A 144,179-nucleotide genomic window follows, 5' to 3' on the forward strand; every position below is an offset into this window, starting at 1 on the left:
AAACCCATTCCTGCGTTAACACAAGGTGCCGATGTATGCATGCAAAATTAACATAATAGCAAAATGGGAGTACCAACAAGGACGTAGATTTCTAGTCGATTTCTGTTAAAAGCAGATTCGATATTTCAAGCTGAACACGAGTCGAGTCTCTAGTTCTCTCGCTCGTGATGGAAAAACAAGTACACTGTTTCCAGATGTGAGGAGTTATGATAATGCTACATTTACGCTTGCATGCTTGTAGGTGCTTCAGGTGAGAGTCCAAACAGTATGTAGCCGTCTGTCGTCGTTAGAATGGACCTTCGCACTTCCTGGTCTCTCGTGACGTCTAGACCGATTCACAGTCCCTGTGTGTTTAACCACCATCTTATGTGTTTTATCTCTCGTCCACGCGTGGATGTGACTGCAGGCTTCGCGACACGTTTTTGGGCCCAACCGAGACTTTGGTGGCATTCCTTTGACCCTTCTGGCGGTGTTTCGGGTTTTATTGCCGGGATCGTTGTTTTGGAGTCCGGTAGGTTTTTGTTTGCAGCCTCGTTTTCAGATTTTGGTTTTGGCTCGACCACGAGATGGAGTTTTTTCCCCCTTTCTTTTCTTTTCTTTTCAATACTTTTTTTCCTAACTGGTGGAAGAGACACAATATTGTGCGTCTATGCTCAGACATTGGCTTATTATAGAACCGAAACATGATAACATTAAAAAGAAACGAAAACAGGCAAGTGCGAAATTTGTGTCTCTTGAAAAGTAAGTAGTATTGTCACTACTAATATTCGGGTTCCCGGGCTTCATGTACCTGCATCTCCGAAGGGTGGGGCGCTTTGCAACGCACCTGGGAGCTATCATGCTTACACCTGTTATAGAGGCCAGGGCAGGGTTTAAGTGGGATGAAAAAACTGGAGGGTCTCTCAAAGGGGCGTGGCCAATGTAATTAAGGGCGTGGCTTAGAAACACGTAATTTAAATCTGTGCTTAGCATAGTGTGTCGCCCTACTTGTTTTTTTGCTGTTTCTGTCATTGCATTAAAATTATCAACGAGTTAGTTGCAGAAAACTGACGCTAAAGCGGCGATAATGGGCTTCATAATATGCCTTGGAGAATTCCAATAGAAGCCCATGTTCACACCAGACCATGAACTTCTTTTGGAATTCTCAAGGGCATATTATCAAGCCCAATTATCACTGCTTTAGCGGCAGTTTTCTGCCGCTAAACCAGCGATAATTTTTAACGCCGTTCTTGATAATATGCCCCCAAGTACCTACAAAAAGTCAGGACTGTTGGCTTTGTCAGTGGTTTAGTTGAATAACACAAATAAGCAGCAACTATGGCTTGTGTATAATATTGAAAAAGCTTCCATTAAAGCCCTGGTGACACCACAACCATGTTGCTGCTCCTGAGTTTCAAAAAGAGAAGGGAAATACAGAGAGAAAATGACTCTCTTCAAAGGATTTCCCTTCCCCTACAACGCCCACCTGGCATGACGTCATGCCGTAACTTCTCCACTAGTGAGAAGTGAGCAGTGTGAGTACACGCACATGGCTGTGGCTTGCTGTCACTGCAGTCCGGGAAAAAACGGACCGCATGTGCCAGGGCACAAAACAGAGCCAGATAGAGACCCTTTTGGAGGCCTCCTTTAAAAAACTGCCTGTGCTCAGCACCAGTGAGACCTGGCCCACTTAAAGCCCTCCGCCAAGGTAATTGCCACTTATGTGACTTCTGTAGAGTTAGGGAGTACTGGTATGTACCACAAAATACATAGGTGGTAGTTAGTGGTAAGGGGCATGCATTTAGTAAATTGATCCAGTAAGTTCCATATCCACAGGCTAAGGTTACATAATTGTATTCGATTGAGGCACAGGGTATTCTAATACCTGCAGATGTGAGGGGAACAGATTAGCAGTCCCATATATGAGCATAATGTCAATGATAAACAAGCATTTGCAATGCAATAGGTCTCGCATTTGCGAGAGTTTAAGCTATCGGCATTGTAAATGACAATGCCTTTTATTTATCTGTTTTAATAATTAACACATTATGTTATGTTATGTTACATCTGCTTATATAGCGCGGCGGCTGCCCCAGCAAAGGGGCGTCCCGGCGCTGGACTAGACAGGAGAGAGCACAACATACAGACAGGCTATCAGGTCAACTTAGCAAAACAGGTGGGTCTTTAATGCCTTTCTGAAGGCAAGAAGGTCATTTATACTTCGGATCCACAGTGGTAGCGCGTTCCATAGTTTGGCAGCCATGTATTGAAAGGAGCGTCCTCCAGTGCGGGCGAGTCTGACACGGGGAATCATGACCAGATTTTGTCCTTCTGATCTGAGAGCTCTATTCGGAGTGTACTGCGTTATGAGATGACATAGCATGGGAGGTGAAGATTTTTTTAGAATCTTAAAGGCCAAGCACAGGGCCTTGAAATTAATTCTCTCTTTCCACCGGTAACCAGTGCAGTTTTGCCAAGGTCTTGGTTACAGACTCGAACCGGGGAAGCCCTGTTAGGGCCCGCGCTGCCGCGTTTTGGACACGCTGCAGACGTTTTTTTCCCCCTTGGTTAGCTCCCAGAAGTAGGGAGTTAGCATAGTCTAAGCGGGAAAAAATAGTGGCTTGGGTAATTACTTGACGTGTAGAGGGGTCGAAAAATTTTAATATAGGTCGTAGGTTACGCAGGATACCAAAGCTTGTGGCAGCTACTTTTTTGTGTGGCCGACAAAACTCAAGGTTGAGTCGAACCACACCCCCAAGTTTTTTACCTCTGTTTTGGGGTTAGGGGGGGGGGCAAGAGTATCGGGCCACCAGTCTTTTCCCCAAGCTTCGGCATTTTTTCCTACTATTAACACCTCCGTTTTGTCAGCGTTAAGTTGTAAATAATTGGCCGTCAGCCACTCAGTTACTGCAGTGAGGCCGTGCTTGAAATTCAGTGCTCCTGTTCCGTTGTCATCACTCAATGTTACCACCAGCTGAGTATCGTCAGCGTATGACACGATGGAAAGGTCCCGCCCTTTGGCGATCTCAGCTAGTGGTTGAACATATAGATTAAAGAGTGTCGGGCTGAGCGCTGAGCCCTGAGGTACTCCCTGCAGTATGTTACACTTTTTAGAGACAAATGGAGGAGTAGCTACCTGAAAAGATCTGTCTGACAGAAATGCTTTAAACCAGGCTAGAGCTGCGCTCTTCACCCCTGCTGCCTCCAGTCTGTACAGAAGCACCTCGTGGGAGACCGTATCAAAGGCAGCGCTGAGGTCGAGCAGGATCAGCGCTGCCGTTTGACCAGAATCTCTGATGGATCTGAGATGTTCTGTAACATTAAGAAGTGCCGTCTCCGTGCTGTGCTCTGCACGGAAACCATGCTGGGAGGCGTCCAAGATGTTATTGGCATAGAGGTGTGCCGTAAGGATGGTATTTACGTAGGACTCAGTGATCTTGGCCGGCCATGGCAGCAGAGATATGGGCCTATAGTTTTCAGGTTTTGTCGGATCTAAATTTGGTTTTTTGATTATGGGATTCACCCATGCCTGCTTCCATTTTATGGGGATTTCTGATGTTGTCAATGATGTATTAATAATGCCTCTTAGTGGTTTAAGTATTGTGGTATCTACTTTCCTGAATTGCTCAGGTTTTAGGGGGTCGAGGGGAGAACCTGATTTGATTTTTTGACAAAATCCGTCAAAGACCTCCTGACTTAGCTCCGGGATGTTAGTAAGTTCAGATATAGTTTCTGTTTTGAGAGGGCTGAGCACAGGCTTTGCGGGGAAAACATTATAGATTTTTTCAATTTTTTCCACAAAAAACAAAGCCAGTTTATCACAGAACATCTGTGATGCAGAGATGTTAACTTCTGGTTTTTTTGTGCTCAGATCTTTCAGGATTTTAAAAATGATTTTGGAGGGATTAGAACTTACATTGATTTCGTTGGCATAGAAAGTAGCACGGGTTTTACGGATTTGGCTGTGATACTTTTTCTGAATTGTATTATATTGAGCTTTTAAGTCGGGGTCATATCGTTTCCTCCACTAACGTTCGGCTATTTTACAGCTTTTTTTCAGGACTAATAGCTCTTCGTCAAACCAAGGGCTTGACTCCTTAGCGCGTGCTTGAATCCAGGAAGTAGGAATCAATATATCGAGGGCCTGAGTTATCCAATTACAGTAATTTTCGTAACATAGGTTAGTGTCGTCAGAGTGGGGTAACGGGAGTTTTTTTAGCAGATTGGCAAAATCTTCCAATCGTAGTTTCCTCCAAGGCCTCTTATACATCTTGTGTATTGGCCTGGGCTGAGATTTAGCCTGGTTGGGGATGGACATAATAGTTAGCATGTGATCCGTCCATGTCATAGGTATAGGCAAGGACACCACAGCTTCTTCTATGTTAGTAAAAATGGGGTCTAGGAGATGACCTCCAGTATGCGTTGCTCCTTGGACCGTCTGTCTAAGTTGAAACCCTGCTAGATCTGCAAGCAGATTAGTTATTTTTGTCTCATTGCTGCAGTCAAAGTGTATGTTCAGGTCTCCGAGAATATTGAAATTCGCTGTTCCGGCTGCCAATGAACAGACTGTCTCTAATAGTGCTTTTACAAAGTTGCTTTCACTTCCCGGCGGTCTGTAGATTAGAATGCCTGAGAAGGATAGGTGTGAGTTTATTTTAATGGTGTAGCGAGCGCTCTCGCAGCCTGCAATTTGTAGCTTAATGAAAGTACACTCAAAATGGGATCTGGTCATTACCGCTATCCCACCTCCTCTAGTTTGTCTGTTTAGGGAGTGGATAGTGTAGCCTGTAGGAGTGACCAGGTTAGCTACCAATGTTATCTCGTCTTGCATCCAAGTTTCAGTAATGAATAGAATGTCAAGAGAGTGGTCAATAACTAAGTCATGTATTTGTGAATAATGTTTTCCAAGAGATCTTACATTCAGTTGTGCAATTCTTACAGAGTCACGTGCTGATGTAGTCGGAGGAGGTTGAGGGGGAGATATATGTGGGAGTAAATATCCACACGCACAACAAATGCCACTTTGCACCAAATGGGGGTCAGTTTTATTACAGGTCAAGTGTATGGTGTTAAGGCCCATCAGCTGCGCCTGAGTGTAGACAAGCTTGGTTACCTCGATTTGGTCAGGGTCCCTGGCGAATGGCGACATCCTGGCGCGGACGGGCGCAGACGTGCTTCTCTTAGGCGCGTCTTCGGTGCGCCCTTCGTGCGCCCGCTGCGCTCCCTCGCCCTTGCCGGTAAATATACTGCCGGCTGTCTAGGTTGGGGCGGAGCAACTAGACCGCCCACACAACCAAGATGGCGGTTCAGGTTGGGACTATCAGGAAGTGAGTGAGTGGCTCAGAAAAATCGGGCTGTCCCCGGAGTCTCCCTCCACTTCGAACAGTCAGCTGCTGACTGGCGGTGGAACGAGGAGTCTGCGGGTGCCGAGTCAACTCAGGGGTAGGGTGTATGCAGTATTAAAATCACAGCATAGGAACACAAACACAAGTATAATTAAAATCTATACAAATGTTTAAAATGATTTGCCCAGTGAATGATAGCTCCAATTCAGCCCCTGAGACGATTTAAAGTGCAGTTTAAAGTAAAAAAATTATAGAGCTGCAAATCTGGCCGGAGAGCGATAAAGTATGTCCCGCTACTCTGCCTAGTCTTCCATAAATAAAAGGCATTGTCATTTACAATGGCAATAGCCCAAACTGTTGTAAATGTGAGACCTATTTCATTTCAAATAAGCGGCCGCTATTGTCCCAGGCTGCTAGGAAAGTGAAAGTGTTCATGGCGCTCTGAATGTTGCAGGAAAGCATGTCTGTCTGCAGTATGAGAAACTCATTAAAGAAAATAGTGTTTACGAAGGACAATGAAACACGCAAATAACAATAATGGGCGGAGCTTCAAGTCCACACTCAAATTTATTTATTGATTTATTCAAAGTTTTATATAGCGCGAACAAGATCCTTACAGATATCAGAGCGCTTCACAGATACAGGGGTAGGGGCAACAGGAATGAACAAGATAATGGGAGCAGCATAGTAATCACTAACATAGTAGGATAACAATAATGTACAGAAACATATCAAAATACAATCAGGTAAACAAATAATATAAGACGTCACAAGTCATTGCTCCCACTACAGAAGGGTTTAGGTAAAGCCTTGGATGTGTGGATGGCTTATACCAATACTATATGAATATAGCATGCCTCGCAGAGCAGCATATATGCTCTGCCCAGGCTCGACCTAAAAGTGATCATTATAACACAATTTATCAAAGCAAATCTCTTACTTGTTGGCTCATAACGGCAACCTTATAATGGATAATTTGTAATGCTGTCTGTCGGGGAAGATCTTTCTCCCTTCATGCCTTTTCTACATCTGTTACCTCCCTCAGGATTGATAAGGTCAGAGTGGACCACAGCCATCATTAGAAATTAGATTGAGAGTGTAAAAGAAAAATTAAGAACACAATAGAGGGACCTGCAGGGATTACATCTGCCAGAGCACTGCAAACCATCATAACACCACCTAATGCTTTGTATCATAACATGATAATCACACCTCACATGAAAACACTTCCAACATAGGCTAAAAGTAAAGACAACATGTTTCTGACCTCATACTTCACATGGTGAAGCGTGTGTATATAAAACAGGATTAGAAAGCACTATATGAATGCTAAAGTACGATACTGATCCATTATGTAAACTGTAAAGTTAGTATTTATTTTTTAAAGCACAGACATTAACTTGCACATTTTAGTTATCAACACAGTTAAAGAAGAAAGGAAGCTGGTGTGTACATAACACTGATTTATCATGCTGCCCCGTACCCTGTCTCTAGAGTGACCCTGAAGGCTTAATTTCGCTGTTAATGATGCTTTTGTTTCATATTTCACATAAACATAATCTTTTCCAAAATCCATGCAATTTTTTGACCTCATTATAGCCTATTTAAGTACCTTACTAATGAAATAAGTAACAGTGGCCAAAACATTCAGGGGCTTATTTACAAGCCCCTTGCGCCACTTTTGCGTCACTTTTCCCATGTTAAAAGTGACGCAAAAGTGGCGCAGTGGGCTTGTAAATCTGCCCTTCAGTTATTACACATTCCAGACGTAGGATATTATTGCTCTAATGGCCTGCATTTGGACATCTTATTAAACTCTTTATAATTGAACAGTATTGTGTGCATTTGTATGTCTGGGGAGTGTGACCCTGGAATACAGACATCAACAATTGATGGAAACAGGGTAGCGGGAACATATATTTGGGAAATTAATAGAAAGCACAATGTACAATTTTTTATGCCGTCCTTCCCATTTTAACAATCACCAATGGCCCTGCATGGTGTAAATTTAATTATTTTCACCGTATATGTCCATTAGTGATTATTATCAGATAGTAGAGCTCAGCAGCAGTGACAAGGCCCCCTCCATGTGCTGTTTCAGGATCCTCCCACCTGTTTACCAACAAAAGTGCAGACCAGAGGCTCTTGCGTGTTCGAAACGAAGAATGGTGCATTGCCCGAGGCCATCTTTAGTAGACGGTGCAACATGTGCAGCCAAGGACCCTACCACTCATCTGTGGTAGTATTTGTCTCTGCAGAGCTTGTAGCTAGGGCATTCAACATATAACTGCAAGAACAAGGTTGTAAATCTGAGTCCTCCTTTCTTTAGCTATAGGGGATGAGGTGCGCCATTGATAAAAAGATGAGACAGCTATTGTTAGGCATAGATAGTGACCCTTTCATATGTTCCTCCAATTTTTGTCCACTAAGGCGCTGCTGCACTGAAGTCAGAATGCGTAGGCACCAGTTCAGATATTTCACAGTGAAAATGACAAATACAATTACTAGAAAGGTAGCAAATGCTACTCAAAGTACTCTGCCAGAATCGTAACAGTTCTTCTCTCCAGCCACATTGTCTCCAAAACTGGAGCCCTCTTGCTGCTGCTTCCTGGTCAATGCACAGGCTGTAGGAGGTACAACGAGCCACTTCAAAGTATGCAGGGCTTCTGTTCATGACCATCTCTCCATGCATATCCTCTTCCCAACGTCCTGTAAACAACACGTTCTACTGTTGTCAGAGTTCCTGCCTCTGTTCCACCCCCATGGTTTTCCTGTAGCAAGAAAGATGCCCCCTTGCGGAAATTATGACAGAGCCCAACACATTTCTGAATAGAGTGCAAGGGATCTTAATGAGCTTGTCTGCTTTCTTCGGGGTAATTATGAATGAGATGCAAATTTTTAACCCCACAGAAAATGACTTACAAAGGGAAAGAAATGTAAATCACCAAATTGAGAAGAGGTTGTGATCTAAAAGAATAGCAGCGGAACTGTCTAAAATAGCTAGAGTGCAGTGGCAGTCTCATGAATATATATTTTTAAAAATATTTTTCATTCGTTTTCATAGAACATTGGCAAATATTACGATAGTAATTGTACTCAATATACATTGTAATAACAGTTCCTTTGATCACTTGTCCCCGTGCCCTTCATCATTACAACCACTTGGTTCTTACATTTACAGTCTCAACGCTCTCTCTTGTAAGCCACCTACCGCTATAATTCACCACTAGCAAATAATGGACCGTCCCCTTTTAAGTCAAGGAGAGCCTGTGCTATTATAACTGAGTAACATAACAACAAGAAATAAGCCATCCCACTCCCTCCCCCCCACCCACCTGTGTGTCCAATCTACTTCTAGCTGATAAAAGATAACACAACAAATTCCTCAATAGTACTTATCACCGCATTATCAGTTCATTTCAGTAGATGTGCCTCGTGGTTATGTCAGGGGTTCCCCTATAGGTCTTGGGATCATGGCAATCCCGTCTATGCATCTGAGTCCGAGCTGCCATCTGAGTCTGCCTCGGGTACCTGTAGTGATGCGACTATGGCTTCCCATGCCCTTGCAGTCTCCAACGCTTTATCATTATTAGACCGCTTAGCATGTTGGAGCCGAACTGTACTTTCACTTGTTGCCTATTTAATTAAGTCAGCATTCCACCTCTCAATGTTGGGACCTCGCCTGGACTTCCAATGCGCTGTAATATCTCTCTTAGCCAGCAACAAACCTAGGTCCAGGAACTTACTTGTGACCTTCGTTTTGGGTGTATGTGAGGCACTATTCATCTGTCTGTAACTCCGCAGAGCAAGTCAACTACCTCCTCCCAGTATGTCCCCAATTGCGGGCATCCCCACATCATATGGTGAAACTCTGCTCCCTCCAGGTTGCAACGCGGGCATTGAGCAGTGTCTATTTTAAAATGCTTATTAATCTTAGCAGGGTTTAAGTACGCCCTGTGCAATATAAAGAAATGTATCAACTGAAATCTGGCATTCCGGGTACGCTTTCATGCTCTCTTTACTATTTGAGCCCATGTCTTCTCAGGGATCTACTTACCAATGTCTACCTCCCACTACCTTTGCAATTCCCTCATTGGCTGTATTCCCTCACCTGCCATACGTCTATATAGAGAAGTAATGGTCTTGAAGGTCCCGGCCGCCATCACTACATACTGGCACGCCATAGACGTCTTAGGCTCCAGTAGCCCTTCCCTCCAATGGCGCTGTATTGCCAATAGCAGGGCAGAATGTAGCAAGAAATCCCCCAGAGGGGGCCGTACCTATCCTGCAGGGTCTGATAGGGCAATAGAGCACCATCTTCATATAAATCTCCCATTACCTGTACCCCCATCATTTCTCACTCAGCCAACGCGGTTCAGTCCCCCCCCCATGTGGGAGACCGGTACACATTCCCAAAGGTATCTTCGGGGCATAAGGACGGGCAATTCGAGCTCTACTCTGGCTCCGATTCCAACACAGTCTCAGCGTCCGCTCCTCCTGAGAGAGCGTCCCAAGGTGCAGCTGCTGCTGGAGTACAATAAAGGACAACACATGACGCTGAATCCATCGTCCCTCCGGGCCATCGGGGCCCATGGCAGTCTCATTAATTTGACGAGTTGGTAGTGGTGTCAGAAGATGGAAGGCTCAGAATTTGCAAAGGCAAAAGAATAAACTAATCAAAACAAAAGGAGGAGTGTCTACCTGAGGAAACATTGAGATGGGAAAAAGACAGATGAGTAGTTGGCTAAGAAAGGAAGGGGACAAGGAACGGAATAGGTGATTGGCAGGGCCGGAATGGGCATAGCGGGCACCGGGCGTTTCCCCGGCAGGCCGCTAGGGTGGGGCCGGTTTTGGGCCCCTGGGGGGGCTGCTTTTGTTACCGGGGTCGGCAATATTGGCCCCCTGTAACAAAAATCGGCCGAAACCGGCCCTCGCAAACTGCTCAGCTGCACCCCCCCTCACGCCAGGGGGGGTCAGCTGAGAAGTTTGCCAGGGCACGTTTCTGTTCCCAGTCCGGCCCTGTTGATTGGACAGAGAGGAAGGACATAAACTAAAGCGCGATTAAGGAGGGGAGAATTCAAAGGTCAGAAAGGCGGGAGTGGGGGGGCGAGAAAGTGGCGTGGGAAAACATTTACCAAATAACAAAGCAAGGAAGAAAAAAACTGCCAAAAGAGTGGAAAAGGAAAAGTAGCTGCTGATCATGAAAAGGGATTGAGTAAAGTGGCCAGTTTCTATTCGTTTAAAAAACAAAATGGGTTATTTATGCCACGAAGTCTACCTATATGTGAGTTGCTGTCTTGACAGTGCGTGCACCGCATTTTATTGTTTTAGGATTTGCCACTGTGGCTTCTTCGGGGCAAAGAGTGGCTGCACACTAGGGAAAGATGATCCCTTGCAGAGAGTCATCTAAAATGTTCTTCCTCTATTTTGTGAACAAGTGAATTTTTAGCTGTTTTTATATGTTAACATTACTTTGAGGAGATAGATACTTATTAGGATTTATGCTAGTTTATTTTTGTACTAAATTGACCATAATGCTCTGGCATGAATGTAAGGAAATTGAAAATAATTGTATGTTCTAGAACAACATGTTTCATAATCCATAGCAAAACTAGAAACAAAGAAAGGGTCTGTGTAAGCCAGAAACTGCACTCTAAGTGATATGCTGGCCTGACGATTTGCACGCCTGATTGTGTTGTTTTTGGGCTTTCTTGTTTTCTCTAAGTATTATTTTATTTACCTTTCTAAGTTATGACTTTGCCTCAAGGATGAATTGTTGTCCCTTACTCATTTGTGGTGTGTTGCCTCACTACTGCCTCAAGGCAATTCCTGTTGACTTCTTTTTCTGAATATCATTTTTGCTTTGAATGTCAATACTATACTTTCACCAATCGCTGTGGAAAGTGTATAGTGGCTAAGATCTGTAACTGTAGGCCCGAGGTGTGAGGGTTCAAGCATCAAGGTGCTCTTTATTTCTTAAAGGTCGGTTTTGTTCCTCAAAGTGTTGGAATAATTTGTGCAATAAGTTCCATTTCAATGGTTATCTTTGTTACACATCTGACTGTTATACAGAGAAAATTAAGATTATAAAATAAATATTAAAACAAAATGCCATCAGTGGCACCAGTTTCATTCACTACTTTTTCTCAGTAAAATCCCTTTACACTAAAACGTGTTCCTAAGTAAGAAAATATTTAATGTCTGTTTTCACTGCCAAGTCTCAAAATATGCAAGCTTAGAGCCTGAGTCATCTCTGAATATGTGAATGAATTTAATTTGAGATTCTGTGTCATCATATTTTCACCGTCATAGAGAGTTCATTATGGTGCAATATCGAACTCCTACATGGTAGTCCAGAACACTTGGAGAAACATTGGCGATTCTACAGAAGATGTCCACAGTCACTTAGTTGCACACCACTGACTTTGAAGCTTATTTCAGATAGTGATAAAATTGTGACCGTCCCAACCAGAAATCTTTTATCAGCAACAATTGTAGAAAGAAGCTCTTTCCTTCCAAGGTCCTAAGCATTCTCGCTTTTAGAAAGCTAATTGTTCACTGGGTTCTTAAATGTTCAAAATTCCTTAATTTTATTTAATAATCTGTGAATGCTGTAAAATATTATTGCTATAAATTCATCATCTCATTCGCTCTAATAAAGTTTGCTCAACTTTGTGACTCTTCGTCAGGAGTGTGAACTGAAACATCTTTCTGTGTTTCCTCCAAAATGTAATAGACAAAGCTTCTGCATTATACTTCTTCAATTGTTTTGTTCTTTCATTCCCAATATCATATTGTGGTGCCCCAGTGCTGGGCGTATATTGGGTTCTTGTGCGCCATTTCACACAAAGCTCTCCACGAAGTGGTTATGCAGTTTGTGTTTATTTCTGTGCGTGGAACATCAGTACGCTTATGTAGTAGGATATATCTAAGTGGTAGTGGGTGAACGTTTTCCTCCTCCACCGCAAGGTGCGACACGTACGTCTGGGGGAAGTACCAAGAGTGCACGTATTGCACTTGGGCAAACAGATAGTAGAGATGCAAATCTGGAAACCCCAAAGCCTACCTCTATGTAAGGTCTTGTCCGCACATCCCTTCCAATACAGGGTTGTTTACCCGCCCACGGTGCCATTACGTATTCTGTGCAGTGATGTAAAAAAGGCCTGAGTTGGCACAATTGGTGTATTGCTGAACAAGTAGAGAAATCGTGGTACTATAATCATTTTCATTATTGCAATTGTCAGCTGTGGACAGGGGCATTTTTATCCATCTTGCCACTTGTTCTCCCAATTTCACCATAGCTTTACCACAAATTCCGGTATCACTGTGTCAGTATCTTCATGTAACTCAGATGTGTTGAATATTTGGCAGTATTCTCCAAATCTGTGTTATCATGGTGCCATCCTATACATTTGGGGAACTCCACAGTGCTATATGAGATGTGGTATCAGGGGCTAATGTACATTCTGGACAATACTGCTAATGCTTTCACTCTATTGCTAAGATTGGGAGATCAAGTCCTCAGCTCTACCTCGGTAGTGCTGAGGACATTGTTTAGGTCTCGGCTAAAGACGCGCGGAAGCGCGTCTCCGCCGAGATCTTATGTCACCGAGCGTGCTTCCCAGGAGACAGTCCCGGCCGCGCGCATCCTTCGAGGCGATTTGTAACTGGAACGCGCGCTGTGGCCAGGCGCTGTCTCCTGGGAAGCGCAAGCACCACACACGCATGCGCATACACACACACACAAGCGCCCATGCACGCACGCACATACATACATACAGACACCACCCCATACACATACACACATGCGCGCACATACACAAGTGCACCCAGGCCCCCCCCGCCCCCCGCCGTCACCGTCGCACACATACATACACACACACACACGAGCATACACACACACACACAAGTGCACCAATCCCGCTCCAGCCTTTTGGAACTTACCTTACCTCAGCACGCGGCGCCCAAACTCCTGCTGGCGCGGCCCAGGGGCTCTACACCGCTCACAGGAGCCCCGGGCCGCGAGACGCAACGACTCCGCCTGCCTCCTCTTCCGGTCTGAACGTGGCCCCGCCCCCGTCACAGGCGACCGTGCCTGACTTCCGGGGCGGCCGCGATACTAAGAGACTGCTGGGGACAAAGTGTGGTCTGTGGAGTTACAATGGTTGCATGCAAGGGGTGAGTGTGAAAGTGCCGACCTTATTTACCTTCTGACCCAGCAGGAGGAGGTGTCAACAATGAGGCCGGTGTTTACACTGAAGTGTTTGTGTGTTCACGGCCTAGGATGAGCAGAGCAGAAAGGAACAGTCAAAATCCGCTTGGAACGCAAACGTGCTTTCTTTGCGTAGACAGTATAAACGCATTTAACTATACATTTAATAAAGGGATGCATTACAACGGAGGTGGGGTACGGGGATGAGGGGGGGGGGTGGCAGGCTCGAGCTCGCTTTGAACCCTTCACTGCTGTTCCTGGGCACAGCACACGCCGTGTTTGGCATCGGAGGAGACGTGCCAGACTCTCTCAAAGGTCAATCTCACGCTCGCCTGCGGAACGGCGCCGCTTCCGGTTTAAACAAGAAAGAAAATCCATATTCCGCCTCATGCTGAGCGCAGGACACGGGGCGAGGCCCGGCTGTGTCCGCTGTTGGCCTACTTTAAGGGGAAGACAGAGCTGGGCTGTGAATCCGGCCAGGCTGTGACAACGCGCATCGAGCAGCGGAAGCTCATTCAGCAGATCAGTGCTGACAACACCTGCCCAAGATCACACACAGCGACTAAAGAAAAAGGCCAGTCGAAGCGGGTGTGCTCGGGACGCAGGGTTGACTTGGCTGCAGTGAATGGTTTACCAGTTCGGGGATGGGTGGTCGATATTATACGGATTAGTTCCAGAATTCATCTTTAATAACACCCTCCCCCCGCCCCCCAGCCCCTCCCCCAATCATACCACCGCCAGTCTGATAAAGGGCAACATTCAGAATACAAGGCAGTAGCGTTGACAATGTGGCATAAGCCTTAGTGCAAGGAACGACGTGCCACCCACTCCCATAGGCTTCTGGGTCCCGGTGCCACTACACCTGCTGCACCAAGGGAAGCCCCGCCCCCGATATATGTATACACCTTTTTGGGTTCTACTGCACCCAGCACGGGTCACGCGCACTTCAAGGTCATGGGTGCCCGGGTCTGTCTGCTGATCAGCACAGATGTATCGATCGCATCCACAGCTAATTTCAGCTTATTGGTATTTCGAGCTACAAGAATGGTGTCGCAGTGAATGCCACGTGTCATCTGCGACTGTTCTCACAACTGCGGGCCCCGTCTGCCCCAAAATTAGAAAGATAAAGACATTTCAGCCGCACAAAACACACGCCAATAACCGCTGATTTGCGTGGACAATTATATTGATCTGTCACATGACAGCAAATTATCTTTCATTCCGACAATAAATGTTACAATTACGTAATATTTAAAAGGAATGTGTAATTCACAACACGGACTATCCTGGCTAAAGGCTGAGAGTGACGTGGGTGTGAGGTCGTGAACGTGCACAACTACTTACTAGTCACACTTCTATTCACCACCAGGGAAAACCACAGCTTAATCCTTCTGAGAGCGAGAACATGAAACACTACTGTCAGGTTGCCAACCTTCCAGAGACATCAAATTACGAATACACGCCCGTCTTCCCCGGAGAGTGGTGAGTGCAGAGTGGTGAGTGCAGAGTGGTGAGTGCAGAGTGGTGAGTGCAGAGTGGTGAGTGCAGAGTGGTGAGTGCAGAGTGGTGAGGGCAGAGTGGTGAGGGCAGAGTGGTGAGGGCAGAGTGGTGAGGGCAGAGTGGTGAGTGTGCAGAGTGGTGAGTGTGCAGAGTGGTGAGTGTGCAGAGTGGTGAGTGTGCAGAGTGGTGAGTGTGCAGAGTGGTGAGTGTGCAGAGTAGTGAGTGTGCAGAGCAGTGAGTGCAGAGCAAGTGTGCAGAGCATTGTGTGCTGTTGAGTGCAGAGTGCTGTGTATTGGCAATGTTAATGACCATGCCCATTTATTTTTGATTTAAAGAAAAAAATGTCATGAGCAATGACAATAGCTCTACCTTTAATGATGCCGAGACCATTGCATTGCAAATGCTTGTTTTATTTATATAGTTGTATATAGCGCAAACGTGACACAAGCGTGCAAGATACATGAGTACACAGGAGGAACAATATATTGCAACACTGCAAAGAGAATATACATGATCATATAAGAGCAAAATAAATAGGGATGTTGAAAACAATCATTCGATCATGAGCGAAACAGGATGTAGCAGCGCCAGTCAAAGCGGGAAGTCTGTAAAAGGAGGAAAAACAAGATTGTTGAGGAAGCATCATCACATGGTACCTAGGGCGGAATAGGTACATTTCAGATAAGAAAGTTTTATCAGTAGTGCTTTCACTTCTTTTTTGAAAGATGCCTTTGAGCAAGTTCGAGATTCTCGGGGCAATACCAGAAAAGGCTCAGTTATAGGTTTTCTTTCTTGTTTTTTTTTTTTTTGACAAAGACCTTTATTGCAGAATAACACCATTACACAGCCCAAGGCCTACAACCCAAGGGGCCGGCCGCGTTGATATACAATTGTCATTTCGCTTTGTTGGAGTAACACAGCCCGTCAGCCGACAACCCTGGGTCCGGCGGCGTATTGGATGAGCATTAGGTATTTGTGTCAGTGTAAGCTGTAGATAAAGTATTGCCTTACTTTTTTTAGTGTATACAATGCAACGTTTCACCAATAGTGATCAGTAGTAGTAACCAAACAGTAATTTAGGCAGTTGATATTAATTACAACAATGTAGTTTGTATTCAGCATTTGTGCATGGCTATGTGTACACTAGCTGCGTCACCTCACCGTAGTGAGTCGCTCGCAAAAGTCACGCAGAACTGCAGTCGCCATTACTCGCAACTTTCAGGATAAACTAAGTTCATCCTCTTCTATCTCGTCATCGGAGTCTGTAGTGGTCTCTTCAGGCAGTGGGTCACACAGGTCCCCCCTATATACATTCCATGGCATTCAGATCTTGTTCCACTTGCGTGGACATGCCCTTGTCGTATATACCGCTCTTTCTGTGAGGATTAGTACATCCATATTTCTACACCAGTGTGCTAGCGTAGGTACATTGGCCGCTCCCCATTTCTGTGCTATGTCTCTTTTAGCAACCATCATGCCTATCGTTCCCCAGATTTGACCATGGGGTGAAAGATCATTTGGTTCCCATATATTCAAGAGACATTTGCGGGGTTCAGGTAGGAGAGAGACCTCTAGTGTTTGGGAGATAGTACGCATCACCTGCCTCCAGTACTCCAGCACACTTGGGCAGTCCCAGATGGTGTGCAGAAAGGTCCTTTCTTCCCCACACCCGCGAAGACAGTATGGATGTTGTGCCCGGTGAAATTTATGTAATGTGGTCCTGGTGTAGTATATCCGGTGCAATATCTTAAACTGCACCAAACGGAATTTGGCAGAAAAGCCTATTTCTTTCGGGGATGCTAGCGCTTCATTCCACTCTGTGTTGTCCATTTCGCCCAGTTCGCTCCCCCATTTCTCTCGCAGTTTATTAGTAGGGTCTGGTATGTTGTTTGTCAGCTTGCGGTATGTGAGGGTGGTAGCGCTGTGTTGCATAGAGTCTGTAAGCAGTCGGTCCTCCAGTGGGGAGGCTTCAGGGATCTCTGTGTATGTTCCGCAGTCAGTAAAGCATGCCTAACTTGTATGTACCTATAGAGTTCGGTAGGGCCTAGGCCATAGGTTTGCTGCAGCTGGGGGAATGGGATTACTGTCCCTTCTGCCCACAAGTCCCCCACTGTTGATATACCAATATTGTCCCACTGCGTAAAGCCTCTGCTCTGCCTTAGGTGTCCCAGCGCCTTGGTGTCCCATAATGGAGTTTGTTTAGTGATCACGCCATTCCATCCAAGTTTTGTCTGAGCTGCGTACCATATTTTTACTGTGTGCTTCGTGGGTCCTATAAGTTTTGCCGCCAGGTTTTCTTTCTTTTGAATTATTCTGGTTTCAGCAGCAATGTGCTGGAACTCCTAGATCTGGCACCACCAGAGAGTTCCAGTTTTTGGCTAGGTACAAAGGGGTGTTAATGTGATGGGCTTTGTGTGTCATGCAAGCAATTTTAAGATGTATCCTAGCCTCAGTGGAAGTCAGTTTAGGGATTTCAGATCCGGTGTAATGTGGTTATTGCTTCTGGATATAGTGATAAGCCTTGCTGTCAAATTCAGATAGGCCCTGAGCTGTGCCAGCTTGTAGCTAGGTAGACCACAGAGGGTTGCACTACCATACTCCAACCTGGAAATGGCTAGTGCGTGAACAGCAGACGTGAAGTCATCCAGGGGGTTTATCTTTCCTATGATTCGCATTTGGAAGTTTGCTCCTTTGGTGGCTGAGCTGTTGTGCTCTTGCATATTCAAGGTCTTATGCCAAGAGATCTTGTGGAGTCAATGAAGTGTGGTATACAGTTGAGAGCCGTTAGGTGTTTCATGTACTCAACAATAATCAGAGCCTGTTTACGTGGAGAGATAAGGAGGAATTCTGTTTTGAAGGAGTTTAGCTTGAGATGGTTGGATGTCAGCCAGTGTTGTGTTTTGAGTAGGGTTGTATTGAGTGACCTGATATCTGCTGGGGAGGAGATTTTCAGGTACAGTTGGGTGTTGTCCACATACATGTGATAGTGAATGTTGGATGATTTGAGCATTTCGTTAGAGGCTCCATGAACAAGTTGAAGATTGTGGGTGAGAGTGTGGAACCCGGAGGCACCCCAAGTGTGGTCGTAGTAGAATTGGAGAGGGTTTGATTGACTTATTTGCGTTCTGTTGTGAAGAAACAAGGCAAACCAGTTTAACACTGAACCTGATAGACTCATCCTGCATTCCAGTAAGTCCAGGAGGTTGTCATGTTTGACCGTATCAAAAGTTGACATGAGGTCAAGGAGGATTAGAAAACAGGCTTTGTTCCGATCCAGCATTTTTAGAGCATCATCCACTATGTGAGTATGGGCTGTTTCAGCGCTATGACCATGATGAAAACCAGACTGGAATTTATCTAGAAGCTGGAATTGATCGATGTGGCTACAAAAAACAAATAAACAAAAAAAAACATAGTTGGACATGTACACATTTCTCTAGGAATTTTAACAGAGTTCGAATGCTAGTGATGAGAGGGTGTTTATTAAGGTCGTTTTGATCTGCAGTGGTTTTCTAAAGAATGGGCATAACCTGGCCCTCCTTTAGAAAATCCAGGATCATACCTTGCCGTAGCGAAGCATTTACTATTTTAGTCTAGAGTGGGACTAAGGACCTCCTCATCTCATTGATGAAACTTGAGAGCAAAGGGGCACTGAAGTAGTTTGAGGGTTTCAGTGTTGTAAGCAAGTTGAGTATGGAGATTTTGTCAAAGGGTTTGAATTGGCTCCAGAAGGTGCTATTTTGGGGGATGGACCCATTGAGAGGCAGAAGCTGTGGGGCAAGAGAGGATGAGGGGTAAGAGAGAATGAGGGGTTGATAGGGGATGGGACAGACTGTTGGTGCATCGCAGTCTGGAGATCAGTTTCAATCTTATTCATCTTTTCAAGGAAGAAAAAGGCAAAATCATCATCACAATTTGGCTGTGTATTGGAAACCGTTGGCGAAAGGATCAGAAGATAGTTGGATTGGCTTTTGATGAATTCAAAACGTTTTTGGGGTCTGTTTCTGGCTTTTTCTAGTTGGCTTCAGAAGAAGTTTGTTCTCATAGTCCTGATATGTTTATTGTAAGTGCTCCTCCTAGTTCTCAGGAGCATAAGGTGTTCGAGGGACGGAGAGCCTCTCCGGGATTGTTCAGCTCATCTCATATTGCATCTATCGGTATTTAAACTATTGTTGAACAAAGGTTTGGAGTCTTTGGTAGACCTTCTTTTTAGTTGTAAGGGGCAATTGCTCAGACCCGGGTCGTCCAGGACAAGCACGGAGCAGCTAAGGACTAAAGCGTACTCCGTTAGGGGGCACCCACCTATGGCTAGCAAGAGGAAGGGCATTAAATAATGTGATACTGTGGAGCAAAATACGGAGCACACAAGGGCCACTTGATATATTTAACCACAGCGTGGGTAAACAAAATAGACGATGGAGTGATTATCGGATAGCCGGGACGGAAGTAGAACTGGTGGGGAGAATCGAGAACGATCTCTACTAATTACTAGACAGCCCTGAAGAAGTCGAATGGGATATCACCCACAACAAAACACGTGTTGGCGGGGCAAACCATCAAATTAAAGAATGATAAGAACACCAAATGACTATAATTATTGGAAAAGAACTGATCATACTGTATATTTAAAACCTGTAACTGTTTCACAAATTACATACTGAACCAGAAGTATTGATAAGAACAGCGTGTTCATAGGATAGCTTTGCCATTACTAAAACAAATTTGAGGTCGTGATTATTGAGTAAAATGTACTTCATGCATAAGTAAACATGTGTTTAAATCTCACAACCACCTGATGTTGTTCTGTGCATACAACTTTAAATGTAAATGGCAGCTCGGCATTGCTGTTTTTTTTTACATGTATTTTATGACTGTGTATGAGTTTATGGTTTAGTCATGAACCAAATAAAGTTATATTGAAGTGAATTGAAATGGAATGGTATATTTTTCAAATACTGTTTAAACAAGAACCTTTGAACAGAATTTAAAAAGTATAAGAAAGTGTCAAAATATAAAAGGAAATGCTTGTGTAGTCCTCATTTACTTTCCACAGGACTGCACTATTTGCTGCTCATCAGAAACCTTGGGAGCAGGTGTGTGGACCTCTAGTGGATGTGTCATGCTAAGCACATCTTCTGCCTCAAGTGCCAACTGAGTGAGCGCATCAGATAGCCTTTTCAAAGGCCAAAAAAAGCATTTTTGTGCAAAAGCATTTAATTTAATGCATTACGTGGAATGCAGGAGATTAAACAAAAACAACCCTTAAAATCTGCTCTCAAGACACAAACCAGTCAAGCCAGGAGGGGCTGGGAGCAACACAGCCAGGGGAACAGCATGTGTGGTATTTGAGGGCTGAAGCAGGACATGAGGGAGAGAACCAGAAAATACTTAAATTAATTTGAGAACAATTGTTCCCTAAATGTGAGAGCAGTGGAAGGATACAAGTCAGCCAATCAAAAGGATCACAAAAAAGCCATGCAACAGGGGTGGGACAACCCATTGAATAAGAAACTAGCAGACAAGAGTGACAATAAAGCCAACTAATGGTAAGCACAGATGGATTCTAAATCCACTGTAAACTCACAATAGTTCTTTTACAACCAGACAGCTTGCCCTGTCTAGTAGGAGGGACCTAAAGAGAGTCAGCTATTATTTAACAGTAATGTAATTTGTTCATTTACCAACCTTTCATCCAAGATGCTATGAAAGAATAACAATTCAAACTATATTAAAAAGAAAAGTATTGGCAGACAAATAGATTGAAGCAGATTTCTGCAGTGTTAACAGCTTATTTACTTTGAGAGGCAGAGACTTCTTTTACTGGGACTCTTTTATTATGGAGTCCAGCCTGAAGACCATATTGGATCCAGCTGTGCAAAATGAGGGTGCAGAAGGATGGAGGAAAGAGCTATGCTCCCAGAATCAAAAGTTGATTGTGTATGACTTGCTGAATAAGACAAATGCAGGTTCTTGGATAGCCGCTTTTCACTTATATATGCGGTCATGATATCCTAGGAGATAGTATTTAATCTTTTACCCACTGCAAGATGATGCTCTGGATCTTTTCTCTATGAATGATCTAAGAAATAACCCTTTATATTTGAAATCTGGAAGAGCCCCAGGTCCTGTGTTGATATATGTAAGCAGAATGGAAAAATAGCTCAATTCCTTTTCTTAACCCCTTGCATGCGCAGCAAATTTTCACGCTGTGTGGGCGTTTTTAAAATTGGGCGGGATTTGGACGGCCTCCGGGCGTCCTCCACACATGTCCACCGTGACGCATGTCGGCCGGGGGCTGTCATGAGCATGCAAGGGGTTAACCAAGTTATTTATGCAACATTGGAGAACATGAAAATTCGTCATTCTTAACCAGAATGCAGAAACCATGCTTTTGTTGAACAAAATGCTGGCAAAATGGCCTTAACTTTTTTTGTTTTTAAAACACATTTTATTAAGTTTTTGTTCCAAAAACAATGCCTCCTTGATTACATTTATACATGTTTACCAGCAGTTTAGTTATACATGTACAGCATAATACAGAGAATACTTTTATAATAACATTTCCAAGTTGTATGTGACATTGTGCATGAGCACTCTATCAGTGTCCATCACCGTTTGTCATGTTAACAATTGCATCTTAATCCAGGACCCTCTGTGGTGTCCTTATTTTATTACACCTAACATTATAAAACAACATTGTACCCCCCACCCACATATAACTGGGCAACAGGGGGAAGAAATCTGAGAGTATATACATACTATGCACTACTACCTGCAATAAGGATTATCTAGTATACCTGACGTGCTTCCACATTTGTTTTCCTACACCCGAGTATGGCCAGCTATGCATTGTAATCCTTTCCTCACTGTATGTCTAGTGCTGTGTTGTATGTTATCGGTATCTACATATTTTAGTGAGTTAGTTGGGTCACACGTCTGACCCCGTGGCAGACTCCTTAGCCGCATCACCAGTTTGTTCCATCTCCTCCCATGATTTGAATGCCTCAAGCAGCATATCCCAGGACATAGCTATTGGGATCTAACGGAGCCCTCTCGCTTCTTCTCTGTGGATTTCCCGGATTTCAGCTAAGCCCCATCTCTTCACCTCCTCCCTCCATACAGCAATTGTTGGTGGCTTCTTCGCTTTTCAACATCTAGTTATCAATCTTTTTCCAATTATCATTGCCAGGTCTGCAAAGTGTGCCTGCATCTAAAAACCCTTTCGGATGCGGATAGATTCCCAACAAACAGTTAACTGTGTACCACGTTTAACCTCCTACTACCCTGTTAGTGTCTGGGCTAATTTTGCTAGTGCGGGGCAAGCCCATGCATGTGGATAAAGTTTGCTTTTGTCTCTGTGCACCTAGGACACTTCACTGTAGCCGTAGGGAACATCTTGTGCAGTCGGCGCAGGGTAAGGTATGCTCGCTGTGAGATCATGTATTGAATGAATTTGCAGCGTTCATTGCGTGAAGCCACTTTTGGGTAGGCAAAGAGGGACGCCCACTCGTTATCTGGCAGCTCTTCACCTAGGTTCGTATTCCACTTTGCGGCAGGTGATATGGGGGGAGGGCATTGACACTCGTATACCTGTATATAACCACCTCATCAGGTGCCTCCCTGTCCCCATTAAGTGTAGCATGTGTACCAGCTTATTTGTTGTGGGTTCCACTTCGTCCGGGGCCCAAGTATTTCTAACGATGCGTGTAACACCGGCATGCAGTAGAAACAGGGTGTTTGGCAGACCCTGAGCATTTATTAAATCTGCATGCGACAGCAGGGTGCCATCAATAAATAGTGCGCCTACTGTAGCTATTCCCTCCTCCTACTGTTTCAACAATTGGTTACGAGTTGTGGTGCCCATGGGGATCGGAAGTCCAACAATGGAATGTTTGGTGTGTATGGTGGCTTTGATGCTGTGTATCTCAATGCTTGCTTCCAGTACCGCAAGGCAACCTTCAATAACGGCGACTGGGCTTTTGCGATCGAGTGTGCACCATACAATAGTTTGTGCAGTTTCTCGTTGGCTATCATATTGGGCATATTATCGATTTTGTGGAGATTATGGCAGGCTAGTCAGTACGAGAGCCACTGCAGTTGGCTCGCCATACAGCAAGCCTTGAAGTCTGGGGCCTCCAATCTCCCTGCATTTGTTGGAAGGTGTAGTTTTTTCAAACCAATTCTGCGTGTTCCATTACCCCATATTAATTCTATTAATAACTAGTCCAACCATTCAAATACCTTTGAGGGGATTAATATTGGAAGTGTAGTGAAATAGTACAGCACCCGTGGCAACACAACCATTCATTTTAGCTATTGCCAAACGGCCTGCAACAGACAGCGGGAGAGTGATCTGGAAGACTATTTGGAATCGTAGCGAGGCAATCGTGCGCTGCATATTGCCATCCAGCGTGTCTTGTTGCGTTCTATATATCTTCACTCCCAAATATTTCAAAGTGGTTGGAGCCACTGTTAAGGTCTTACTCCTGAATCATATCTCACAGGGTACACTAAAGGGAATCCAATTGACTTTTCAAAATGAATAAACAGTCCAGCCAGCTCTCCAAATACAGCAAAAAGTGGTGCTACGGAGCAAAATCTACTGCAGAAGTCTCTGACATACAATATAATATTGTCTGCCTATAGTGAGATTGAGTGCATTTTCTGACTAATTTGTATATGCCATTCCCCGGCTTAACCACGTAATTTTTGAGCCAAGGTTTCTAGCGCTAGGATAAAAAGCATGGGGGAGAGCAGGCAACCCTGCTTGGTCCCTCTATAGATCATGTATTCATTAGCGATATATGCCCCTGTTCTCGTACAAGTTGTCGGGCCAGTATAAAGTAATTTGACCCATTCCAAATTTTCCATAGAAATTCCAAATTTACCCAGCGCTGCAAGCATGTATTCCCAGCTTAACGTGTCAAATGCTTGTCTGAGATCTAGGGATAGGCTCCCTGCATTTGAGTAACGTTACGGGCAGGCCCACATCACTTGATATAGTCGACTCACATTATGAGCAGTGCTTTTTCGAGGGACAAAACCACATTGATCAGTGTGTGTGAGTTTATTGAGATACTGTATCAACCGAGTCACCAGGATCTTGCTCAATATTTTATATTCAGTGTTCAAGAGTGATAGTGGTCGGTACTCCGAAATATCTATGTGGTCTCTACCCGGTTTAGGCAGGGAATCACAAGCGCCTGGCTTCTAGTCGGAGGTAATCTGCCTGTGTCCATTGCTGTCTTATACAGCTTCTCCAGTTGGGGCCCTAATTCCTTAGTGTATGCTGCATATACTTCTATGGGTATGCCGTCCAGCCCAGGGGTTTTATGTCATGGGAGGTCTCTAATCGTTTCCTAGATTTCAGCTACATTGATCGGAAGTTTCAGTGCTTCCTGCTCCGTGTTTGTTAATGCGGGGAGTTGCACTTCCCAAAGGAAGTCCTGGACTTTCTGTGTGGGTGCTTGTGATGAGGCTTTATTCCCTGAATGTCTCGTTTATTGCTAACTGCGTGGCCGTTATAACCTGTAAAGGGAAGCAAATCATTGTTACTGGGACTGCTGGAGGGGGGTCTCGTATTATTCGAGCTAATAGTGTGCTGGCTCTGTCTGCCTCTGTATGCACTCTTTGGATATATGTCCGATGATCTATCACGAGCAATCTGTTGAGTAGGTCTGCATAGTCTATGCGCGCTTTCTGTAACATACCAGCACAATCTGGAGACGCCGCTGCTTCTTTCTCTAGTGTGCTAAGCTGGGACTCTATTTCTGTTATATTACACACAATCGCCTTATGCACCCCACTGTTGCACCAATTGCTGTGCTCCGCACCACCACCCTGAACGCCTCCCATTCCACCAGGGGTGATGACACTGTATTAGCATCATTAGCAAAGAAATCATTTATAACGCCCAACGTCTGCGCTTCAAAGACGCTATCCTCTAGGTATTGGGGGTTAAATCTCCACTTTGGGACTTGTGCGGGGACCCGACTCCATTGACGAGTGAGTATCAATGAGTTGTGATCTGATAATGTTTTTCCTAGGTATGTAATGTCCAGTACTTGTGCTAATAGTGCGGGGAGCAGAAGATGCGATCTATTCATGTGTATAATGCATGCATCAGGGAGTAAAAGGAGTATTCGCGTACTGCCGCATTTTTATTTCGACACAGATCTACCAGTGCCCACCCTTTCGCCCAGGTTTCCAGTGCTTTAGCCTTTCGTTTGGATATTGCCCCTTTGAGTGGAGGGTTCAAGCTGTCCAGTTGTATATTTAAGACTGTGTTGTGGTCCGTCTCAGTCCCGCACAGTTCTGATCCGCTGTGCTGAAGAACTGTCCCATGTAAAAGAAAGTAGGGATAGAAAAAGATAATAGAAGAGAGGAAATACAAGAGAAAGGGAAGAAAAGAGTTAGATGAAATTTGAATTTTCTCACGCTCCTGGGGCTCGCACCCTCCCCATCCTGTTGAGGTCACATTGTGCCCATATAAAATTACATATGTGGCTACCAGTGTTACGGTAACTTTACACAGTACTTGACATAGTTCGGCATCATGGCACGATCACTGTTTACCACTGGTGCAGTCCGGCAATGACTACATCCAGATTTGACCTACTGTTTAGTGCACACAATTCTGTTACATGGACATCATTCGTGTAGACTGACGTCTCATTCCAGCATGTCTTGTGCTATCTGGGGGAGCCATAGATGGGAATAACGGCTGACTGTTCTCAGAGTCAGTTAAAGGCATTCCATCCGATGTGTCATGCCTGCTGGTGCCACCTGTCATCCCCAGTGCTGCCACCATCTGCAGCACCGCCAGTTTACATGCTATTTTTTCCTACAGAGTAGGTGCCTTCTCCGTGCCCCAGCGCGGTCTTCTGGTGTTCTGCCCATTGCGTCATCTCTGGCTCATCCTCCGGGGTTGCCTATGTTCATCCAAGATCTCCAAATCTGGGAAAATAGTCTCTATCCGTGACAGATCCATAGACCGATGCTGTCTACTCATACTCCTTGACCTATCAGCAGCCTTCGAAACGGTCAAACACAAACTTCTAATTAATGTACTCCGAGAAAGGATTGGAGCAGACGAGGTGGTCCTACAATGGTTTACCTCCTTCCTTCAGAACCGCTCCCAACGAATAACGTCTGACCTACTCCCCCTAACCAGAGATGTCCCTCAAGGATCAGTTCTCTCCCATCACTGTTCAACATCTACATGGAGCCCCTCACCGCCATTCTCAAAAAAGCCTACATCCCCTTCCACCTCTTTGCGGACAATACCCAGATCTACCTAGAAATGTCCTCAATCGGAGACATACAGAGACTAAATGACACTATAAGAGAAGTCAAACACTGGCTATCCCACAATCACCTAAAACTCAACCAAGATAAGACAGAAATAATTCTCATATCCAACAAAGAGCAGACCCCCCAAGTCACAGAATGGCTAAAAACCATTAACGCTTTTAACTGCAATCTCACCCTGGCTGACTCTGTAAAATCCCTGGGAATCACTCTGGACCCAAACCTATACATGGACAAACATATCAAGAACACTGCAAAGAGAGCATCCTTCAACCTAAAACTATTCAACAAAATAAAACCCTTCATCCCTCCCAATGACCTTAAACAGGCCACACAATCTCTGGTTCTGTCCAGATTGGACTATGGGAATGCTACCCTCAGATATACTCTAAATGCAGCTGCCAGGATGGTCACCGGAGTAAAGAAATAAGACCACATCTCTCTCTCTCTCTCTAAGAGAGCTAAAATAGCTCCCAATTGAAATGCGTTCCAACTTAAGAACTGCTTGTCTCACACATAAAGCTCTTCACACTGGTAAATCTGCCTACTTGGCTTCCAAACTCAATAAGGCAAGCCAGACAAGGAATCTCAGGAGTACTAACACTCTACATCTCATTCCCCCGAAAACTCGCAAAAAAAAAAACCTTATCACGCTCCTTCTTTGGAAATGCGCCTAAAATCTGGAACTCCATCCCAGTCCACATCAGGACCTACCCCTCCTTCATAAACCTCAAAAGTCAGCTCAAAGACCTCTTCCTCAACCGAACCCATTTGAATAGATAGCTACCCCTTAACGAGACAGAGTCCCTCTGTCACAGGAATCTTGCCCAACACAGAATATAGACGCTTCACTAAGAAGGCATCTACATTACCTGCCTTTTGACTTGCTCCTTGTCCTCCCCACCCTGAACAGGATTCAACACTAGACAATGCTGTTTATTGAAATACTTTTTGTTCGATTGCATCACGATAATATTGTAAAGTGCTCCGGTACCATCGGGTCTGGCCAGTGCTATATAAAACTCTTAAATAATAAAAATAAATTAATAAAATGACCAACGCAGCCTCCGCGTCGTCCAAGAAGTGGCCAGTGTTCCCATGCAAAAGTTTGAGTTTGGAGGGGAATGTTAAAGCGTACTGTAGGTTGAGCTGCTGGAGATGCTTCTTTACCCCAAAGAAAGTTTCTCTCTGCCTCTGTACTTGTACAGTATAATCTGGAAATAGGGATATTCTAGCCTTTTCATACAGTAGTGGGGCGCACTCTCGTGCCTTTCTTAGCAGTGTGTCCCGATCTTTATAGTTCTTAATTTTCGCCAATATTGGTCTTGGTGGCACCCCAGGCGGGCGATTCCCAGTGGGCACTTTGTGGGTGCTTTCCACACTGAACATGTCCGACAGGACTCCGGCGCCACAGTAGTACGGAGCAATTGTTCTATAAATTGCTTTGGGTCACGACCTTCGCTTTTTTCTGGCATACCCACTATGTGTATGTTATTTCTAAGCGCGCGACCCTCTGCGTCGTCCCCCCTGTTTTGCAGTTCCTTAACTTGCTGCTGGAGTTGCATCACCGCTTCTGTCTGTGCTTTGCGCCATGGAGTTATCTCTGATAGGGTCAGTGCATGTTTCTGGACTTTTTATGAACGATTTTTGTGATGGGCTCTTAAAAGGCTCACATCAGTTGTGAGTGTACCTAGTTGTTGCTCCAGCACAGCCCTAGATTCTCTTATCTCGTTAAGGATAATGTCAAATTTATCTGAAGGCGGATTTTCATGGACAGGGGGGTCCAGGACCTATCCTTATGACTGGCAAATCATTAGTAGTGTTTATGCTAGAGTCTCCTGTTGGACCCTGCTCAGCTTGCTTCCCTTTCTGCCTACCCATCTTCACCCGCCCGGGTGTATAAAATGGCTGTTACTGGTACTGTCTCCTCGGGCAGAAGGGGAGTGGAGTGCTCACGCCTCACTGCGCAGTTACACTTCTTGGTTCCAGCAGGGGAGGGGGGCAGTCCAGGCACACATCCAGATGTAGTGTCAGTTAATGCACTGCTCACTCCAGTATATACTGTTTCCTTTAATGTAGTATATTAATGTACGTATACCTTCTGCATTACTCGGCCCCAGGGCTTTAAGTGGGGAAAAAAAACTGGGGGTGCTCTAAAAGGGGTGTGGCAAATTTCTTAAAGGGGCGTGCCCTATCCGAGTAGGGGCGTGGTCTAAATCAAGATAACTAGCATTGTGTGCTTAAGAAAATCATGAAGTCGCATCCAGGAAAGGATAATAAAATAGGCAAAAAAGTATGTATATATTAAGTATAAGCCATAAAATACCAAACACTTTAAAAAAAAGAAAGTAAAAATGATTTACATTACTTAGAAATCTATTGCAGGATTTCCCAAAACCCTTGAAGATATTCACTGTGTCTATTTTGCTGGAGTTTCTCACAACAATTTTCTTCAGCAGACCTTCTACCTTTTGCCAGCCAACTCTTTACATACAGCTTTGCCTCAAATGTTTCAAATGGAGGACCATTGAGTTTTACCCATAAGCATGAAGAAATGGTCTCTTTTCACGAAGAGAGGCCCTTGTTGGACTAGCAATTAAGTTCATTGCACTGAAACCTCTCTCGCAATCGCATTACTTGTTGGCAGAGTTTCCATGCAAACTAATAACTTTTTTAATGCTTCAGGGGTTTACTTTCCACTGAAATCTTTGAAAAGTCTAAAAGCTTGGATAGTATCTCTTGCTGGCAGCTGAAACTCTGTCATCACCAGAAGGCAAGCTGCCTGCACCTGGCACACAGAAGCTGGCTATAAGTTCTTTCTCAGAATCCGAGGAACATCGTTTATTGATATTTACAGACAGACTTTGGTAAAACTGATTTAGATTAAGGGCAACAGAGTTATTTCCACCATGGAAAAGAGGAACATTCTTGAATTTGCCTTCGTCCACTGCTCTCAGAGCCGCAGAAGCAAACTCCCCTGGTGAGTCCTTCATTGCTCTAAATATACATACTTGACTAACCAAAAGTCTGTGGGCATTAACAATTGTAATTTCCCTCCTCTGTAAGGAGAGTGATAAGTCTTTGAGCTCTTGAAGTGCATCACATATTACCCCCAAATCTCTGATAAAAGAATAGGATGTAATCGTCTTCAAGAGACCTTCGTACTTACTCTGGTCTCTTATGGGTCTGGATGGGTCTTTAGAAGCATTCTCACAATGTTTGCACACGGCAGGGAAGCAGTTCCAAACAGCTTTCACAGATCTGTAACTGGATGCTACCCATCTAGTATCAAGCATTTTCCCTATCTTCTGAAGCTGTCCTCATAGCTGGCTGGCGGCCAGATTTAGCTCTCTCTGGTTTTTTTTGGTGACATGCTGAATGTGGCATACAATGAGCAGGAAAATCTTGAAGTGATTGACCCCGGCAACCTCATCAACTGTATCTGACACAGCAAGTTCTAGTCTGTGAGCCAAACAGTGCCATGTCAATGCAAGATTTGGAAATTCTGATTTCAGCAATGCTATCCTTATGAAACAAGCCGTACTGGCTTCAGCAGTGAGTGGTACAACAGTGACCAGGGGCGCGCCAGGATTCTGACTGAAGGACCCGGCGCACTGCTGCAAACACACAGACCCACCAAACAAAGTAGGCAAGAAGCAGCACTACAAAGGGGCATGGTAGGAGAGGTGCTAACGGGGACCCAAGAAATAGAGAGGGTGACAATGTGCAACTGCGAGGGCTGCCTACCAGATGTGAACTGAATTATAAACTGGAAAGCAAGGGCATCTATTGGGCTGAAGTCCAGAAGAAGTATTGAATATGGATCTCCCCCCCAGTGGTGTAACAAAGGCCCCCCGCAGCCCCCATGATGCGGAGCTCCCCAAGCTCCTGAGTGTGGTCAGAGGGGGTCCCCTCCAGGTACCTTGCAGGGGGGGGCCCCTTTAAGTTTCATTACGCCACTGACACGCAAGTAGCAACAGGGTGACCTGTAAAGAGGAGGCAGGCCCGCCGGGAGCGTGTGTGATCATAATCTCCCCCGTGCAAACTCCGGTTACTGGTTACCTTAGGATGTGAAGGTCCGCGTTGAGCTCCGGTGAAGCCGCTTTCGCCGGTGGGAAGCGCCTCGGCCTCAGGTTCAGGCAGCTTCTTTCTTCGATGACGAGCTCGAGGGTACCCCGGTTGCTAGGGAATGCCTCGCGCCTCTCCAGACGCAACCTAGCTCCGCCTGACGAACCTCCACGTTGCTGGGGGAAATCCTTGTTTCTATGACCAATCCGAGCGTGGCTCGGAAATGACGATCCAGGGCCGGTGGTGGTAAATACTGGCAGGGCATCAAGGCTCCTTCTCAGAGCGGCGAACCTGGCCTCCGGCACACAACACAGCTCGAGGGGTGGCGGTGGAGTCAATGCGCACACAGCACTTGGGGGCAAAGTAGGCGCTCCAAAGTTCCTCAGCGGTGCGTTAATCCGCACACACACAGAGGGACTCTATCCTGGGGCAGACCATATTTGAGGCAGAGCAGGCCTCATGACCTTACGCCACAGCTGTGTGCCGAAGAGCACACCGAGACAGATTTCACAGGGGGGCATCTTCACGAAGACACAGCGCAGAGATCAACACAGGAGCTGGAAGGGTGGGTGCTGGAGAACTTTTGTATCCCTGAATACCCAGCTCTTCTTAGGCCCTTGGAGACAGGCAGGCTTCAGAGGGGAAAAGCACACAGCACAGCTCCTCTTCAAGTTAGGGGGACACAGCACACAGCAGACAGTCCCTTCCTCAGCAATCACAGCAACTGTAGGTCAGCTCCCAGACACTCAGCACGGACTCCTTGTTGATCATAAAGTTTCCTAATCTATTTTCACTGGGGCTCCAGTCCTACTTTTATACCCCAAAAGTCTTTGTTCTTCTTGTGTGAGGGGTTCTGGACCCAATCTAAACCAGTTCTGGGTGCACCTCTTCTTGCTTTGTGAGTGTGGGCCTCAGACGGAACGCAGGAGGTGGAGCCAGCATTGTGGCAGGCAGGCACAGCCCTATTGAGACCCAGGTGCTACTCCTCCCAGCACTCTACATGCCGATGGGTCTATTCAGCTTTGTGATGACTCAACCAGCCTCCTGGGGCCGCCCCCATCCCCTGTCACTCACAAACCAGACAGTCAATACACAACCAGGCAGAGGTACACAGAAAGGTTGAACAGTAAAATAGCCACTTTCTAAAAGTGCTATTTCCAAACTTAGAATTTAGAAACCATCTACACTAAAGGATGTGTTATTAAATTCTGAGTTCAGGGATACCAGATTCCATATGTCTTATCTTGCCGTTATGGGAAGATATGCAGGTAAACATGTCACACAGCATTCCCCATGCTATCCTATGGGCAAGTTAGGCTTTCAATAGTGAAAAACGAAATTGGCAGAATTTCACTATCAAGACATGTTACCCACACTAGTAACACCAAACAAAAACCGGGACGTCTGCTCACCTAGAGCCCCACGTCTGCTCACCCTACCTTTGACCTTTGAAGCCTGAAAATAGAGCCCCCTTTCGAGCCCCCCCCCCCCAAAACTGGGGGGCTCAGTCCCCCACAACCCCCCCCCCCACTTAAAGCCCTGCTTGGCCCTCACCACAGTGAACTTGGCACTACGCATTTGAAACAAGCCCCAGCTTACTATTGTTCCGGAGAAAAAATGCTCCAAACTTGCGGTTACATTCGCTGCAGTTACACCTCTCGTTGTGCTTGCTGGATGCCTTGCAACCCACTGAAATCAATTTACAATACGGGGGAGGGGGTGAAATCCAATCCGTGATCCTACCACACTCCATTTCCATCAATTGAAAGTGCGACACATTGGGGATGGCCCCTCGCTTTGTGGCCTGTAATGGCCTTCCTATGCTTCCCCAGCTCCCGGGAGGAACTGGGGCGCAATGTGACACTGGAGCTCTGCAGGTCGCCAGCAGCTCACATCCCAGCAGCATTACTCTGCCACTTACCTCCGACAAAAAACACATGTTTACGATGCTTGTCTGTTCTCTGCCCAGCAGGCCTGGTTCTAGAGGGTGGGCCGGGTGGGCCAGGCTCACCTAAACATGAGTCTGGCCCACCCAAACATGACTCTGGCCCACCCAAACAAATAAGCCTTGGCACTTGCAGTGAATCTGCCACGAATGTACAACAACAAGAAAACTGTTCGGATAACTGGTGATTTACGAGCCTGCTGCAGAGCAACCATTTGTCTGTTGGTAGTTTTTAAATGCAGATAAACTGAATTTTATGGGAATAGCTCAGTGGGTTACTACCTCTGTCACAGATATCCTTGAGTTACTTGCAGTTCAGAAGTTACTATCCTAACATAGGACAGTGACCTATGAACTGCCATCAAAGAGCTACATACAATCTTCGCTTTTTTGTGTTGTGATATAGTTAGAGCTTCTCCATTCTTTCAACATTTTAATGTTACTAAAAAGAGTTTGTTTGGGCAGTTATACCTTTTTATCAGTAAAGCCAACCCCCTACCACTGGAGTACTCTTTAAATCCTGAGTTTGTGCTTCTCCAGACCAAACCTTCGTAAAATATACTGCCCACCAGTGTGGATTACGTGATTTCTACACCTTGTAATCCTCATTGGTTTATGTGACATATTTCTACACCTTGTAATCCTCATTGGTTTATGTGACATTCCCCGTAGACTGATTTATTGTCTCTGTATAATGTGTGCTGTTATGTAAAGTACTGTGACACCCTACACTCATATGAGTAGCGCTGTACAACAAATGGATTGGATATGAGAGAGGGGCAACAGCGAGATGAGGGGCTCTGGTGGAGGGTGGCAGTGAGGGAGTCTGAGGAGGTGGTCATGGGGTGGGGAGGAACTACAGAGAGATGAGGGGCATTGGTGGAGGGTGGCAGTGACGAAATCTGAGGAGTAGGTCATGGGGTCGGGGGGCTTTAGAGAAATGAGGGGCACTGGTGGAGGGTGGCAGTTAGGGAATCCGATGAGGGGGTCATGGGGTGGGGGAACTACAGAGAGATGAGGGGCACTGGTGGAGGGTAGCAGTGAGGGAATCTGAGGAGGAGGAGGTCATGGGGTGTGGGGGAGCTGTGGAGGGATGAGGGGCACTGGTGGAGGGTGGTAGTTGAGTTATCTACTGAGAAAGAGGTAAAAAAAAGAGGTAAAAATACGTTTGCTGGCCGATTAGGACAACTGTGGAGCATACTTTAACATGCATGATCATTACATTTACTGCTATATTCAATGCTTCAAGTTTCATGGTGATCTTACTATTGTTTTTTACTGGGAATAATGAATGTGGAACTGAATGGTGGCTGATATGGGGCTGGGGCCCAAGGTCAGCTGTGAGATAAGGTGTAATGGAGAGGGGTGGTAGAAAAGTGGATAATCAACCCTGTAAGGGAGTGCGCTGTAGAGTCAGGGGTCAGGTGGAGGTAGTAATGAAGAGGAATTCTCCCTGAAGGCTCACACAGAGGGAGCCCGAGTAGTGTCACTTGCTTGATACTCCCACCTTAGAAACCTCCTTTTCCCATCAAAGGGACATTACATGGAAGAAAAGCACTTTTTGAGAGTGATAACATTTAGAAAGAGTCTTGGAAAATAGTGCGTTTTACTGTGCCTTGTAAGACTAAGGAGGGCCCAGAAGCGGGCCTGGCTAGATATATAAGCAATAAATCGGGCCAGCAGTGGCCCACCCGAATGTACCTGTGACCCACCCAAATAAATATTCCTGGAGCCGGGCCTGCTGCCCAGTGTCTCATCGCGAAACAAAAGGGGATGATGGACGGAGCGCCTGAACAAATCAAACACTCACCCCCAGTCAACTGATCTGGGTTTAATCCATCACCATTCTTTAGTTCACTCAGCCACCCCAGTTCAGACATGGCAATATGCAAATCAGTCTGACCCTGTGCCTCATGGGAACAGTCCAGCCCGAACTGCCAAGCCATGTCTTCCCTGGACCGGAAACAAGCATCCTGGGACCGGTTTCGGATTCATAATCCTCATCAGCCAGGCTATCTTGAATCCAGTGGCCAAGTGAACAAGGGACTCACGTCTGAGTATACCCTGCCACACTTAGGGCGAACAAAGCGAAACAAAAGGGGATGATGGACGGAGCGCCTGAACAAATCAAACACTCGCCCCCAGTCAACTGATCTGGGTTTAATCCATCACCATTCTTTAGTTCACTCAGCCACCCCAGTTCAGACATGGCAATATGCAAATCAGTCTTACCCTGTGCCTCATGGGAACAGTCCAGCCCGAACTGCCAAGCCATGTCTTCCCTGGACCGGAAACAAGCATCCTGGGACCGGTTTCGGATTCATAATCCTCATCAGCCAGGCTATCTTGAATCCAGTGGCCAAGTGAACAAGGGACTCGCGTCTGAGTATACCCTGCCACACTTAGGGCGAACAAAGCGAAACAAAAGGGGATGATGGACGGAGCGCCTGAACAAATCAAACACTCGCCCCCAGTCAACTGATGTGGGTTTAATCCATCACCATTCTTTAGTTCACTCAGCCACCCCAGTTCAGACATGGCAATATGCAAATCAGTCTGACCCTGTGCCTCATGGGAACAGTCCAACCCGAACTGCCAAGCCATGTCTTCCCTGGACCGGAAACAAGCATCCTGGGACCGGTTTCGGATTCATAATCCTCATCAGCCAGGCTATCTTGAATCCAGTGGCCAAGTGAACAAGGGACTCACGTCTGAGTATACCCTGCCACACTTAGGGCGAACAAAGCGAAACAAAAGGGGATGATGGACGGAGCGCCTGAACAAATCAAACACTCACCCCCAGTCAACTGATCTGGGTTTAATCCATCACCATTCTTTAGTTCACTCAGCCACCCCAGTTCAGACATGGCAATATGCAAATCCGTCTGACCCTGTGCCTCATGGGAACAGTCCAGCCCGAACTGCCAAGCCATGTCTTCCCTGGACCGGAAACAAGCATCCTGGGACCGGTTTCGGACTCATAATCCTCATCAGCCAGGCTATCTTGAAACCAGTGGCCAAGTGAACAAGGGACTCACGTCTGAGTATACCCTGCCACACTTAGGGCGAACAAAGCGAAACAAAAGGGGATGATGGACGGAGCGCCTGAACAAATCATAGCTTGCCAAGCTAGTACCACACAGCAGGTTTCAGCCGACTCACTTGTTTATTTAGTGCATTAGATTTGAGTGCGTCATAGGACTCCTTGTCACATCTACACCGCATCCAGTGTCTTACACCTTTGCCAGCGCTGTCTTACAGTTCGTGCTGTTTTACCCTCTCAACAGCTGGCTCGAGGCGTCGGGTGTTCAGTACATTTTTATGCCGTAGATCGTGCCTGCTGGCCGCACCAGGCCCAAGCACCCAGCTTTGCATGCTTCACCCACCCGGCCACAGGGCAGTTCGTCGCTGGTGGTCACAGTGGTGCCAGTGCACGGCCACATATGTGTCACCGTGCAGCATTTGGTGGCCTTTTGGCAGCCGTGTATAAAGGCACCATGGAGTGGCGTATATATAGGGAATGGAGTGGAGTTATCCGCCCTGTTCACGGAGCTCCGTGATCAGGCGTCAGCCGTCTTCCGCGGCTGGCCACCAAAATGACCATACCAGTTATCGCCCAGTAAGGCTTGTATAGGCTCGTGCTAGGTTATTTTGATAGGTATTGTATGATGTTACAGTCATTGGCAAAAGACCGTGTTTTTCAGAGAATTTCATTTTTTATGTAGTTCGTAATTTCTAGCCAGTGTTTTTCACAGCCTGTGCACAGCGAGGGATGGCTTTGAGACGTGGACTGTAGGGCCTATCCTGTGGCCACTCATTTGACTCTTGAATCTTTTGTGACCTGAAAGTCATTGGCCTATTTGGTGTTTTTCCTGTTGTGAATTTTCCACACCTCTAGGTGCCCCTTAGCACTCCTCTAGTGCTAGGTATCTCTGCCCCCCCCTTTCCCTATCCTCTTATGGCTGTGCAATATTATTTCCAAAGCAAGAACTCTGAAGTTATGACTGACTGGAGAGTTTAGAGATGGCAGCAAAAACATTTTCAGAGCTCTTAGCCAGCCAATCACATTTCTTAAAGAATTCAAAATCTATTCGACCGTAATCATGAGTGATAAGTCTCAATTTAAAATGCTAGCGATGTACAAAAGTGTTAACTGTTCTAAAACTGTGTTTTTATTTTAATATCTCAAACTACTGACCTGATTTCACCAAACCAACACATAGACACGTTCTGAGTTGGGTTCTGCTTTCATTCCAAGTTTGGTGTAAATCTGTTCAGTGGTTCTGGCTGCATCTTAAGCCATATATTATTTTGCCACTGGATAAATGTAATCTTAGTCCTTTATAGCTCAATTTTTAACAGTTATTCTTTCTAGGCCTTTGAATTTTCCCTTTTGATCTTAAAAAACCAAATGCATTAAAAATCTTCAGGAACTGATTCTGAGTAAAAGACAACAGACCTAATATTTCCAATCCACCATGAATATAATGGGAGAGGGACGGATTCAGGTCCATGGTGATCCCAGAATTTATCTTGAAGCAGCAAAACAAGCATAAAACATGGGACAAAAACAGTTGCATCATATGTGATGAACACATCGAACAAACTTACTGATGTGTTTGCAATTCATGGCATAGAAAGCTCCTTAAATGGGAAGAAACAGGAAGTTGAGGACCAGGAAGTTAAATAGTGTAAACAGTGGCCATGATGGTTTAGGATAGAATGATTACAAAGAATGGATAGCCAGCCACGAATAGAACCACTAATTCCTAGCCCTAGACTAGAGGAAAAATGGTTGGACGAGTAACAAAGAATGAAAGCTCTGGACTGCAATAGACAAAACAAGAAGGTTACCAGCAAAGTTTAAGTAAAGGTGAGAAACCATGTAATATTAGCGAAAAATTGTGACAATGCTCACAAACCTGTTCAGAAAATGCAGCACGTGCAAAGCTCTGAAGGTACCTGCCTCCCGACTCACAACAAGTTACTTGCCTTCCAAATACCAACAGAATCGATGGTTTTCCAAGAGTGGGAAAGGAAAGAGGAAAGCTGCACCTGAATGTTCTCTGAGGACATTACCTTTAAGACCTGCACTGTAAAGGAGAGACAGGGTTTCTGGTACAGGGTTCTTGGCCGGAGTGCAGTGGTCAGCTTAGAGGTGGCCAACTGCATCAATTTGAGGTATTAGAAAACAAAAACCTAGGGCTGAAACAGTAATACTTAGTTAAGCTTGTCAAGCACATAGGATGCATGTGATTCTAGCTCATTGTTAGTGTCTGGCTACACACAACTTTAGCTGTGGCTTGTAAATGTTTAAGTTATGAATGAAGGGCCACTGTTATTCACAGGTGGTTGCACAATGACTTCTTATTCTGGTTTTGGCCGTGTTGGAAAGTAGTTTGCCAACACAGATTTGTCAATAGCAAAAGCAGGTTCTCACATACTGGAAGGGGATTACTCGAAATGTGGGCAGCGGACCAAAAACTACATGCAGCACCCAAACGTCAGTCACTTTTATAATTTACCAGCTTACCATTCGCGCGTTGCTGAAATCTCTGAAGAAAGGAAATTCCAGGAAACTCGTTATGATAACATTCAATTTACATTGTGTCATTTTTATTGAAACATATTCATTTTAATATGGAAAACATTTCAAAGTGTTGTTTTAATTCTATTTATTTATTCGAGTGCTTGTGGATACACAATTTTTTGTTTTTCCGTCTGGTCCATACATCAGTATTCGAAAGATTATGAGGGCCCTGGGGGGCCGATATTTAAAAAATGTTTATGCCAGAAACCTTCGCGGGAGTGTACTCAACAACTTCCCAAAGTTTCCTGGCGATCGGATGAATGGTGTTTTAATTCTATTTATTTATTCGAGTGCTTGTGGATACACGATTTGTTGTTTTTCCGTCTTGTGCATACATCAGTATTCGAAAGATTATGAGGGTCCTGGGGGGCCGATATTTAAAACACTTTTATGTCAGAAACCTTCGCGGGAGTGTACTCAGCAAGTTCTCAAAGTTTCATGGCGATCGGATGAATGGTGTTTTAATTCTATTTATTTATTTGAGTGCTTGTGGATACACGATTTGTTGTTTTTCCGTCTGGTGCGTACATCAGTATTCGAAAGATTATGAGGGCCCTGGGGGGCCGATATTTTAAAAAAATGTATGCCAGAAACCTTCGCGGGAGTGTACTCAACAACTTTCCAAAGTTTCAAATCATGTATCCACAAGCACTCGAATAAATAAATAGAATTAAAACGACACTTTGAAATGTTTTCCATATTAAAATGAATACGTTTCAATAAAAATGACACAATGTAAATTGAATGTTATCATAACGAGTTTCCTTGAATTTCCTTTCTTCGGAGATCGCAGCAACGCGCGACGGGTAAGCTAGTATAGTATAAACTGTACAGTGTTGACAATACATACATATATATACATATATTTCACAATTACATACATATATACACATATATACATAAATACTCATTGACACTTACACACAATATATACATCTATATACACCCAAATTCCTTAATATTACAAAGTCAACATCGACATGTTTTGACAGACCAGAGACATCCCATCGCTGTTTGGGAATTTGTTTACATTTATGCATCACAATTAGGACTTCCAATTGAAACAGTCCTGTGCAGGTAGGGACAGCATACTTTATGTGTTTCTCTTTGCAAGTTTGGTTTTACTATATATGTATTTTGTTTTAAGATACAGCTGCTGGGGTTTTTAAGAATTCTCAGAAAAGGAGGGCGCTGTACCTGAAGTGTACGTTGAGAGTGTCTCAATGGCTAGGTAAAAGTATGGTGCGTAAGAGCGAACGGAAAAGACCCCTTAACCGTTCAAAAGAAAATCTGCATAGACCTTCACAGCAATCAGAAACAGCGATGCTCTCGCACATAAACAGGGTATAAAACTAGTAGTCATGTAACAGTAAACGCAATACATATGTAGCCAATAAGTAGACAGACGCAGTTTCTTGGGTATATTCTTATGGTAGGTGGTTTAATGAGTCCACAACCAGCCGACACGTGTTTCGTTGTGTGGGAACAACTCACAACGACTCTTCAGGGCTTTTGGCAAGACCTACATGCATGTAGGTCCGGAAGAAAAATATTCACAATAGATCCGAATCATTAATTCTTAATAATATTGGTTCGGTTATTTGTCTTATAAAGTTAAGTATTCGAGAAAACTTATAAGTGTTTGTCTGACGATCTCGAGCACACTGGGTCAGCGGGTGCTGAGTTAATTTACGCTTAATATGTGTAAGTATTAAGAAAGTACCGGGAGGGGATCCACCTTCTGTTTCTAATTCCGCAAGTATTGCTCAAATCTTGGCGTTTTACAGTTACGTGGCATCCCTCCTCCTATAGTTCCCGGTCGCCGTTTTCCGAACAACGTTGTTCGGAAAACGGCGACCGGGAACTATAGGAGGAGGGATGCCACGTAGCTGTAAAACGCCAAGATTTGAGCGATACTTGCGGAATTAGAAACGGAAGGTGGATCCCCTCCCGGTACTTTCTTAATACCTACACGTATTAAGCGTAAATTAACTCAGCACCCGCTGACCCAGTGTGCTCGAGATCGTCAAACAAACACTTATAAGTTTTCTCGAATACTTAACTTTATAAGACAACCTATGTATTTTGTTTTAACTTAAAGCCCCCGAAGAAGTCCAATATGTAAGTGGACGAAAGTTATTTAAGAATTGAACACAATTAAAGGAAGAAACAATAACCTATGACCCAAACAATTACAGGCTTATAGCATTAATCGATGTGGAGGCAAAAACTTACGCTTAGAACCTGCTGATAGACCTAGAGGATTGGGTTTGCCGTATAAACCTTATTCCTACCACGCAAATTGGATTCAAGGCAGGGATGGGCACCCTTACAAACATCTCTGCAGTCACGCTGTTAGCTAATAAAGCCATATCAAATTCCAACACCTTGTATGCTTGCTTCATAGACCTCAAAGCTGTGTTCGATAAGATATTGAGAGCCAAACTATGGCCTAAGATGCAAAGCTGGGGGTTACCAACTAAACTTTAGACGGCCATCATCAACCTGTACTCGGGTCCAAATAAGGACAAGAGATGGGTGCAGCATAACTAGTAAGATTGCAACATCCAACTTGCTAAAACAGGGGTGTGTATTGGCCTCCTGCTTATTCAACATTTCAACATTTCCACCCCAGACCTAGATAAACACCTCCAACTTGTTCAAGCTGACCCCCCAAGATTGGGCAAAATTCCAACTCCAAGTCTTCAATACGAGGATGATATAGTCCTATTAGCACAAACCCCACTAGGTCTGCAGCGACTAATCTCCAAACTGGAAGCTTACGTCACTTCAGTTGAACTCACTATCAACCATAAAAAAACAAAGTTGATGTGCTTCTCCAAAGTCCATTCAACAAGTAAAAAAAGTAAATTCATCTGGAAATTAGATGAGAAACTATTGATCAGGGTGACTTCGTATAAATACTCAGGCTTCCAACTGGACTGCCACCTCGACTATATACAACACCTGGGCCAGGGCCGCACGAAAGCCTAACAACTGCTCTTTGCATTTAAAAGCCTACAGCAAAAGCTTTCAGGTTGCTCAACAGGGCACTTGCTCAAAGTAATCACTGTTTCTACCTTCCATTGCATACGGGCTCTGAAAAATTGAATACCAAAGATACTACAGCACTAAACACAGCACAATCCACCCTTTTCAAAAGCTTGTTCTCAATTCTAATTCAGGACCGGAGGCGAGGATTGTGCTGTACTATCCTTTATTCCTTCAGCCAGCAGTATTTAACATAAACTTTTTTTTTTTTACAAAGAAACTAGCAATCCCATGGTGCCTTTGGCAGTCCACAATATCCACCAATCATCTCCTTCCATACTCCTGAAGGCGTGTGCTTCCTGAGTCAACCTCCTCTTTCTTTCCTGCTGCCAGCAAGTTAAGTAGCAATTTCCCTTTTCTCTCACAATTTTGCCTAAGAAATGCCTGTGATGTTTTGATGTTTACATTTCACTTGGGTATTGAAAGGTGTACTGTTGTGTATTGAGCCGTTGCTTAGCGGTGTGGTTTTGGGCAGCGTTTATATTGGAAGTTACTGGGACCGCGACCGCGATTCGCGCATTGGTTTATTCTCATTTGTGTTGTGTTGCGCTTTATCGCCGCCCACGTTTGGTTTCTTTTTGTTCGCCGCATTCGGCGTTGGTCATCTCAAGCGGGGCGGCAGGAGCAACGTTGGATTCCCTCCCCTTAGGGCCCCGGTCTCGGTGCAGTGCGTCGCGACTTGCGGGGGGCACGGGTGTGTACTCGATGATCTGTGCCGCTCCTGAGGTGATGATCATCGAGTTTGTTCGCACCCGCGAGTCCCTCGCAGTTTTCAGCGCTTCTTGCACCGGGAACGGTCTGTGGAACCCAGACACCTGCTTGCAGGTCAGACCTTGCTGTTTTGCCACAGCGGGACACCCGATCGGGTCAGCCTGATTGCCGTGAGGCATTGTTTTTGCAAGCCCGCCTCAGTGTATTCACCACTTGCTTGCTGTGGTGGGGGCGGGCCCATACCTTTATTTGACACCCAGTGAGTTGAGGGTGAGTCGCCCCCATTTTACTGACCTACTGCCGGGGGGACAAAAGTTAGCGCTTTGCGCCTATTAACATCGGTCATTGTTGCCCTTGAGCAAATATATTTACGCACGCTTTGCGTTAGAAAGGGCCATTACTCTTCAATGGAGGCGGAATATCAGGAAGAGGAAACACTCCAAGTCAAAGTCAAAAGTTTCTTTATTCGGTTTCCATAATTTAAAAAAACCCCATAAAAGTACAGATAAAACAATATATTACATAGGTTAAAATCAACAGTAATTATTCCACAATCCATTTGTATGCATGCTAATCAATTCGACTCTTAAAATGTTTAAAAAACTTAAAAATTCATGTGCAAAAATAGGTATACATATATATATATATATCAGCGTCTAACTGAGATTGGGGCGGTGATTTATGCAAAATTTCAAGAAACAAGCTATAGATTTGGCATATGGCTGAACGTCCAAGTATTGGAGCGCTAAAAATGCTGGGCGGCAAGCTCGCAGCCCCATTAATCTCAATAACGGGATTATCCAACGCCTACGTGGAATATCATAAAATCTGCAAACAGAATTATATGCATTGAGGATTGGGGAGAGATTGCATCGCATGGACATGATGGTAAATTCCTTGACCAGTCATTCTGTTGTGGAAAAGAAATTAACCGAAAAAAAATACCTAATCTAAAGCGAGTTAACAAGAATTTTTCGTATTGGTTTAGGTTGGATATTGGGTACGGTTGGATGGAAAAAGTGGTTTGGATAGCCAATGAATGCTGAACTGAGGTTTTCCCTATCTCGGTTGTTAATCGTAGCTGTCCTAGGTGCAAGAGACATCGTTTTTTTAGCTCTTTCTTGGGGATATCAGATATGGTTAAGGGATAATCAAAATATCTTTGGAGACCCAGGTCATTAAAAAAGGACTTCACATAGGCTAACCACTTGATCTTGTGCATGTTATCGAGGATCATACACTCCTGCAAAAGGCGTTGTATTAAATCGCATTGGGCTGTGGTCCAAATGCGGCGCCATAACATGATCGGTTGGATTTTTTAAATATCCGATATGTAATCCAGACCTAATTCAATATGGCAGCAGTATGTTGAAGAGCTTTGAGGGACCGCTAATAGATAGCGCAAGAAGGCGTTCTCAACCCTCTGTAGCGCTTCCGTATTCAGGTGTCCCCATAGCCCCCCGAGCCATAAGTGGCAACGCTTACACATTTAGCCTGGAAAATCTTTAGCATTTCCTGCACGGGTCTCTTCCCAAGTTTTTGAGCAAATGCCACCAAAGCAGTGGTAGCCCTCAAAAATAGGAGCTTTCTTGCGTCTATGGCTGTTGTCCATTTGGACTTGCTATCTATCAAGATTCCTAAATAGGGATAAGTTGCCGTGCGCTCTAAAGCGGTGTGATTAACGAAAATGGCGTTAATTTTTTTTGGTCTCGGACAAACATGCATGGCATAGGTCTTTTTTGTATTTTTATTAAAAGGTTCAGGGAGTCCATAAAACTACAGTACTTATTTAGTGACCGCAGCAGCTGGAGGGGAGTTCTCACCAGGATCACCGCGTCGTCGGCGTATAGTAGTGCTGGTATAGGCCGACGACAGATTGTTGACAAGTCCTGGCTTCCCTCCACCATCGCGGCTTCGAGCCCATTAGTATATAGTGTGAATAGGAAGGGGCCCAGAACACAACCTTGTCTGACCCCCCTCTCTATCGAAAAGGACTCAGTAAGTTCACACCGTGTTCCATACCTGACCCTTGCCGACGCTCCAGAATAAAGTTCCCGTAAGAAGTTTACCCACACGAGGTCCACCCCCATAGCTAGGATGATTGCCCATAGTCTAGTATGACTGACACAGTGAAAGGCTGCAGTCAGGTCAACATAGACCATGTGCAAGCAACCTCCTTTAGCTTGAACGTATTTCCCAATTAGGAGAGCTAGGTTCAAAGCCTGGTCCACAGTGCCCAGCCCCTCACGGAACCCATATGGGAGATCAGAGATTACTTGATGTTATGTGGCCCAGACCTGAAGTCGATCTAGAAGGATACGCCCAGCAACCGTTCCTAAAGAATCCAAAAGGGATATAGGCCGATAGCAGGTTGGGCTGTTACGGTCACCCTTTTTGAAAATTGGCACCAGAATTGATGTGGACCAAGAATCCACTAGACCAGCCTCACTGGCTGCTTCCAACACTCGCGTAAGCACTGGGGACCATAGGTCTAAATTATATTTAAAAAGATCCACTGGGACCCCATCCAGCCCAGGTGCCTTCCCTGATTTAGATGTTTTTAGGGCGTTTATCACCTCCTTATGGGTAAAATTTAGGTGCAAAGGGAAACATGAATAAATTGAATGAGGTTCCCTCTCTGTACCCTCAACTTGCTCCAGAGTTATATTTGGCAACTTACTAAAAATGTTAGAAAAATGTTGGACCCAAGTATTCGCATCCACCGCTACATCCAATTTCGGGGAATCATTAGCTTCAGAGGGAAAGGGGGATTTAACTATTCTCCAGAATGTGGCACTATCCTTTATGGCACAGCTATCATATAGTTGCTTCCATAGGGCATTTGTGATCTGAATTTTACGTTTTTTTAGGGCCAGATTATAGGCCTTTCGGAGTCTAATTATTTCCTCCTTGTCCCTTTTAGATTGGCTCAGTGCAACTTTTAATGTTGAATAGGTTTTTGTGCATTCTGAATTGAACCATCCCTTTTTTGCCTTCCCTCTTCCTGTTTTCTTCCCTGTTAATTCCTCTTTAATAATTTTAGTAATAGTTATATAACTAGACAATATTTGTTCAGATGGAGAATTAAGATCAAGACAAATTTCAAAAGAGGGCAAGGTTCGCTTGACCACTTTGGCCGTTACATGCTCTTGATCTAATTTTCCCCATTTCAAGGAAAGGCCATTAAGTTTGTTTATTTGCAGGGGTTTTTGATCTAAGAGGCTCCAATAAGCTATCTCCTTCGAAGATATGGGAACATTTATTGAAATAGTGTTGGGGAGGTGATCACTTACTGCGTTTATAGTGGTGACAAACTTTTGAATACTAAGTGCAATGCAGTGAGAAACGAGAATAAAATCAATTGTACTTGTAAGCCCTCTCCCAATGAAAGTGGGGGAAAAAGGAACAGGGGGACTAGCTAATTCATTTCCAAAACCTATCTCCAAAGAAATCATTATTTCATTCATTCTGGTACCAGCATTTGCGTGCGAAAAATGTGTTATACTGTTTCCACCCTCTTCCTCGATACCACAGTTGTTTGTATCGATCTTTTTACAGAGTGACAAATTAAAATCACCGCCCCAAATTAACGCGCACAAAGAATTAATATATTTTGAGCGTAAATCATGCAATGAGACGGAAACCTCGTTTAGAACGCCAATTAAATCTACTTGATTTAAATTATTCTAAAAATCTACTACAATAAGAATGGACGTTTTATTTATAAATATCAGAAGTAGCTGATAATTACTTTCCAACCTCAAAGCCTCTATTTTGGTAACTATTACAACATTTGATATATATGTTATTATCCCCCCTTTTAACCTACCCGAAGAGGTTTGAAGCGCCTCTGAGAAGTAAGTTTTGTATCCCTACAAGTGAACAGGGGAGCCTAGCCATGTCTCCTGTAGACATATAATATTATGGGTCCTAACTAATTTTAGCCAATTTTCGTTTGTAATTTTAGGTAGCAGACCAGCTACGTTCCAATAAATAATCTCTAGGTGTAGAACCACATCCTCACACAATGTGGTCCTAGCCCCACTATTTATGCAATAAGTGGGGGAGTTTACTGGTTCTAGTCTTTCGTTTACGGACTCTAAGGTTGATATTTCCAGCTGGCTAGGGGACACTACAGGACTTGTTACTGGTACTTCTATTGCTGCCAAGACCAGTCACTCGTTATCATCTAAGCCCGACAGTATATTAAATCTATTGTAGATTGGGGTAATTTGTGGTGGCCTATAGAGAATAGTTGGGAGCCATCTAACATTTTCAGGAGGGTAATTCGTTCTTTTAGGAGGATAGAAAAAGCCCAATGGGAGGATGTTAATCCCTACGGCGTTAACAATGTGGTTCATTCCTATACTCAAAATATCATTTACCAATCCTGGAGAAGCAAATGACATAACAATACAATCCCCTTTCAAAACCTTTTCCCGCTCTCCTACCCATTGGACGCGCCTAACCATCTTTAAGTTCTGAAATAGATGATTCGTCAATCCTACCCCGTTACTCAACCAATGAAGTGATTTATTTTTAAGAGTTTCCCATGATTCTTCATTAGAGGCTCGATTAGATGGTACATTGCCCAATATAATAACATAAATAGTCGCTTCGGGAGGAAGGTCCAAATGGGATGATGGGGAGGATTGTGCCTGGGATGGAATTAACTGCGGATACGCGTTGATATTAGTGTTAGTCTGTCTTTGTGAGACATACTTTGGCCATCCCTCAGCTGTTTTTTTTGCATTGGTTCTTTTACTCCGGTGGTAGTTGTGGCAGAGACTATGCGTTTTTCTTTACCAACTTCTCCTACAGAGATCTGATAGTCACCTTAGATATGTTTATTTATGATCGTGTTTGAACTTGAATCAGTGAGTGGAATTATATTTGTTGGTTTAAATTTATTATTTAAAAGACTTTCCATATTAGACATTCTAACCGTCAGCTGGTCTAACCTAATCCTTATGTATGAATCCAATCTCTCCACTAGTGATTTAAGATTTTGTAACTCTGACTGAGACTCTAAATGAGTGATTGTTTTACTGGTTGGTTTAGCCTTTTGTTTTGGTTGAGTTTTGGGCTGGGCTACTCGTTTTTTATTCAAGGGGACGTTTTTCTGCTGTTCATGGGATTGTAAGGTAGAGTGAACAACAACTACTTCGCTATCTTGCTGCAAATCTTTGCCACTACTAACTCTTAGTTTCGTTTTTTTTGTTTTTTTTGAGGGGGTTGGGTGGGGGAATCGCTAGTGATAGACTGGAGATCATCCGTATTCACTTGAATACATCCATTTGTTACAGTATGTTGTCTTTTCCCTATGCCATCTGCATTATGAGATGTCTCCTGACTTAATCCAGAGGAAGAACCCAAAATAGACTCCTCCACTGTTAGGATTTGTTTGTCTAAAACATCGACAGCTCCTATCAAATAATTTAATAGAGTTTGCTGAGTATCGATACTCGGCCTATTTTCTCTAGGACTCGGTAATTTTCTTTTGCCCATGATTTTGTACAGTCTGGGCAAAGAATCTGGTACGATTAGATGACAGTACAGCTGCGATTGCCAATGCCCAATGAATTATCCCCAAAATACCTGAAACCGAACAGCCAAGGGACTGGGCCCAGCCCAGCCTCTTCCGGCCAGTTACGGCCAAGTCATTCCCCTGGATGACAAATTCTGCGACGCGGTTGACACGTCTATCCACCGGGCTTAATTCAGACACTCTGTTCATCACCACCACCCCCCTTTTCTGAATCATTTTGTCCACCATAAGCGTGGAAGGGTATACTCAGATGTGAGTCCCTTGCTCATTGCACCATCAGGATTCAAGCAAGCCGGGCCGACGACGGCTGAAATGCCAGAAACCGGTCCCTGGAAGCATGTTTCCTTCCCAGTATAAGAATTGGCTTGGTAGTTTGGTTTGCCCTGTTCCCATCATGCACTGGGACAGGAACAGACTAATTTGCATATAGCCAGGTTCTGAGCTGGGATGGTGCAGTGAGCTAAAAAACGGTGATGGATCAAGCCCTGATCTTTGGACTGGGTAAGAGTGGTCTGCTTAATTCAGACACTCTGTTCATCACCACCACCCCCTTTTCTGAATCATTTTGTCCACCATAAGCGTGGAAGGGTATACTCAGATGTGAGTCCCTTGCTCATTGCACCATCAGGATTCAAGCAAGCCGGGCCGACGACGGCTGAAATGCCAGAAACCGGTCCCCGGAAGCTTGTTTCCTTCCCAGTATAAGAATTGGCTTGGTAGTTTGGTTTGCCCTGTTCCCATCATGCACTGGGACAGGAACAGACTAATTTGCATATAGCCAGGTTCTGAGCTGGGATGGTGCAGTGAGCTAAAAAACGGTGATGGATCAAGCCCTGATCTTTGGACTGGGTAAGAGTGGTCTGCTTAATTCAGACACTCTGTTCATCACCACCACCCCCTTTTCTGAATCACCGGGCGGTTGAGGCAGCGCCTTTGAACGGCACATAATAAAATATGCTTACGCTATTCAAGCTGAGCAGGCCGAGAAGACCCAATGTGCGGGAAAGTGCAAGTCGACCACGGCGCCTGCGCCAGATGCTTTGAAATCTGCGTTCCTGGCGAAATCTCAGCAACTGGAGCAGGAATTCACCCCTGAAGCACCAGAGGAACAGCAGTTCACCCACGAGGACGACGACGATGACTCGGCAGGGGATTCTCTGGACTAAGCAGGCTCGTCTGCTCCCTGGTGTCCTCCTGCTCCCCCCTCGGAGCTCTCTTCTCAACTGGAAGTGCCTTCAGATATGTTGGTACCTGAGGACGTGGTCCACCCCAGGTCTTCGGCCTGGACCCCCCTCTGCGAACATGTCAGCGTTTGTGGCCTGTAGACTCCGCAAACCCCTTGAGAAGGAGGCAGAGTGCCCTAGACCAGACCTACCGGGCAAGGTGGCCACGATACCTGAGGTCGATTAAAAAAAAATGGCGACCTTCTTGCAAAAGTATGTCCGAGACCCGAAAGAAGGCATCGTTCGTTCCTGGAAGAACTGCCAGGATACGCTCCTGGATATGACCGGGCCTCTAACGAAGATATTGGAGCTGGCTGAAGAGGCAAAATCATCAGGTTCGACCTTGTCCCCAGATCGGATATCCAACTGGGCCGAACGAGCTATAGTTTTGTTGGGCAATGCAAATTGCGCCCTCTCTATGGAGAGGCGGCGTTCCTTCTTGCTGAAGGTGGATCCCAAACTTGGGGATTTGGCCTCTTCGGAGGTGGGCTCGGTGGCCCAAGGCGGCTTATTCGGTGATCTATTCATTATCGAGTTGACGAAATTCTTCTCAACTTTCACCTCTCTTGACAAGGCGCAATCCTCTATGAAGATGGTTTTCAATCCACGTATTTTTGTCCGTGCCGGTCGTGGCAGAGGGCGCTCGGTCAGCAAGTTCTTCACCCAAGGCCCTCAGAGAGGTGGTAAGAAGACCACGGACTCAGGACGACCGGAGTTCTTCCAGTCCCGTCACGGAGGCAGAAGTCGTGGTGGCTGAGGTCGAGGCCAACAGATGGCCACAGCAGGTGAGTGTCTCCCCTTCACGACTACCCAGGGTAGGGGGCAGGCTAGCTCTTTTCGAGGGCAATTGAAGAACCATTACTTCAGACGCCTGGGTGTCACAGACTGTTCAAGGTTTTCAGATAGAATTTTACGGGACTCCCTCTTAGAAGGTTCGGCCCAGACCACTGGTTTTCACTCGGGACTCGGCCGCCCTTATAGACAAGGAAGTCGCCGATCTCTTGCGGAAACGAGCGATAGTTCCCACCTCCTTACACCCACGGGGGTTTATCAGCAATATTTTCGTGGTGGACAAGGCGGGCGGCGGTCTACGTCCTGTCATAAATCTGAAGGAATTCAACCAATGGCTGGTTTACCGGCACTTCAAGATGGAGGGTATCCATCTTCTCCGCGACCTCTTGCAACCCAACGACTGGATGGAGCGTTTGGACTTGAAGGACGCGTACTTGACAGTTCCAGTCTGTCCCTCACACAGACGGTTTCTGCAGTTTCTTTGGAGAGGTCAGGATTACGAGTTCGCGACCCTGCCTTTTGGTCTCTCCTCCGTCCGTGGTGTTTCACAAAGGTTCTCAAACTCGTTGTGGAAACGCTTCGGGCAAAGGGCCTTCGGCTCATCGTCTACTTAGACGATATCCTACTTCTGGAGCAGTGCCCCTTACGGTTAACATCCCGTCTCAAGGAGGCATCAGAATTGCTGCAGCACTTGGGGTTTGTCATCAACGACAAGAAATCTCTCTTGGTTCCGTCCAGGCAGGTAACTTTTCTGGGGTACTCCATCAATTCGGTGCCTGTACTTTGAGCCTTTCCCCCAGAAAAATTATCAAGATTCGGAGAGAAATCAGACGTACCCTCGCTTGAACCTCCACTCACTTCGACAGATAGCGAGAGTAGTAGGCCTCTTGTCCTCGTCGATACAAGCCATATTCCCGGGGCTGCTCCACTACAGGACTTTACAGCACCTAAAGGCCACCCATCTTCGCAAAGGTCTCAAATATGCGGATCAGGATCCCCTCACGGAGGAGGTGCGCAGGGAGATGCGTTGGTGGCTCGACCATATGGAGGCCTGGAACGGCAAAGCCATATTTGGTTCCGAACCAGATTTGGTCATAGAGTCAGACGCCAGCAGACTTAGCTGGGGTGCTTGATGCGGGGACTCCTTTTCCGGAGGAAAGTGGTCTGCCACGGAAAGCCAATTGCACATCAGTTGTCTGGAATTGATGGCGGGCTCCTTCGTCATTCGCTGTTGGACCAAGAACAAAGTCTCGTGCAATGGCCTTCTCAAGATGGACAATGTCTCCGCGATGCGTTATATCAACCCTAGGGTGCACGAAGTCCAAGGCTCTCGCGGATTGGGCCAAGGATTTATGGACCTTTTGTCTTGCCCACAATATCTCGGTGACTGCAGAATACCTCCCAGGGGCGGTCAGTGTAGTGGCGGACAAACATTCCAAGACTTGGACGGACATGAGCTTGTGGCAACTTCAACCGCAGGTTTTCCAGCAGTTGAACGACACATAGGGGCCGTTCTCAGTGGACCTTTTTGCGTCCACATTGGATCACCAGCTTCCAAAGTTTTACACCAGCGACGGATGCGTTTCTGCAGGACTGGTCAGTGGACGTAGGTTATGCCTTTCCCCCCTTTGCGATGATCATAAGGCTCACGACTCGGGTCCGCAGACAGCAAGCGCTCCGTATTGGAGGTCTCAAGTGTGGTTTCCAGTTCTTCTGGAACTTTCTTGGGATTCTCCAATCCTTGTATCCCACAATCCTTTTCTCTTGAGGGACCTTCAAGGTCTCCCTCCCCCCTCCTCCAGCAGGGTCGAATGCATCTTGTGGCGGGGCGGATTTCATGCATCGCTGGAGAGTCGGTGTCCTATCGCAAGACGCTCAACGATTGCTGGTAGCAGCGTGGGCAGATAGCACTCACAAATGGTACAGGTCAGCCTGGGCTAGATGGGTCGGGGAGCGTTGCTGGAGGAGGAGGACCATTGCCGTGAGGGGAACGGCTCACTGCCACACCGGGGGGTCTCATCTAAGCGCCGTGAGGTGAACGGCTTCGAGCGCCAGCACCGCGAGGGCAGGGACTTCAATCCCCAGGTGCCCGGGCGGTTGTGGCGCGTTAGTGACGCCAGCACAGCGCCCGGAGGCGCGTGAAAAGGCAGGAGCGCCGATCGCTCACTGGGAGCGTTGCTGGAGGAGGAGGACCATTGCCGTGAGGGGAACTGCTCATTGCCACACCGGGGGTCTCATCTAAGCGCCGTGAGGTGAACGGCTTTGAGCGCCAACACCGCGAGGGCAGGGACTTCAATCCCCAGGTGCCCCGGCGGTTGTGGCGCGTGAGTGACGCCAGCACAGCGCCCGGAGGCGCGTGAAAAGACAGGAGCGCCGAGCGCTCACTGGGAGTGTTGCTGGAGGAGGAGGACCATTGCCGTGAGGGGAATGGCTCACTGCCACACCGGGGGTCTCATCTAAGCGCCGTGAGGTGAACGGCTTCGAGCGCCAGCACCGCGAGGGCAGGGACTTCAATCCCCAGGTGCCCCGGCGGTTGTGGCGCGTGAGTGACGCCAGCACAGCGCCCGGAGGCGCATGAAAAGGCAGGAGCACCGAGCGCTCACTGGGAGCGTTGCTGGAGGAGGAGGACCATTGCCGTGAGGGGAACGGCTCACTGCCACACCGGGGGTCTCATCTAAGCACCGTGAGGTGAACGGCTTCGAGCGCCAGCACCTCGAGGGCAGGGACTTCAATCCCCAGGTGCCCTGGCAGTTGTGGCGCGTGAGTGACGCCAGCACAGCGCCCGGAGGCGCGTGAAAAAACAGGAACGCCTCTCGCCCCGCGAGTCGCGCGCGGGAGCTGCCCGGGAGAAGCCCGGGACAAGGGCGGGGCAGTCTGTGGCAGTCTGTGGCAGTCTGTGGCAGTCTGTGGCAGTCTGTGGCAGTCTGTGGCAGTCTGTGGCAGTCTGTGGCAGTCTGTGGCAGTCTGTGGCAGTCTGTGGCAGTCTGTGGCAGTCTGTGGCAGTCTGTGGCAGTCTGTGGCAGTCTGTGGCAGTCTGTGGCAGTCTGTGGCAGTCTGTGGCAGTCTGTGGCAGTCTGTGGCAGTCCGGGGCAGAACGAGGCTGGGCTGGGCCACAGACCCCGGCCCAAAGAAATTGAGGACTACTCTCACCCTACTCATCAAAGACACAGTGAGACTTCATTTATTTGTGGGTTGTAATTTACGGTTATAAATAGCAGCAACACGTGTATCTCCTAAGTGATAGTGGGGGTGTATACATACTGTGAAATACTTCTGAACCAATCCGGATCTCCCTCATAGTAGGCAGTAGTATGTCATCTCAAAACGTTCCATCCGTCCTTGGTACTTTGGATAACTACTTAGTTAAAGTGGTTAAGAAAATCAACTCAGAAAGACGACAGTCCCTAGGGCGAAGTTGTGATCCTTTGCCATCCATCACGTGTTCTTCTCCGATCGCACTGGGACAGGGTGACTGCAGTATCCGTCACAATAACGATCCTTTTGTTATGGAATCGCCCGAACCTGTTGAGCCGGAGTTGGAGGTTTTAACGGACTCTACGGCACAGCATCCTCCAATCCCTGTTCCCAGAGTGGTCAGAGCATGTAGAAAAACTCAAGTCGAAACGCATGGGTACCCGTTCAACAAGGAAAAAAGTAGTCACACCCATTACACCCATTAAAAATACAGAAAAGGAAGATGATGCACTAGTAGGAGCCAGCACTGTAAAATTGGATGACGAACAGCTCAACCAATTAGCTGGCCTTATTGATTTAAAGATTAAGGGCATCATAAAACCTTTAGTGGCAAAGCTCGACCGGATGTCCGCTGAGATAAAAAGATTGGGGGGCCTCCTGGATAAGCACAAGGGTGTACCAGGTGGGGCTTCTGTCTCAGCCAAGGACAGTAGGGAAAGCTTGGTCACACCCCCTGTGTGTACTGCTATCCCCACAGAGCCATCAGTTCCTTCAGTGAAATCTCCAAATATAGTATCAAATATTCTTAATCAGGTCCCAAAAGTGACTGGTGCCACCATGGGGGAGAAACCGGGTTCTCAGGTGCCAGAAAGGAGATCAGGCCCAAACACACAGCCCTTTAAGAAGAGAGAGTTAGCATTAAACCTACCAGCTGAGGCTTGCCCCCACACGATTATCCTCGCTAATGTCCCTAAAATCAAGGAGGGTCAAAACGAACACTGGTCTTCATTAAAAAATAAAACACTCTTCTATCTGTCAAGCAAAACAGATTTGGGGGAATACCTGGAAAATAATACTTTGATGGTTAGAAGGGTCCCATGGGTGGGCAACACTAAAAAAAAGCCTAGTGGGTGACTGTGCGGTCGTAAGCTTTAGATCCCCAAGGCTGGTTGAGGACATATTGAGACAGGCGGGGTCATTTAGAATCGAAAAAGACTATGTAAACCTACTCCCCCTGGGCTTCTTTTATCCACCACCTCAGACCAGACTAATGAACAGTGATTTATGTAAAGGGAGATTGCCCTATGATTTTGCCGTCCCCGTCTTAAACAGATTTGATATTTTTTCAAATCTGGGTGAAAACGAGTGACTAGGTAGCCAAAAAGCCAATCTTGCCCCTGTTGTTGCGGTTAACGCCCCTCATGCAATGACAACGGTAGAAGCTACAGGTCCCCGGGATTCTAATACATCCATAACGGTAGAAACTCCAGGTTATCGAGATTGTTCTTTAAAATTAATGACCTGGCCTCAAAAACAAGATAGATGACCCAGTATGGAGATAGTTCATTAGTATGAACGACATCATAGGCCTACAGGAAACGTGGGACACGGGTGACATCTTGAGCCTGGATGGTTACGCGTGTTACCGTATTCCTGCGGTCCAATCTAATATGGGGAGGGCGAAGGGTGGCTTGGTCACCCTAATTGCGGCCACTATCCAAGGGGTACACACCCAACTAGACACTGGCTCACGGAACATCCTGGCTGTACAAATCTCTTTAAGTGGGGTGGGAACCATTTTAATCGTTAATTTTTATAATTCTTTTGACAGAGCGACCACGACCGAGCACCTGGGTACATTACATTTGTTTTTGGAAAACTATAAGGAGTTAAATGATAGACACTGTTTCCTCATAGTCTTGGGAGATTTCAACATCCATGGATGTCCGGATGGGTGTCCGTCCTTAGATCTATTTGGCCCTGTAGAACAGGGAGACCTTCATTTCGAACATTCTGAACAGGGCGGTCTCCTTGAGACAATCCTGGCAGACAGCGGTCTGATGCTCCCAACATTGTTTGACAAGGAGATACCCACATTTAGGGGAATGGTTGTCATTCATTTATCGATTATATTTTCATTAGTTTAACACTGGGGGATAGGATTCTTGGATATTCGTCTGTGTGGTCACATTTCAGCGACCACAACCCAGTAGTCCTGAGTCTGTCAGATATGGTCTTAAAGTCTACGATAGTTTCAAATAGAACGGACAAATCAGATATCCGTCCGACCGATCAGGCCCGTAGACTTAGATGGAGTAGGGTTATACCGGGAGACTTCCACTCTAACCTAATATCCACAGTAGGATCTGAGCTGGATACTTGTTTGAATCTGGAGGCAGAGAACGAGTAAGTTTTAGCGGCTTACTCAATTATCTGTGCCCAGGTTTCATCAGATCTCAGACAAACAGGGAAAGCTAAGGCACCCGCCGAACAGGGGTGGTTTGACCACAACTGTTCAGCAGCTAACCAGAAATTAAAAGCCGCCCTGAACTGTAAACCAGTGAATAGGGCCATGGTGGCCCTATTAAGGAAAAGATATAAAAAAGCCCTGGACATAAGAAGACGGGAGATCAGGGAAGCTGCCTGGGAAGACCTAACCTCAGTAGACGTGCTCAGGAATAGTGCTAAATTCTGGGCCGTCGTTAATAAACCTTTTTTTCAGGACTCCTGTAATGGCCACTTAGATTGTGGTATCCAGGAACAGGCGTGGTGCTCTCACTTTAAGTCAGTCTATGAAGGGAAACACTGTGGGGAGGGGATTACAGCTACCACTTTTTTAAATCCCTATACTTTAAAGGTATCTGAGCAAGAGGTGGCAGATGCAATCGGGAAGATGCCGACCTCTTTAAATCAGACGTCAAGACCTGGGCTAGAATTTTAGTTAATGTTTTTAATAGGGTTTGCAAGGAAGATATTCCGGACACTTGGTCCAAATCTGTCATTGTACCCATTTTTAAGAAAGGAAATAGGGGGGACCCTAGTTGTTACCGCCCTATTTCCCTCATTGACGCTGCAGTGAAGGTGCTAGGGCGAGTGGTCCTTGGTAAATTAACATCTTGGCTGGAGGACTCAGAAACCCTCTCATGCTTACAATATGGGTTCAGGAAAGGCCGAGGCACATTAGATCCTAAACCTTCACCTGTTAATAGGGAAATACACCATTGCTAAAAGGGGTACCTTGCATTTAGCATTTATGGACCTTTCCTCGGCTTTTGACCGAGTGAATAGGTCCAAACTTTGGGAATTGCTTCTCAAGTTAGGAGTTGATAAAAACATTGTGTATTTTCTTGCGGACCTACACAGGGACCTTACAGCCACAGTTAGGTATGATCGCTTGGGAAATAGCACGGGTAAGATTGCGATCATTAATGGTGTTAGGCAGGGCTGTATCCTGGCCCCCTTACTTTTCACCCTTTACATTAATGAACTAGGGGCTGTTTTAACTGAGGCATGTAAAGATATACCAAGGGCCGGTAAATTTCCCATTCCGGCATTATTGTATGCCGATGATGCTGCATTAATAGCACGTACAGCTGTGGGGTTGCAATGTATTTTAAATTCATTTGCTAGTTTTATGAAGGCGCTGAATCTAAGTGTAAATTTTCCTAAATCGCATGTAATGATTGTGGGGAGTAAACCCAAAAGAATCAAGACCATGAATTGCGAAGGAAATGTTTTATCTAGGGTGACAAGATTCCCCTATTTGGGGGTAATCTTTAATGACAATTCTACCTGGTTACCCCAGCTGGTTGCCAAACGAAATGCTTTCGCCAGGTCTATCTTGGCGGTAAGGGAATTCGCTCGTAAATTGGGTGTGAAGCCTATGGAGGTGTTGAAAATCTATGATGCCAAATGCACTACAATAGCTATGTATGGAGCTGACCTGTGGGGGCTAAAAAACGTAAAGGCCTTGCAGGTGACTGAGGACAAGTTTTTGAAATCCATGCTATGTGTCCCCCAGTCTACTCCGGGATATATTGTTCATCAAGAGGGTGGGGTTGACTACTTGGAGGATCGCATTGCTTTAGCGCCGCTACTGAAGTGGATTTCTATATGGCTGAACCCTGAACTAGAACTGAATCATGAAATCTTGAGGGACTGTTTATCCCTGGAGCACGGTCATTCTATTCCCTGGTTGAATTACATCAAAAAATTGGCAGCTAAATTGGGTCGACCAGAATTGTATTACTCCCCTAATAAACTGTTGAAGGGGGATATCAAATAGGCGAAAGATACATATAAACAGTTGGCATTTCTGGACAGAGAAGAAAAAGATCTATGTAAACCAATTGTAAGGGCTCACCAAATGTTAATTACCACCGGAGGTATAGAACCCTATTTGAGAATCGTCAATAACATGAACCACCGATTTTAATTGACTAAATTCAGACTGAACAAATTCCACCCTCTCCTTACTGAACGTTCTGGATGGAGTAAGGATTCGGAGTTGGAGATTTGTTCTTGTGACGGTTTCTCAATTAAAGACACTATGCACTTTATCTTTTTTTGTAAGCATTTGTGCCCTATTCGTAAAAAGTTCATTATTCCCCTTTTCAAGGATAAGGGCTTCAAACAAGTTAAGCCTGCCCTTTTATATTTACAATTGTTGTCTAGTACATGGGAGATTTTCAATGTAGCATATTTTTTATCAATTGCATTAAGATTGAAGAGGAAAATTAACTGGATACATTGTACATAGTGGTATACATAGACCCTAGGTCTCAGCGCTTCATTTAATTTCATCTTTTTTAAATTGGCTCTTTGTAGGTTTTTATCTTTTTTAAATTAATATTTATAATGTACATTTTTATATATATATGATTTCGTTGTGAAATGGTTTGTAAATCAACGTATCATTTTTTAATTAATGTCTTGACTTCGATGAATTTTGTAGTACACTTTTATGGTTTTTGCAATGAACCGAATAAAGTATCTTTGACTGACTGACTGGGTCGGTTGGTGTGTACGGAACAACCATGATCCCGTGGAGTACGAGGTGGTAGCCGTCCTCAATTTCTTGGCTTCCCTGGCAGCCCTGGGTTTGGCTTATAGGACGATTAATTCGTAATGTTCTGCGTTTTTGGCTGGTCATATGCCGGTTCAGGGCCACCCTGTCAGGGAGCACCCTATGGTATGCAAATTGTTGCGAGGTATTTAACTGACGCTTCCCCCGGAACCTAGGTATTCGTCTCTTTGGGACGTCAACAAGGTCCTGTCATAGAGTCTCCGACGTTCGAGCTCTGGATATCTCAAGCAGGGTCTACACCCCTCAGGGGGTTTCTTTTCACGTGACCCGTAGGACGAAATCAGATTCCAGAATCATTTCCTGTCCAGCTTTCGATCACTCTCCTAAGTTGTGCGTGGTCAGATGTCTCAAGGAATATAAGTACATGACCGAAGAGACACGTCGGCCGGGCGAGCGGCAGTTACTTATGTAAGCGCATCAAAGTGGTTTCACAACCGACTATTGCACGCTGGGTCAGATGGGTGATGCAAGAAGTGGGCATAAACGTCTCGCAGTTCGGTGCCCATTCAGTTCGAGGAGCCATGGAGTCCAAAGCCTTCTCCCTGGGGCAAGGTTGGAGGACATTTTGAACGCGGCTGACTGGTCATCGGACTCTATGTTCAAGAGATTTTATTTCAAACCAGTTGTTGATATGGCCTCGCTGGTGGTGGATAAGCTTTGAAAGAGCATAAGCCTCGCCTCTGATCCTGACATAGAATGAAAAATTTCCTAGTAACCATGACGGAAAGTTTCAATTCTATGAAGGACGCGGAGGCGAAGATTATTCCCGCCCAGGGCTCTTGCGACCTCCTGTCTCCCGCCCTGGTGAGCTTCACTTTGTAGGAGCGAGGTCTCCTATGGTATAAGTATCTCTAACTTTATTATTACTGTTACCATGGTAATGTATTCTCTCTTGGTAAACCTTCTTGTTGGTTGGCTTTTTTCTTGCTTGCTTGTTTAGTTCAGGGAAGCAGTGTCATGGCTTCTGCTTTTCGGGAGTAATGGAAGGAGCTGATTGGTGGACATTGTGGACTGCCTAAGGCACCATGTGAGTGCTAGTTTTTCGTAAAAAACAAAAAAACTATTATGTTGAATACTGCTGGCTGCAGGAATAAAGGAAAGTACAGTATAATCCTCGCCTCCGCATCCTTAATAGAATTGAAACTTTCCGTCAAGGTTACTAGGACATTTTTCATTCCCCGATGTACCTCGCAAGCCCAAATCCGACTGGATTAAAAAACCAGCAACCAGCCAGACAAGGCGCACTAGTTAAATATTACTGGAGGATGAGAGCTGCTGAAGAGAACACTTTGGCACATCGCTGTTGGTTGGAGATTGAAATCCAAACTAGGCTAAACAACTCTTACATCAGTGCTAAAAAATTCGCTCCAGGCACTACAGTTAGAGGAGTCTTGCTTGACCATCACAACTTTTTCCGGATTCAGAAAAGCCATGAATAATACGATCAAAAGAACATCCTTACTATTCGATAAAATAGCTATCGCAAAAAAATTCACGTTTGGGCAGTGATACAATCGTACCAGACTTTAAAACCCCAACAGTACCTGTCTGCACATTTCTCATATCACAAAAGGCATTATTTGACGTTGCTGAGGCTGAGTGCATACCCCACGGAGGACCTAACCCCCAAATGGAAACACACATGGCCAACTAAAGAATGCCCGCTATGTGGACAGAGAGTCGAGTCTTTGTTGCACTTCCTTTGTATCTGCCCCGTACTACTAGTAATCCGGAAATCTGTTTTGCGGGAGGCCCTAAGAAATGCACAAATTAGGACATGCAGAGCGGCAGTTATAAAATGCCTCGGAGGGACGTCTATTCAACTGTCGTGTAGAGCGATAAACTTTTGGAAAATGGCGGCAAAAGAACTGGACAAAAATAGCGATTTAACACAAGCAGCTTGAAAATAATTGTATACAGCTATTTATTTGCTCTGATTATATAATCTTTTTAATGTATTAGCGGCTAATCACCCAGGATGGATTCATCATGTTGCAAACTTTTGGATTTTTTTAATTTCTTAATTATTTATTGCCTGTTGACACGATTTATCTTCAAACTTCTATCTCTTCACTTTCCTACAACTCTTGTCTCTTCTTAAATTCTAGCTTTAAAATGTTGATCCTCGGTTTTATGAAACATGGTGTTAGGCCCACCCTTTTATGACTTTATTGAAGTCAAATAAAAGTATGTTTTGATTGATTGAATAACCTATGGATTTTATGGACACTGTCTAAGGAAGTGCCATATTACATTGTTTTGTCTTGATATTGTCTCGGTTAACATTTCTGTCTGTATGTGGTGCAGCTCCAATTGTGTATTGTTATCCTGGAAGGGGATTCACACCGGAGGCGTGCAGCCCCAGCAGAGGCACTTACCTAACCCCTCCTAGTGACTTTAACCAGGTAACTCTGCAGAGTTATTCACACAGTGCAAGCCTGACATATTGGCTGTGTAAGTGATTTGTTCAGTCATGCCTTCCGCATTACATTATTTTGAATGTAAAAAGATGAATCAAATAGTATGTGAGTACGAATTCCCCATCCACTCCTCTGACTCTTCAAGCTTGGAAATTAGTTGACCTGGAGCCCAGAGCTGCATTTCAGTACATGGTATTACTCAACGCATGCTTTTGATTTACCTCCACGTTAAAAGCCGGAGTGTTCACACCTCGGTGAATAGTTGGTCCCCACAGAGCTACGGGTGTCAGATGTTTACTACTTTCACCTCGCTGAACTATGGCCTCTTCCATGTAGACGTGACAACAAGAGCTAAAAGGGCAAACCAGACCCTCCCGTCCTACAACCCGAATTCAAGTTGGAAAGGTTCTTTGGACAAGTATGGGTAAGAGAGATCCATTTTTAAATAATTTGTTTTTGCTTTTATTTCATCCAGTATCCATGAATGAGTTGTACAGTTTCTTGTACTAGCGGTGAAAGTACCATGATCAAAATTTTGAGAACGTATAATTTTTCAAAATTCAGTAAAATGTGTTTGCAATTTCATATATACATTTTGGATCAAACATAATACACATCTTGGAAATTTGGAGGTAGTCATACAACGCAGTAGCCTTGTCTACAGCACAGTTCTCACGTTTGTTCCATTATTTTAGGGAGAAATCTGTTTCATGTTCAGTTCTTTCTGCTACAGTATTATTGCTTTCTTTTCAAAACTGACATGTCTTTTTGTGTATTTTCTTTAGCTAATGACATTCACAGCCCTAACTGAAAATGGGCACTTCAAGGCTGGACACCGTCTGGGAGATGGACAACTAACCACAGTAGAGTTTAATATTGGTGTGCCTTCTGAGGGCTTCAGCGTGTACCGGACCCCGCTTCATGCATGTGACCGTACTGAGCACTAGACCTAAGCAGTGGACTAGACTACTAACCCGAAATGGCACTGGTTCACAAGCTTTCACCAAGCAATTGGACCAGCTGAACGTAAGACCGAAAATAGACCAGTCATGGACTGTTAGGCTTGCTGAGTATTAGACTACAGACTCGGATCTATATCAGAGAATCGACCTGACTTAGCACAGACCATGATCCTGCACCAAGCTCTTGGGATGCCGAGTGCCCATTGAGGAACAACTATGTAAAGAGCCGACATGAACTGCCAGACTTAGCCAATGGTTCCTTTCAGTGATTAAAATTCAGGGGTAAATTAACTCAAGTACAAATATCATCTTTCACTACTTTGATGACAGTAACCCCACAATCATGCAAAACAGAGGCCATGAAGACATCCAAGTTAACAGTCTACTGCCACTGGTAGAAAGGGTGTGCTGGTTGCTGTCACTACATTCAAAACTGTAAACGTTGTAATCATAAGCATTATCATTGTCTTTTGTGACTTCGATTAAATTGATTTGTGTTGGGTTCAGTCATTTTGTAATAAACACGTTAGCCTAATCAAATATTGTGACTAATTCATCCTCCGAAACATTATAGCACAAGTATATGATAAAATATGTGGTTGTTGCTTTAGACTTTGCAACTAAAGAAGGATTTTGTTTGTTTTTAATCTAAAAGAAAGGTTTTTTTGCCAGGTAGAGCAGAAGGGAGTGATTGTTTTCCGCCTCCAAAACTTATTCAGCAGTTTTTTCCCAACTAGTTGACATTTTATACTGGATAATTAATCTCTGGTCTGGAAATCAACATATAGGTTTGGCCATTATTAGAGGAAGATGCCATTCCTATGGAAGTATTGTATTGTTTCTTTAAAACCCAAGAGAATTTTCCAAAGGTGCATTAGAAGTAGAGTTGTGTTGCAGTTTCCATTTCTTGCTCTGCCCTACAGCAGCTTTAGGTGGCATTATCTAATAGGTAACTAGATGCATGTTCTGCGCTCGTCAGAGATGCTTCTAGATAGTGCAATAGATTTCAATTTAAATTGCGATCACAGTTCCACAGTGATACCAAGTAAGGCAGACACATAATTGCCAGCACAAAGTTTTGAAATGAACACTTGTGAAGGTGTGCATGAAGGTACCAGTGCTGCTGGGATGCACAGTGGATATACAGCAACTGAAATAGTGCAGGCTAATTGTTCTCTCTTTGGTGCAGATACCTTAATACCACCACTAGCGATGGTAGTTCGAAGGGCAGCTAGCAGTATTCATTAAACCAACAAAAAATTTGGCTGATGTAGATGTGAACCTCTCTGAGGCAAAATTCCATAAATCAGTCAACCCTGCTGTGCAGCCTCGGGGAGGCTGTTAGAGATTGCCCCATGAACGGATTTCCAGGTGTACAGGCTAGTAGCCTAAGAGAACGCACTTGATGTTCAGTTGGCTCTCAAAGATCCAGACAAGCACTTTGATGAGCTTTCCTGACTTTTGATCCCTTGAAATGTGTGGAGGCGAGCCTGCCACAGTCCTGAGATCTTCTACTGATGCCTGTAATACATATAAATCCTTCAGGTTGTGCAGTCTTGTGCCTTTGCCTCCTAGTCTGCCACCCAGTAAGTGAGCAGACTAGGGACTGTGATTTTGAGTCCACATAGAACTTGCAAGATACTCAACTGCATCCCCTCACTTAGTCACTCGATAAGCTCTAGTCTTTTTCCACATCTTGATCTGCATGAAGTTTAGGAGAACTTCTGTAAACACATCTGACGTTTTACTCTCTGGTAAGGTAGTATTTTGAATCTGAACAAACACTACCTCTCCTAAAAAAAGGAAAGGGCGCGTCCCTATGATAGTCCTCTATTCCCTTTGATTGTCCTGCTAGGTATTGCGGCAGGATGTGAGGGATCCTTGAGTGTCCGTGCACTGGTAGGGGTCTGGCTGTTGACAGCGGCATCCGCCACATAAATAAAGTGGTGGGGCGGGGGAGTGAGTTTAACAATAATAAAAAGTTACACTTACCAGCTGCCAACAGCCTCCTGCGTCACACCTCCGTGGTGGTTCTTCTTGGTCCTACCAGACACTGGGACAATGTCATAGACTCCCTGTCTAACCTGCGCTGCTCTCCTGCTAGGAGTACTGAAAAAAGGGGGGAGTAGAGCCCATGGGACAGAAGGGTTGGCTGGGCCAATTGAAGTTGCAAAAAGAGATTTGCCTACCCCTCATATATTTTGAGTTTTGCAATTACTAAGGCAACAATGATAAACACTTTTCTTCTGTTTATCATAGACATTTATTTGTCATTTCATACAAAATTTTCGTTTTTTTCGAACATGTATGCATGTGGAAAAAGAAACAATTGCACTTCCAACTTCTGCTCACATATCACAAATAATGAATTTCATGAGAAACAAGTGATTTTTATACAGTGAAAAATTAAACAATATGTGATTTATGTACAGTGACAAAAAAGTGATAATATTTGTCAAAACAACGATGCAAGATAATGATTTCAATCAAGCATATACCGCTTTTATACAATTTAGTACATTGCGAACAATGAAGTTATTTTTGAAAGAACTCAAAGTGAAAGACCAACTTGTCTATTTAAAACAGACATAAATCAGTGCGCCTCGTTTTATTACTAGGCTTGTGCCGACGCGTTTCGAGTCCAGACAATCAATCGCCAAACTCTCATCAGGGCTTTATTGTTCTGATCTACAAAATGAAATGTTTTGACAACATTAGGACGGAACCTCTCTCTCTTTGTGATTACTGCACTATCTACCGTTATGTTAAAAAGGGGGGGTACCTGAATGAATAGTTTCGTCTTTCAATGTAATTTAGGAGCGTTGTGGCCATCCAACAAGCACCTGCAGGGGAACATATTTAAAACACTCTCAGTGTTTTGATTCTTTTCTGTGAGTTAATGTTTATGACGCATGCAGGGAAGAGTACATACCAACAGAGGGTGCTCCTGGACCTTGATTTACTCACGAAGTTGATCAAAAAATTGGGGACTATGTTGTATGTATCTGAAATTCAAAAACGTTTTGGTTTTTGATTACATGTCCATTCCTTAATCATCGTTATAAGTGAACCACAAGGATAGAGTACGGCGCAATGGTACCTGAATTAGTCGTTATTAAGTTGTAACATTGCTGGGGATCGCTTGACCACACCCGGTTGGCCAGAGGGGTTATACTTCAATTGCTGTCTGCAATAAAGTGACAACACAATTTTGAGTAATCTCTTCTCCTAACAGTGTCATAGTTGCGTGTATTTAGGCTGGAGAAACTCACCGCACTTAGGCGCTCGTTTTCCTGGTAATCAGTCTCTCCTGCCAAAACGCCATTACTCCTTCACCAAGTGTTTGCTCAAAGTGTTGTTTCTATAGGGTCATGTGATCAATCATGTGACCTGATATTTCCCCTTGGCATTGTGGGATGTGTAGTCCCTCTGTTGTGCCACTGCTGAGTTTCCTTCGAATATAAGCATTCAAAACCTATTTACTTCGCTCATACTATTCAATCCACTCAGTACACTATCAAATTTCATTATTAGGTAGGCCTCCCTACGCAATAATGTAGATTCAATATCAGTGGAACTGGGAGCATTTATGACTGACAGCACAGTCCACTGAAATTCGTTTTCACCATGTTTTTCTTCCATAAAGTGTTCCACCATGGGTGCAGTGGACACCTTATTTTTTATGCGTGATCTGTGCTGCGTGATCCTTGCATTCACTTGCTGATTAGTTTTGCCAATATATATTCGACTGCAGGGGCAGCGGATGGCATACACAACGTTTTTGGTTCTGCAATTAGTAAATTGCTCATGTTTCCACCTTATTCCATTGTGGGCAAATTCTATACCTTCAATAGTCTGGCTACAAGCCACGCAATTCCCACATTTGCGATGGCCTTGTATAGGTTTTAAATTCCATTGGGAAATCAAATCACATTTTTGTTTGGGAATCGAGACATCTGCTCTCACTATTTGCTGGCCAATACTTGTGTTCTTCTTCATTGCAAATATTGGTTTTTGTAGGGGAGTCTCAAGATTCTCCAATAAGTGCTAGTTTCTCAGCACTATCTTTTTGAATTGATTTGTTTGGGGGCCAAAAGTAGTTACACATACCAATTTTTCAAGTTCCGATTTTTCTTTTACTTGCAACAATGTTTCTCTAGGCGTGAACCTGGCTCGTTTTTTAGAGTGGTTTAGCAGTTTCTTTGGATAACCCCTTTTACTCATTGCTTCACAGAAAACCGAGGCATGGTTTTCAAAATCAGATATCTCAGTGCAATTTCTCCGAATGCGGAGTAGCTGCCCATAAGGAAGGTTATCTTTTAAACTCTTTGGGTGTGAGCTCCTGTAATGTAAAGTGGTGTTTTTATCCGTATCCTTTCTAAACAATGATGTTTTTAGTTTCTGATCATGTATGCTGACTTCCACATCTAAAAAGGTCATTTTAATTTTGCTAGACTGAATGCAAAATTTTATGTCTCTATGTCTGGTGTTAATCCAGTCATAGAATTCATTGAGTTCCATCTGGCTCCCCTGCCACAGGAGCCAGATGTCGTCAATGTACCTCAACCAATGTAGGATGTGTGTCTTGTAGGGATTATTGTGTTGGATAAATCTTTTCTCGTATTGCGCCATGTAGAGCACCGCCATCTCCGGCGCATAAGGACAACCCATAGCTGTGCCCTTGATTTGAACATAAAAGTTATCTTCAAATTTAAAATAGTTGTTTTTAAGGGTCACCTCTGCCAGCTGAATAATGAATTTAGTCGGAACATGATGAGGGCGTTCTCGTTGGTCAAGGTAAAGTTCCATAACTTCAAGTGCCTCCTCCTGGGGAATTTGTGTATATAGTGATGCAACATCTAGTGTTGCCATCACTTGGGTCTCCTCATTAAGGACACAGTGTTTAATGAGGAGACCCAAGTGATTTGAAGATAACTTTTATGTTCAAATCAAGGGCACAGCTATGGGTTGTCCTTATGCGCCGGAGATGGCGGTGCTCTACATGGCGCAATACGAGAAAAGATTTATCCAACACAATAATCCCTACAAGACACACATCCTACATTGGTTGAGGTACATTGACGACATCTGGCTCCTGTGGCAGGGGAGCCAGATGGAACTCAATGAATTCTATGACTGGATTAACACCAGACATAGAGACATAAAATTTTGCATTCAGTCTAGCAAAATTAAAATGACCTTTTTAGATGTGGAAGTCAGCATACATGATCAGAAACTAAAAACATCATTGTTTAGAAAGGATACGGATAAAAACACCACTTTACATTACAGGAGCTCACACCCAAAGAGTTTAAAAGATAACCTTCCTTATGGGCAGCTACTCCGCATTCGGAGAAATTGCACTGAGATATCTGATTTTGAAAACCATGCCTCGGTTTTCTGTGAAGCAATGAGTAAAAGGGGTTATCCAAAGAAACTGCTAAACCACTCTAAAAAACGAGCCAGGTTCACGCCTAGAGAAACATTGTTGCAAGTAAAAGAAAAATCGGAACTTGAAAAATTGGTATGTGTAACTACTTTTGGCCCCCAAACAAATCAATTCAAAAAGATAGTGCTGAGAAACTGGCACTTATTGGAGAATCTTGAGACTCCCCTACAAAAACCAATATTTGCAATGAAGAAGAACACAAGTATTGGCCAGCAAATAGTGAGAGCAGATGTCTCGATTCCCAAACAAAAATGTGATTTGATTTCCCAATGGAATTTAAAACCTATACAAGGCCATCGCAAATGTGGGAATTGCGTGGCTTGTAGCCAGACTATTGAAGGTATAGAATTTGCCCACAATGGAATAAGGTGGAAACATGAGCAATTTACTAATTGCAGAACCAAAAACGTTGTGTATGCCATCCGCTGCCCCTGCAGTCGAATATATATTGGCAAAACTAATCAGCAAGTGAATGCAAGGATCACGCAGCACAGATCACGCATAAAAAATAAGGTGTCCACTGCACCCATGGTGGAACACTTTATGGAAGAAAAACATGGTGAAAACGAATTTCAGTGGACTGTGCTGTCAGTCATAAATGCTCCCAGTTCCACTGATATTGAATCTACATTATTGCGTAGGGAGGCCTACCTAATAATGAAATTTGATAGTGTACTGAGTGGATTGAATAGCATGAGCGAAGTAAATAGGTTTTGAATGCTTATATTCGAAGGAAACTCAGCAGTGGCACAACAGAGGGACTACACATCCCACAATGCCAAGGGGAAATATCAGGTCACATGATTGATCACATGACCCTATAGAAACAACACTTTGAGCAAACACTTGGTGAAGGAGTAATGGCGTTTTGGCAGGAGAGACTGATTACCAGGAAAACGAGCGCCTAAGTGCGGTGAGTTTCTCCAGCCTAAATACACGCAACTATGACACTGTTAGGAGAAGAGATTACTCAAAATTGTGTTGTCACTTTATTGCAGACAGCAATTGAAGTATAACCCCTCTGGCCAACCGGGTGTGGTCAAGCGATCCCCAGCAATGTTACAACTTAATAACGACTAATTCAGGTACCATTGCGCCGTACTCTATCCTTGTGGTTCACTTATAACGATGATTAAGGAATGGACATGTAATCAAAAACCAAAACGTTTTTGAATTTCAGATACATACAACATAGTCCCCAATTTTTTGATCAACTTCGTGAGTAAATCAAGGTCCAGGAGCACCCTCTGTTGGTATGTACTCTTCCCTGCATGCGTCATAAACATTAACTCACAGAAAAGAATCAAAACACTGAGAGTGTTTTAAATATGTTCCCCTGCAGGTGCTTGTTGGATGGCCACAACGCTCCTAAATTACATTGAAAGACGAAACCATTCATTCAGGTACCCCCCCTTTTTAACATAACGGTAGATAGTGCAGTAATCACAAAGAGAGAGAGGTTCCGTCCTAATGTTGTCAAAACATTTCATTTTGTAGATCAGAACAATAAAGCCCTGATGAGAGTTTGGCGATTGATTGTCTGGACTCGAAACGCGTCGGCACAAGCCTAGTAATAAAACGAGGCGCACTGATTTATGTCTGTTTTAAATAGACAAGTTGGTCTTTCACTTTGAGTTCTTTCAAAAATAACTTCATTGTTCGCAATGTACTAAATTGTATAAAAGCGGTATATGCTTGATTGAAATCATTATCTTGCATCGTTGTTTTGACAAATATTATCACTTTTTTGTCACTGTACATAAATCACATATTGTTTAATTTTTCACTGTATAAAAATCACTTGTTTCTCATGAAATTCATTATTTGTGATATGTGAGCAGAAGTTGGAAGTGCAATTGTTTCTTTTTCCACATGCATACATGTTCGAAAAAAACGAAAATTTTGTATGAAATGACAAATAAATGTCTATGATAAACAGAAGAAAAGTGTTTATCATTGTTGCCTTAGTAATTGCAAAACTCAAAATATATGAGGGGTAGGCAAATCTCTTTTTGCAACTCCTGCTAGGAGAGCAGCTCAGGGATTGGCCTGAGCTGGCTGGAAAGACGCTCCACTCAGGTAGGGGAGTCTGGGGGGTTTCTCCTGCCCATTGGTCAATGCAGCCGGGTTAGAGAAACTTAAGCACACATGCTCACTTAGAAAGTACACATAGCCCTCCTCCTCTCCCGTCTCATGCCCTGACCCTGCTCCTCCTTGCACATGCTGGCTGAGCCAGCTGCTTAAAACTAAAACGATAATGAAGAATCGCAGTGGGGTGCTCCTCCGCCATTGGCTCTTGATACCGAAATGGGACATTGCCCAGTGGTGAAAAGGTAGAGAGGAGCCCGTTTTACTGACTTGCCAGCACCTGCACTTAAGCGGCAAAGGGGGCAGCTGGGGACTACACCTCCCTATTTCCTCAGCGTCAGGAGGCTCGCGCCATCTTCAACACGCAGGATGGTGAATAGGTAGAGAGGTCCCAACATTGCGTGAGTGGCTCAGAGGAATTGATCATTGCTCAGTAGATGAACAGTCAACATATAGGGTACATGGTTGTGCCAAAATGCATTTGTGAATTTGGGGCTCGTGGCACAGTCACTATGGTAAGAATGAAACACATGGGTACTCACTCATTATTCACATTTATGTATTAAGAAACTTGATTTTGTGGATCACCCCAGATTTTTTTTAATACTGATTGGCCATTGTTGTATGTGTGATAACTTACGATCTTCAGTACAATGTTGATTACCGGTGAATTTAATTTTGGAAATGTTATTTTCATTTTCATTTATAAGATGCATAATAAAAAGATTGATTACAAAATAAGTCCTGTTTCCCAGTGCAGTGAACATTTTGAGAATTGTAAAAACAATTTGGAGAAAGCAGAGTATTCAGTGGTAACATACAGTCCAGAGTAGAGTGAGTGAGTGTGTTCACAGAATCGTAAGAGTCCAACTGTATGTATCCTGTAGTGCAACTCTAGACTAAGAGGGAAGTTATAATGATAGGATAGAAAGTCCTTTTCGGTGAGGCAAAAAACTTTGATTATGAATGCAATGGATCCCCTCAACCAAGTTTTATTTTCTCACACCCAATGTTGTACAAGTAAAATAAATGAGGACCTCTGTAAAGAATAAACGTTTAAAAGATCCAAAAAAAAATACATTTATACACAAAATATTCCTATTTTCAGGAGAAAAGCATCCACCTCCTTGTGCGTCATCATCGAATCAAGATAATTAGCAATATTGTGTCCTTTGTTGGGATGTAGAAAGAAGAGTACCAATTACTGTTAACATAGGGCCAACTAGTTGCTAAATTAGTAAGCGAGAACTGCCCACAAGACCACAGCGCAGCCTCTTTATAAGTGTAAAGGATTACTTGTAAGAAAGAGGTAAGTACTAGCTTTCATTTTACATGTGTAAGAGTGCCCAAATATGAAGTTATGTACCAAAATGTTATAGCAAGGAGGAAATATTTTGAAAGATTTGCAACACTGATCTGTTTTAGAAACCACAACCCTTGTCTCTCTAATGCTATTTAATATATTTTTCTCTTGGGCATATCTGCAGATGAAAGTAAGTTATTTAACCTTTAATTTTAGATTGTACATTGGCATTGTGGGCTATAATTGTGGTACCTTGGAGATAACTGTTCCTGCCAATCCATATGATGACGTTGTTGGCTCAATCTCCCTGTGAAATATAGAGCGCGAACTTAACCCGAACCGAATCGGGTATCAGAGCGCTTTAGATAGCACCAGTTAGGTAGGAGACACATTCATTTCATTGTTGGGGACGGGGAGATTAAGTGATTTGCCCAGAATCACAGGATGTTTGGCGTCGTTACCGAGACTGGAACCCAGATCCCCAGGTCCGAGGTCGAGCGCCCTAGCCGTTAGGCTTGTGGACAGGGAGAGTGCCTCCTCCTGGGGTGGAAGGGGTGGGGGTGGCAGGTAGATTAGGTAGTTGCCTCACCCGCTAACCTGGGAGTCTTTTCGTGGAATGTTCATTGTTTGGTGGGTGAACGATCTGATCTGAGTCGCTTAATCCATTTGTTAAAAGGGGAACCAAAGGGGGGCGATGGTGCTCAAAAGCTGGGTTGAAGACCCTGGCCTTTACCAAGTGCAGCAAAGGAGCCAGAGTATTACCAACAACTTGTGACTGGGTCCTTGCTGCTAAATGTGTCTGATGGATGTTAGTTAATTAATAAGCTGGTAGTTATTAATGTGTGTATATAAACCTATGGGACTCTTGGAAGGAAATGTGATACTCTTCCCAGTCAGATTTGTTAGCCTTGTCAGAACTCCCAGGAGCCCCTCTGATCATCCTAGTAGGGTATTTGAGCTATCTGCTAGCAGGTGTCCAGGTTGAGGTTAGTGTGGCGGCAGCACCATGCTTGAGAGTTATGGCATCCAAAACGCAAGTTTCCCAGACTGCACTCAAAAAAAGTATGATCTACAGTTAGTAACATTTCTCTCTGAGTTAGGCTTTGTTAGCCTAAATGGTCGGTTCAGGGTGGATATTCTGGGCAGAACAAAAATATGTGTATGGCAATCAAAGATGTCCAATTGACTACATGTTTATACAGGCATTGTTTTTCAATACCTGTGCAGGATTTGTGATCCAAAACATAAGGGGCAGTGATCATTGTGCCTTAAAGATGATGTTTTACGGGGTTCCTGTTTTGAGAGAATGGGTGATTTTCATGGAAGTATCATTGTCTAAACGTTTGTCGACAAGAATCGTTGACAGATGTATGTCCCTCTTATTGCAACTTCAAGATACGGGCCTGGTTGGGGATTTCGGCCCAAAACACTGATCTGGTATTCTAAAACAATCTCCGAGGTAGTTAAACGTTTGAGCCCCCCCCCCACCCTTCCCCCTTTAGTCTTTGTAACTATGGAGTAAAGAAGGGAAAAGACAGTGGGTTAAAGCAGCCTTGGTTCGATAGTAGCTAGGAAGCAGCTGAGGAAAACAGTAATGGCGAACAGCTTGTTATGCAGGACTTCTGGGAGAGATTGCAACAACTGTATAAGAAAGGAGTATGAGTTGTGAATGTATTGTATATATGTGTGTGAGTGGAATGTGTGGGTTTGTTCTCTACCTGGGAGTGAATAGATTATGACTGTAGAAAACTTGTTTGTACCGGAGATTTTTTTGTAAATAATATGAACATGTATTTTTATACAAATATTGCAAATGAACTAAGATAAATGAACTAAGCCATAGTAAAAATGAATAAAAAAGTCTAAATGAATATGTTGTAATATGTTATTGTTCTTCTGGTTAGTAGCCCATAGTGAAATGTATTTTGAAATTGGAAGTAATATTATTTAGGTCGTGAGGGAGTATTTTTTGTACTGCTTGTTAATTCCCCTCTTCTCCCTGGCCTTGGAAAAATAATCTGTGTAGCGGGGGTCCCAATATTTTTTGTATAAGAAAGGAGTATGATGCATGATTAGGGCCAAGAAGCAGGCTTATTATAAAGGGAACTGGGACTAAATGATTTGCACTCTTCAGGAGAAGGATTTGAACACATTTTGGAGGCTAGTTCAGGAAGGGTGTGCAAGGTCAGCCCCCCTATAAGGTGTATGGTTCTTGAAAACCCTTGGGTGACCTACCCAAGTGATATTTATAAAGCTAGAGATGGAACTGTGATATGAGCCTGCCCTTTATAGGAGAGACGTCCTTGGAGAGCGTCTCAGTACAATTTTTAGGTCTCGCTACAAATGCAGCGCAGCTGCTTCGCTAGCGAAGATTCTATTGCTGTAGCTTTGTTCTGCGAAGGGAGACAGGAGGTGGCACGCGCGGACAGGAGATGTGCACTCTGTACACATGCACATCTTCTGTCCACGCTTGCATATCTCCTGTCCCCGGAGGCTGGCATCGCGCGCTTCGCGCACTTTCACTTTCTCTCGTCGGCTCCGCGGAGCCAGCTTGTTTGTAAATGTTTGCAAGAAGCATGGGATCTGTTTACAGTGACGGTGGGGGCGAACGGAGGGAGGGGGTGGAATTATCGTTTTGGTTTGGTGATCTGCTGGGTGGTGTGTGGCGAGTGGGAGGGACGGTGGCGCGCTCGCAGATTCCCGCTCTATCACACTGGCCTTCTCTTTAGATCATCGTCAAGGTGTAAACAAACAAGCTAAACTCCCTGAGATTTACAGTGCCCGTCCTCGACTTCCTCCGCTGCGCTGTGAGATATTTCCGTACAGGCAGGCTAAGCACTTTCCATTTTATACCTCAGCGGCTTTACAGCATCTTAAGGATTTCTCTATATGCTTGGCTTTACTCCCAGGAAAAGAATCTTGCCTGTAAATACATACTAAATATATACGAACAAAAAAGAAACAGCAACGTGAAAGACTGTAGTGGACGAGCTACTCACGTTGCACTAGGGAAACTTCAATTCTTTGTGTATGTTTTTCTGTTAAAGAAAAATAAGGTTTGCAGTAGCAAAGGGAGATTTGTGTGGAGAAACAGGATGTTGATTTTGTCATGAATGATAAAGACGGGTGCTGCATTTCTACTTTACTTCATGCAAAAATAGTGTAAACTGCTCCGATGCTTGTTATTAATGCGCACGGTCCCTACAATCAACAAATCAATGTTGCATATAACGTAGACTATAATTTAGACCTGCTAATGACATGACTCGCTCTCTTGAAATACAAGTCCCAGCATGCACCATTTTGGCTCTCGTTCACTCACACTCTAGGGCACCCACAATGCCTTTACCTGCTGATACTCACAAAACAATTTCGGGACCAGGAACAATAGCCAGCACCTCGCACAGCCGACAGGAATCAGGAATCAGGAATTCAGATCAGTTTAAAGGGCAGTTGTAACCTCAGGGCATAGATACGTGTCCATAGATGAATGTCTCCTGTGCATGTGCGCAGAAGAAAATGCTAAACTCTTTGCCTTTATTAACCATCCCCTTTATGTGCGTCGACCTCTGAAGTGATGATCGTGTCTGCATACAGGTCCCCAAAGGGCCTGCAGCCTAATTTTCACTCATCCTCTAAAAGAAATGAAAAGTATAATTTTAACATCTCTGTGGGGGTGACCCATGTGTAACATTCCACAGGTAATAGGCAAATACCAGCTGCTACGAATATACTTTGGTCACTGGTATTATAGACTACTTGCATTGTCTCTACTAGGGATAATGCCTCTGAGACATTACATTTTTTGGGCGGGGGCCACAGATAAAACTATTGGGGCTTCCTGCAAAGGGCAATCGTGAAGTGTATGTGCGTGTGTATATATATCTATGTATATATAGAGATACACATGCATATAAAGTCACATTTTAACATTTACATGCCACCCCGTAGGCTCACGTATTTCCTCAAACAATCGCATATGTGCAGTGAAAGGTGGCAGGAGATATCAAGCATTTGCAATGCAATAGGTCTCACATTTCAGAAGTTTTGGCCTATTGGTACTGTAAATGACAATGCCTTTTGTTTCTGCAGGTTTTTTAAACACATAAATTAAAGGCATTATCATTTACAATGCCAATAGTTCAAAATCACGCTATTGCGAGACCTATTGCATTGCAAATGCTTGTCTGTAAAACGTATAGCTTTCCTACAGTTAACTAAAGCTGCCGGTCCTGATAATCTTCTGGCATGTAATAAAGTCGAATCCTGTTTGGTGGGTGTCCTTCTATTCCAAAGTATTTATACTTATAACAAAGACAGGTGTATCTCCTCCAAGTTAGAAAGTTGCAATCATTAAACCAATACATAAAAAAGGAGAGACAAATTACCTGTGTAACTTCCGCTTGATAAGCCCCCTTGACGTATGTGCTAAACTTTACTTAAAGGTAATACCCGTCTCCTTGAAGAACTGGAATTAGGGTAATGATATTGTCCCTATGAACCAGGGGGGCTTCGAGCAAGGGCACTTAATACTCATTCACTGGTTTAGTTTGTGGGCTCTGGATAAAAAAGCGATTGAATCATCAAGGAATTTGTTTTGCTGTTTTGTTGTTATTCTGTATGCATTTGATTTAATGGATCATTGTATCTTGTGGAAAAAGTTGAGTCAGCTTTCTATCCCCCCTAGTTTATTAGCAATACTCCAGGAACTTCATTTACGGAATTAGGCCCAGGTAGAGCTCTACCTAAACTGTGCCTTTTCAAAAACAATACCCTTAGATAATTGGCTGAGGCAGGTATGTTTTTTGGCCCCATACACTGTTTTCTTTGTTTCTTGCAGGTCTCCCAAGTATCTTAGCCAATACCAACTCCTTCTTGCCAAAAATGGGGTATTGACATACTTCACCTAGATGATCCTGCCCATTTTACATTTGATCTAAGTAGACCTTCAGCGAAAATTGCTTAGATTTATTAACTATTGTGAGGCAAATAAACTGGTCAACTGGAAAAAAACAAAAATTATTATGTTTGGGAAATGTTTTATTGTTTTAACGTCATTAGGGGATAGGAAGGTGGAGGTGGTGGTTACATCGTATAAATATCTAGGAATGTCATTAACCAAGAAACTGAATTGTGCCCTATATAAAGAAACTGTTAAGATAGGGGAAGTCTTAACTACAGAGGGAATGGTTGTTTTAAGAACTTATTTGTTTGTCCCTCGTGGTCTCCGCTTTTTGCTGCTTATAGTGCAATGGTGCCCTCTAAATGTTTGTATGGGGGGAGTTAGTGGCCTTAAGCTCTGAGACAAGTTGGAAGAAGAGGGAGGGCAAATGCTTGGAAAAACTGTTTGGTCTGGCCAATAGTTCGATGGTCCCGGTGATAAGATTGGAAGGGGGTTTACAGGCTTGGAATTTCCTGGCCTATAAATCAACCCTGAGGTTTTGGGATAAAATTTGGACCTCGGAGGCACTAAAGGTATTTGTGGCTGTGTGCTAAGTAAATTGTAAAGAGTGACTTATGATGGGCGGTGCATGCTAAGAACAGATTAGGGAAAATTGTGTCTGCATTAAAATTGGAACAGTTCAAATTGGCAGAGGCCTATTCTGCTTACAAAAGGTGCATTGAAAAGAGCTCCCAAAAAAGAGTCAAGATTGTCTGACGTGGGGTATGTAAGGAGCAAACAGATATCAAATTATACGTTGGATTCCTGGGGTAACCAGAGGGTATTCCCATATATAGCTGATTTGCCCAATGCCCAGTTACACTTATTACTTATGAAATTCTGGCTTGCCTTGAATGTGCGTTATTTAAGATCGGAAAAGTTTAACGTAATTGTGATTGCTGAGAATATTTGTACGTGCGATTTAGGATTTTAACATTTTAATGTTCATCTTTTATTAGATTGCTTGCATTTTTATAGGATTTTGTGTTTTTACAACCAATTAAAAAAATATATAATGTATTGTATCGGGATGATGCACTGGCACTTTTGACAAAGATGGAATTTGTGAACATTGCTTGCGCTCTTGCAAAGTTCTTTAAAGCAATTTTGGCCTAGAAATTCTGTGTTTCTGTTTTATGGTTGGAGGATGTATACAGCAGACTGGAAGTTAGAAGTATTAATTAGAGTTAATTGTAGAACTTTTTGCGTTGAGCAGAGCAGAGTCGGGGTCCGAGGGTAGTTGCTGGGGCGGAGTTGAAGGGGGAGCGAGGTTTCTTGTGGAGGGGGAGTACTATCTTACAATTATGCATATTTTATCTTTTAAAGACTGTCCAAACAAATTAAACTTTGAACTTGAAATTGTATATTAGCATTTTAGTGATGTGTATATGTGTATGTACGTTATGGTATATCTACGTTGGAAGTCAGAAAAACAAACAAAACTAACACTACCTTTTTTAAACACGCACTCGGGCTTTTTTTAGGTAGTGTTTGTAAAGCTAGTCTATAGAAAGTCTTAAATCAGGACATTTATTGCAGTTGAATATTGTGAGATTTTTCTTATTCCTTTCATACTTTACAAATGGATATGTTAACAAAAATTAAACATGATGGTTTACACCTGACTTAAAATGTTAGATGTTAATGTGCCATGCATATGCTTCAACCCCTCCCCAAAGTCCTGCGCCAGTTTACTTAACAAGACTAATGCCTTTCAGACAATTTAGCGGTAAAATTCTTTGCTTCGTTGTACTCGGGTAACAACATGGAGGAAGACAGAAAGTACAAGCAGGAGTTATCTTCCGCCCGAATGCTGCTTACAATCAATGATATATGCCGCAGATGGATACATTTGGATTACAATTGCCTTTTGGAAAATTATGACTGGCAGCAACGAAGGTGCAGTGACTCAAGAGTGGTGCCAGTGATGCCAATGCTCACTTCAATGTGGAGGTAGTCTTCATGGTTCACACCTAATGAGCATAAGTGACAACATCTTTTTGCCTCCCATGTTACCATTCTTCTTGGCTCCTTTGGAGGCCATGTCAGTTTTTAGCTAAAACTAAAAACTGTACCATAACACAATTTTCAGTCGGGCACATTAGAACCTGAATTGAATGGTGGTGGCCTAAGTAAAAGAAAAAATGTCCACCTGCGTAGCTCAGCTACCACAAGACCTTATAAGTCTACTATGCCATTGCCAGTACATTAAACATCACGTAATAAATAGCATCATGTAAGATACATGTCTGCTGGATCCCTGCCTATATCGCCACAGCTCCACAGTAATCGATGCACCAACAGAGTGAAGGTGCATCATACAGGTCTGGATGCACTGTTTGTTGGCAAAGGACTATTTTGGTCCTTTCCACATAGCCTGCCACATAGTGGCCAAGGAATCAGAAGAAATAACATGGAAAATGTACTTGAACTGACTCCTAGAAAATCATTTAGCTTCCTTTATGGAAGAATGTTACACATAAATGAGAAGAGTGAGCAAATGTGTCTCCAAATGAGGCAGTTCTATAACACAACCTAATACAGGTTTCCAAAAATGCTTAGTACTGTTTAATCCAATTTAATTAACTTGACATTTCAAAAAGGCATCCCGTCGTATCGTTTCCCTTCCAAATACTTTCCTTTCCAAAGAGGACTAAAAAGAAACATACCTTTGTAGTCAGGCACTCAAACACTTTGGGCCAGATGTACGACCATTCTGTGTATTGAGGGTCGAACATAGCGATTTTATGCGTCTCGCAAATTGAAATGTACTACTGTGTCTCAGACACATTTAGTGATTGCCAATGGGGTCGCAAATGAGCTACCTCATTAATATTCATGAGGTAGGTAGGTGGCAATTTGTGACCCATTGGGAATGGGCTACAATTGCAAGCGTGGTGGCCTGCTGGGGATAGCAGACCACCATGTCTGTGTTTGCTTTTTAAATAAAGCAAATTTTTTTTGTTCAAATGCAGACTTTTTCCTTAATTGAAAATGGGATGCGTTTAAAAGAATAAAATGCAAAGCTTTCTTTTAATTTTTTAAGGGCATGCAGTGGTCCCTGGGACCACTGCCTGCTCTTAAAAAATATTTGCGCATACATTCACAAAGGGGAAGGGGTCTCCTGGGGACCCCTTCTCGTTTGTGACTGGCTTACCACCTACTTGAAGTAGGTGGTAAATTGTGATTGTTTACCGACCGCAAATGCGGTCGCAAAGCAATCGTACATTCCCCTGCGAGTCACTATTAGGTAGGGACGCCCTTGGCATGCCCCTTCTGTTAGAAATGGAATATCTGGCTAGCTGAAACTTGCGCCAAAGCGAGGCAGAAACCACCACTCTAGTTAGGATAAGGGAGTTACACTTCTAAACTAACCCCCTTGGTAGCTTGGCACGAGCAGCCAGGCTTATCTTAGAGGCAGTGTATAAAGCATTTGCACATAAGCAACAGTAAAACAGTGTATGCACTACATAAGGACACCACACCAGTTTAGAAAACTATCTAATTTTTATATACTTAAGACAAGACCAAATAAGATAAAATCCACAATACTATACTTTAAAATCTTCAGTTATCAAAATATGCTTTTAAAAATAGTTCCTTGATGACGGTAGCTCCGTCCGGGGCTATCACAGTCGTGAACAACAAATCCAAAAACAGTTCTGGCTGACCGCGGGGTCACAGGCCAACTACGGTGTCGGGGAAACCTGCAAACAGTACCTTTCAGAGATGTAGGGCGATGGGGCCCTTGAAGTTGCTGGTTGAGCTCCTTTCTGATGGGATCCGGAGCGCTGGCGCCAACAGGTGCCGAGCGCTGTGGTGCTCCCAAGTCGCGGTGTGAGCAGCGGCTTGGTGGCGGCATCAGATGGCGTTGTCAGTGAGACCAGGGTCGCAGTGCGAGATAGAGTCGGTGGTCGTCACGGTGCTAGCAGGTCATGGTGCAAGCAGCGGCGTTGTCGCTGCTGAAGCGCTGTCGTCGGCTGACAAACTGGCGTCGATGGTGTCTGTAGGCCAAGGTTGCGGTTTCGTGATGAGGGTGGTGCGTTGTGTAACTTATGAGCGGTGCCCTTGAACCACGGTGCAAGCAGTGGCGTTGATTTTGGCAGGAAGTGGCAGCGTCCGGCCGGTCAAGGCCTCCTTGTGAAGCAAGGCGGTGCGGAGTGCGGTGCCCATAGGTAGCGGTGCGAGCAGAGGCTCAGTGGCGGCATCAACGGACGTTGCCGGTGAGACCAGGGTCGCGTTGCGGCGGTGCTATCTGCGGGGCGGTGCAGAGTGTGGTGCCCACAGGTCGCGGTGCAAACAGCGGCTCGGTGGCGGCATCAACAGGCGGCGTTGGCGAGACCAGGGTTGCGTTGTGGCGGTGCCCTCTGCGGTGCCTTCAGGACACGGAGTGTCGTAGACATCGTTGAATTGGTGCTCTTCAGGTTGCAGCACAAAACACACAGTCCCCAGTGCTGCGGGTCGAAGAACTTGAAGTCTTTGCTGTTCCTGAGACTTTGTGAACAGGGGGCAAGCTCTACCTCAAGCCCTTGGAGAGACTCACAAATTAGGTTGCAGAAAGTCCAGTCCAGTCCACGCCTTTCACTGCCCAAGACAGTAGCACCCACTGCAGGTCAGCCCAGCAGAGCACCCAGCAAAGCAGTCGTTCTTTTTCGCAGTTTCTCCGGCTCTCCTTCTTGGCAGTCTTCTTGATCCAGATGAGTTCTAAAGTTCAGGGGTCTGGGACCCAGCATTTGTATCTAAAAATCCTTTGATCTTTTTGGCAGACGATCTCTGGGCCCGGACAGAACCAGTTCTGCCTTCTCTGGTGTAATTTCCTGGCAGGAGGTGAAGACGGCATTGTCAGAGGCACACCAGGCCCTTTGAGGTGCAAGGAAATCTCTCGCCCTTCCCCTCCATCACAGCCCAGGTCTAATCAGCCCTTTCCTGACCTACCTAGGCCATATGGAGCCCCTTCGGCCCCCCAGCTTTCTGTCTTCCAAAACCCATACAGGCAATCCACATTCCAGCAGAGGCATACGGGATGACTGAGCAAGAAAATACCCACTTTCTAAAAGTGGTATTTTCAAACAGAATGTAAAAATAACCTTCACTAAAAGATGCATCCTTAGATTCTGAGTTCAGGCATACTAAGTTCTATTTTCTTACCAAATTCCCGGGGCCAGTTATGTTTATAAGATGTTATAAACAAACCTCCTATTCTATCCTATGGGGAACTGGTAGCCTTGCAATAGTGAAAAACGAAATTGGCTGTAATTCACTATTAGGACATGTCACACACACCAGGGCATGTCCTACCTTTCACATACACTGCACCTTGCCCACAGGGGTACCTTGGGCCTACCTGAGGGGTGTCTAACATGTAAGAAAAGGGAAGGTCAGGGACTGGCCAGTGTGTGCACTGGCCATGTCTACATGGCAGTTACCAATTGCGCGCAGATTCTGCAATAGCAGGTCTGAGTTACCGATTTCAGGGCTCCTCACAGGGTGGCACAACTGTGCTGCAGGCCCCCCCCCCCCCGAGTAGCATTCGATTCACCGGCCCTGGCACATGCAGTGCACTTTACTAGGGGCTAACAGGTAAATCAAATATCCACTCATGGAAACACCAATCCATAACACAATTTACACAGAGAGCATATGCACTTTAGCACTGATTAGCAGTGGTAAAGTGCCCAGAGTCCTAAAACCAACACACACAGGTCAGGGAAAAATAGGAGGAAAAAGCGAAACGTTTGGGGCTTACCCTGCCAAAAGGGCCATTTCCATCACCTTCCCAATAGCAACTTACAACCCCTATTTTGCAAGTCGTTTTTAGGTTACCGACTGGTAAAATAGGGTTTGTACATAAACCCTTTCAGCGGTCGCAAACGTCCCGATTTTCCGTTTATGACCGCTAAGAATGATTGTGCAACTGGCCCCTACATTTGGTTAACGACTTTAAAAGCAACATCAGCACAGTAAACATGATAGTATTAATTTATTCCTACTAAGCAACGTTTCAAGCAACCAAGATTTAGGACCAAAAAGACTTCGCTAGAAATGCAATTATAAACATTTTATATGAAAATCTTGCATACAATACAAATGTAATAAAATACTTTAGTGTGTTGAAAATTACGAATTAATACAACACATTTTTTCCGTCTTTTAACTAAAAAGAGCATCAACAATAGTGGAGAGCTGTCGCCAGAAATAATAATAGTGGTCCCCACAATATTAGAATAATCAAGTACAGTAAGTGTTAATAACTGGAACAGTAACAGAGGCCTGCATTCAAGACTACTCTGAACTTCAGACACAGTTACAGTTAGATGCCACTCGGGATACAGTCTTGGTACGAATTGGCCATGTTGATTCATGATATTTAGAAATGGAAAAAAAACAATAACCGGCCTAGTATCAGACCTACAAACTCTCAGAGCCATTTTATATTACTGACTTCCCAATGGTCTGCAAAAGAGCGCAGGCCATGGCCTATGTTGTCTTGCGTACAATGGGTAGAAGAATAAGAGATGTTCATCAGTCTCCCTGCACGCAAGGTATAGCACGCAACCTGCTAGTGGGTGCCTCCATTTACCAGCGAAGGTTGCACGCTGTAAAGTTCCCAGCCTGAATCTTATGTAAATGTAAATGGTGGAAGGGGGCAATTTACTCGAGGAACATCTCAAATTTCGGTGCAAGCTGTAGCTCTGAGAAATGGTCAGTCAATCTACAGTGATACAATGATTGAGTTATTTTCATCCTTTCATTTTCCCAAAAGACCAGCTTCACCAATGTAATGGAAGAAGAAGTGATGATGTAGGATGTTTCCAAAAGGTAGACCCAGATAATGTAGGGTCTGTTTAATGTACTCCAGCCAGGGTAGTGACACTACTCTTCCTTAAATACCAAAGATGACCTTGAGCACTATCCTATATGGTTTCAGCTTGTCAGTTATCCATAACCTCAGCCAATGCCAAATGGGTTCGGGCCTGACTTTGGCAGTAATTAGTTGCATATCAAGATCTATTTTAAAAAGGACTATAGGTGTACGTTGGGGAAGTTTTATGCAGCCCTCAATAATTTATTCTCAGCCACTTCCAAAGGCTCTACATGAATATGACCCCAAAGTTCAGAACCATATACTGCGGCAGCCACTGCTTGGGCTCTCCAAACTTCCAGAAAAGTGACACCGGGCCAATAGAAGTATTCTTTGTAGTCTGAAGTGATTAGCTTTAGACCACTGTCACCAGTTCTCTGCGCTGTCTAGTTATGTAATGGCTTTTTGTGGGCATTCTGAAAGCTTCCCTGGGAATGCTTCTGCCTAATGCTGACCATTGGCTTTGTAATTTACATTCGCTTGCTTTCTGTTCGCTGGGCTGATTTGTTTTAGGCTGTCTAGCTTGAGTTTGTCTTTTCGGTGCAGCATCTCTTGTTTACTGCTGTAGCCTTCCAAGTGCTAATTTTCTATAGACAGGCCTTAAAATTTGTTTCTTGCCTTGCCACATTTGTTGTGCATTGAAAGACAGAGATCAAATATCATGCTTTGTCTTTAGAGGGAGCTTGATGTGTTCTTTTCTTTCTATGACTTTAAAGTGAGAGAATTTATGATTATTGCTGGTAAAACAAAAGGCTTTTATCTAGCAAAAACAGAATTTTTCTATGCTCAGAATATATCAGAATTAAGTACAAATTAAGTCTATTTTTTGTAATTCTGAAGCGTGGTGGAAACAAATATTTGAATACAGTACCAACACATCAGTGCACTGATGACATTTTCACACATTATCATTTGTGTGCAGTAAATCTTTGTCTGTGCACATGTAATGGTCATTTAAATAAAAAATGGGTTACTGTATTGGCAGTGCGCAACCACACTATGCATACTCCGCAGTACACCACTCTACACCAGTTCACTGTACAACACTCTAAACCACTGTATGCAACTCCACTCTGACACTCTGTGCCCCTCCACTCTATAGCACTGCATTCTATGACACTGCACTCCACTGTAGGACATGCCTCTCCATACTAAGCCGCTCCACTCAACTCTACGGCTTGCCACTGCAAGACTCTCTATGCCGCTCCACTCTACTCTAAGCCCGTCCACTCTAAGCTATCCCAATCTACCCCACTCCACTCATCTACCCCAATCTATCCCACTCCAATCTACCCTTCCCCACTCCAATCTACCCCAATTCACTCCACTACACTCCAATCTACCACACACCATCTACTCCAATCCACACAATTTACCACAATCTACCCCAGTGCACCCTAGTCTAACCGACTACAATCTACCCCATTCCACTACATTCTGCCTCATCCACTCCGATCTACCCCAGTATAACCCTCTCTATTCCAATCTACCACATTCTACTGACTCCACCCCAATCTACCCCACTCCATCTACCCTGCTCCTACCTACCCCATTCCAATCAACCCCACTCAAATCGACTCCAATCTACCCCACCCGTACTCCAATCTATTCCAATCGACACCACTCAAGACTACCACAATCTACCCCCTCCAATTTACCACAGTCTATCCCACTCCACTCTTACCCAGTCTATCCCATCCCACTGCCCCACAATTTACCCACTCCAATCTTCCCAACTCCAATCTACCCCACTCTACCCTATACAACTCCAATTTACCCCACCCCAGTCTACCCCATTCCAGTCTATCCCGACCTATCACACTCCACTCTATCCCAATCTAGACCACTCCACTCTACTCCAGTCTACCCCACTTCACTCCACTCTACCCGCCACTCTAGCCGAATCTACTCGACTGCACTCCAGTCTACCCCAATCCACCCTACTCCAATCTTCCCTAGTCCATCCCAACCTAACCCATACCACTCCAATCTGCCTCACTCCAGTCTACCAGTGGTGGCTGGTAGGAAACAGTGTCGGGGGAGGGTGGGGGGAAGGTAGGAAACAATTAAGAGAGCAAAGCAAACTTACATGGTGATTGCTGTTGCCAGCCGCCACCTCTCCTCCGAGCAGGAACCAGGAAGCTCCCTTTCTCCCCTCACAACGCTGCGTTAAGCAGCGTTGTGATTGGTGTGAGCGCCGTGACTCGGCGCTCAGACGGGGACATGAAGGCTGATCATGTTCTTTACTACGGCTATATAATACACCCTGTGGAGAAAATGAACGGTGCGCATGACGGTTTGTCATCTGCACTTAAGGTGCAGCCACTACTCCTCTTCTGGCCTCGATGTCAGGGGAGGCTGCCCAGCACTGAACCTGGCTGCACTATAGTGCAACTGCAGTACTAAAAATAAAATGATAATAATGGACGTTCCTTTATTTTCATTTTATTTTTACTTTGCACAGCTTTAAAGCAGTAGGGGGACGCTCCTCCACCTTAGCAGAGGAGCTGCCCCTGCAATCTACCCAATTCGACTCCAGTCTAACCCACTCAAGCCCAATCTACCCCACTCCAATCTACCCGACTTCACTCCACCCCTCCAATCTACCTCACTCAAATCTACCCCACTCCACTCTACCCAACTTCACTCTACCACTCCATTCCACCCTAATTTGCCTCGCTCCACTCCATTTATAATCTAACCCACTCCAATCTACATCATTCTACCCCAGTCCACCCACTTTAATCCAATCTACCCCACTCTACCCCACTCCATTCCAATCTATCACACCAATCCACCCAATTTACCCCACTCTACCTGACTCCACTCTACTGTAGCCCAATCCACCCACTCCACTCCAATGTACCCTGCTCCACTCTACCCCAATCTACTCCATTTTACTGTACCTCACTCAAATCTACCCCAACCCACTCTAATCTACTCCACTCCTCTCTAATTTGCCTCACCCCACTCCAATCTAGTGCACTCCAATCCAATCTGACCCAGTCTACCCCATTCCAATCTACCCCACTCTACTCCAATCTGCCCCACTCCACCCCCTCCCCCTCTCCAATCTAGCTAACGACCATCTACTCCACTAAACTCCACCCTACCCCATGCAACTTCAATCTAACACACTCTACTTCACTACAGTATACCCCACTCTACCTCAATCTGCCCTACTTCACTTTACCCCAGTCTTCCCCTCTCCAGTCTACATCAGTCCACCCCACACCACTAACTATTAGCTGTGCTGAACAGCTGCCACACTGGTGTACATGGCTACAACACATTGCCAAAGCCAGTTGCTCCTGCATAGACGAAACCTATTGGCTTTGCCAGTGCCTGTTTTGTTCTAGGAGCTTCAGCCGAATGAAATGCCCCCAATGAGCAGCCCCTGAAGACTATTGGGGCTTGAGGGGTCGTGGAGTCAGTCTCGTTTCTGCCCCTCGTGTATTATTTCAATGGAAAGGGAAGTCGGTTGTTGAATGATGTTTTAATAAAGGTTGCCGTGCAGACTCAAAATGACTGCAAGTGGAAGCTGAGCTGTAGCACACCACTGCCATGTTCAAAGTTGTGAATCTCTCTCCCGTGGAACAAAGATACCTATAATAAGTCCCTCTAAGGACGGAGGGTGGGAAGAGGGACTCATGGAAAAAGGGTAAAGGGATTTGCCACACAACTAAAAAGTGTTATGCAGTGAAAATATGATTTCAATTCTGTGCGAATGGAGTCTATTACTTTAATATAGTTGTTGGCAGTTTTCACTGTAGGAATGAATCTCGACTTGACAACCATGCACAAAAGCCTAATATAAAAAAACGTTATTAGTATAAATTGTGTTCCCTTGCTGTGTTTTAATATTGAAAGTGTATCGCCAAAGAGCACCAACCTAGTCCAATATCTTGAAAATATGTGACTGGAAGTATTACCCCAGTATCTTGCAATTAGCATGCCTTTTAGTGCCTCAGGTTACATATCCGGGGAAAGGAAGGGGTTGTAACCACATGCTTCCCCTCTTCGTATACCAGTGTAGAAACAGTGATGTGAATGCTGAGCCTGTTTTATCAAATTCCTGAAAACTGCAATCACAGTATAACACCCAAAATGGGACCTTTTTGTTCCAATCACTACAAAAATAAAATGTAATAAAAAAATCGTTTGTCATGACAGTTGACAGTGCTGCACAACCAGGTCATTGAGTATTGTCATCAGCAGAACCACAAAAGCAGTTGTTCATTGTTATTTCAGTAAATTTTAAGTCAAATAGATAAACTGCCTACCGTTGAATGCTGATGCCCTCACTGGTAAATTTTGCCCTTAAATCTTTGACGGCGTTTTTGGGCAGCATAAGTGCTGGGCAAAGAACCGAGAGCATCATATATTCCATGAGAAAAAAACCTTAGTAGTAATTAGTTTTTAGATTTTTAGGTCTCGGCTAGCCGCGCCGAGAACCTTTTGTCGGCATGTGTGCTTCCCAGGAGACAATCCTGGCCGCGCACATCGCCTTGGAGGCGATTTCAAACTGACACGCGCACGCGAATGAGCGCTGTGGTCAGGCGCTGTCTCCTGGGAAGCACACACGCATGCGCATACACACACACAAGCGCCCACGCACGCACATACATACAGACACCCACCCCCCCGCTCACATACACACACGCGCGCACAACCACACGAGTGCACCCCCCCTCTCTTTCACTCCGCCTTCTCTTCCGGTCCGGATGCAGCCCCGCCCCCGTCACAGGCGACTTTGCCTGACTTCCGGTGAGGCTGCTGGGCTCGTGAGTAACAGTGACTTCCTTGTTTTTCAAGTTCGCGGACGCTTGTTGTACTTTCCGCTTTGCATAAGATGCCCCCTCCTTTCAATCTTTCATTCGATCCTTCCTTGTTCCCGCGCTTTTGTTTCTAGTTTGCATCGCCCTCTTTCGCGACCCCTCCGTGCTTCTCTAGCTCTTGCATCCCGCTCCAGCGTGTCTCGTATTTTTTTTCTTTCACCTATCGCCACAATACATATGACTGCCCGGTCTCCAAACTGACACCTTGTCACCAGGGATGCCGTGTCGAGCCCAGAGTTTTCCATTTCACAATCGATATTTTCAGGTATTTAGTGACAGTGTAACTGGTTACGCTGACGTGACCCAGGGATACAAGTCACATCATTTAATAGATTTATGTACGAATAAAAGGAGGGCACGCAGCCATACGCTTGGAAGTTAAGTAGTAAATAATGAATGCACAGGACTGAAAATGTTTTCCCTACGGCGTGCAGTAGTCTTGCAGCATTTCATTAACCCCATATTTCAGTCACACGCCCCTCCCTTCCTCTCTGCCCCTCTCTCTCTCTCTTCATATGGCCTCTTTTGACCGTTGCCGCCTTCCTCCTTACATTAGGTCCCAACACTTCGCCCCCACCTTTTATCTCCTCAGGTTCACCATCCCCACTAAGACTTATTTTTTTCGAGCCTTGTTCTTCCCGCTGTTGTAAGAGTGACCCCCACTGGCGTGTCTGTCATCTATCAACACGTCGACCCACCCCCGCCTTTCACACACCTGAACGAAAGGGCACACACGGGTATTTAGAGAAAGATAAGAAAGGCATTTTAAGTGGTTCAATCGGAAATCCAGGTGTCCTTGGGCGCAGTCCTACTGATCGGAAGGGGGTCTGGCATTCCAGAATGAATGAGGGATGGGGGTCGAATCCCAAGGCACGCATCCGGTAAACACTAGGAATTTCCCCTGGCCACATCTGTTAAGTTATTTAAAACACTGATTTGCAACGTTTTTTATGAAACCATGATGGGAAAATTTCACATTATTTTCTCGGGCAGTTGTTTCGACAGTTAAATATACCTTTACACGGTTATAAATTGTGTTCTGTTTTATTTAGCAGTCTTTTTACACCTGTAGAAGAGTTTGGAGAAGTTAATAAGTGAAATAACTTATCATTGTTTATATTTCCCCATTGCTAATTACATTATTGGCCTTGGCCAACTTCCCGGAATAGTTGTCTCCACCGGGAATTTCCGAGGAGCATGCGAGTGTCTGCACCATTGAACGGGGTGTCACTGGCATCCTACTAACCCATTGGTCTTACATTTTTTTGTAATGAGGCCTTCTTGAGTAAAGAAATGTATGCTAACCTCCCAAATGACTGGCCTGAAACAGATACTGTGTGAAATGTCATATAGCCTCGTTTCAGATTTCGCCTAGGGCAGAACATGAGCTGTCTGTTGCGAGACCTTTTGTTACCTTACAGGGGGCTTAGATGCCGCCCATTCCTTACTATTGGTTGGTTTCATTGACACTCATTTGTTTCCTTCTAATTTGTCCGCATCTGTAGTCTTCCGTGCTCTTTGTGTGTTTGACCCTCCCCTGCAGCATTGATGCATTACTTGTGTTCTTCCGCTACTTGCTTTTTCAGGCAATACTTTTTAGGTCTCGGCTATAACGCAATGAAAAGCGCGTTCTCGCCAGAGAACTATTGTCGGCGTCTCAGCAGTCTGAGAACACCGAAGTGAGACAAGACCTGGCCGCGCGCAGCGTTTCCCCATAGGATAACGTTGTGCGCGCGGCCAGGTCTTGTCTCTACAGCATTGCATGCAGAGCGGATCGCGTCGCGCGCCTCTCTGGAATGCAGGGGGAGTCTGCAGAGAGGCGCGCGGCGCTGATAATCAGCCATGCTTTTTTTTCCGTGCCGCCTCTGAGCGTGGAATGCGGCTGGATTCAACGCCAGTGCTCTTAATCGTCCTTGTTAAAAACGCGGGGAAGCAACTCAGTTGAAAGCATGCAGTTTACAAGAGTTATATGCTACAGGAAGAACAAAAAACACCCTGAAAATACTTAACACACTTTGATAATGCAAGATTAAGCAAAACGTGCACTATAAACAAGAAGTAAATTGGTGGCATGGATTATTTTAATGCGTTGTACTTAAAGCCTTGTCTCTGTGAGCAATCTTGTGCGCCACAAAGCAAAACATGCTCTGACTAAAAGATACAAATTAACAGATTTAAACTGTACCATATATCGAAGTTTATTTCTAAAATGCAGCATGCATGATACAGAGAATGTCGATCGCCATCAGCCTCAGAGCAAGAAGCCCATTTCCTAAATGTTACAACAACTAGATCACAGTACCACGCAAGGAGCAGTGATGTAAGTGACAGGAGTGAATCTCATATTTCAGATCTGAAACGGCTGGACTTATAAAGTGAATTTAATCCTAGCATCAGGATCTCGTAAACACAGATCCTTTGGTTAATTTGCTTAGAGCGGTGGGATTAGAAAATTATTTGTGTCAGAATGGTGAAGAGCCGGCACCCCACAGGCTTCCACCTGCAGTACCTGGCCGGTCTGTCCACTTGTTTCTTTTGCTGTTCTCTTTCCCTTTTTTTGCTTCCTGGACAACAATAAGATGAAAAGCTCTTACTTTAAAAAACCTTTAAAAGTTCATGTCATTTCTTTATGGTGATGTGCTTTGAACGGAGGGACACGGGTCCTATATTTAAAAACGATTGCACCAAAAACTACCAGACAAGTGTACACACAGACACCACCACTGCCATACACACACGGATACCACCACTGCCATACACACACGGATACCACCACTGCCATGCACACACAGACACTACCACTGCCATGCACACACAGACACCACCACTCCCATGCACACACGGATACCACCACTGCCATGCACACACAGACACCACCACTGCCATACACACACGGACACCACCACTGCCATGCACACACAGACACCACCACTCCCATGAACACACGGACACCACCACTGCCATGCACACACGGACACCACCACTGCCATGCACACACAGACACCACCACTGCCATACACACACGGACACCACCACTGCCATGCACACACAGACACCACCACTCCCATGCACACACGGACACCACCACTGCCATGCACACACGGACACCACCACTGCCATACACACACGGACACCACCACTGCCATACACACACGGATACCACCACTGCCATACACACACGGATGCCACCACTGCCATGCACACACAGACACCACCACTGCCGTAAACACACGGACACCACCACTCCCGTGCACACACGGACACCACCACTGCCATGCACACATGGACACCGCCACTGCCATGCACACACGGACACCACCACTGCCATACACACACGGACACCACCACTGCCATGCACACACGGACACCACCACTCCCATGGACACACGGACACCACCACTCCCATGCACACACGGACACCACCACTCCCATGCAGACACGGACACCACCCGTGCTTAATTTGTAAAAAAAAAAGTGCCAGGGCTTTCATTTGTAAAAAATTAAGTGAAAGGGCACTCGTCAGGAGGCTACTGTAGTTTGCCATACACATTACGCGACTTTGAGCTATTGGCATTGTAAATGACAATGACTTTTATTTATGTTTTGGTTTTTAAAACATAAATAAAAGACCTTGTCATTTACAATGTCAAGACCTTAAACTCGCGTTTATTTACAATGCTAATAGCTCTAACTTTTGCAATGCCGAGACCGTTGCATTGTAAATGCTTGTTATTATGTGCTTGCTGTACCCCATTGCATTGACCGAAGATGGACAATGCGGGCTTAAGTGACTAGTGCACTGTCTTGTACTTTTCATAATAAGAATAGCTACCAAATGCACATTGTGAGAAGTGGACAATTTGAGTAATGCATACATTTGTTTTTTTCATTGCCGGCTGACCAATTGGCTGTTCATTGAATGTGTCCCTATGTACTTTCCTCCTGTGAAAGGTATAGTAGTATATTTGGTGGTTCTCCAATTACTTTTACAATTAAATGATAGGCTTGTTCATTTCAGCACTATGAAGCGTGGATTGTTCGCATTGCTCTCAGCAGGGAATGTGAAACACAACACTGCACATGTAGCACGTTTAAGCCATATAGAGGGGTATAACTATGCTCACAACAGCATGTTTAACCCCATTTGTATGTCAGACATATAAAACCCAACAGTGCATTTCAGACAGAGATTGCACATACACCAACACAACACTATTATGCCATATAGTTGGGTATCGCTGTGCAGACACATCTATAGTCACATGAACAGCATCTAACAGTACAAACTATACAGCAAGTTTCACATAGAAACAGCATAAATATACTATGTTGTTGGGTGTTTGACCCAACACAGCACGCACTACTCGACACCAAAACACATTTAAACTTAACTCGAAACATACATCAACAAAGGTCAAATGTGCAATGAACTGGCTTTAATGCCACCTAATAGCATTTGTCACCAGCTTTTTACACACATACATCTGTCAGACAGTGAACATATATTCAGAACAAGATGATCCATAAGGTATTTGGCACTCTCCTACAGTCTCACAAAAGACAAAGCACTTACACTCACAAGTCATTAAAGTTGACACAGTTGCCTAAAAGAGGTGTGCTAGGACTCCCCTCTTCTTACAGCACATCTCCACACCCTGAACCAGACTCCGGTCTTGTCACCTTTGGAAAGCCATTTCCAGAGTACAAAAAGCGCTGAGATCACATACCAGTGGTAAATTGCGCACTTTGCAAATGTCAAGAACAGTGGAAAATTGTAATCAATGTGTTCCACTTGCTTGAGCGGTTTTTACTTAATGTACTTGTTTATTGATGGGCGGTCCCATTACTTCCCTGTTGGAGTAGTACCCAGATTGTTTACTAGTATTGAAATGTCTCAATTAGCCTTTCATTGGTTTGGCCTTAGATATTTTATTTTGGATGTTGCATGTTCAGGGTGTCTTGCTCCATTTCTAATCTCACGTAGTCCAGTACAAGATGGCTGTTTCACATGTGCCTGCCTATTCACTTTCTGAATGTAACCAAGATTAGCAAGCCACATTTGTAGTTGTGTTTTAAGCCAATACAAACATTTCCTTTTCAGTATCTAAACCTGAATTTGTATGTTTTTTCATCATTCTCTTCACGATGGTTCCCATTTTGACATTGAGTTACAATGTAACATTTCTGCTGTTTTTCATTTTTCAGTTGACCCACAAATTACTTGAAGTATGAAAGAGAATGATGGAGAACTGTGCACAGACGATGAGGCTCAAATGGAAAATCGTATGTTGCAAAAGGAAATCCACGCTGAAGATAAACCATTTCCTTGTACATTGTGTGGCAAAAGCTTCACTTTGAAGGCCCATCTGTTGAATCATCAAAGGACTCATGGTGGGGAAAGGCAGTTTTCCTGTCCAGATTGTGGCGAGTGCTTTAGTGCGAAGAGGAAGCTTTTAAGACACCACCAGCTTGTTCACACCGGAGAGCGGGCATTTCCATGTACTGAGTGTAAAAAGGTCTTCTGTCAGAAGAACCGTCTAGTTTTGCACATGAGAATACACACCGGAGAGAAACCATACACCTGCTTGTATTGTGAAAAGGGTTTCAATCAGAAGGGCAATTTCCAGCGGCATGAGAGAACACACGTAGACAATCTACAAAGCGATAGAAGTTTTATCTGCACACAGTGTGGTGAGAGTTTTAGCTTCAAGTCCAATCTTCTTAGTCACCAGAGAGACCACTGGCGCGTTGACCCTGAGAGTGACCCGGCTCTAACCTATAAACCATTTTCCTGCACAAAGTGTGACCGGAGCTTTTGTCTAATGTCAGAACTTTTAAATCACCAGATAACACACAAAAATGCTAATCATGACAGTGAAATTACTGAAACCCAGACACAGTTTTCTTGCACACGATGTGACAAGAGCTTTAGTTTACAGTCAAAATTTATAAATCACCTGAGGTCCCATAGGAAAGAGATCCCTGAGACAGAAGACATAACTCCAAACCCAAGTTCATTTTTTTGCACCCACTGTGAAAAGAGCTTTAGTCTAAAGTCCGAACTTTTAAATCACCAGGCATTACACAAGAATGGTGAATTTAACAGTAAAATTACTGAAACCCAGGCACTGTTTTCCTGTACACAGTGTAACAAGAGATTTAATTTACAGTCAAAATTTAAAAGACACCAGCGAATCCATATGCCCGATGACCCTGGAAGTGAAATTGCAGTAATCCAAAAGCTGTTTCCCTGTATGCAGTGTGAGCAGGGCTTTCGTCTAAAATCAGACCTTTTAAATCACCAGCGAACACATTTGAATGCTAGCCCTAATAATGAAATAGCACCAACTCGGACACTGTTTTCCTGCACACAGTGTGACAAGAACTTTAGTTTACAGTCAAAATTTATAAGTCACCAGAGAATCCATAGGCCACCTGGCCCAGACAGTGACCTGTCACCAAGGCAACAACTATTTTCCTGTGCGCAGTGTGAGCAGGAATTTAATCTAAAGTCAGAACTTTTAAATCACCAGAAAACACACTCAAATGCTGAACCTAACAGTGAAATGAATGAAACACAGTCACTGTTTTCCTGTACACAGTGTGACAAGAGCTTCAGTTTGCAGTCAAAATTTATAAGTCACCAGAGAATCCATAGGCCCCTTGACCCAGAAAAGGACCCGACTCCAAGCCAAAAGTTATTTTCCTGCATGCAGTGTGAGCAGAAATTTAGTCTAAGATCAGAATTTTTAAAGCACCAGAGAACACACTCGAATGCTGATCCTAACTGTGAAATGACTGAAACCCAGGAACTGTTTTCCTGTACACAGTGTGACAAGAGCTTTAGTTTACAGTCAAAATGTATAAGTCACCAGAGAATCCATAGGCCCGCTAACCCCAACAGTGACTCTGCACCAAGCCTGAACCGCTTTTCCTGTGTCCAGTGTGAGCAGAAATTTAGCCTAAGGTCACAACTTTTCAAACACCAGAGAACACACACAAAATCTGCTCCTAACATTGAGGTGACACCAATTCAGACACTGTTTTCATGTACACAGTGTGACAAGAGCTTTAGCTTACAGTCAAAGTTTATAAATCACCAGAGAACTCACAGAAAAGCTATCCCTGAGACAAGCATCAAAACATTAATCCAGAGTTCACTGTCTGTCCCACAGTGTGAGACACATGTTTTTCTAAACTCAGAACTTTTAAATCACCAGAGAACACACCCAGGTGCTAACCCTGACACTGAACTGACACCAGCCCAGACACTTTTTGCCTGCACAAAGTGTGATAAGAGCTTTACTTTGCAATCAAAGTTTATAAGTCACCAAAGAAGCCACAGAACCGCTGACCTGAGTCACCCCACACTAAGCCAAAGTCCAGTTTCCTGTGTGCAGCATAAAGAGAGCTTTAGTCTAAGGTCAGATCGTTTTAATCATGAGACAACACACCTAAATGCTAACATTAATAGGGAAATATCACCAGTTCAGACACTGTTTTCCTGCACACAGTGTGACAAGAGCTTTAGTTCACAGTTAAAATTTGTAAATCACCAGAGAACTCACAGAAAAGCTATCCCTGAGGTAGGCAGCAAGACCCAGAGTTCATTTTCTTGCACACAGTGTAAGGAGAGTTTTATTCTGAAGTCGGACCTTTTAAATCATCAGAAAGTCCACCAACATGCTAAGAATGAGACAAACCCAGCACTAACTCAGAGACTGTTTCACTGTGCACATTGTGATAAGAGCTTTAGCCTAAAGTCAGATCTTCGAAGCCACCAGAGAATACATAGTAAAATTAACCCAAAGACTGGTCTCCTAACACGACCCCAAAAACGTTTTTTCTGCACTCAGTGTGATAAAAGCTATCGTCTAAAATCAGATTTTTTAGCGCACCAGAAAATGCACATGTGTACTGATCTTGATAATGAGCTTAAGACATCAATCGAGAAACCATTTACTTGCAAGATTTGTGGTAAGAGCTTTCATCTAAAGCGAGTACTTCAAGCACATTATAATGTCCACACTAGACCCTATGCCTGTGGTGTGTGCGGAAAGACGTTTAGTCAGAAGTCGCAGCTTGTAAAGCATCGGGTCAACCAGAGATGTACTCACCCGCCTAAAGACAATAACTCTGAGATGGAGAGAAGCTTGCCTGAAAACTTCAATATGCAACATGTACCAGCTTCTAAACCAAAGGTCAAGAGTGTAAATAAAGAAGCGTATGACAATTTAGAAAAAGAGGATGGAGGTAGGTGGGGCACAATGGAGAAAAAACAGCCCACAAGTAAAATTTATTCTGAAGTAACAGCCAAAAACAATGTTAATAGGAATGTGGAAAGGGAGATATTGGAGGCACCTAATGTTACTTCCCGGCCTGTTGTCCTAAAAGCTGCTACATTTATCTTTAAGTCTTCTGCTACTACGTATCCTCCGGCATCACCACTAACAATCAAGGAAGAGATTACTACCTTGTCTATTTCCACTCCCCAATGTGCGGTTCCAGCAACAGGCAAGGAACAGCCTATCAAGACACCTCCTCTATCTCCTTTATCAGTCTCACCACCAACAGTCAAGGAGGAAACCATAAAGACTCCCATCCCAACTCCTCCATTAACGCCTTTGCCAGCTGTCAAGGAAGAGACTTCCAAGACACCACCCATGTCTCCATTTTTGGGACCTCCATTAACAGTCAAGGAGGAGACTACCAGGACAACTATTCAGACTTCTTTATTCGTCCCTCCACCAGCACTCAAGGAGGAAACTATCAGGGCGTCTTTCCCAACTCCTCCTTCGACACCTCTGCCAACAGCAAAGGAAAAGACTACAAAAACACCTATCCTAGCTACTCCCATGGCACCTCCACTTACGGTAAAGGAAGAGAATAACAGGACACTGAGCCCAAGTCCTCCATCTGCACCTCTGCCAACAGTCAAGGGTGAACCTACAGATATACCTATCCCATCAAATCTTCATCAGCACCTCCACTAAAAAGCAAGGAATAAACAAATATGTCCTCTATCTGAACACTTGTTATGTAGATAGTGAAAATTGCGAAAAACAACAAGTCCTGTCACAGTCTAAAGTTAACTCCAGAGAAAGTGTGGTCTAAATGTATGTAGACGAGGAGGAAAAGGCTAAAAAGAAATTTATTTTCTTTTAATGAGCACTCGCCAACATGTTTTTAAATGTTTCTATTCCATGTTCTTCAGCTGACTTGTTAGCCTTTCCCCTTTTCAGAAGATATACCAGTGTCTGCCTAAAAGAGAGCCTTTTACATAGGAATACTCTGCTGATGTCCATGGAGAAAGAAGCATTGGCACTGCTAATTGATATGATATTTGTATGTGAAACTGTTGGCCTTACCAATGTTTGATGCTGTCCTGGGATGTGAGCTCGGAGAAAATCATCTGAAAAAGTGGACGGTACAGAAAAATGGGTTGCTTTCTTTCTATTGCAAACATTTTTCAGATGCTTTAATCAGGACACGTTCCCAGTCTACTTTCACTGACAATTTTCTTCATGCATACTAATGGAGACAAAAGACACCCCTAAACAGCCAATACAAAAACTGTTAGATTGAAATACTCAAATATGTGGCTGACATTGTCTCTAGCCAGGGTTGACTTTTCTGGAGCAAAAGAAGCCAAAGGCTGAAGAAGGCTAGCTCAAACCCTTGAAGTAAGTTTAGTATACAGTATGGTTCCCATTAATGCTGCAACCACCTTCCATATAAAACCTAAAAAAGGAGGATTTGTTCTAAGAAACCATGTTTTTGATGGTTGTTTTGAGAGCTGGTTGTAGAGCAAGACTATTTGTTCCAAATAGTATGTGAAAGTTTGCCCATGCAAGTTATATATATGATTTGCCCTGAGGCAGTCTAACATTGTAAAAATCCTTGCATTGTTCCCGCAAATCTCCTGTAAGTGGCCAAACAAAGTTGATGTCCTTCAACCTAACTTGGGAGATGTTCCTGTCGGTAAGGCATGATTGGCTTCTTCGATCTTGTGATAAATTTACTCCATGGACGTTGATGGACCCATCATATTCAAAAACTCGGGCCCAGATTTAGTAGGAACTTGTGATGTCCTTGTATGATGTAAGTAGTCACAAGGCAACGTAAGTGCTTATTTAGGATTTACTAAGCCATGCAAAGCACCTTTGTGTGGCTTTGCAAGCAAAGGTGCTTTGGTGCGTTGGGAAGATGTTCCATAAGTGGAGCATGGGCGTTCCCATGCATCCATCCAGGGATTTGAGTCCATTTCCAGAGTTACTAAGACTTGAAAATCTGGCAATGCGTCAAAATGATACTCCTTTCCCAGTGAGGTATAGCACAGACAAATAGCTTTATTTCTCCCCATTATTTCCCTTTTGCACAGAAATGTAATGATTGTTTTTGTGCACGTAGGTGTTTGTTGTCTCCCTTTCACGCAGTGCATCAAGTTGCCTTGCTGCATTGCTTTGTGTGAAATGTAAGTAAATCTGCCCCCCAGTGTGTTCTTTTAGTATTGTGTACATAAAGCCAGCTGTGATAAGATACATTTTTGGTGAGAAGAAGAGACTATGGTCCACTTTCTCAAAGAATACTTTACTTTAGAGCAGAGTGGTTACTGGCTATTTGATCGTGTTTAATCAAAAATACATTGTTGAGTTAAAAGGACAACATTTCGTTTTAGTGGCCAGAAGTGACTTAGAATGCATTCTCATTGTGTTGCCTCCTGAGACATGCTAAAGTAATCTTGCAGGTGATAGAAGAACTATCTGAGGACATGGGGGTGTAAACCTAGGTAAACATCACTACTTAGAACATTTTACTCATTTACTTTTTTCTTGTACTTGCTGTTCTAGTGCTAGCTTGCGAGGTCTTGTTTGAAACTGATATTAAATCATTTTTGTGCTGAATGTTGTAGTTATCTAAATGATTGCTGTATCAAACATCCAGGTTGCTTCCTGTTTGTTCAATTATCTAGGAGTACTTTATTGCTGATCATTTACATAGGACACGCCATAAACGTAATAGTCTTTTAGTTAATAAATAATAGACTATTCTCTCACCAAACTTAGTGCTTTATTTGATCATCTTGTAAATTAGGTAAGGGGGTGGGTTCTACCCTAATTTATTTCCGTGGCCTGAAAATTACACCACTTGCGCCCTTACACTTATGCTGCTTAACCTGGATCGTAGAATCATGTTTTTTGATCTGCATCTGTGATTTCAGTAGACTTCCAAGAGTTAAAATGGGTAGGCATTGTTTGTGATGGGTTATTTAGAAATGCACACCAATGTGTTTTCGGTGACATGCGGTTTTATATGTTTTAGAGCTATTTAATTTATTGACTTGTTAGGTTATTGTAGGAAGGGGGAGTCTCTGGTTGGCGCAGTGCAACGCTGGCGACAAGCAGGGCCTCTCTCTTCCTCGTCAGGGCTGAGGGTTACCTTCAAGACAACCTCTGCTTACCCTCTAGGTAGTGTGGCTTAAGCAGTCTTAGGCTAATCTCTGGGGCATGTAGGGTTAAACATTTGCAATATTACACCATCACAACCAACCCACCACACAATGACACCAAACTGTATTTGTGAAAATATATCTCTTTATATAAATCTCAAGCAGGCTTGTAAATACAGTCTTGGTTACTTTTTGAAAGCAGGTTCCAGTTACTCTTTTATCAATGTCACAGTTCTTTCTCAGCAATAAGCAATCTTTTGGGCCTTCTGCCCAGGTTCCAGCAAGGTTCAGTGTCTTGTAGCGCCTCAATGCGCGTTCCGCTGTCTCCGCTCGTCTCAGAGAGGAGAACGGGCCCGGCCGGCTAAAGCTCACGCTTCCCGCGTGGGCCTCGTCGATCTGGCACAGTGCGAGCCTTGGTTTCAGGGGCGGCTCGCGCTGGGAAGCAGGGAGCGCGGTGCGAGCTCAGGACGTAGGATGCTCACACCGCGAGGTCAAAGAACACAGTACCTTGGCTTGCTGGTAAGTCTTGGAGCGGACGGCTGTCCGGGGATCTGTCCCACGTCGCGTTGTCTTCCTGGAGGGTGCGGCGGCCTGCGAGTCTCAGCGCAGGTCACAGGGCACCCGGGCTGACGGTGCAGATGCGGGGCAGGATTCTCCGGAGTCCGGTTCACTCGCACTGAAGGGGGAAGCTGCAGGCAGGCGGGGCTGAGGGGGGTGCACTCCACGGAGCGCGGGGCACAATTCAGGCACGGCTCCGCAGCGAGTCACTTCCAGCTGCGGGGGCCAGGGGGTCTCAGCGCCCAAGTCACGAGGGGCACAATCTTGGCAGTGCCGGTCTTTGCGGAGCAGCCTGTACCTCGGGGGTCACACAGGCGGCGATGCTTGGACCGGGCAGGTCCTCCCTTTCCGTTGCAAGGGCGGCTCAGCGCGGACAGTCACGGCGCTCGAACCAGCGCGGGGCTGATCCTTACTTTGCGGCTGGCACACGAACAGGCCACAGTCACGGTGGTCGGGGAAGGGGCACAGCTGCACAAATTGTTTAGAGAGCGTGGCGGCAGGCACAGCGCTCTCGACTCTCCTTTCCTTGGCGCTGTAGAGACACACAGCACACGCCAGCAGCAGCTTTTCTTCAGGGGGGTAGCGCTCACTGTTCCTGGAGCGCTGGTCAGGGGGCAAGTTCACAGGCAAGCCCTTGGAGATCTTTCAGCAGAGTTTGGCACAAAGTTCAAATAAGCAAAAGTCTTTGGTAGTCTTTTCTTTCCTCTCCTTTGGCAGCAAGGCACCAGACACAGGCCAGAGTCAGCACTCCTCCTTGTAGTCCTTCCAGGTCCTTCTCTTCGGGCAGAGTTTCTCTTGTAGCACAAACAGGATCTAATTTACAAGGAGCAGGGCTCCTACTTTTATACCCAGTTTCTTTTGTTCTAGCAAGCCAGGGGGGCCTCTGCATAACTGCTCCAGTCTCTGAGTACTTGTTGTGGGTACTTATGACTTCTGCATTCAGTGTGAGGGCAGGCACATCAGCCGCTCCCCAGGGGGGCGGAGCCGGCATTGAGAGGGCAGGAGTGGCCTGAGCACTTTGTTTACAAGCTTCGGTCCTTCCTGGGCCAGGTGCAGGCTGAGTCATCAGTCGCTCCCCAGGAGGGCGGAGCCAGCATTGTGGTGGCAGGGGCACAGCCTGATGCATCATTCAGGGGAAACTCCCACCACCCATTAAGGGGTCCTCCTGCTAATCACTACCTGTCAACTCCCAGCCCTGTCACTCACACACACCAGACAGTCAGATCCACATCCAAGCAGAGGCGGGCTGAAATGGTTAGGCAAGCAAATGCTAACTTTCTAAAAGTAGCATTTGCAAACACAGGATATTAAAATAAACTTTACTAAAAGAAGTATTTTATTATTCTGAGTCCAGGCATACTAAACACGAATTCCTACCAGGTTCCCTGAGCCTGCTGGGATTATAGAGTGTAATAATTCCAGCAGCCCATCTGGCCTAGAAGGGAACAGGTAGCCTTACAATAGTGAAAAACGAATTTGGTAGTAATTCACTATTAGAACATGCCACACACATCAGGGCATGTTCTACCTTACACTACAATGCACCCTGCCCTCAGGCCTACTATAGGGGTGACTAATATGAAGTTAAGGGAAGGTTCAGGGGCTGGCAAGTGGGTGCACTTGCCCAGCTAGCATGACAGTACCAGACTGCACGCAGGTTCTGCAATGGCAGACCCTAGACACATTTTAAGGCTGCTTCTGTGGGTGGCGCAACCAGCGCTGCAGGCCCACTAGCAGTATTGGCATTCACAAGCCCTGGCACTCCTAGTGCACTTTACTAGGGACTAACAGTAAATCCAATGAACCAATCATGGACATCAATCATATGTACACTTTACAGTAGGGAGAGCATATGCACTTTGGCACTGGTCAGCAGTGGCAAAGTGCCCAGAGTCATTAAACCAACAAAAACAGGTCAGAGAGAGTATTGGAGGAAGGCAAAAAGTTTAGGGATGACCCTGCCAAGAGGCCCAGGTCCAACACAACCCCCTTCCAGCCAAAACGCAGGGTAGACCAATCACCACTGTGATGGGCTTCCCTGCTTAGGGCGATAGAACATGGACCTGGCCCGCAACAGCAGGGGCACACTCCAGTTCTACGCCAATCTGAACCTATTTCAAATCCTCTGTCCACACTCTCAGGGTCCACCCCGCTGATCAATGGGGCACCCTTCTCTTCCTCTGTGGACACCACCTGTGCAGCCTCTAACCTTAACTTGCTCACAGGTGTGTCCCAACAGACAGACATCAAGTCATAGCGGCCACTGACAGTAGTCAGAGATGAGACCCAGGCCTCATGCCTCTCAGGGCTCTCAAACCTCTGTGGCATTAGAGAGTGGGGGGCAGTAGCCCCAGGTGCTTGGCACCCTTTGTCCACTCTCCCTCCTGTCAGGTCAGGTATGTCATCCTGGCACTGACCCACCAGCCCCAGGTCTGTACCAGGCGGCTGTACCAAAGACTGGGGTGGCCTTTCCCACACCCGGTCCTCCTCCTTGGGGCTCTGTACCCTCCCACCTGGAGTGGTACCCCCTTCCAGAATTGTCAGGGCACCTGTGGCAGGTGACCTGCACAATTCGCCCACCAGTTCAGGGGTGCTATCCTGCAACTGGGGCACCAGGTCAGGGGGGACACCCTGCACCTGGCCCTTAAACCTAGGGTCTAAACCCTCAAGTTGACCCGGGGTCAGAGGCGAGGACTCCCTCCCTCTGCACCCCTTTCCAGAGTACTGCCCACTCCCAACCGGAGTGGTACCCCTAGAAGCGACATGGGCCAGGACACTGATTACAGTGGTCCTGCCCTCCAGGTCAGACAACACCTGACCCTGGCTTCTCAACTCAGGGACCCAACCCTGCAGTTGAACACTTGCCTGGCGCACCAGGACTTTCCGGGGAGCACGCCTGCCCCCCCTGAGGGTGGCACATAGCTCATGTGTCGTGCGACAGTCTGCCCGGCGCAGATCTCCCAACCCCTGTCCCTCTGACAGTGCGGGAAGATCCCCCAGGACAGAAGTGGTGTCCCCCTGGTCATTCACTGGGGACGCAGCCCTGCTGGCTGGCCCCTGACCCACTGGTTCTTCCACTGGGGACTCTTTCCCCCTCTCGCCCCTCTTTCTGGACTTCTGCACCCTCCCAACTGGAGTGGTACTGCCAGTCACCAGAACTACTGGAGCCCTGTTTACAGAGCCTCCACGTTCTCTAGCCACTGGGGGATCCCCCTCAGCGGGTGACTCATCCGGACAGCCTAGGCTCCCCACCTGGTGTTCCCTTAAAGAACCATCCAGGCTCTGAGACTGAGGTTGGGCACTACCGGGACAAAACCCATTCTCACTCCTTCCCCTTAAGGACAGGACGTGAGGCCCTACACCCATCTCACTACTACAGGACCTAGCTGGGCTACTCTGCGCCACTTCCACCACTCTGGGCTGGAAGATACCTGAGACACTCTCCACAGGATCACACCCCAATGCCTCTCCAGACCCTCTGGAATCCACCACAAGGTCTGCCTCCAATGTGAGCTCCCTGGGGTCAGAGAACTCACTCTCAAACAGGTGTTGGCATAGCTCTGGAAAACTGGGACTTACAATATGCTCTCCCACAATTGGATTACACAGCCCCCTAGCAGGGTTAACCAAATTATCCTTCACCTCACCATCCAGCGCCTCACACACATACTCCACACCATTCTTCTGAGACTGGCCAGACAGTAGCGAACTGTCTCTGTCACACAACCCACACTCTTCTGGGCGGTCCTTACACTCACCCACCAGGACCTCAACCATGGGGGAAACCCTCCCGCCACTAGGACCATGAACTCCTACGCCAGCTACCCTATTCCCTTCAGGGACGCTGCGCACTACTGGAGCTACCTCATGCCCTTGAACCTCCTGGTGTAAGTTAACCCCCTCCAAGTCAGGTGCCATATCTCTAGGTGCGCGCGCTATGCTGTCTGCACTAGATACCTGAATGTTGCTGCCACCATCTGAGCTGGACTCCACCTCCAACTCAGCAAAGCTCAATCTCTGAGCTACACACATTTCTTGTTGCTGGGCTGAAGCCCTCCTGGCCTCAAGCGCCTCGAGCTCCAAGTCAAGTTTCCTCATTCTTAAGTCATGCGCAAGCTCCATTTTCATTACTTCCAGGGCTAACCTCCTAGATTCTAGCTCCAGTTGCCCATTTATTTCCAGCTCTGCCAACTTCAATTCATGATCTCGGGTTGCCTGTCTGTCCGCCAGCTCCTCTGGCGACAGACCTCGGCCAGAAACACTGCTACCCAATGGGGAGGTTGCACCCCTACACTCTGGAGTCAGGGGTCCCTCCAGCTGCTGTTCTGCATCCTCAAATTCAAAATCCTTTCCAGGGGCATTCCTTGCCTTGACCCAGGCCCTCAGCGCCTTTTGGAACTGCTCCCTTCTGGAGAGTCCGGTCATGGAAATGTTCAAATTTTTGCAGAAGCTCCTGAGCTGTTTCCCAGTGTAGTTTTCTAGTTTCTCCCAATCACAGTCAATAGAAGAAATGGATGCTGCTTTTTCCATTTTCACTGACACAGGCATGACTTCAAAAACACATGGAGATCTCTTCTCGCAAATCATAAATCCAAAAAAAACAAAGTCTGTGGCTTAGTTACTGGACTGTCATCACTGTGCAATGGTCAATAGTTAAGGCATGAACACTGCAAATGTAAATTCGCTATCCTCACCGCTGCGTCCAATGTAGGAAGGGGGAGTCTCTGGTTGGCGCAGTGCAACGCTGGCGACAAGCAGGGCCTCTCTCTTCCTCGTCAGGGCTGAGGGTTACCTTCAAGACAACCTCTGCTTACCCTCTAGGTAGTGTGGCTTAAGCAGTCTTAGGCTAATCTCTGGGGCATGTAGGGTTAAACATTTGCAATATTACACCATCACAACCAACCCACCACACAATGACACCAAACTGTATTTGTGAAAATATATCTCTTTATATAAATCTCAAGCAGGCTTGTAAATACAGTCTTGGTTACTTTTTGAAAGCAGGTTCCAGTTACTCTTTTATCAATGTCACAGTTCTTTCTCAGCAATAAGCAATCTTTTGGGCCTTCTGCCCAGGTTCCAGCAAGGTTCAGTGTCTTGTAGCGCCTCAATGCGCGTTCCGCTGTCTCCGCTCGTCTCAGAGAGGAGAACGGGCCCGGCCGGCTAAAGCTCACGCTTCCCGCGTGGGCCTCGTCGATCTGGCACAGTGCGAGCCTTGGTTTCAGGGGCGGCTCGCGCTGGGAAGCAGGGAGCGCGGTGCGAGCTCAGGACGTAGGATGCTCACACCGCGAGGTCAAAGAACACAGTACCTTGGCTTGCTGGTAAGTCTTGGAGCGGACGGCTGTCCGGGGATCTGTCCCACGTCGCGTTGTCTTCCTGGAGGGTGCGGCGGCCTGCGAGTCTCAGCGCAGGTCACAGGGCACCCGGGCTGACGGTGCAGATGCGGGGCAGGATTCTCCGGAGTCCGGTTCACTCGCACTGAAGGGGGAAGCTGCAGGCAGGCGGGGCTGAGGGGGGTGCACTCCACGGAGCGCGGGGCACAATTCAGGCACGGCTCCGCAGCGAGTCACTTCCAGCTGCGGGGGCCAGGGGGTCTCAGCGCCCAAGTCACGAGGGGCACAATCTTGGCAGTGCCGGTCTTTGCGGAGCAGCCTGTACCTCGGGGGTCACACAGGCGGCGATGCTTGGACCGGGCAGGTCCTCCCTTTCCGTTGCAAGGGCGGCTCAGCGCGGACAGTCACGGCGCTCGAACCAGCGCGGGGCTGATCCTTACTTTGCGGCTGGCACACGAACAGGCCACAGTCACGGTGGTCGGGGAAGGGGCACAGCTGCACAAATTGTTTAGAGAGCGTGGCGGCAGGCACAGCGCTCTCGACTCTCCTTTCCTTGGCGCTGTAGAGACACACAGCACACGCCAGCAGCAGCTTTTCTTCAGGGGGGTAGCGCTCACTGTTCCTGGAGCGCTGGTCAGGGGGCAAGTTCACAGGCAAGCCCTTGGAGATCTTTCAGCAGAGTTTGGCACAAAGTTCAAATAAGCAAAAGTCTTTGGTAGTCTTTTCTTTCCTCTCCTTTGGCAGCAAGGCACCAGACACAGGCCAGAGTCAGCACTCCTCCTTGTAGTCCTTCCAGGTCCTTCTCTTCGGGCAGAGTTTCTCTTGTAGCACAAACAGGATCTAATTTACAAGGAGCAGGGCTCCTACTTTTATACCCAGTTTCTTTTGTTCTAGCAAGCCAGGGGGGCCTCTGCATAACTGCTCCAGTCTCTGAGTACTTGTTGTGGGTACTTATGACTTCTGCATTCAGTGTGAGGGCAGGCACATCAGCCGCTCCCCAGGGGGGCGGAGCCGGCATTGAGAGGGCAGGAGTGGCCTGAGCACTTTGTTTACAAGCTTCGGTCCTTCCTGGGCCAGGTGCAGGCTGAGTCATCAGTCGCTCCCCAGGAGGGCGGAGCCAGCATTGTGGTGGCAGGGGCACAGCCTGATGCATCATTCAGGGGAAACTCCCACCACCCATTAAGGGGTCCTCCTGCTAATCACTACCTGTCAACTCCCAGCCCTGTCACTCACACACACCAGACAGTCAGATCCACATCCAAGCAGAGGCGGGCTGAAATGGTTAGGCAAGCAAATGCTAACTTTCTAAAAGTAGCATTTGCAAACACAGGATATTAAAATAAACTTTACTAAAAGAAGTATTTTATTATTCTGAGTCCAGGCATACTAAACACGAATTCCTACCAGGTTCCCTGAGCCTGCTGGGATTATAGAGTGTAATAATTCCAGCAGCCCATCTGGCCTAGAAGGGAACAGGTAGCCTTACAATAGTGAAAAACGAATTTGGTAGTAATTCACTATTAGAACATGCCACACACATCAGGGCATGTTCTACCTTACACTACAATGCACCCTGCCCTCAGGCCTACTATAGGGGTGACTAATATGAAGTTAAGGGAAGGTTCAGGGGCTGGCAAGTGGGTGCACTTGCCCAGCTAGCATGACAGTACCAGACTGCACGCAGGTTCTGCAATGGCAGACCCTAGACACATTTTAAGGCTGCTTCTGTGGGTGGCGCAACCAGCGCTGCAGGCCCACTAGCAGTATTGGCATTCACAAGCCCTGGCACTCCTAGTGCACTTTACTAGGGACTAACAGTAAATCCAATGAACCAATCATGGACATCAATCATATGTACACTTTACAGTAGGGAGAGCATATGCACTTTGGCACTGGTCAGCAGTGGCAAAGTGCCCAGAGTCATTAAACCAACAAAAACAGGTCAGAGAGAGTATTGGAGGAAGGCAAAAAGTTTAGGGATGACCCTGCCAAGAGGCCCAGGTCCAACAGTTATTTACTGTTTTGTACTTGTGGCTGCTGGCAGGATTTCATCCCAGAAATGAAACAATGTTTGTGAGTACATGAGTCTTTCTTTTGGTATGTGAAGGCGCTCATTCGGTGTGGTGCCTTGATCCTTGGGCTGCTCTTCACCTTAGACCAAGGTTCTATTGCCCTGACACAAACATGGCTAGGGCAGACTGCATATCGAACATTCACTTCCTGTCCAGTTAGGGAATGTTATGTTATTTATATTTAACATTGCGCGCAAATCACCCAGGGGCATCTCAGCGCTGTGATGGAAACAAGTATCATTGGAAGGGGAAAGGATTCAGAATAAATGAGATTAGAGTAGTTTTCTGAGTTTCCTCAGAGCACCCCCGTCTGCTATCCAATATTGTGATCCTATTAAAGCTGTAATACAGTGTATTCTCCAAATGACTACCCTAGGATGTCACCACCAGCCATAATGACAGGTAAGTGCCTGTCATCTGAGAGTATACAAGTATACTAAGATGTCCACTCACCATTGCTGCTCCATCTTAATGTGACTTGGGCATTTCCCCAGAAGATAGCTCTATGTATCTAATTCCTAGTGTCACTACCTTTGGTTTTGGAATTAAAAAAAGACAAATATAAAATGTGTTTTTCTTTTTGTGGTGCTGCTTTAAATGTATAAAGTCTCTAGAATATAATGGTGAAAATCATGCTTTGGTGACATGCTCTAAACAGTGTGACCATCACAGAGAGTAAATCTAATCCAGTAAATATAATAAGTTTGGGGCTGTGACACTTTCACTCTAAAACCACTGTCGCTAGACTTGTGGAAGAGCTATCCAGGCCGGGAAGGTTCCGAAACACTTTTGTTCACCTTCTCAAACCTGCCTGTGCCCAAGTCTGAGACGCTGGTGATGCCAGTCTGTTTTCAAAAGTTGCAAGTAGTTCCTTGGCAAATTCATCCAATGCATACCTGTTCTAGGTGCTGTTCCTTTTCAGTCAGACCCCCAAAAGAATGTGGTAGACTGGTGTTGGAAATTGGATCACTAGTTGAGGTGGGTGAAACCCTACTCAAGCAGCAGCCATAAACTCTTTCTGGTTGTAAAACACACAAACCCCAAATTAACCTGTGCTTAACCCTCCGGTAGCTTAACACAAAGTAGTCAAGCTTAATTTGAAGGCAATGTGTAAACTATACAGCAATTTAAACAATAATAAAGTGACAACGCAACACAAGAAAACTCCCTCACAATTTAAGTACAGTTTCTTTAACTATTTGGCACTTTTAAAGTAAAAATAGTGTCTAAAAACACAAGGCGCCAACTGTGGTTATCTGGTCATGCGGGACCACTACAAACTCACAAGTTCAGGCTGACTCCGATTGATGCAGCCCGAATACAGGGACCCAGTTAGGCCCGCTGAAAAAAACTACCTTGAATCTAGGTTGCGCAGCGTTATGAGATCCCACGTCGAGGATATGTCAGGCATTAGCAGTTCTGAGGAGCTGAGATACGAGGTCCTGCAATGTTGGCCAAGATGGCATTGACAATGTGCTTGGTCTGTGAAGTCCTGTGTCGAAGATGCTTCGCGTACCAGCAGTTCCAGAGAAGTTGCAGGGTTTGTGAATTAGAATCCTGCATTATAGTCTAGGATACCGGCAACGAGTCGCTTGCGATGCGATGGCCTGCATCAAGGATTCGTCAGATAGCGGCAGTTCCGAGGAGACTGCGGGCTGTTAGTTTCGGTGTCGGTAATGTGTCGCACTGCAACGGTTATGAAGCGGTAGCGAACCAATGCATCGTTCTGCATCATTTCTGCTCACAGGACCACTGCTGGACTGGCAGGGCACCTTTAGACCCACTTCTTAGTGTCCAGGACTAGGGTGACCCCACTTGGGGGAGCAGGATTCACAGCAGGCAGTGTTCAGGCAGGGTTTGAGGTGGTTGGATCCTTCACTCCCTGAGGCTCTGGTCAGGAAGCAAGCCAACTATCACTTTTGAGTTACTCTGGTGGTCAGTAGTTTAACATGCACGTCCATTCCTTTCACGCCGACAGCAGAGTAACAGAGTAGAAGTCCTTCTTGCATAGCAGCACAGTAGTCCTGATTCTTTCACAGGTCCAGAGGTGTATTGAAGAGTTGGTGTCCAGTATTTATACCTGTTGCCCAATTTGAGGTAGGAGAAAGTTCTGGAGGTTTCCACCCCCAGGGCTTCCTGCCTCCCTGTCCTGACCCTAGACTGTCTGTGGAAACAAAAGACTAGTGTCAAACCCTTTGTGAGTGTGCTCAGGGAGGTCCTTTGTAATGTGCAAGCGTGGTAGCTGACCACTTCACCCCCTCATCAAGTCAGAGGTGGCCCATCCTGACAACTCCTATGGCTCTTTGTTTCAATATCTGAGAGCAATACACAAAGACCAACTGCTAGCTACACATAGTTATGTGATTCAGGATAAAGGCATAAGACACCAAATGGTTGGGACAAGAAAATGGCAATTTTCAAATTGTGGCATTTTTAGAAGTTTGCCTTAAAATCTGACTAGATCATTAAAGAGGGCTTTAGATTACAATTTGTTGGACACCAAACTCAACATTTCCCAATTGAAAGTTATCACTTATTAAATTTAATATGTTGACCCAATGTTATCCTATGGGAGAGGTAGGTTTTGCATTAGTAAAAAACAAATAACATCTTTTTTTACTACCAGGACATGAAAACTTAAAGGTACATGTCCACCCTTTTAGATGCACTGCATCCTGCCCTAAGAGCTGTTTAGAGCCTACCCTAGTTGTGAAATATGCATTAAACGGAAAGCTGTAGCATTTTGCCAGGTTGAAATGGCAGTTTAACTGCACACACAAGCTGCAATAGCAGGCCTGAGACATGTTTAAAGGACTACTTAAGTGGGTTGCACAATCTGCTGTATGTCCAATAGTATCATTTAATTTACAGGCTCTAGGTGCCTCTAGTACTGCTTAACTAGGGACTTACAAGTAAATTAAATATGCCAATTGGGTGTAAGCCAATTTTTTCATGTTAACAGAATAGAGTGCACATACTTTAGCACTGGTTAACAGTGGTAAAGTGCACAAAGTCCTAAGGGCAACAAAAACGAGATCAGCAAAAATGGAGGTGAAAGGAAAGAAATTGGGGGAAGACCACCCTTAGACTGTCGGGTTTAATCACTGGTGTGCAGTTTGCTTGCCTATCCTTGATATCAAACTGGGGGATATGTGATTACATGCCAATTAATGTGTTCTTAATTTCCTTTAACATATTACTTGAATAAGTGATCTTTGGAGGAGAAGAACTCCCCAAGTCGGAGAGCGGCTGTGCAAGCACATCCTTTTCAAGGGGTGAGCCAGGATGTCATCTAGGACTATTGAAGGGGATTTCTGCAAATTCCTTTCGATTCCTGTGTTCAATCATCAAGCCTGAACTCCTGTTGATCCCACACAGTCTCAAGGCTACACTGAACAAACCGCCCTGAATCTTTCACTATATTGAGTATTTTTATAGAGTTATAAGGCAAAAAATAACAAGCCAAAAGCACCCAAAAAAACATAACCTTCACACGTCCGCATATCATACAAGGTGACTGTGTTAGAATCTGGGTTTCTAGTTGGCAGATGCATGCCATCTGTCCCAAGCAGGAACCCCAATCCAAGTCAGGGTAAGTCAGTAACAGTCTAAATTAATCTGTGTTCACCCTCTGGTAGCCACAGAGCAGTCAGGCTTAACTAAGAGGCAATGTGTAAAGTATTTGTGCACAACATACAAAGTAACACAGTGAAAACACCACAAAAAGACTCCACACCAGTTTAGAAAATTAGATTATTTTGTTCTGAACAACACAAGGCCAAAACAACAAAATCCATTAAGTAGAAGTGAAGATATGCATTTTTAAAGAATAAGTGTCAAAATAGCGCATAGGAGCAAATAGTGCTTAAGGAGTTAAGAATGGTAGCGCTGGACTGGGACAAAGTCAAGAGTTTAGGCCAACTGTGATGGAACGCAGGTTAAATACAGGGCCCACTGAGCAAAATACCTTAATCCTTGTCACAGTACAAAATGCAGGGTGTAGTCGAGTGATGCGTTGGTGATCCCCATGCATGTGTGTGTTGGTTCCGTGGACAGAGTGCAGCGGTTCTAAATGCAATTTGCCAGGTAAATTCACACTAGAGGGGCGATGTTCTTAAGCAGTGATTCCGGAGGCGATGCAGCAGTTCAGAGTATGATGCGCCAGTCCCCGTCCTTGCAGCAGTGGTGATGCATCGACTCTGATATTGCAGCAGACAATACATTGGTTCTGGCCCGTGCAGGGTCGTCATTGTGCAGGTTCTTGCAACTGCAGCACTTTAAACTCACTTCCAAGGGCCCTGGACTGGATTGGCACCAATTGGCAGTGCAAGACTTGCAGTAAACAAAGCCCAGGTGCTGGATTGAAGACGAAAGTTAAGTCTTTGATTTCGCTGAGACTTCATCAACAGGAGGCAAGTCAACAAGCCCTTGAAGAAACTTAGGTTCTAGGATGTAGAGAGATGGTCAAATTCTCTCTCACAGGTAAGAAGCAGCAGGCCAACAAAGCAAATCAGTTCAGCAATGTGGCAGTCCCTCCTGGCAGCACAGCAGTTCTTCCTTGTAGAATGTCCTCCATTCCTGAAGTCTTGGTGGGGTCAGAGTCCCAGTACTTATACCCAGTTTGGCCTTTGAAGTAAAGAGAGTTCAAAGAGAGGCTTTGAAGAGCACAAAACCCTGCTTTTCCTGCCCTGGCACTGTACTCACTACAGAGGGTATGCAACCCTTTATGTGGGGACAGAAGACAGACCTTTCAGGTATAAAGTGTCAGCTCCCCCTCCCATCCTGATTCAGAATGATCCATCAACATGCAGATGGCTACTCAGTCACATCTACCCTTCCTTTGTGTGTGACTGTCTGGAGGGAATACAGGAATCCAGCTGTTCCCGCCTCAGATGTGTATTCTAGAGACAGAAGGCACTTGATGGTTTAAGTAAGAAAATGCCAACTTTCTAAAAGTAATTGAATGTATGTTAGCTGTAGTGCACTCAATATGTTCCGTTCACTTCTATGAAACAAACTATTCAAGTTTCAAAACTGGTCGGTGTGCTGACTTTGAGGTGGTACTACCCTGCCACCAATTCAGAAAGAAAAAATCACCTATGACGTTGTGTCTAGGACAAGGTTAGCACTACCCTGATGCACTCATTCTAGAGTGCTTACTCTTCTGCTTGGTTAAATACAACAGTATAACAATATGTGGCGGTTAATCAACTAATTGTCAACTAAATCATATTCTACACATGTCTTGACAATCATAATAATAAATTAATAAATCTTTCTGTATCCAACGATGTATGATGCTTCTTTTTTTATTCAAAAGTTGCGAGATGAAAACAAACCATCAATTTCATTGTACATAATTACGTTGATTCCCAATGCATTTCGGGTGATTCACTACACCCTTCTTCAGGGGAAAATCTATAACAAACATAATCAACGGTCAGTTTTATGAAACATTCACTGTAATAGCCTCATATATTAAAGGAAGTACAAAATTCATGCGTGTGCATGCCTATTTGTCTGGTGCAAATCAATTATACAAATTATCACAAAGATCTGATGTGAAAGTAAACTTGAAGCAAGTAACAAAAAATGAAAAAAAATGAAAACAATTAAAACAGGGCAATCCACAATCTGGTTAATCACCTGGGCCTAGGGTGACCAACCGTCCGTAAATTTCACGGACTTCCCGTAATTTGGGCCTCTTGTCCGTTGTCCGTGAAGGATTCTTTCACGGACGCCTTTTGTCCGTAATTTCAGCTCCCCCCTGCAGGCAGACTGAGAGTCCTGTAACTGTAGGATGAGCGCACTGACGAATGTTAGTGCGTCCCTGTGGGCACACCATGTGGTTCGTATAAATTACAGACTCCTTGGTGAATGATGTGTACAATTTATTGTGGTCATAAATTTCACAGTTCATTGATATTTGTTTTCAAGAGTAGTTCGTTTCGTATCCAGTTACAATAATTGAACATATATATCCATCAATGTTTTAGAAAACATGCTCCAATGCATTTCGGGCGTGGCCCTTTCTCAAGGAGCTCTGAAAAAATGAAAGATAACAGTGTATACTAGTTGCACTAAATCAAAAGTATAAGAATTCATCTCACTGCTTAAAATGACATCAAAACATGCAACACGAACGTGCGTTTTATGGTAAAACATGGAGTGGGGTGTGGGGGTGTGATAAGGAGGCAGTGGTGGTGGGGCAAACGTGGTGGAAGTAAAACGATAAAAGACGTGTGGGATGGGAAGATGAGACACATACCAGTGATGGTTCAATAGCGGAATCAGGTTGAATATCGCTGTTGGAAAAAAAGGGTGCAGTTAGCGATGGGCTTCTCACGGTCAAAAAACGGAGGCAGGTAAAGGTATGAGATTGCGTCTTAACTTACTTCAAAGCGGTAATGCTGGAAATCTAGCGGTGGGGTCTAAGCGCTCCTCGCTGTGGGAACCAACGGGGATAATAAATCACGGGTTAGTGGCCCGCGGCGTCAAGGTGTTTAAATCGGCCGGGTGTTTCAGTGTGTCATCATGTTGGTTTGGACATAGAATAAGGACTGTGGGGACGTTGATAAAAAACGTGGCATCCATCTTGGAATGGGGAAACGAAGGTTGTGAAACGACGCTCAAGGTGGGGAAACCATGTATAGTGGGAGAGAAGGGTGAAATGAAGGATGGAATGAACGTAAAAATAAAAATAAAAGTGATAATGGAAATGGAAATATACATGAAAACTGAACATGGGAATGAAAAACGTTGCATCATCAACCGTACATATTTTGGCAATGCGAACAAAATGCACAAAGGTGCTTTACAGGTAGCAACTTAGTTCAATACGGTCATTAAGACCGAATGGTTTCAAGGATTGCAGTCGATAAATCCAGGATGTTTCGCGTTGTAGAAGGATTCTATTGTTATCTTTGCCTTCTTTTTTTTCCACCAGTTCAAGTACCATGTACGTCCGTTGAGCTATGTTGTGTTTTAGTTCATTGAAGTGCGTGGCTACACTTGATCTTTCATTTCTTGTCCGTATATTAGATTTTTGCTCGTTGAGCCGTGTTTTTATTTTCCTTTCTGTTTTCCCTATGTAGATTTTTCCACATGGGCATTTTAACAGGTAAATGAGATTCATTGAGTCACAGGTAGCGTTAACGTTGATCTTGATTTTGTTGCCTCTCATGGGGTGGTTGATGTAGTTGCCTCTAATAACGTTGTTGCAGCTGTTGCAATTATGGCATGGAAGTGTGCCATTGTAGGTAGTTTGTTCAAGAGTCCTGTAACTGTCACAGCAGGGTCCAGCTCGGGCTCCTGCTGTGATCAGTGGCCTGTGGCAGCCCCTCCCCGACCTGGCACAGACTGCTATCAGGCCCATTATCATTCTGTATGTCGGCCTAATTATCACATACTGAATGATAATGGGCCAGTGACAGCATTTGCTGGGCCTCCTCTTTCACTCACTGCTCTTCTCAGATCGATCGTGTGTGCAGCAGCATTGCTCAGTGAGTTACCAGCTGCCACTGCAATGCCACTTTCATCTTTAAGGTTAAGGGGTTCCATTAATGGCTTCAGTTATCAGGGGCCAGTGAAGCTTTATATACTCCTGTCTATGCTGTGTTATGTTAAATGTTAGGTTATGTAAATATTTATAAAGCGCTCAAATCACCCTGGGGCATCTCGGCGCTAACTAGGCAAGTGTACTGAGAGTTAATAAGCTAGGATAAGTTAAGTTTCTTTGTCCTACTCGCTCAGCATTGTTAGGGTGTAGTGGAACTACTACTCAGTGGACGACTGGAAGAGCAGAGGTATGAATAACAAGCATTTCCAATGCAATAGGTCTCGCATTTACGCAAGTTTAACCTATTGGCATTGTAATTGACAATGCCTTATATTTATGTTTTAAAACGACAACAAAAAGAAAAGGCATTGTTATTTACAATGTGAATAGTTCAAATTCGCGTAAATGCGAAACCTATTGAATTGCACATGCTTTTTGTCTGTGGTATGCCTTGTTGGGATCAGTTCTAGAAGGCACTCGAATTCCTTTGTACTTGGCAAAGAGCAACCTTGTGAAGAGCTCTGTCTTGATGATGACTTGGGCCCGGCCCGGACTGGCCCTAGTGGGCACCGGGCAATCCCCCGGTGCGCCGCACGGGTGGGGGCCGATTTTGTTACAGGGCCATTTTTGCAGCATAGCCGCAAAACCAGCCCTGTAACAAAATCGGCTGAAAACCGGCCCTGGCAAAGAGCTCGGCGGCACCCCCAACCCCGGGAGGCGGGGCTGGGGCCGGCCGAGCACTTTGCCAGGGCCGGTTTTAGTTCCCAGTCCGGCCCTGGGGCCACGTTGGATTTTGCTTACAATGACTTCAGGGAGATTTCCTCAGATGTAAGGTTGGCACTCTGCCAGAACAGGAGACATCTTAAACCAGTGTGTGTGCTACTTGGAATAATTCCCGTACCAACAGCAGGGAGCAATATCCAACTCTTCTCATGAATCTACTGCAAAACATACTGGTAACCTGCAACATGTTTGCTTGTTGTGTAGGTAGGTATATTTTAGCATTATCCCTGTGATTTTTGTCACTTACCATTCCTTCCCCATTTTATTAAAATTAACGTATTCCTTTAATTCTTCTTATTTTTAACAGCATTGTTGTTTGGTTGCTTTGTTAAAAACACCACACATCACAAGAGGGCGGGGGGTTACTGCTTATGCCACACTACCAATAAACACTGGCAAAGCCAATAGGTACGGCTTGTTTAGGTTTATGTGTTGAATGTTCTTCAGTAACATGGTTGTATACTGCATGAACAGAAAAAACACATCTAAGCTCCCCATATGCACTAGACAATACCAAGATGCATATATACACTCAGAAACGCACAGAGAAATGTATTTAGATATGCATTCAGTCAAACAACACATATAAGTGCCCATACAGTCATATTTATATGACAGCTGGATGAATGTGTGGATTGCTGGCTGTGTAAAGAAGGGTGAGTAGGCAGTTCAAAGCTGTCCGTGTCTACAGTGTTGTGGGGAGATTGAAACTGTTGTATTGTTGGACTGATGCATGCAGACTTGGTGTGGGTGGACATGTGAATGCATGGATGTTGGTGGTGGATATGACCTAGAGAGACAGCGAATGGTGGGACCATGGCCGGGATAGATAGATGGATGTATGCCTGTGTGTAGGCACAGGAGGCTGACTGCCCAGAAAGAGCATCAGGTGGAAAGGGAGCATACGAGCAATGTAAAGGTTTCAAACGATAGTACATGAGACGTCTACCACACAAACAATGTGCTGGAACCGAGGGAACACAGGCAGCACAAGGGGTTGACTGTCTAGGAACTAGGTGGAGATAAGGGAGAGCACAAAAACAGTAGGGCCTGGCAGGAGGGAAGATAGAGGCTGGGGCTCGAGAGGAGCCAGGGCAGAGAGATATGGGCAGCCATGTCAGACAAGCTAACAGCTATGTGGTTATACTAAATAAGCGGTTCCCTACATCAAATCTCCTTATTGATGTAATACCTACATTTTCACAATTGCTTTATTAACCATCTTTCTTTCTCAAATATTCTTGGAAAGGCACCATTTGCCCATTCTTTTTGCAAACTTTTCCCAGTGAAGAACCCCCCCCCTACCACTCTCCTAATGGCGTTCAGGCTCGCTGGGCTCGCCACTGGGCACTCATCACAAACTTTTACGCCCACCACTTTCAAATGTAACCAGCGGCAACTGCTCCTGCGGAGCCCAGGGCATGGCAAACTGTTTTTGTTTATGGGCTCCTGTCACCTCACCAGGGGCCCAGCTCTGGGGGGTGGAGGTTTCATTTTGGCTAATTTTACCCAGGTGCATCCAATATGCAAACACAGGTATTTAAGTCTCACTCCGGCACACAACAGATGCAGTGGAAGGTTCTCTCAATCTAATATAAACTTATTTTGACTTGTACTTGTGTTGGTTGTCTGTTTACTTATGTAATATTGCGCGACCTCCTCTGATGTGTCGGTAAAATGTATCTTTTGTCCCAAATTTTTGTCCTGAATTCTGACCTTCTGTCCTGAATTTTTGTCCTGAATTTTGACCCTTTGTCCTGAATTTTTAGACTCACTTTCCTGAATTTGCACCCGTGCCAGTTGGTCACCCTATCCTACCTGGGCCAAGTGTGGTCTGTACAGGTCCGTTAATGATCAAAACGTCTGTGTGTAATGAACTGAGTTATTGTTTGAAATTGTGCACTGAAAAATAGTGAGTGACGATGCTGGGTTAGTGCGTCGCTCGTGCATTAACGCTTGTTCTGGCCTAAATAACGAGATCCTAATTACCTGCTCACGCTGTAATGTGGTTCGTCCAAAATACTCGTGGAGGATTGTTAATCAAGTGGTATCTGTGAAGGTTTAAAGAAAATGTTGTCATGCCTGCACTTGTGCATCTAAATACAATCATTTGTAGACTACCAAGTCATAGCTGCCAAGGTTTCTGAATGCTATGTGTGACATTTCCATAATTTCAGTTAAATTATGAGTGACATTTCAGCGACAATGAGTGACACTTTCTTGCAAGCAAAAATCATTCAATGAAGACGAGGGAAACTTCTTAACATCAGAAATTACAGCCATTTGAGCAACACGAATCTCCAAGAAGTTCTTGAAACTGCTCCAGAGAGTCAGAAAAGGAAGGGTGCTAACCCTATTGCTCCCTCCTGACAGATGAGAGAGAGCCCTTCTGGCAAAAGAAAACACCACCAATGACCACGGGCACCGGCGCACTGTAAGTCACACCAGATCAAATGTGTGAGTCACTCAGTGACTAACGCATTTTGATCTGGTGGGACAGTGCGTGCAGCTGTGTGACAGACAACAAGCGACAGCACCGCTCAGCAACACCAAAGGTTTGCCCTCCGACGACAGTACAACACACACGACACAGTTAGTCTCAGACTGGCAGCACTGAGCAACGTGACTGTGAGCAGCCTGCCTCTCAGACACAGAATCTGTCAAGTGACGAGCGTTAGAAGTACTTACATTAAGTTACTGAGTGTGTTGAGACGGCAGTTCAACTTGTTCTCTCTCTGGCTGCTAGCCACGGTGGTGAGCCCAGGACTAAGCCGCACGGCTGGGGTGACTGACATGCGCCTCGGACGCCTGCCTCTCCCGGTAATTTAATTGGGCAGCAGGGTGAGTCTCCTAACGTGATAACTCACTCTGTCATGTGGTCAGCACCATGGTGTTAATTTAGCCAACTTTTAGTGTGCCAGCAGAGAGTGGGGAAATGCGTGACAATGCATTTTAGTGCGGTGTTGCGGAACACCTAACCGAAATGCATTAGTGTCACGCGTGATGCGTGACACTTGGCAGGGCTGCCAAGTAAAACTCACCTGTCTACCGGTGAGAAAAACTTTCGAAGTGGTTAAAAACGTGGCAACTCTCAAGGAGGAAAACGTGTGGTGTCTGCGTCCTGTGATTTAAAATATAGAGATTGCCAATGTTTAACTGTAAACAGTCGGGACCATTATCCATTCGCAAAAGAGGGCTTATGAAGTATGTCCTCAACTGAAATCAGAAACCGCCAGGACCGGCAGGACACCAAAGGATCTTCAGAGTGACGCGATTCTAAAGGGGAGAGGAGTGTGCGATTTAGTAAGCGTTCGCTTATTCGAAAGGAAATGCATAAGGGAGTGTTCTGGACTCTACTTACTATTTTATGGGAGGAACACCGGTATCAAAATCATCCTGCTTCTTCGAAGCAACGAGTCTCGGTCGGTACCATGCCAAACAACTGGCCGCAGCTTTGTGTTAAAAACGTGCAGCGTGCGTCTTAGTGAAAAACAGTGAAAACGGACTGTTCTGTGAAAGGGGCCGTGTGCCATGTTGGAATAGGTATAATGATGCCCGATGTTTGAGGAATAAATACATTGAATTTGCAAACATGATCGTAATTCACTTTTGAACATTTGCCTTGAACATCAACATCTGCTTCAACATTTATTGATATACTAGTGATAACATAATGTTCAACATGGTGTATAGGTATTTCAGGAATGTCAAGTACCTGATCTGAAGTAAAAGTAACGCCTGTTATTCCAGTTTCAATTTAACCCCTTCAGCGCTAATGACAAGGGTAACTCGTCATGGACTTTCCATTGATTTCAATGGAAAGTCAATGGACCTCGCACACACCCCTTAGCAGCCAAGTGGTTAATAAGAACTGTTCTGAGACAGAGATTCATTGTTAAACATCCAAAATGGTATTGTCAATACTGAGTTAAACGTTACACTAATGGGATTATACAGTATCAAGAACTGACCCGTGCATATTGGAACGAGGTGAAACAATTCTCAGTGACATATTTAAACATTTTACAATACGACCAAAAAACAAAATCTACATGTCTGTCTGATGAGCTACTGTACTAATCAAAAATGCTGGTGAACATCAAATGACCTAGGTGTGTCCCTGAATCAATGACTATCCTGAAGTGATTAACCATTAAGGGACGCCCTGAGACAGGAGTCTACTAGATGTGTTATGTGCATCTTCTAGTATAAAAACCATGCCCTCCTCTGAATAGATTCTTTGGGGAGGGAATGTCTGAGTGTGACTCTACAGGAAACATGCTAGTTCCAGTTTGTCATTAAGGCCGAACGGAGTCAGGGTGTTGAGATTTTTTATCCATACTGATTCCCTCTGAGTTAAAGCTTTTGTCATGTCTCTGTCATTGCAATATTTCATCACTTCCAGAACTGTGAATCGAAGTTGGGCTATAGTGTGGTGTGTTTCTTGCCAATGTTGGGCCAATGGGGAAGTAATGGTCCGTGTCCTAATTCTGCCTTTATGCTCAGTGATCCTGGTTCTTAGTGTTCTTTCTGTTTTTCCTACATAATTTAAAGAGCACGAACATCTTATCAAGTAAATGACATTGAGAATTGCAATTGGCTGTGTAATATAGTTGACAGTCTAGTAGCTGGGGTGGGCGGAGCTAGGTGGGCTGAGGCGAAGAGGAGGAGTCAGAACAGGATGAGGACAGTTAGAATAGGGACCCTGAAGGAGCAAGACGTGAATAATAAAGCACCACCATATATCACCTGTAGTGTCTGTCTGATTGATTGCCAGGACACTACAACTGGCGACGAAGGTGGGATTAGCAGCCTGCTATCCTGAAACCCAGAAAGGAACATTGTCTGGTCCCTGGGCGTCGCGTTGAAGAGGTCGCCGAAGCGACACGTGAGCCCCAGCATGATCGCCGTCAGAAGATCAGCGACCGAAATGTGTGCTCCGCGATCAGTGAATTGTGTGGAGTTCCCCTGGTGCAGCTGAGGTAATTGCTGCCAGGGTGTCGGAGCAAATTTTGAACCGAGCGCTGTTCGCGCCAAAAGAAACTGAAAGTGCCCGAGTGAGGTGAGGGCTGAAACGGACTGAGCGAGGGATCGGGAGCCCAACCCCGACCCTGCCGTACTGCTGCCTAAAGAAGAAAGGCCAGCAGTGAGTGACCCTCTCCCCAGAGCCAGGGGATTGACAGGGGCCCGAAGGAACCGGAGAAACGAGCGCCAGAGCGTCGGGAAAAAAATACGCTCAATCGCGCCAAAACGAGACTCACGCTTGATGCGTGTAATTTGGCATGCCCCAACGAAACAGAAGTCGGGAGCCCACTCCGACTCTGCCAAGCCCCAAAGGTGAAAGGAAAGTACCTCAGGGTGAAGGACATCGCCCCCACAAAAGTCTACTGCCCCCACGAAGGTCTCCTGCCAAGCGCTGCTGAGCGCGGTGAAATTGGAGCCCGAGTGAGCTCCGACGTCGGAAAACCTCACGCCGGATGCGTGGGTTTTGGCACGCCGCCGCCGAAGGACCCTGCAAAGTAAGGCGGGAGCCCACCCCAACCTCACCTGACTGTAGCATTGACCAGAGGGAGCCAAATCCGGAGTATGCTGACCCTGGGAGCAACTGCCGGTGAGTCCTGTGTGAAGAATCGGGTCGAGTGCAGAGAGAGAAAGTAGTGCCTGCAGACAACTACGGCGGCCATCTTTGAGTCAGGCAGGTTTTAAGGACATACCCTGTGTGATCCATGAGCGGCCATCTTGAGGTCAGGCAACGTCAAGAAATCATCAAGCATTGGCAAAGGAAAGTCAACAAGCATTGATAACTGTAAGGAAACAAACAAACAAGCATTGGCGAAGACCAAACAAACATTAGCAAAAGCAAGCAAGCATTAGTACATGCAAATAAACAAGCATTGGTGCATGCAAATAAACAAACATTGGTATATGCAAATAAAACAAGCATTGGCGAAGACCAAGCAAACATTGGCAAAGACAAGCAAGCAAGCATTGGTACATGCAAATAAACAAGCATTGGTGCATGCAAATAAACAAGCATTGGTACAGCAAGCATTGGTACATGCAAATAAACAAACATTGGTATATGCAAATAAAACAAGTATTGGCGAAGACCAAACAAACATTGACAAAGACAAGCAAGCAAGCATTGGTACATGCAAATAAACAAGCATTGGTGCATGCAAATAAACAAGCATTGGTACATGCAAGTCAACAAGCCTTGGTATGTGCAAATAAACAAGCACTGGGAAATGCCAAGAAATAGGCATTGGTAAGGCAAATAAATAAGCGTGGATAACGGCGCGTGAACAACAATGAACAAGTCTTGGCAACCAAAACAGAATAAGCACATGCAAACACGAGAGTGAATCAACTAACAAGCACGAGCAACCACAAGAGTGACTTAAGAAACATGCATTGACAAAAACAAATGTCAGCACGGGTGGAAACGCAAACATTGAGAAACGCAAGCGAATGCGCTGTGGCGAATGTAATGAAGTAACACGTGTCTGTAAAATAAAAGAAGCACAAGCGAACACAAGGACCAAGCAAAGACAACAGCACAATGGAACAAGCATAAGCAAATGCAAGAGACAGATAAAGACGACGCTGAGCACAAACCGAAGAGCGCCGAAGGGAGAAGACCTGCTGGGCAGAACTGCAGAAGACCCAGAGGAGGGCAGTCCTACAGAGGACCCCGGAGAGAGTAGAACCATCCAAGTTCATTCACCGGCACATACTGTGATGGTTACAAAGACTATCAATTTCTAAACAAACGACCAGACCAAAGACCTTGACCAGAATCTCCCTCTCTCATGGCGGGAAGAGACGTAGCACAGCGGGTCACTCCATACATTGAAGTACCACCCCCAGCGGTGCAGACTGATGATTGGATCTCGGATCTCAAACGACACTGGTGGCTCGAAGCCTTGGAAGATTTCTTAAGAGCCAATGGTGAGCAAAGAGAGAGAAAATGTCTGATACTACTCCTCCATCTGGTGGGTCCTGAGGGCCGATGCCCAATCAGGACATTTTCCAAAGAGGATACAGAAATCTATAAAAGACTCCAAAGGGAGCTCTGTGCCCATCTCAACGCACAGACAGATGTGGATCATAATCGCATGGTTTTCAATACAGCACGGCAGGAACCAGGCGAACCGTTGCCAAATTTCATCACTCGGTTGCAAAGTCTGGTACGAGGCTGCCACTTCAACACTTTTACAAATGAGGATGCGGTTCGACTTCGGATAGTTGAAGGTTGCACAAACCCTGACACAAAGCGCAAGATCCTGCAAGGGCATTGGTCGTTAAAGGAAATCATCAAGAAGGCCGAAATTGGAATGCAAATCAAAGCAAGAGACGGATTGAAGGACGTACACCTGAGAGCAAACCATCAAGATACCTGGGAAGATAGAACTCAGAAAACAAACAGAACTGAAAGGAGAGAGAGGGGTGGCAGACCAGCAAAAAGACAACGGGAAAGATACAGTGACAAAGAAAGTGACAAGGATTACTCAGAGTCAGATTCCTCAGCGTCCGGCTACTCAAAGTCAACCAAGGATTACTCAGAGTCAGATGACTCAGAGTCAACCATCCAAAAGACAATTCCAAGGAGTTATTCACCCCCCAGGAGTTCCTCAAGGAGTCATTCAAAGTATGACACACAGTACTCTGATGAGGAAAGAGCGTCAAGTGGGACAGATCGCACTCCTGGACAAGAGGGCATCCTGCACAACAAGTGGGAGAGAAAGACAAACCATAGAAGAAGGGGTCGCACTGGTCAACACCGGAAGTCGGCGCAGAAACATCAGTCGCCAAGCAGTGAAGACGAGTCCAAGGAAACATCTGGCAGGAGAACACATCACCCCCAGATCAGAGGTGTTAGAGCATCAAACAAGCGTGAAGGAGAAACAGGTAGCACAAGACGGACTGATCCTCCACAGCAACGAACCAGAAAAGATCCATGCATCCATGGCTCCCGCGACAACGAAGAAACGGAGAGGAAATTGTTAACTTCAGGCGAGAAGGACAAAGAGGCAAAAGCTTGGGATCAAGCACAAGGAACAAGCACAGGATCATCAAACAACCTCCCAAATGAGACAGCATTGAAGATGTTCCAACAAAGGCACACGGAGAAGCATCTCAAAGACAATTCAAAGGGAAAGAGCAATTTGTCACGGACTACGGAATTCAAAAATCCATTACCCAAGACAGTTTCAAAGAAACGTTTGAGAAGGAATGGGAAGAAGGATCTCTCTGACGCGGAGTGCACATCTATCCGATCCTGGAAGTCGACAAAAGACTTCTCTGACCCTTTAAAAGGGGTATGGCCAGGACCTCCTCTGATTCACAGAGCGCGTCTGCCCGATCCTGGAAGTCGACAAAAGACTTCTCTGACCCAGAGAGCACGTCTGTTCAACCCCGTGAGTCGACCGAGTCATGGTCCCGACAGCAGCCATGGCGTCAACCACCCGAACGCACCATCGAACCAGAGGACATCCTTCCCGTCAAGAGCAACATGTCACACACTAAGGTCTCTGAATACTCAGTCACTCCACAAGGCAACCTGTCATGTCAGTCACAAGTATATCCGGACATAGATCAGACACCGTCACCCCTGAAGGGGTCCGCGAGGCTGACTCAAAGGACCTACAAAAGGAAGACAGAGACAGTGGACCCTAGTCACCGGATGGGAAGGGACCAGCCAGTCACTCCGCAAGGAAAGCTGGACGTGTCAGTAGAGAGAGATCATCACTGGATGAGAGAAAGACATGCCCATGCACAGATAGCCCACGAGTTCGCCAGACAACCCGAGGCCGCGAATGAGTTATTGAACCAAACCAAGACAGTCTCGTCAGATAGTACCGTACTGTCTGGTATGCATGACCCTGAATTGGAGGACAGTGTTGCCCTCGACCGGACAAGACAAAAGGAAGTAAAAGTAAATGCAGGTGCTCAGAAAAGGACCAGAACATTATCCACTCATGAAAGGGAACGAGCATCTAAACCAACAGTTACACCACAGGAAGGAAACATGATGACTGCGGAGTGTGAGAGTAAACAGTTCACACGCAACGTAGTCAAGAATGCCCTGATTAAGACAACGGAAAGATTGACCAAAGCCAAGCCCACCACTGATTCGACACTACTGAAGCTTGAAGAACAGGCTGTCCGCCGACCCGTGTGGTGGATTGAAGAATTGCGAACACTGAAGACATTAAGCTCATTTTGTTAAGAAAGGGGGAGATGTAATATAGTTGACAGTCTAGTAGCTGGGGAGGGCGGAGCTAGGTGGGCTGAGGGGAAGAGGAGGAGTCAGAACAGGATGAGGACAGTTAGAATAGGGACCCTGAAGGAGCAAGACGTGAATAATAAAGCACCACCATATATCACCTGTAGTGTCTGTCTGATTGATTGCCAGGACACTACAGGCTGTAAACTTCAAGTTTATGTTTTTGCCAGACCAAGGATGTGTTATTGAGGATCCTGTGATTACATTATTGCAGTGTGAGCAATTGTAGCATTTCTGCATGCCTTTGTGTTGTTCCCTGGTGAAGGTGGATTTTCTGTTAAGAATCTCGCGTAAATTGCTTGATCTTTTATACGCGAATATAGGGGGGTCCTGAAATAGATTTCTGAAGTCAGGTTCTGTTCGTATTATTTCCCAACAACGTGAAATGATATTTTTAATCTCCGATGATTGAGTAGAAAGAGTGGATACAAATATTTCTCATTGATTTAATGTCTTTTCACGCTTTTCACTGAGCAGTGTTTCCCTAGGAATTGCTTCTGCCCGTCTCTCAGGTGATTCAATGGGATATCCTCGTTCCAGGAAATTATTTTTAGATTCGGCTATGGCCTGTCTATATGAATCTTCATCCGATGAAATACGTTTCAATCTTAGAAACTGTGAAAAGGGCAAATGTTTTTTTAGACTCTCCGGATGAAAACTGCTGTATAGCATATTGTTCTTACGGTCTGTCGGTTTTCTGAAAACCTTTGTGCTTATTTGAGTCCCTCTGATTTCCAAGTGAACATCAAGATATGTTATGACTTGTTTGTTGAAAGTGTGATGAATTGTATCCTGGGGTTATTCTCATTGAGCCCTTTAAGTTTCATTTCCAATTCATGTTGATCCCCTCGCCAGATTATGAATATGTTGTCTATGTATCTTCGATACATCAATAGTTTCTCTGTCCACGATGAATCCTTCAGTACATGTTCCTGCTCATACTTCATCATGAAAATGTTTGCGTAGCTATGGGCTCCCGGAAAACCCATGGAGGTTCCATTGGTCTGTAAATAGAAGCGGTCTTTCCAGCCAAAGTAACTATTGTATAGACTGAATTGCAGAAGTTCCAAAAGGAAATTGTTTTCTTCTTGAAGGTCTTCCTGTTGGAGTAACGCCCATTCTATGGTTTCAGTGCCCTCAGCATGTGGAATCGACGTGTACAGTGATACGACATCTACTGTTGCCAACCACACTTCTTCATCAGTTGGTAAAGATAAATCGCGAATCAGTTGCAAGAAGTGTGTGGTATCTGGTACATAAGTTGGTCCTGCTTGCACAAATGTTTGTAAAAACTTGTCGAGGTACTGTCCTAATGGTTCATGTATGGAGCTACAACCGGATACTATGGGACGGAATGGAGGGTCCTATAAGTTCTTGTGGATCTTAGGTAGCATATAAATGCTTGGTCTCCGTGGGTGTTTGGTGTATAGGTACTCTCGAGTTTTTTGTGTAATCCATTTCATCTCCAAGGCATGTCTGAGGAGTTTGTCTAAAGAATCTTGAAATTCCGTTGTAGGATCCTGGTTAAGAGGTAAGTATGTTGTATCGTCGGAAAGCATTGATTCAACCTTGGATTCATAGTATTGACGATCCATTACAACTAAGGCACCTCCCTTGTCTGCAGGGAGAAATACTATAGATTCATTAGATTTGAGTGAATTCAAAGCTTTTCTATCTGAGGCTGTTAAATTATGTCGCCTTTTAGATGTGGTGGGTAGAAGTGCCAAGTCTCGTTTAACTAGAGTTTAAAATGAGTCAATGATCTTATGCGAGGTGGGTGCCATAAAGGTACTCTTGGGTCTGAATTCTTGGTATTTGGTGGATGTGACAGATGTTGCTTCTGTGTTGAAAAAGAAATATCTGAGTCTCAGCTTCCTCAAAAACTTGTACAATTTGACTTCCGTATCTATAGTTCTTCTCTGGTAAGGGGGCACAAAAGATGTGCCTTTGTTAAGAACAGAAATTTGTGCTTGAGAAAGTTTGACACTGGAGATGTTCACCACTAATTCTTCTTTTGGCTGCGACCTCGGTTGATCTGGTTTACGTTTTCTGCTCCCTCTGCGGGTTTTGCTCGGTCCGTTTTGTCTGTTGTTTGACCCATTGGTGCCTGGTTTACAGCCGGACTTGTGTCTAAAAAAGCCACCTTGGATGTTGAGGGGTCGTCAGCTACCACATTTTCAGACACTATTGGAGCAGGTGGACGTGTCATTCTAGTCTCGCTAATGAAAATAAGACTTTCTTCGGAAGATGTAATGCCAGTTCTTTGGTGAGACCTCTTCTGGGCGTGTACCTCTGCCCAGGAGTAAACCTCGTCCAACTTATAGTCGATCGTATCGTGTCTAAATTTACGAACTTTGCGTTCGTGTATGTCTTTGGCGTAGGTATCTAATTTTTTATTGATATCCTCCAAAGTTGTTGCCCAATCCTTCGCTGACATGCGGTCATTGAGGGTACTTTGTAGATCATGTATTTCTTGGTCTAAACCCTGCAAAACACTTGAGAGTTCCTCTACAATCAAAAGAATTAAGTCCAGGCTGCACTTGTTTAAAATGGCGTACCATTTGTCCATGAATTTCCGGTTCATCTTGAACATCATCGGTTTAATCGCTAGTCTCAATCCCCTAGGTATCCTGCTGGCCTTGTGGTACTGAACTAGGGTGGTTGCATGCAGACATTGATTGATTTTTCTCCTCATTAAGTATTCTAACTGTCTCAATTGTTGTGTGACTGGTCCTTGTGTTAAGTCAAAAGTGCGTACTTCCTTGATGAGGCCGTATATATCCTGAGCTTCTGATGTGCTGTAGGCCTTTGTCTCAGCCTTATTTTCAGTTAAGTGTAAAATTTCTTCAAACATCATCTTGATGAGTGGTGGTGCAACTGGTGCTGTGTGTGGCAGAGAGGGTATAGTAATTGAATATATGACAGCTGTAGTGCACTCAATATGTTCACTTCACTTCTATGAAACAAACTATTCAAGTTTCAAAACTGGTCGGTGTGCTAACCTTGAGGTGGTACTACCCTGCCACCAATTCAGAAAGAAAAAATCACCTATGACGTTGTGTCTAGGACAAGGTTAGCACTACCCTGATGCACTCATTCTAGAGTGCTTACTCTTCTAATTGGTTACATGCAACAGTATAACAATATGTGGCGGTTAATCAACTAATTGTCAACTAAATCATATTCTACACATGTCTTGACAATCATAATAATAAATGAATAAATCTTTCTGTATACAACGATGTATGATGCTTCTTTTTTTATTCAAAGTTGCGAGATGAAAACAAACCATCAATTTCATTGTACATAATTACGTTGATTCCCAATGCATTTCAGGTGATACACTACACCCTTCTTCAGGGGAAAATCTATAACAAACATAATCAACTGTCAGTTTTATGAAACATTCACTGTAATAGCCTCTTAACCCCTTCGATGCTGGTGACGGAACCATTCCGTCATCAGTCACGGTTGAGCTGTGCTGATGACGGAATGGTTCCGTCACGATCGCACCCTGTTCTGGAATGTCCAGCACAGGGGCGGAATCGGCACCGCACGGAAGCGGATATATCAATTATACAAATGATCACAAAGACCTGATGTATTTACTTTCACATCAGGTCTTTGTGATCATTTGTATAATTGATTTGCACTAGACAAATAGGCATGCACACGCATGAATTTTGTACTTCCTTTAATATATGAGGCTATTACAGTGAATGTTTCATAAAACTGACAGTTGATTATGTTTGTTATAGACTTTTCCCTGAAGAAGGGTGTAGTGTATCACCCGAAATGCATTGGGAATCAACATAATTATGTACAATGAAATTGATGGTTTGTTTTCATCTCGCAACTTTGAATAAAAAAAGAAGCATCATACATCGTTGGATACAGAAAGATTTATTAATTTATTATTATGATTGTCAAGACATGTGTAGAATATGATTTAGTTGACAACTTTCTAAAAGTGGCATTTTCATAACTGCAATTTAAAAACCAACTTCACCATAAGTTGTGTTTTTAAATTGTGAGTCCAGAGTCACCAAATTTGTTTTTCTTATCTTTTCCCAATTGAAAACTGCACTTATTAAATGTCATAAGTTAGTCCCAATGGTATCCAATGGGAGAGATAGGCCTTGCAGTAGTGAAAAATCTAATTTAAGAGTGTTTCACTACCAGGACATGGAAAACTTAAAAGTACATGTCCTGCTTTTTAAATACACTGCGGCCTGCCTATGGGTTGTCCAGGACCTACCTTAAGGATAACCTATATGTAATAAAAAAGGAAGGTTTGCGTGGCGGTTTAATACTGCACACATAGGCCCTGCAGTGGCAGACCTGAGACATGTTTAAAGTGCTATTTTGAGGGTGACACAATCGGTGCTGCAGGCTCACTAGTAGCATTAAACTTACAGGCCCTGGGCACATGTAGTGCTCTGTACTTGAGAATTATAAGTAAATTAAATAATCCAATTGTGGATAAGTCAATGTTACCACATTTTAGATGAAGAACACAAGCAGTTTAGCACTTATTAGCAGTAAGAAAGTGCAGAGATTCCTAAAGTCAACAAAAATGAATTCAAGCAAGTAGTCAAGAAGAGTACGTCAGAAGGTAAAAAGTCAGGAGAGAGCATGCTTGGAAGGCCAGGTCTTATACTAAGCAAAAAGGACATGAAGATATTGCAGAGTATGGTCAATTAGCTGATTGTTCTGTCATCCTCTAAGATAATGCAGGCAAACATAATACTGAATATGGTACTTCAGGCTTTACTACAAAATGATAATGTAGAAGAAAATTCTGTATAAGTTATTAAAACTAAAGGAGAGAGGAGAAAAAAGAGGCGAAGAGATACATTGTACTTGAAGAGGAAAGCTGAAATAAATTGGGATTTAATAAGCTAGGTCAGGCAAAATGTGAGTGGTGATGAAGGAAAGTTAATAGTACTCAACTCTCTGAAATCAGCCAAAGGCATAAGAGGTTTGTTGCTATGTCATGGTGTTTGATCTTTTGCATATAGAGATCCAATTTATTCCAGAGTGATTTAAATGGTTGATTAGTGGTTAATATATTCTCAGAGCTTATAATGAAGGAGACCCAGGCCAACCAAGTATGAGATGAGATGAGATGTTTTTGTTTTTCCAGTTATCTTAGTACCTATGGTTAAGAGTAGGTATAGGAGAGATCAGCATCCTATAGACATGTCTAAGTGCCAGGGATCGATAATGACAGCACAGAGTTTTGATGTAATGGTCACTTGGAATATATCACAGATCATTTTCTCTATCTCAAACCAAAACTCCCTGATCATGGGACAGTAGAATAACATATGTTCAAGGTCTGCTTGTTTGTGATCACAGCTCCAACATGAAGGAGAGGCAATGTCTGTGTAGTCTCATGGGTGTCCAGTAGCTTTATGAAAGACCCAATATTTACATAGAAATAATATTGGTGATATTTTGTGTTGAATGTATTTAGAACATATATACTACCATGTAATTCCTGAGGGAAAAGATATGGAGAATTGTATAAGGGTTTTTTCCCATTTCACATTAGGTTCCTCAGAGAGCTTATTGACAGTCTTCCGTAGCAGTTTATAGATGTTGCTGGCCACATGATTCTTTCTATTTATACATCTCAAGTTCTAGTTTCATTCAGCTTTTTGTGTGTATTTGTATTATCTCATAGCTGATTTTACTTTAAGAAATCTGTAAAAATCTAAATTAGGAAGATCATATTTTTGTCGAAACATTGAGAAAGAGAGAGGGGTAACCTAATCCTGGAATAGGTCTCCAGTGTTTTTTTTGTCTTTTCCCACATGATCCGTTTCCCAACAATCCTAATGGTGTTATTTACCCAGAGAAATGTTGAGTGTAAGCGACAGATTTTATGTTGAAATTAACGAGCAATGATTTTGACTGCCTTGATCGTGTTCATACAAATATCTAGAGTGGAGCGTGTATGCTGGAAATAGTAAGTATACTAATGAAAATATAAGGGTTTTATTTTGCTACTTTCAATATCAAGCCACTGAGGACACAGTGGAGTCTGACGAGAGACCCTGCAGCTAGCTTGTCTCAATAGAAAGGAAAATTGGTAGTTCTGAAAGTTCGGTAAATTTAAACCGCTCTATCGTTTGTGCAATATAAATCATTTAAGGGCAATTCAAGCTTTTTTTGTTTCCAAAGGTAATCGGTGATCAGTTTATCAATACTTTTCAAGAAATTTGTGGATAGGCGAAGACTAAACATGCTGGTAATGTAATTAATTTGGAGAGAGGTCATCATTTTAATACATTCTGTTCTTCCCCACTATGTGATAAATTTCGGAGACCACTTTTCCGAAAGATGCTTGGGTTTACGGTAAGGGTACTTTCAATATTGAGTTTTGTGTCCGTAAGGGTTTGCTTAAATTCTGTTCCTAATTATTTCAGAAATTTTGATTACATTTTAAGCCTGGAGGAGCCAATAACGGACAAATACCAAAGGTTTTTAAGACCCTAATTATGAGTCTGGCCGTCCATGGACCCCCAGACTCACGGGGGCGCGGCGGTGGCGGTCTCCACACCGCCCTTTTGCGAGATGGGGAGTGGAACTTCCACAGCACTGCAGCAGCCACCATGGATCCACTGCCAGGGAACTGCCGTCCCTGGTGGAGTTGGGCAGTGTAGAGGCATCCATATGCTTGGTGGGACCACCGGTGTCCCGCCAAGCATATTAGGAGTTTCCTCTCTGCCAGGGTTTTCATTGCGGTTCCTCCGTCATGAAAACCCTGGCGGAGAGGAAACAAATAGGGCCCTAAAAAGGCCCATTCGTGCCTCTGCTCCTTGTGGATGCACATAGGGGGGCAAAACATGAGCCACCTGTGTGAATATACACACCAGTTCCTGCATGGCATGGAATTTATAGTCCATGCCGTGCAGGAACTGTTTTTGTTGTTCCCATTGTGGTGCCTGTTTTTAGAGGCACTGCTGTGGGAATTTTTTGAAAAAGCCCGCCAGTCAGGAGGAAACTCCTAATCTGGCAGTTGGCCTCTCCACAGGTTTGGCGGTGCTGCAGCAGGGCAGACCTGGCGGCGCACTACCATACTCTTAATCGTACCCTAAGTAGGAAGATTCCGTTTTGAATTTGTTGAGAGAGTAACTGGAAGCAATGCATAGTAATTCATAATTTCAAATATTGGCGGAATAGCTAGGTCTGCTTCTTCTTTAAATATTAAGACCTGGTGCAGCTAGTCTTTGAAGGTATTAGTCGAACAGGATGCCTTTGATATGGGAGGGCGATCTAATACAGTGTAACAAGGTTCCAATGGCCAATAAAAAGAGCAAAGGGGATAAAGTTCATACCTGTCTAGATGCCCGTGTGTTGTATGCTGCTTGTGTGCGTGCCAGCACGCAAGCTTCTAGAATGTAGAATCTTCCAACTATGTTCTGAGTCAGTTGGAGCTGGACTGTCCCTGTGGGCAGTTGTGGTTGTTAAGCTGTTCTACCTGAAATAAACCTACTTACTGAAGACTACATCTGGTGTGGACCTCCCTATGATTTTACAACATACTGGCGACAGTGGGAGCAACCCTTGAAGATTAACGAGTCTTAGGTTTGGATAAGAACAGCGTTCCCGGGTGTTCCAGCAAGAAGTAAGATCTTATTTCATATGTTTTGGATGAATGCGCACTGATAGCGCCAGCGGCGGGGTATAGAAAGCAAATTGTGCCTTGATAGCACCTGCGGCAGTGAAAATCCACATAAAATTTAAAAATAAAACGGGCGCAAACATCCTCCGTGTCCGTTTTCAGCGGCGGTTCACTGTCAGTGCATTTGATGGCACCCGCGGCTGTTATTTAATTGTATAACCAAGTGGGAAAGGTTATTTTAACTACACGGGAAGTGAACTGTGAAAGGAAGCTAAAACGTTGTGGTATCTCGAGGCTACTCACTTGGAAAGCTCGAGCGTCCGCAATTTCCACTGCGCAGTAGAATGTTGGAGTCCACCATTCTTTCTCTGCTGCACAGACGTCAGAATCAGCTCTCCACATAATCGTCATTGCCACAGTGCATTCTGGGTGCGACGCTTGTTCCTTTATCGGCCATCTTGGTTTGGGAGAGTTCGAGGAGCTTGATGAGCAGTTTATAATTATTTTATCAAAACGTGTTTTTGACCTTTCCAACAATCTCGAAATAAACTACGGTCCAGAGCCAAATAAGATCGATTAATATCCCAAAAAAAAAAATATATATATATTTTGGGGGAAAAAAATTTTTTTTGTCTGTTTTGGCTAAAAGAAAACTCCAACAGTCATGGCAAACATTATGGTTCCACCACATTTTTTACCAGTGGCAGGAGAACCTAAAATGGATTGGGATTTGTGGTATCCCATGTTTCTGGCATATGTCAGTGTTTTAGAGGAGGAAGGGTGTTCGGCCAAAAGGAAATTAGATCTGTTACGTTTGTCTTTAGGTGGCCAAGGGCTAAAGGAGTTATCAGATTTGCCTCCCTTGGAAGACTCTAGCTCTGAAACAGACGTTTTTGAAATAGCGGTGAAGCAACTTACTATTAGGTTTGGGAAAAAAGTGAACACCGTAATGGAACGTTTTAAATTTTACTCAAGAGCGCAGAAGGAAAACGAATCCATTGAGAACTATATATCTGCATTGCGTGCTCTGGCTGGTTCCTGTGCTTTCGAAACAATAAATTATGAACAGGTGCTTAGGGACCAGATCATGATGAAGACTAAGAGCAAGAAGATACAGGAAAGATTGTGGTTAGGAACGGAAACTTCACTTAAAGCCGTGGTCAACATAGCCAAAGGGATCGAACAGTCGGAAAAGTTTGTGTCTGAAATAAGAAGTCAGAGTCAAGGCATCTCAGTCAAGATCCAAGAATCTGTACCTGAAGTTTCTGTTGTCAGAGGTCAAGCATTTCAAAAGAAACCTGTGGTTTCCAATTTTAAAAGAGAAGGTTTCATGAGAGAAAACAGGTTTAATGAAGGTTTCACGAAAGAAAACAGGTTCAATAATAGGCGCTCTTTCGTTATCTGTTATAGATGTGGAAGCTTTGAACATGTAGGGAATTTTAAAAGTTGCCCTGCTTTGAATAAGATCTGTGTAAAATGTAAAAAGACTGGTCACTTTGGGAAAATGTGCCGTTCACCCCAAAAAGTTAATTGTATTTCTGTAGATGAAGAGGACTTGGATGCAGAATTTAGTGAGTTCAACTGTATTTCCTGTATATCCTCTGACGAATGCAAGAGTTTCCCTTCTGCTCTATTTTACATTGATGGTAGAGAGGTTTCTATGTTAGTAGATTCCTGTGCCTGGTATTCCATTATTGGGAAAGATGTGTTTGAAGAATTGTGGCCTAATAGAGAATTCACATGTCCCGATATCAAACCTGGCAGTTATTCTGGCCACAAGATCGAATTAATTGGTTTCTTTTGGGCAAAGGTTGAATTTAAAGACAGGTTCACTCAAGCTAAAATATACATTGCTAACAAAGGGGAGTCACTTTTAGGCTGGCCCCATCAGAAAGAAATGGGCATTAAGTTGGATCCCAATGCCTCACCCCCTGTATATATTGACCCATGTATTCCATGGCCTGTTTGCATGGTAGCCCCGAGTGACAATGAATTTGTAGTTAGCATCAAGAAGGAATTTCCAAAAGTATTTAATGAAAAACTAGGCGAATATGCCCAATTTAAACATAAGATCATCCTTAAGGACAATGCGGTACCTGTAAGGCATAGGGTTAGGAACGTACCTTTGGCCTATCGTAGCAAAATGAAAGGGATTCTTGATGATTTAGTTAAATCCAACATCATTGAACCTATTGAGTCTTCTCCTTGGGTTTCCCCCATTGTTTTGTCCTTAAAGGCAAATGGCGAGCTTCGCTTATGTGTGGACCTTCGAAGCCTTAATAAAGAGACATGGTCTGACATGCATCCCTTACCCAAAATTAATGAGCTTATTTCCACTCTCTCGGGTGCAAGCGTATTTTCTACATTAGATCTTGCTAGCGCATATCACCAGGTTGTCTTGCATGAGGATTCTAGGAATCTTACAGCTTTTGTTACTCCTGAGGGTATGTTTCGCTATTTACGGATGCCTTTCGGCCTTGCTAGTGCCGCATCAGTGTTTCAGCGTTTAATGAAGGAAGTGTTGGATGGATGTGATGGGGCTATTGCATTCCAGGACGACATCTTGGTTTTTGGTAGTGATGTTCTGGAACACGATAAGAACCTCAAAGCTGTTTTGGGGGGGATACAATCAAAAGGTTTGACCCTCAAGTTTGCTAAGTGCAAATTCAGACAGGAGAAGGTAGATTATTTGGGACATGAGATTTCCAAGGAAGGGATAAAACCTAAATTCGATCATATTTCCAGTATTTCAAAAGCCCCTCCTCCAACCAATAAGGATCAATTGTATTCTTTTCTTGGTCTGACTGAATACTTTAGCAAATTTGTAAAGAACTATGCTTCCAAAGTTGCTTCACTTCGACTGTTACTTAAAAAAAGTGAGAAATTTGTATGGGGAAGTGAACAGCAACTGCAATTTGATGTGTTAAAAAACGAAATTTGTTCTGCTCCTTTCCTGAAACCATTTGTTGTGGGTCAAGAGTGTATTGTTTCAGTTGATGCATGTAATACTGGGCTGGGTGCAGTTCTGATGCAGAAAGGTATGGGTGAAGAAAGTATTGTTTCTTATGCTTCAAGGACATTGAAAGGTGCTGAATGCAACTATTCAACAATTGAAAAAGAGTTATTAGCGTGTACCTGGGCAGCCCAGCATTTCCGACAATTTTTGTGGGGCACAAAATTTGTGCTTAGAACCGACCACAAGCCACTAGTGAGTATGTTGGCTGCGGGTGGTGGAAGGATTCTAACAGCCCGTTTGGCCAGATTGGCGGCCAAACTACAGGAGTATCGATGCACTGTGGAATATATTCCCGGTAGACTCAACGTGCATGCTGACTGCATGTCAAGGTTAGCTTTACCCCATCATGAAGTTGAACACTCTGATGAGTGTGACGTAGCTTACACCATGAAAGACATTAATGTGGATGATTCAGAGGTCATCAGTGAAAATCTTTGGGAGAAAGCTATGTCAGAAGATAATACCTTGGGTTTGGTCAATACTTATCTTAAATGTGGTTGGCCTGAAGAAAGGAAGTTGTCAGGCGATTTGAGTTCGTTCTTTAAGGTTAAGGATGAGCTCATGTGTTTTAATAACATTATCACCAGGGGTGACAAGATCATTCCTCCTTTGTCAGTCAGGGAAAATTTAATTAAGATTGCTCACGAGGGTCACATGGGCATGTCCACCACCAAGAGGAGGTTAAGGGAGTACTATTGGTGGCCTTCTTTAGATGCCTTTGTGGATAGATGGGTCAGGAATTGCGTATCTTGTTCCAATAGTGACAAAAGTGTTAAACCTCTGTCCTCCTCGATCAACCCCATTGAGTATGCGGAAGGACCTTGGAGAAAGTTAGGTATTGATATCATTGGTCCTTTAAATTTACCTGGCAGCAAGGAGGTCTACGGGTTAGTTTTAATTGACTATTTCTCGAAATGGCCAGAGGTCAAAATCGTGGAAAGGATCACCTCCAGGCAGGTCATTGATTTCCTTAACAGTGTTTTTAGTCGGGAGGGCCTTCCCTCTGAGGTTATTTCAGATAATGGGACGCAGTTTACCAGCAGTGAGATTGAAACATTTTTTAAAGATCATGGCATATCTCACAAGAGGGTTTCCAATTATAATCCTCAAGCCAATGGCCAGACCGAGCGTTTTAATAGAGTGGTCAAGGAATCCATTCAGTTAGCGGTCAGGAATGATTTGAATTGGAGAAGAGCATTAAGTGCCACCTTGCTTACATATCGCACGTCACCTAATTCGGTGACGGGATGTTCCCCTTTTGAATTGTTAAGAGGTCGCAAACCTGGCTCTAAGTTGTTACCTTGGTGGTTGAGATCCAATGGTCCCATCGTGTCTGCTTTCAATGCCAAGGAAATGGGAGAACGGGTTAAAATTTATCAAGAAAAAATGGGCAAATGTTGTAAGGAAAACGTTTCACGCCACAAGGTCAAAGTTGGCGATTTCGTGCGTGTGAAATTTGGGAGTTCATCTGCCAGGAATTGGGCTAAGTGGTCAAATCCTGTTAGAGTGGTTGAAGTATTTAGTAAGGCTGTACGTGTTGAAGGGGGGAAAATTTGGAATTTCAGACGTGTTTCTGTTGTTAGATCTGACAAATTGTTTATGAATCCTAGGAAATGTTTTTCTCACTCTTATGCTGGGGACAATGAACAATTGTTTTTGGATGATTTCACTACTGTGCAAAATTCACAGGTGTCCTTGCCTATTAATTCTGATGTACCTGTTGTTACCACCCTTGGCCTGCAGGAGATTTTCAATGACTCTGATGGTTTGGGTGATGTCATTGAAGTAGGTCCTGTGGCTCAAGATGAGTCTGTGCAAAGAGATGCAGACATGGTACTCAGAAGGAGTGTACGTGTTTCGCGTCCACCTGTCAAAATGAAAGATTATGTTTGTTCTTAGTTTTTTTGTGTGTTTGGGGGGGGAGGTGTGTTGTATGCTGCTTGTGTGCGTGCCAGCACGCAAGCTTCTAGAATGTAGAATCTTCCAACTATGTTCTGAGTCAGTTGGAGCTGGACTGTCCCTGTGGGCAGTTGTGGTTGTTAAGCTGTTCTACCTGAAATAAACCTACTTACTGAAGACTACATCTGGTGTGGACCTCCCTATGATTTTACAACACCGTGCTAAATCAAACTTACTAGAGAGGTCACTATTAATACAGATGTTTGCAGATGGGTTTGAATATAACGCCATCAACGCTTTCAGCAAATGCACATTTTTTAAGTACTGCTTTTAAAAAGTCCACAAAACAATATTTGCAGCCTTTTCTGCGTCTAATGCAATGGCTTTAGCTGGAGTTGAAAGCACTTTTGCTTTCACTATTACACCAGCAAAGAGTCTTGTATTGTCTTAGGGGAGTCTACTTTTAAGGAAGCCTGTTTGGTATGGTGAATCAGTTTAGGTAATACTTTTTTAAATCTCAATGCTAGTATCATGGCGTAAATTTTACAATCTACATTCAGAAGTGATATTGGTCTGTAGTTTTTAAGTACCTATGGGTCTTTCCCTTCTTTATGATTTACTTCGACAGTAGCCTCTGAAGGAGAGATATCTACTACCCCAGTGTTGGAAAAATGTCTGAAAAGATATTCCAAATGAGGAAGAAGAGCGTCCTGATAAGTATTATAAAAGGAGGCAGGTAAGGCATCCGCACCGTATCTTCCCCGCTTTTAAGCGAGAGAATAGCACTTACGATTTCAAAGCTAAGAATTTATTTGTTTGATTTAGAGTGTTCTTCTTTTCTCACAGCAGGAAAGTTTAGGCCTGTAAGGTATTCTGGCAAATATCAAAGTCCACTGGTTTCTCAGGGTTATAAAGGGTCGTACAGAAGAATGTTAAAGTTTTTAGGATATATTTATCAAGATGTATAGTCCCCTCCTTATCTTTGATGGCTGTGATATTTTATTTATTTTTTATTCTTAAGGTAGCTAGCTAAGGTTCTGCCAGCTTTGATCTGTTCTAGAAGAGATTTGGCTTTGGACAAGTGAACCCATGTATGTGCCTTTTTACTTAAGATCTTATTAAATTCATGTTTGAGGGTTTTCAGCTTTAGCATCAAGCCTTTATTTTTGGTGCTTATGAACTATTGTTTTAGCTGTTTGATTTCCCTTTCTAAGAGTTTTAGGTTTGGTGTTCTTGTTAGACATAATACTAATCATTGTACCCTGCAGTATTGCCTTCATTGCATCCCAAATCATGGTGATGGGGATAGGTGGTAACCTTACGAATAGTCTCTTTTTAGATGTGATCATTTATTAATTCATCATTCATGCTCCAGATCTTCCTACCTTGTGAGGTGGTGTTAAAATCAGTGTTCATCGGTATACAGGCATAATCTGAAATTATAATAGGTTCATTTGTGGGAAGGGAGGTTTTGGGTAGGTGTCTTGGATAGAAGGTAATGTATCCTAGACATAGATTTGTGTGCATGTGAATAGAATATAATTTTTTTACCGGTAGGGTTGTGAGGCCTCCATGGATCACTAAGGTCATGAGATTTTAGTAGATGTGTTAGTAGTTTAGGTGATTTATTTGGGCGAAAATGAAAGGCTGGAGGTCTGTCATTAATAATGTCAATCGGTAGGCTAAAGTCACACTCTAGTATAAGGCTATCATCGTCCCGAAGACAAGAGATTGTAGCATTCAGTTCAGTCCAAAAATTGGGAGTGTCCTTGGTAGGAGCAAAACATATTGATGATATAGAAGTCAACCTATTTTATTGTGTGTTATACCAGTGCAGGAGATCAATGTATTCTTCGCAAAGAATTTCAATACAGCATTCTTCTTAACAGTCGGGGAGCAGTAACTGCTATTAATCTATGCAGGATTCATGTATTGTACCTCCTAATCCTTTTCTAGTTTCTTGAAGAAGAATTTTATCTCCTTTGAGTTTATGACAATAATATAAAATGTTCCACTTTTTACTGGGTGGTTAAGGCCTTTTGGCATTGAGAGATCGTACGTTATCAATCTATTCGATGTGTCCATCTATATGATATCAGTCGAGATTGGTCAATAATGCTTATTAATACCCTATTTGCTTGGTATGGCGACTAATCTAAGTGAGGAAGTAGTAGCAAAGAGGGAGTGAGGCAAAGCAAATAAAAAATAGGGAAAGGTAAAAAAAACAAAAAAAGACATTAGAAAATATTCACCTATTTTATCCCACCCAACCCACTTAGTAGATAGGAGCTGCGGATAGACTACCCAGAAGAGTTCCAACTGGTGGGATTACAAATTTTACAAAAAGCTGAATACTAAAGGATCAAAGATGCGAGGAGTATGCTAAACATTCTGAGTTTCCTGCTTCATAATCTATTTTTGAAAATATATATGTGAAAATATATATCTATGCATATTGCTATAAAACCTAATCTAACAGATTTTTATATAAACAGATAGAGTCGGTATAGTCAAGCATAGGCAGAAATGGTGAAGTACACTCCAATGCCTAGGATAGTATAGGACAATCTCCATTATCTTTTGTAATATCAGTAACGCTTAAACATAACATAGCAAAGGTAGAACACAGAGTAATAATATCAACATAGGCGTAATAGTATTCTCCATAAAATGACAATAAGACTATAATTATACCTTTGGGTGAGGCACCAATTGGAAATCAAACAGTAGATATCTTGTAGTTCTTCCAGCAACCTTTAACGGTTTGTTGTGTATTCGATATACTAATTGTGTTATCTGGTCCTGGTGGTAGTGAATAGACATGTTGTACTTGTGGCTAGGTGTCCATTTGTAGCTCTAATGGTTTGTTGAAGAAAGTAGCCTTTCCATTGTGGAGAAATCTCATTCTAGCTTTACCTGCAAAGGAAAAGGGCATGTTCTTGGATTTTAGCGATGTCCTTAGTGCCACAAAGTCCTTTTGCCTTGTTATAGTGGCATCAGCACGATCATACAATATACCAATTATGGCACCATTACAGTAAAACACTTCAATTTTCCGCATGCAGTTACCTATCACCTCAGAGTGCTGGTATCTGAGTGGACTAAAGATCAGTGACCTGGGAGTTTGGTTATGAAAGGTTTGATGAGAAGGGGTATCCTATGGGCACATTCAAATTCCAAATCTTTATCAATTGTAATGACCAGTGTGCGAGGAATCCAGGCCTGCAGGAACGCTGCACAGGTATCATCACTGCTTCTGAATGTTCTGGTACACCAAAAATTCTAAGGTTCCATCATCTGTTCCTGTCTTCCAACTCTGTGAGCTCTTTCTAAAGTAACCAACCTCCATGACAGGAGGGAGGTCTTTATCTCCTGTTCCAATGACAATCTTCGGTTTTACTAATTCTCAATTCTGCTTCTTCAGACAATTAGCCAAGGCTTTAACATTGCTTCGCAGGCATGACATTTTAGATTATAAGGAATCTGTGTTAGGTTTTCTTAGTTACATCATATTGGGCAGTGCATTTAGGTGCTGACAGATGGTTTTCATGTTTGCTACTGCATTTTGTTTTAATTTTATAGGTGTACCAATATCTGTGGCTCCTGTTTGATACGCTTTGTGCCTAATTTCTGGTCCTTAAGCTCTTTTGTAGGCCTTACATCTCTCTCTTTGGTGCTTGATATTATTGCGCCAGGGGCGTCTTTGAAAGGGATCACAGATAGAGGAATAGGTAAATTATATAAAGCTGGAATGGGAAAGGGTGCAATGATTGAAAGAGAGGTGAGAGGAATAGTTTTAAACCATACAGCAGAGACTAGTATCCCTTATTTGTAAGCCGGTGGCAAGCACAAGAAGAACATAGAATTAAAGATGTGTTTTGTAGCTGAAGTACTCCACGTTAAGCACTATACGTTAGCAGTTCACATTAAAAGGAAAGACACAATCAAACTTATATGCTTGCAAAGTAAACAGTTATCTTTAGCAATCCGGCATAAGGGCACAGTAGTTTGCATAATAAAGTTAGAAAAATACCCTAAAATAATGGCAGTTCGAGATAATCAAAGTACATGTAGGACTCAACTATCAATATCATTCGAGCAACTAATTGGGAGACAATAAACGTGAGTTTGGCCAGGAAAAGGGAAGCAGCAGTAGGGGCCATTCATTAGTGATTGTGAGCATGCTTCAATGAGGATATCCAGGGATCACATTTGTGTGAGAAGCCTCATAAGAATGACGCAAGCCTCACCTTGCAATGAACATGTAGACTGAGAATAGAAGAAAATGTTTTGAATTTGTTAAGTTTGAAGCAGGGATTACTGCCCTCATGTAGTGCGCTGATGATGGTGGTATGCTGCATCAAGGAGAAATCCCTGAGCGACCCCTGCCTGCTTTGGCTGTAAAATGGCAGCGTCAGAGCTTTGGGATGCCAGGTGGTATATCTGCATGCTGCAGCATTCCCGGCCTGTGAAAATGATTGGATGGACCGCTGCTGAGGTCAGGGCATGTTGCGGCACATTTAGCCCTCGCTGCTTTGAAGATCCATTCAGGGATTCAGCCAGAAAGGATCACGTAGCATTCCCCATTGTCAGAGCTCCGTTCTTATGCAGGCGTTTAGCAAGGCGCTGGCCACGCCCACCCAAGTCTGTCACCCCTCATGAATGGACAGGCCTCCGAGACAAAACTGATGCAAATACGTACTGAACTATTCGGTAATGAGGCAAACTGAAATTCCTTACAAACCGAGATCAGGCCTGATGGTTGTAAGAAGTTGAACGAGTCCTAGAAATAGCAAAGGCAGTACTGTAGCCCCAGTACCAATGATGTAGTTTTTTTGGGGGTGGTGGTTACATAGTGCAAACTCGACCCGAAGGTATCGGAGCGCTTTACATGAACATCAGTAGTGTTACAGACTGAAGCATTCATTTTGTTAGGCACTGGGAGATTACTTGATTTGCCCAGAATCGCAGGATGTTGAGAGACCAGGTTCCTCGGCTTCAAAGTCGACTGCTCCAGCCGTTAGGCCACATCCTCACCCCTAAGGGTTACAACACTTGATCTGAGTCTGTTTCACTGTTGCTTGGGTTACTTCTTGAATGTCATCGTGAAGTGCTTTTTACCACGGTCCTTTTACCAATCTGTTCCAGCCTTTGCGCTGGAAGATTGATCAATGGGTGTTTTGTTTTTTAGGTCGAAGCTTACCAGACAGCATACCTGTCTGGTTTGCTAACAATTTCTTGAAGACAGTCTGAAAGTGTTGCAGGAATTCTGTTTAGAAACAGAAGAAATGCGTTACTTACCTGTAACTGCAGTTATCCAGTATTGGTGTCTTTCATAGATTCACATGCCTGAATCATTCCCCGTCGTCGAGACGGGAGTCTCCGGTACATAGAAAAGTAATGTCCTATAGACATTTATAGAGAGAAGTAGGCCTAAAGGCCTCCCCTTAGGAGCCTATCTATGTCCTTTTGTAAAAAGGACCAAACTCTAGAAGAGAGCCAATCAGCTAACACCTCCCTCTAGAACCTTCCTGTCAGGAGCCTCAGTTTCTCAGATTTTCGTACGCACCAAGCTAAGTAGGCGTAGCACTGATAGAGAGATAGGTGAGTCCTTCCAAGGGAGGCGGGAGGGTTGCATGTGAATCTATGAAAGACACCAATACTGGATAACTGCAGTTACAGGTAAGTAACACATTTCTTATCCAGTATTATGGGTGTCTTTCATAGATTCACATGCCTGAATCAGAGTAGCAAGCCATATCTTGTGCACATTTCTGAAGGAGCACCATATACAAGTCATTAGATAATACATATCATGCGACTATGAACCATCATTATACATCAACCAGAAGCAGTACCAGAGAAATTTGCATACCAGAAAAGGATGGAGGGATGGAGGAAGGCTCCCCTTACTGGAAAAGATGGCGTAGCACTGCCTGCCCCACCGCAGCATCCTTCATCAGCTCTGTATCCAGGCAGTAGTGTCTGGTGAAGGTATGCGGCAACTTCCACGTTGCTGCCCTGCAGATGTCGATAACTGGCACTCCTGCAAATAGCGCCATAGAAGTTGACATGGCCCTTGTAGAGTGCGCCTGATTTTAGATTGCAATGGCTGTCCGGCTCTGTCGTGGCAAAAGGCAATCGCCGAAGAGATTCATCTGGAGATGCTTTGTTTGGTAAGCGGTAGACCCTTCCTAGGCCTACTGAAGGCTATGAAGAGTTGGTTAGATTTTCTGAAATGTTTGGTTTTATCAATATAAAATTTTAGACATCTCTTAAGGTCCAATGATTGCAGTTATCTCTCAGCTGCGGTGCTGGGATTTGGAAAGAATGATCTGAGAATCACAGGTTCATTTAAGTGGAAGTCCGACGGGACTTTAGGAATAAACCTAGGATTGGTCCTTAAAATCACTCTGTCATCCCTAAACTGCAGGAAGGGGTCTTGAATTGAAAGAGCCTGCAGTTCACTGACCCTCTTTGCTGATTTGAGCGCCAGGAGGAGAGACGTCTTCCACGAGATGTATTTCACGTCTGCTCTGTGAATGGGTTCAAAAGGGTGTTTCATCAGTTGGTTAAGAACCACATTTAGGTGCCATGTTGGAGGTATCATCCGTGGTCGAGGAAAAGATCTATAGAGACCTTTAAGGAATTGTTTTATAAGTCTACTAGACCAGAGAGAGGGCCCTTTAGATGTTCTTTTAAACTTTGAGATCGCTGCCAAATGTACCCTTATGGAGGAGTGGGCCAGGTCCGACTGCGCCAGGTGTAGCAAGTAGGGTAATATTTGTTCTGGAGAGGTGGCAAAGGGACGTAGACCTTTGTCCGCACACCAGATGCAGAAGCATTTCCACTTTAAGGAATAAGTCTTGTTAGTGCTGTCCGCTCTTGCCCTGGCTAGGATGTCTTTACAATCCTGCGGGATATTCATATTGCTGAATTCTCGGTACTCAGGAGCCAAGCCGATAACCTGAGAGATTTCAGATCCGGATGTTGAATCTGCTTGTTGCTCATCGTGAGCAGAGTTGGGTGCTGACGTAGATGGATCGGCGGCTGCAGTGAGAAGCGATGAAGGTCTGTGAACCAATGTTGCCTCGGCCAGAATGGGGCTATCAGGATTAAAGTGCAGGGCTCCGCCTTCATCTTTCTGAGGACTCTGGGAATCATTGGAAATGGCGGAAATGCATACGCAAAGATGTTGCGCCATGCGATGAAAAATGCATTTCCGAGAGACCTTGACTGGGGATGCAACTTGCGAAGTTTTGGCATTTGGTGTTCTCCCTGGTCGCAGATAGGTCGATTTGCAGCGTTCCCCATCTTGAGAAGATTTGAACTGTGGTTCTCTTGTCTAGCTCCCATTCGTGTGATGAAGACCTCTGTCTGCTTAGGGCGTCTGCTATGACATTGTCCTTGCCTGGGACGTACTCCACCCTCAACGAGACGTTGTGGAGAATAAGCCAATTCCAGATCTTCTGCGATTCGCGAGAGAGTGTTAGCGAACGCGTCCCTCCCTGTTTGTTCAGGTAGTGCATCGTCCATCGTCGTAGTGTTGTTGGTCCTGACGAGCACAAGGGAGTTCTTGATCCTTGGCAAGAAGGACTGCAAGGCTAGGAAGACTGCCCTTAGCTCCAGCAGGTTGATATGGAGCTGCGTCTCCGGTTCTGACCATCTGCCGCTGATCTGTAATTCCTGTAGGACTACTCCCCAACCCTCCAGGGAGGCGCCCGTTGTAATGATATGAGGAGCTGCTGGAAGCAAGAACGGCAATCCCTGCGAGAGGTTTTCGAGCGACCTCCACCACTGCAATGCCTTGGCGATTTGCATGGTGATCTTTTTGCGGTCTTCGAACGATCCCGTGCATTGCGTCCACTGTTTGGACAAAGTCTCTTGGAGCGGACGCATCCGGAGGCGGCAGTGCGGTATGAGCAGAATGCATGAGGACATCATTCCCAAGAGGGATTTGAAGGTACGGACTGGTAAAGTTTTCTTTGAAGCCACTGATGAGGCCAGAGAGACGAGTTTGCGTTTTCTCTCCTGAGATGGGAATGCCTTCGCAGCTTTTGATTCCAGTGTTGCTCCGAGGAAGGTAATGACTCGAGAGGGATGTAAAGTGGATTTTTCTTGATTGAGTGTAAGACCCAAGTGCTTGAAGAGATTCAGACAGGCGTAGGAG

The 144,179-nt window shown here is 44.6% G+C and overlaps 1 protein-coding gene across 1 annotated transcript; it reads left to right on the forward strand.

The window, feature by feature from the left end:
• The first annotated feature begins 332 nt into the window (after positions 1–332).
• LOC144768723 (uncharacterized) lies at positions 333–97,475 on the forward strand. Its single transcript, XM_078652599.1, has 2 exons — positions 333–511; positions 91,625–97,475. Exon 2 carries the CDS (start codon positions 91,648–91,650, stop codon positions 95,410–95,412), a length of 3,765 nt encoding a protein of 1,254 aa, XP_078508725.1. The 5' UTR covers positions 333–511; positions 91,625–91,647; the 3' UTR covers positions 95,413–97,475.
• Positions 97,476–144,179: the final 46,704 nt, after the last annotated feature.

Source organism: Lissotriton helveticus, chromosome 7 (genome assembly GCF_964261635.1).
Source record: "Lissotriton helveticus chromosome 7, aLisHel1.1, whole genome shotgun sequence".
NCBI lineage: Eukaryota > Metazoa > Chordata > Amphibia > Caudata > Salamandridae > Lissotriton > Lissotriton helveticus.

What these genes read in the sequence shown, in the direction of transcription:
- LOC144768723 (XM_078652599.1), top strand. Translation starts at nt 91,648, where the DNA reads ATGAAAGAGAATGATGGAGAACTGTGCACAGACGATGAGGCTCAAATG.